General features: G+C 48.7%; 1 protein-coding gene across 1 annotated transcript; it reads left to right on the forward strand.

The window, feature by feature from the left end:
* Nucleotides 1-7,049: 7,049 nt before the first annotated feature.
* Nucleotides 7,050-94,282, forward strand: cavin1b (caveolae associated protein 1b). Its single transcript, XM_072487308.1, has 2 exons — nt 7,050-7,679; nt 90,152-94,282. The coding sequence occupies exons 1-2, from the start codon at nt 7,263-7,265 to the stop codon at nt 90,881-90,883; spliced, it is 1,149 nt and encodes a 382-aa protein (XP_072343409.1). The 5' UTR covers nt 7,050-7,262; the 3' UTR covers nt 90,884-94,282.
* The last annotated feature ends 48,644 nt before the right edge of the window (nt 94,283-142,926 follow it).

Genomic DNA, 142,926 nt, shown 5'->3' on the forward strand with positions numbered 1-142,926 from the left:
TGTTGGATCAACTATTATGGAATAGTATTTGGCATCTTTGACTTCATTAATGAATTGGTTTCTGGGCTGCTCTGCCATTATAGTGATGAGATGAAGTCATCGTAGGTTCTGTGCATTAGCAAGTTGGCCTTCCCTGAGCCACAGTATTGCTAACGTTTCAAATGGTCTTCGAGAAACTCATCAAATTCACTGAGATATTCAAGTAAATTTTAAAAATTACCTCTTCAAGGTGGCACTGCCAAGCTGGCAGGAGCACTGCCCGGATGCTTGGGTGGCAGTACAAGGGTGCCAGGGTCACACTGCCAAGGGTCCAGGCCCGAGGGGGGGTCATGCCCATGAGAGGAGGGTGGAGGGGGGTTTGTAGGGTGGTGTGTGCAGGGCAGATAAGTAGGAGTCTCCTGGAGGTTGGGGATGGGGGGGGGGGGGGGGAATGGGTGGAGGTCCTGGAAGGAGGATCTGCTTTAAGGGGATTTGGGGGGGGCCTGAAGAGATGAGGCCCGCAGGGACCCCACAGTGGGGTATCCTCACTTGGGGGTTGTGGGGTCGTGCCCATGTGTGTGTGTGTGTGTGTGTGGGGGGGGTGACATTTCCCATGGGTGGGGGGTGTGGGGAACCCACAAGCTCACTTAGAGATCGGGGCACCCTTTCAAAAGGGTGGCCCGATCTCTGGGTTCAGCTCCCCAGTGCTGAAAAAAATGCGAAGGGCTGGATTCCTCCGCCCCGCCCGCTGCAAGATACCACGGGCGGGACACAGACCATGGGAAGGTCCATTGACCTTGGGCGGGAATTTCCGGTTGCCGGGTGGGCGCAGCCAAAGAATTCCGCCCGAAACCAATGAGAAACTCCCCAGGCCCAAAAATGTGACTGAGGGCACAATCTTCCCAAAAGGGAACAAAGTCCCTGAGGGAGCATGGCTATTCAACATGACTCATGTTGAATAAGGGGCCTGATCGGGGCCTGCACAGCAAGGCCGAACAGAGCCCCGCTTTTTACAGTGGGGAGCTCTGCTCACCGGAACGCCTCATTGTAGCGAGAGAGGTCCAAGGCCCCCAAACCAATCCCCGATCTCCCACCCACAACGCAATATGGGAGGGTTCCCCAGCCCCCAACATCTTCGCAGGGCAACTACAGCCCAATCACAGGCACACAAAAAAAGCCAGCTTGGCACATGCCCCTACCAGGAGCAGTTGGGCACTTTGGCAGTGCCAAGCTGGCACCTAGTTGGCACTACCATGGACCCAGATGGCACCAGCAGCGCCCAGGGTGCCATCTTTCCCAAGGGGCATGGAGCTGGTGGCCTCCAATCCCCTCGGAGACCCCCACGAGTGCCATTCCATCTGGCCCCCATTTGTGGAGATGAGTTTTTTTTTCCCAAAAATATACTTTATTCATAAAATCTATCATAAACATTACAGAACATTTCAAAAGTTCTTGACTGTACATTTCCATCAGAGTGACACATTCCCTTGACTTTCTTCCATTCAATTTTGATAATATTACATACATGTCATTCTTTACGTTACAATTCCTTCTTAAATATTTACATTTTCATGTTTCTTTTATACATTGGAGTGTTGGTGGCCCAGACCGAGGGGGGTTTACACTGTTACCCACCCCTCGGTGTACATTTGCTGGACAGACCTTACACAGTGGTCTTTCCCCATTGCGCCTTGGCGGCAGCTGCCCCAAGCTTGAGTGCGTCCCTCAGCACGTAGTCCTGGACCTTGGAATGTGCCAGTCTGCAACACTCGGTTGAGGACAATTCTTTTAGTGGAAGATCAGCAAGTTTCGGGCAGACCAAAGAGCGTCTTTCACCGAGTTGATGACCTTCCAGCAGCAGTTGATGTTTGTCTCGGTGTGTGTCCCTGGAAACAGTCCGTAGAGCACAGAGTCCTGTGTCACAGAGCTGTTCGGGATGAACCTTGACAAGTACCACGGCATCTCTCTCCAGACCTTCTTTGCAAAGGCACATTCCACAAGGAGGTGTGTGACCGTCTCATTTCCCCCACAGCCACTCCGAGGGCAGCGTGCATTGGCGCAGAGCCTTCGGGTGTACATGAAGACTCTGACGGGGAGGGCCCTTCTCACCACCAGCCAAACTAGGTCTTGGTGTTTGTTTGGAAGTTCTGGTGATGAGGCGTTCTGCCAGGTGATTCTGACAGCCTGCTCAGGGAACCATCCAACGTCCTCCACAGTCTCCTTTTCCCTGAGGGCCTACACGGTCCAACTACTTGGAGCGTTCCGCGACAATGAGGCCAGGCCTATCCTTCGTAACACCGGGGACAGGTAGAACCTCAGTATGTCGTGACACTTGGTGTTTGCATACCGGGGGTCCACACACAGCTTGATGCAGCTGCACACAAAGGTGGCCATCAGGATGAGGGAGGCGTTGGGTACGTTCCTCCCTCCCGTCTCCAGAGGTTTGTACATGGTGTCCCTTCGGACACGGTCCATCTTGGATCTCCAGATGAATTTGAAGATGGCCCGGGTGACTGCTGCGGCGTAGGGTCGGGTAATGGGCCAGACCTGCGCTACGTACAGTAACACCGAGAGTGCCTCACACCTGATGACCAGGGTTTTGCCCGCAATGGAGAGGGAGCGTTGCTCCCACATGCCCAGTTTCTGTCTTACCTTGGTGATGCGCTCCTCACAGTTTTTGGTGCACGCCCCGGCCGCTCCGAACCATATCCCCAGCATCGTCAGGTAATCTGACCTGACAGTGAAGGGGACAAAGGACCGGTCGACCCAGTTCCCAAAGAACATGGCCTCGCTCTTGCCGCGGTTTACCTTGGCTCCCGAGGCCAGTTCAAACTGGTCGCAGGCATTCAAGAGCCTGCGTACAGATGCAGGATCCCAGCAGAAGACGGTAACGTCATCCATGTACAGGGAGGCCTTGACTTGAACGCCTCCGCTGCCTGGGATCGTCACTCCTCTTATACCCGGATCCTTCCTGCTGGACTCGGTAAAAGGTTCTATGCAGCACACAAACAGGGCCGAGGAGAGAGGGCAGCCCTGCCTGACTCCAGATTTGATCTGGAACTTTTCTGATTCCCACCCATTGATTGAGACTGTGCTATAGATGTTTGTGTAGAGCAGTTTGATCCAATTGCGAATTCCCTCTCCAAATCCCATTTTGGAGAGCACATCCATCATGTAGGTGTGCGATATTCTGTCAAAAGCCTTCTCCTGGTCAAGGCTGATGAGGCAGGTGTCCACCCTCCTGTCCTGCACATAGGCGATCGTATCCCTGAGTAGCGCAAGGCTGTCAGAGATCTTCCTGCTGGGTACAGCACAGGTCTGGTCAGGGTGGATCACCGACTTCAGAGCAGACCTGACCCGATTGGCGATGACCTTGGCTAGAATTTTGTAATCCACATTCAACAGTGAAATGGGTCGCCAATTTCGAATTTCTTCCCTTTCCCCCTTCTGCTTGTAGATGAGGGTGATGATGCCTTTCCTCATGGACTCTGAGATGCTGCCTTCCAGAAGCATACTCTCGTACACTTTGTGGAGACGAGTACCACAGAGCACTCGGCCGAGGTCTCTGAGGCAAAGCAGTTGAATCCCAGGCCTCAGGTATCTTGGGAATCTACACATGAGAGTAAGGCTTACTGCCTCGCTCTAATATGCAGATTTGCCAAAACCTGATCCCACCCATTGTGGGCGGGATTCCCCTTGCAACGTCTTGCGAGATTGCGTTGAATCTCACGAGGCAATGCAAGCCGGGTAGATCCTGGGATCCGGATAGATCCTGGGAGCGGGGTCTCCCGGTTTTCAACAGCCATGCTGCGCCGCAGTGAGCTGCGTCTTTGGCACAACATAGATAACGTTGGGAAACTCGCCGGCAGAGCCCAAGGGAAACTCGCTGAAAAACGCACCACAAATGAATTTAGGAATCTTTCCAGAGAATCGCACCCCAAGAAAGTGGAATAGCCCTCAATATAGAATCATAGAACCCCTACAGTCCAGAAGGAGGCCATTCGGTCCATCGAGTCCGCACCAACCCTCTGACAGAACACCTGACCTAGGCCCACTTCCACAGTACTCCAAGAAACTGGAATAGCGCTCAGTACTGCTAGGGACAAAGATGAAAAATGTATTGGACCCAACACAGAGAATAATCTTTGGATTAAGTTGCTATTGTATGCCTTTCATGAACTGACAGTATTAATTATGCTTGGCACCAATGGGTTTAGCGACATCAATGTGAACTATGCCACGGCTTTAAAGCAACTAAAAATTCGAAGCCTGGAGTAGATCATTCATTGGCACTTTCTCAGAATAATTTTGGTGCAAAATTCCAATTCCATCACCTCCAGGGGGCTCTGCTGTCAGTTTATTCACTGTTATTGGAAAAAATCCTTGCCACGTCTTAGCAACCTCAGATGGTGCAGCCCCAGCAAATCTCTGTAAACCTACATCAGAGTTATTGTCCAAAACGAGAAGAATATCAACAATTGTTTTTTCATCCTTCAGTTCAAAGATTTAGAAGAATTCTCAAAATTGCTCAGTTCCATAGACTTTGAGGGTAAGAAGTACAAATATCTTTCATGAGTCTGACGTATTCATGTAAATAACATGATCAACAGGGCTGGGTTTATAGCTGAGAGGGGATTAATTGTCATCGTAGAATCCCCACAATGCAGAAGGAAGCCATCAGCCCATCGAGTCAGCACCAAGTCTCCAAAAGGACGCCCTACCTTGGCCCACTCCCCCACCCTTTCCCCAGAGCCCCACCTAACCTTTGGGTACTCAGGGGAAATCTTAGCCTGGCCAATCCACCTAATCCGCACGTCTTTGGACTGTGGGAGGAAACCGGAGCACCCGGAGGAAACCCACGCAGACACGGGGGAAAAGTGCAAACTCCACACAGTCACACAAGACCAGAATTGAACCCAGGCCCCTGGAGCTATGAGGCCACCGTGCACATTCTTAATACTGATGGTCACCGTTGCTATAAAACAAACACAAAGCTGACTGACCCCTACATAATGTGAGGTGACAGTGGATAGTTAACGGTATTTTATCAGAGTGCTCAATGGATGGTTATCACTCAGTAAACCTACAGTGACTGCGATACCATTACTCACCCTATTCTCAGGTTTCCACTGTTCACTAGCTGTTCACCCCTTTATGTCACCCTGGGATATCTGAGCTCCCACTCAGGGACTGAACAGGGCTCATTCCTGCAATAGGGACAGGCGCAACCTTGATATGGTAACAAAGCGCCACTTCCAGAACTTTGCTCCAATTTTGCCTCGTCACAGATATTTGGTGGCCATATCCATGTGCAGCCCAGTACGCTGGTGGTGAACCTTGTGTCTTGAAGCCTCTCACCCCAAAGGATCTAAGTGATGAGGCAACCAATGGAAGTAAGCGGACAAACATCTCGGACATTATTTGTTCTCCAGCAGCCAAGATGGTAGCACCTGGCCTCTCAAACTTACAATCGCATTCTGCTTTCCATTCCCATTTTCCAATGGAAAGTCAAAGATCAGGGCTGTGCTGGGAGTGTGGATGGGCTATGTGAATGAACTGGATATCCAAAATCAGACACAGAGAGGCCTTGATAGGTGTTGCTCACTCTGATACATCTAAGGTCCTGAGGGGAATGGACAGAATGGATGCTGCTAGGGTGTTTCCGCTTGTACGAGAGACTAGAACAAGGGGATAGAATTTAAACATACAGGATCTCCCATTTACGATGGAGGCGAGGAGAAAGTTTTTCTCTCAGAGGGTTGTTGGCCTACGGCATTCTCTACCCCAGAGAGCAATGGAGGCAGGGTCATTGAACATTATTATGTCAGAGTTAAATTCTTGGTTGACAAGGGAGTCAAAAGGGGGGCAGGCAGGATGGTGGGGCCAAGGCCACAATCAGATCAGCCATGATCTTATCAAATGGGGGAGCAGGCTCGAGGGGCCGAGTGGCCTAATCCCACCCCTAATTCATCTGCTCGTATGGATGCACCACAACTGCCAATCCCCAGCTGGATTGGCGGCAAGCAAACTAACCCCAGAACTTTATTCATTATTTATCGAAGAATTTAACTTGCAATATAAGATCTATTTGGGATATCGCCACAATCTGCCTCCCCCCACTATCTCCTCTCCAACGTGGACAGGAATGGGCTTGATCCTTCTGATTAAATAGCTGAAAAACACTCCCTGACATCACTCCATAATAGAAACTACCCGAGAAAAGACAGAACCATAGACCAGAGGGAGTGAATCTCTACAGGGTAAGGAAGAGAAATAGTGGAGAAAGTTAGAAGAATAATATGAATAAACTAAATGCGAGGCTCTTGGCTTGTGCGAGAAAATAGGGACCATGTTGTGAGCATTGTAGCTTACTAAACATCACAGGGAGAAAACATTCCCCTTGTTATTCTTTACTCCTTATCCATATTCTGTCCAAACCCTTTACTACGCAAAGCGGCCCCTCATAAACTCTCATTCTAGTTCATAACTCCGGTTTGTATGAGGTTACTTTTGTTGACTGACTTCAACCAAAAGCAATCTTGGAAAAGTGTTTCCAGCTATTTCCAATCTGCTTCATTTGTAAAATGTTACCCAGATGTGAAGTTTTACCAACTGCAGAGAAACGCAGATAACTACTAGACGCTAAATATAAGGTTATGCCCATTCTGGAGGAAATTGGTTCAAGGTTGTTGTAAGCTATGGGTAGGATTTTAACTGTGGCTGGATTAAACAGTGACTTGGACCCTGTACTAAAATCCAGCCTTCTTTACAAACAGAAACAGCTTAGCCAAGTAGATTTTCGACAATGGAAATACAGCTGTCTCTGTGTTTGTGTGCATATAAGCAGCTAGTTTGCGCAGCAATCTGTTTCAAAGCTGGATTTATCTGTCAGGAATTCTAAAATGTATCTAATACAAAGAGCAGAGCCCAGTTCTGTGTACATTCCTGTCTAAGATCTGGGACTTTTATGTTGGTAATGTGCATTCCTTATTAGATGTGCCTGTGCTTGTATTGAAAGTCTTCAACTCCCTCCCAACTATTCTAATAATTTAGGGAGGGGGCTGACAAGCACTTTAGCAGTCTTGTTCTGCACAGCTAGGTGGAGTTAGCCCATGTCCTTTTAAGCTTGCAAATTGTTTTGACGCTTCTTGAGCAGCTGTGTAACTGGAGTGAGAGCACACACATAGGCTCTCCTCTCTCTCTCTCTACTCACTGGCTCACATTCCAGCTCAGCAAGCCTGAGTTCAGTTGGTATTTTTAATCCCAGTTTGACATTTCCAACCATGGCAGACTCCATGCAGATCGAAGAGCAGGAGAGTCCCGAGGTTCCTGAGCCACAAGAGCAGGGTGAAACCCCGAAGCAGGAGACCCAGTTCAACGGGGTTCTGGTGCTCACTCTCCTGGACAAAGTGATGGGGATGGTCGACAAGATCCAAACCAGCCAGCAGCAGCTGGAGAACCGGCACCTGGAGGTGGAAAGTGCCGTGTTCAACATCCAGAGCGAGCTGAGCAAGCTGACCAAGTCGCACGCGACCACCAGCAACAGCGTTGACAAGATGCTGGAGAAGATTCGGAAAGTCAGTGTCAACGTGAAGACCATCAAGCACAACATGGAGAAGCAAGGTGCGCAGATCAAGAAACTCGAGGCAAATGAGGCCGTGCTACTGAAACGGAATAACTTCAAAGTAATGATTTACCAGGTAAGTCTTTCATTGGAGTTAACTGTGTGTGTGTGTGTGTATGTGTGAGTGTGCGCGCTGTTAATATTGGAGTGCTCAGAGCTCAGTTGGAATTCAATATCGTTGTGGTTCTGTACATGCTGAAATGCCTGAAGTACAAGTGAACCCATATGGTGCAAGAAACTGATTTATTTTACTTGATACCTAACATGATATTTATCAAAAGTGATGGCGATGAAACTTCACCCAGGAGTTGGGGCGGGGTTGCTTGTTTGCTACAGTGAGATCTAACTGCATATGTAGGAAGCTTAATCAATGGCCTTTGTGATATGACAGTTACCAGAGCTATTTTCACAGTGGCCTTTTGGTGTGTAGCCAATATTGTGACTCCAATCCCCTTGTACAAAAATAAATCTTAGTCTTGTGCATCAGACAATTCAAATCAAGGCAGCATGAGTGCACTGAGCAGTGGCCAAGTTATTAGGTGGATGATATCGGCTGGTGGCTGCATAGCAGAGACATTATTGCCAACACAGGTTTTCGTTCGCTGCTAATTTGAGTGAAATTAAGCAGGAAATTGTCCCATTTCACTTGCAATACCACTACCACAGTGCTCGGAGGGAATCTCCTCCAAGATGTCACAGCAACCCATCACACTGTTCCTGTGTGTGCGTGCGTGAGTGTATTGGTTTTTGGCACTGCAGCCAGAGGACTATTAGCTACAGACATTCTTGTGACATTCTTTCAATAAATCTATGCAGAATGGAAAGCATAGCTGATGCAAATGAATTCTTGATGAATAAAATTTCACAGTTTTTCTCGCAAGATTTGCTCCTGGGGTGCTTTTTAAAGGGGCTAATGTTTGTCTGTATCATTCCCAACTTTTCGCATGATGCAAAACGTCTGTGGCAGACGCCTGACGATACGCAGCAAGCCGACCCCCCCCCGACCCCCCACCTCCCCTCTCCACTGGACAACAGTGCAGGGCCTGGGCAGGACGCAACATAAATGACTAGAGTAATAGGGAATCCTGCAACAATGAAAGTAAATGGTTTCTCTGATTTTATTCTCATAACACCTAAAGCATCCATTTGAGCGGCAGTTTTAGCAGGTGGAAATCCACTTCTAACTATTGTGGCAGCTGCTGATTTACAATTAAAATTAATGGAAATAAAGGTCATTAAAAGGCAAGTGGGACTCTTGGTTTTGTTCACTGGGGCATTGAGTATGAAAGGAAAGACTGTTAAATTTGTGTGGACGTTAATTAGGTCAGAGCTGCGGTATTGTATGTGATTCCCATTGTAGGAGGGATAACCTCCGAGGTGTGGAATGGGCATGGTGAAGATTCACTACAACAATATCACGAATGAAAGCTTTCAGACATAAAGGCAGACTTGCAAACCTCAAGCTGTCTTCAGAAGGTTAAGGCTTCTGGTTTTCAAAATGACGAAAGGTTTTGAGGGGACACAAAGTGGGTGAAAGACTTGCATTTATATAGCCCCGTGCACGACCACCAACATCTCAAAGAACTTCGCGGCCAATGAAGTGTAGTCAGTGCTGTAATGAAAATGAAACGTGGATGAATAAAATCCTCATGAAAGATTGCCTTTGCTGATTGATAGCAGGAATAGAGCTAAAATTACCATGGGAACCAAGAAGGGGAAATTAGAAGATCTTCATTCGCTGAAGGTTTTTACAGATGGCTTTTAGCATATCATTAAAAGGCAACTGGATAGGCATTTAAAAAGTAAGGGTATGGAAATGTGTACAGAAAAGACAGAGGGATGGGATGATAAACACTCATCGCTTCTCGGCCTTTTGGCTAAGATGAGCGTGAGGTCAGGTGTAATGCCTGGATCTGGTGTCTCTCTCTTGTGGGGACCATGAATTGGATTCAATTTGAATTGGATTTGGAGCAGGCAAGGAGCTGGATTAGGGGTTTGCCTGCGTCCCTGAGCTCTGGCTTTGTAACTCTGATAAAGTAATAAAAAATAAAAAAAATTAAAATAAAAAAATAAAAGTCAGCTCCAGTTGAAGATGGTGGTCCATAGGTGTAAGATCATCATTGATAAATCCAATAAGATATTTGGGAGAAACCTCTATATCTGTGGTGGGAGACCTGCGACCTGGGGGACACATGCGGCCCATTTGGATTCTGAGCGCGGCCCACCAGACATTTTGTTGACCTTGCCCATGCGCAGGGTTGCCACATTCCGCTGATTTCCATCCGCGGAGTTTTTTATTCCGACGGGTATGACTGAAATGATACGCAAGTAAAGCAAGTGCAAGTGAAGAGAGGTGCATGCTGATTGCTCACAACATTGAGTGTGAAAGCTGTGTGCACTCTCTCTGCTTCCAAAGTGTAACCATTTATTTTGTTTTTACCATTTGAAGTTGAAAGTTTGATTAATTTATAAATGATAAAGCATTTTCTGTAACCTGTTATGAAATATTCGGTGTGTATTAAATGTATTTAAACTTACTCATGGGGTCATGGTTAGTGAACAAGTCCTATTTCAATCTTGCAGCCCCCTGAGATGAAGGAGGGTCACTCATGTGACCCACTCACTAACCTAAGTTGCCCATCACTGCTCGGTACTCAGAGATTGGTGAGAATGGTGAGAGGGCAGCATGGTATCATTGTGGATAGCACAATTGCTTCACAGCCCCAAGGTCCCAGGTTCGATTCCGGCTTGGGTCACTGTCTGTGCGGAGTCTGCACATCCTCCCCGTGTGCGCGTGGGTTTCCTCCGGGTGCTCCGGTTTCCTCCCACAGTCCAAAGATGTGCAGGTTAGGTGGATTGGCCATGATAAATTGCCCTTAGTGTCCAAAATTGCCCTTAGTGTTGGGTGGGGTTACTGGGTTGTGGGGATAGGGTGGAGGTGTGGATCTTGGGTAGGGTGCTCTTTCCAAGATCCGGTGCAGACTCGATGGGCTGAATGGCCTCCTTCTGCACTGTAAATTCTATGAAATGTGGAATTTACTACTATGTGAAGTGACTGAGGAAATTAGCACACATTGAGAGGCGAAGCTGGAAAAATGCATGAGGCAAAAGGAATAGAAGGATATGTTGGAAGGCTGAGATGTGGGAGGAAGCTAAAACAGTGTCATTGACCATTTAGGCCTGTTCCGGTGCAATTTCTTGTATTCTTTAATGGGATGCAAGCAGTGACGTAGTGGTATTATTGCTAGATCAGTAATCTAGAGGTCTTGGCTACTGCTCTGGGACACAAGTTCAAATCCCACCATGTTAAGTTGTGGAATTTGAACCTGGAATTAAAAGCCGAATGGCAATCATGAATTGATTGCCATAAAATCCCATCTGGTTTACTCATGCCTCTTGAGAAGGAGATCTGCTGTCCTTATCTGACCATGTGATTCCAGACTGTCAGCAATGTGGTTAACTCTTAAATGTCCTCTCAATGGCCAGGCAATAAATGCTGGCCTAGGCCTAAGGATTTGGTCTGGAATCACATGCAGATGATCAGACAAGGACGGCCGAAAGTGCAGTGGCAAACAGATGGGTTTTTGCAACAATCAATTATAGGGCTGGATTCTTCCGCCCCTCCTGCCGTAAGATCGCCACGGGTGGGACGCGGACAATGGAAAGGTCCATTGACCCCGGGTGGGATTCTCCGGTCACCAGGCGGGCTCGGGCGGAGAACCCCACCCATAGTCTCATGGGTCAGATTTCTCTGGCAGTTCACGGCAGCAGGAACTTGCAGACCCGCAGGTGTGGAACGCCACCGTGGACTTGCTGGTGATGGGGGGTGGACACAACAAGAAACCCCAATGGTGTGCCACCTCCGCCATCGCGAAGCACACTGCAGGGGGGGCAGGAAATCCCATCCCATATGGTCACCATTACATTATGCTCCAGGTTTATTATAATTCAAATTCTGCCAGTTGTCAAGTAGGGGTTTAGAACATAGAACATACAATGCAGAAGGAGGCCATTCGGCCCATCGAGTCTGCACCGACCCACTTAAGCCCTCACTTCCACCCCATCCCCGTAACCCAATAACCCCTCCTAACCTTTTTTGGAAACTAAGGGCAATTTAGCATGGCCAATCCACCTAACTTGCACGTCTTTGGACTGTGGGAGGAAACCGGAGCACCCAGAGGAAACCCACACAGACACGGGGAGAACGTTCAGACTCCGCACAGATAGTGACCCAGCGGGGAATCGAACCTGGACCCTGGTGCTGTGAAGCCAGAGTGCCAGCCACTGTGTTACCGTGCTGCCAATGCAATTTGAACCTATGCACGCAGAGACTTCTACCTGAGCTTCTGGATTAATAGTACAGCAATATTACCACTAATCCACTGTCTCCTATTTAATTGTGCGCATTGTCCTCAAACTGTATTCAAGCCTGGTGAAGTCCTGTACTGTCAGAGAGCAGAGAAACTTTCAGCTTATTCTGCCAAAGTCAATAAGCAAACTGTACGTGCTTTGTTTGGTATATATCCAAACCACTTAGAAATATGAGAAAAAAACATGAACCAGTGCATAATTTTATAAGAACGCATTTGAGAAAAATAAAATGCTCAGTATTACTCTTATAATAAAATCAACCTTGATTATCTTTGCTTTTGACCTAATACCTTTCAAGTGTCTTCAGAGCTGAATCAGTTCAAAGGAGATACTGGAACTTTGTCGGAAATCCATGGAAAACATATGTTGGATTTCTTTCTGAAAACTTATGCACAGCCGGTCCCCATTTTACTTATGGCTCTGTCTTCTTACGAGGCTGTTAATGACTGTGGGGTGTACAATGCCATAAAACCGTTGGTATGCTCGGCACAGTTGAAAACATGCTTGGCTTGAAAAAGATTAGTCTGAAAGTGAAATTATTTTGATTGTTTATTTTTGCACCTGATGCATAAGTTATCTTCAGATTTCTTCGGATGAGAAAAAGTTCTGTTCCCCTCCGTGACAATCGACACAAGGGATCAATATAATGCGCCTGAGAAAAGAATGTGCTGCATTCGGAACTATGAGCAGCGGCTGGAGCCAACTATCAAAACAAGGACCTGTGCCAGACTCCCACCTTCAAAAAAATTCCAAGACTGCTCCCTGAAAGGTCATCTGACTGAAGGCATTCAGTGATCAATTCCTAAATTGAACTTATTCATTGTATTATACATTCCACCCCAAGTTAGTGGCAGAGACAGACAATGGCCAGAATTCTCTGGCCGTTGGGATTCACTGTCCCCACCAGCTACGCACTCCTGCCCACGGGTTTCCCGGTGGCGTGGGGCTGGCTTCAATGGGAAATCCCATTGACAGGCGGTAAGAGTAGAGAATCCCGTCCCCAGCGAACGACGAGCCAGCGAGAAAGGCACGGCTGCGTGACCGGAGAATCCACACATGTCACCTTTCCAGGGTGTTTTCTACATTAATTGACTAAGTTAAAATAGTGAAGTGCTCATATACCTAATGTTGGGCACTGAGAGGATCAAAAGATATGGGGATAGGGTGGGTGGGTGGTGAGTTGGTGGGTGGCACGGTGGCACAGTGGTTAGCACTGCTGCCTATGGCACTGAGAACCTGGGTTCGATCCAGGCCACGGGCCACTGTCCGTGTGGAGTTTTCACATTCTCCTCGTGTTTGCGTGGGTCTCACCCCTACAACCCAAAGATGTGCAGGTTAGGTGGATTGGCCACGTTAAATTGCCCCTCAATTGGTAAAAATTAATTGGTATTCTAAATGTATAAAACAAAATGTGAAGTTGAGGTTGGAGATTATCTTCTTGAATGACTGAGCAGACCCGTGGGGCTGAATGACCTACCCCTAATCTTATTTCTTATGTTTTTGCCAACACGATTACTGAAGCGTACCGCATATCACTGCCTTAATTTGCACTGGGTGTGTTTTCTCTACCACGAGTGAGGTGCTCCATACCTTGGAGCAGCACTGTGTATGCTTAAGCATTTATGCGCTGAACTAGCAGCGGTCATATCCTCTGCTGGAAGATTGGAACCAGGGTCGGGATTCTCCGACCTCCCGTGCTGCTGGGATCTTCCCATCCCCCTGAAAGTGAATGGAGCTTTGACTGGGATGCCAAATTCACCATTCTTCCTCGCAGCGGGGCTGCACGAACGACGTCGGAGAACCCTGGCCCTAATATGCACCCGAGCTGATCACCGGATTCAGACACGTTCACAGACTACGGGTTGCTGTCGATGATTGACCAACCAAACTGACCCACTGTTGCGATTTTAGGTGTCAACTTGCCACTGGATCTGGAAGTCTTCGCACTTGGCCCCAGACACCATTAAAATCCGATGCTTGAAAGGGTTAGGTGGTCCAACCTGGACAACCTTCACTGATAAAATATGTGGTTATCATTTGGTAAAATTCAGCAGCCTCACCAATGGATGTGGGGTGTCCCCAAGCTATGAACTTTGCAAACCTGTGCCTAATTTCTCCCGGTTTAATTCGCGGGTGTGTTTACCACCCATCGCTTTAGAATTCTGCTTTGAAAGGAAAGTTTGAAAATATTCAAGTGGGACTTACATGCATATTTTGAGGCCACGGATTAGCTGGTGTGGCAAATAGAAAATAGGATGCTTTTCTAAAGTTAGATGAGGCACATTGTTGAGCCAGATTAGATTGATCTCTGGATCAAGTTGTACTTTCACCCACCCCGGGGAGTGCTTGATGCGAACATCGAATGCACAAAATCGAAAATGTTCCAAGCTCTACCACAAGCATCCCTCACCTTAATTCGTACAAAATTCACAAAGAAAGGTAAATAATCAATACTAACATTAAGACAACAGGACCTATTCTCCTTACGGAGTGGGACTAATCTGGAGATCACAGGGCTTGATATTACACTGATTGTGTTATTGGAAAGAAAATGAGGCACTGCCAAGCTCACAATTTTCCTTCTCAGAACTGAAGAGAGGAAGAAATTGAAATGAATTAAATAGTTAGAGAGGTGGGTGGAGGAGGTGGGGCAGAATAGGTGAATAGGGCTGTGACAGAGCTCAAGCTTTCAAGTATCCAGCTGTGATACTAACCACAATGTTGAGAACATCTAGCTATGACTGACAATGAATGGACCACATCAGACACTGTTAAGTGCTTTCTACAGAGAAAAAGAAGAAAGGAGAGCATTTAAAGCATTTAACTGGTTAGTTTCACACCCGACTACTTGAAAGTCACTCAGGCATGAAGGGAGATGAACTAAACAATCCAAACAGCTGGGTGTGTGTTGAAGCTGTCAATCATAGCATAGTTAAAGCAATTTCACAGAGATATGAATGAAAGGCTTGCAGATCAAAGAACCGAGAGAGCTTAAACCCAGCTGACTGGTTTTCTCTTTCCTGGAATTGACAGTTGCTGCTTCCTCTGCCTGAGCCAACAGGTATATTGCACGGGTGGTTTAAAGCAGTGATTTTCTTTTTCACTGCCTCTACCTGGACTACTCTAGAGTTACGACACACTGGTTTAGCACACTGGGCTAAATCGCTGGCTTTTAAAGCAGACCAAGGCAGGCCAGCAGCACGGTTCGATTCCCGTACCAGCCTCCCCGAACAGGCGCCGGAATGTGGCGACTAGGGGCTTTTCACAGTAACTTCATTGAAGCCTACTCGTGACAATAAGCGATTTTCATGTCATTTCATTTCACTACCGTCCCTGCTTCCACCACCTCCTCCGGCAGCGAGTTCCAGGCACCCACTACCCTCTGCGTAAAAAACTTACTTTGTACATTTCCTCCAAACCTTGCCCCTCGCACGTTAAGCCTAAGCCCCCTAGTAATTGACCCCTCTACCCTGGGAAAAAGTCTCTGATTATCCACTCTGTCTATTCCCCTCATAATTTTGTAGACCTCTGTCAGGTCGCCCCTCAACCTTCTTCCTGTCATGAAAGAATTTGTGAGAATCCAGTGGTCAGATTGCAGGGTTCTCATTTCCTCCTGTAAAATAAAATAAAAGCAACTGTATTCATAATTTCATAAACTCACAACGTTCCAAGAGTTTTTGCAGTCACTTAAGTACTTTTGAAGTGCCGTCGCTATTATGAGGGGAAAGTGCGAAATAAGTGCCAATGCACACCTGCAAGCCTGTGGGAGTGAGATTTAGCTTTGGCTGAGGTGCAGACTGGATGGCAGGGGATATGCCGTCCTCTGTACACCGACACCCATCCTCTTTCCCCATTGGAGTTACTGGAAAGGAAATTAGTATTTCGGTTGGAGTATAAAAGATGGCCAACTCAATTACCTCTTGCCAAAGTTGAATCACACCTCTAAATGCCTTTAATACTGAAAATACCTCCCACTGCATCCCATACAGGAACCCAACAAAGACTGAGTTTTCAATCAAACGTTTCCCCAATGTACTTAAATTAATCTGTAATAAGATTTGGCAGTGCAAGGCTGATTTTTACCACAACCTTCATGATTACAAATGTGCTTTAACTTTTCTTTTCCCATTCAAATGTATTCTCATAAACATATTTGATGAATCTATTGCCAATTCAAGTGTAAATCCATTTACAAGTTGGATGAAACCACGGTACATTTGATTGCTCAGTGCTTGTGGGAGGAATGTATTGATTGATAAGCCCACTTTTTACTTCATACCAAACTGAACAGACTCCCTTTTGTCTCGCTTTGTTGAATTCTTTCATCTCCCACAACCGTTATATACAAATGTGATGTTCTTGCCAATAGTTAGTTTATAATGAAATAATGTTACTTGATATTGGATTTACTTCAGGGGAGTTGGCTTGTCTGCTTCATGCAGGAGTTGTCTGAACCTGATGCTCTCAGAGCATGTCCATGCGCATCTGCAACAATTAACTGCTTTATGTTATTATCCAGAGACTATTAAGTTACCAAGTTCTTCAGTTTAGTTTCCATGCATTTTTTAGCAAAACATAATGTCTAAATGCTAACTTGAGAAACTGAATTACAAGAGAATTAGAAACCTCTAATTAACAGTAAGCTTTTTCTTTTTGGAAATATTGATATCTGTGTTAGATTATATGTGTGTGTTTGTGTTGGTGTAGGTATGATTGTGGATTGTTTGTGTGAGTTGAATTTTCACACACACGCAGACACACACACACACAATGGGCACACCACACACACACATACAATGCACACACCGCACACATACCATGCACACGCCACACACATACTTTGCACACACACCACACACACATACATACCCCCCACACACACACCACACACACACACAACACATACACACCACACACACACATACATACCACACACACACCCACACAGCACACAACACATACACACACACAACACACAATACACACACCACACACAACACATACACAACACACCCCAAATTGTCATGGAATGTCTAAATTTGCTGAGGCTGGAGATAAATATTCTGTCCATGACCCACGACTGAGACAAAGCCTTTAGGAGTGTCTCCTGAAAAAAAAGGTGTCCTTCTTAACCATTGGATATTACATATATTTTACAGTCAATAAAGCGCTTTTGAAGTGCAATTACTGTTGTGATGTAGAAAATAGAGTAGCCAATTTGCGCAAAGCAAGATTCCAGAAAGAGCAATGTGATAAAGGCCAAATAAGCTGCTTGTTTGATGTTGATTGATGGATAAATATTGGCCAAGACACTAGAGTTATCCCCCCTACTCATCTTCAAAATAGTGCCATGGAATGTTTTGCATCCACCTGGTATGACGGACAGGGATTGATTTATTGTTTCATCTGAAAGATAGAGAGTGCGATTTAACTAAATGGGAACAAAGTCCCATAGTGAGCATCTTTAGTCGCATGTTTCCTGGCTCTCGCAGCACCGAGAAACACAATGCGATCTAACGTCACTCGGGAAAGATAGGTTTTCTCAGCGGGTAATGCGCGGCCGAGGCTGCACCTAGCCCTGTTTTGTGCACTGAGGAGGTCCGCTTGCCAGAACCCCTCAGTGTAGTGAGAGATCGTGACACCATTGACGTGCTCCCTAAGCCCCAATTCACTGTGAGGGGGTATTCCCATCCCAACACCCGCATAGGTCATCCTGGCCCGATCACCACTGCATGGAAATTGCAGCACTGCCAACCTGACAGTGCTCCTTTCAGCTGGCAGTGCCACCTGGGCAGTGTGAGGCTGCACCCAAGTTGCACTGCCAGGGTGCCAGGCTGGCAGTGCCAAGGTGCACAGCTGGCACCAGCAGTGCTAGGGTACCATCCTTCCCAAAGGGCATGTACCAGCACTACAATGCCCTGGGATCGGAGGCTCCCCTGAGTGCCATTCCGTCTGGTGCCCATTTGTGGGGACCAGTGCTGAACAGTGCTCGCCCAAGGTTTCTGAAGCAAAAGGGATAGATCCCAACACCTCGAGTGACTCGGGAAACTGCATATTAGAATGAGGCTAGCCGTCTTGCTCTAATATGCAGATTTGTCAAAATCCCCACAATGGGTTTCACATCGCAACGACTCACGTTAGATCTCTCGAGGTGTTGCGAGCCAAGTAAATCCCAAGAGCGCGGTCTCCCATCATTTAGCAGTCACATTGCGCCGCGCTGCTTTTCAGGCATAGCGTGGCCATTCGATCGCGCCCAGAACCTCTGGTAGGGTAGCAATCCCTTCCTCCTGCGTCAGTCTCGATTTGTGCTCATGTCCTGGGCCAGAATCTTCAGGCCCCCTACGCCGCAGGGAATGTGGTGGAACAACCAAAAGTCAATTGAATTCCAGTGGGACTGAAGATCTTGGTGACGGGCAGGGCCTGTAAAGCCCTGCCTTTGGAGTGGCACTTGATGGATATTAGGTTTGAAGCTTTTACCTACATAACAACAGTAGCTATGCCCCAAAAGCAATTCATTCACATTGAGATGTTTCAATACGATGAAATATTATAAAAGCATTATTAGAAAATACTATATAAGGAAGAGCTATGAAGAGCTAGGAATGTACTGCAGGAACTGATTCAGTTTATTTCCATAATTTGAGCCTGGAAGTGTTGTGACTGGTTAGCTCTTGCAGCAGGTCTGAACAGTAACTGTAGTCTTCAGCTTGGATATAAAGCAATGAATGGATTTGCTCTGTTACTTGTCAGTAAACTTTGATTTTAAATATCATGCTCAGCAGACTTAGCGTGAGTGCTTTTTGCTATAGTCAGTGCAATTAGAACCAGTGAGTATGTCAAGATTATTTCAGGCTCTTTATCGTTGTAGTTGCAAGCAGCAAGTTTCTGGAAAAACATGCTAACCCCAGTTCTGAAAAACTCACCAAAGTTTTGAGTGACTTTCTTTTTACCAGACTCAGGTCCCATTGATTCTGGTTCTGTCATCTGCCTTACTGGGATATTCTCCTTTGCGATTCTCTTTCCCCACTGGCAGTGGCCCAGGGTTTCCCAGCGATGTGGAGTGGCTTTGAATCCCACTGACAAATGGTGCGAGTATAAAGTCACACCGTCGGCGAGTGGCGCGCCATTAAGAAACACGCGGCCAGAGGACCAGTGAATCCAGCCCCTGAGGTTTTTTCACAAATGCACCTTGATCTCAGTTGCAGAATCTCTAGCACTTATTAATGCTTTCAAGAGAGCCATTGTTACCAACCTTCTTGCCACTCAGTGCCAAGTTATGGGCAGCCTTAAGGGCAGGAGAAATGGGCATGCGGTCAGTTTTGTGGAGACATTCTGCTGGCTGCTCTTAATGCCGATCTTGAGGTTGTCAAATCGCCACACTGGAACGATGGTTTTCAATCTTACTCCACCAGTGAGCACCTCAGACCCAAACCATGACCATAATCCCTGGGGACAGCAAACCATGAAAGAATACACAAATATTCTTCTTTGATCTTTGCCTACATATATTCAGTTAACAAGTAGTTAGGCCAAGTTACACAGTGCTTCTTAGACAACAGAAAATCAAATTGCCTTTCATGCAGTATACTGAGCTGTTATTAATTTTTTTGAATCACTTAATAAATTATCTTTGTCGTTTTTATAATTTCCTTTGTGACATCTTTGTGACATCTCACATACCAAAGGCGCAGGCTACACATGAACACCAATCAGCGCTCTTCCAAAATCAGACACTAAGAATGAAAGCTAAGACCAGTCAAAGTCTCAGTAAAAACAATCCACAGGACACAATACCGGAATTGTAAGCAGAAAGCCTCCACGGTCTCTGCACTCTCCCAAATTTGGCATCTTGCACACCGCTGATTTTCATTGCTCTACATTTTCCAGCTATGCCTCCAGCTGCTTAGTTACTAAGCTCTGGAATTCCCTCCCTAAAGCTCTCCATCCCTCTTCTTCTCTCTTCCCTGAGAAACACTCCTTAAAACCTGCCTCCTTGACCAAGGCTTTGGTCAAATGCCATGTTCCACAGTGTCAAAATGTTGTTTCTTAATGCTCCTGCGATATGCTTTGGGGTGCTTTATCATGTTAAAGGTGCTATATAAATGCAAATTGTTGCAATGGCGCAATTCATGATATGACGGCATCATTTGTGATTCCTTAGATGTGGGCATCACTGGCGAGGCCGACATTCATTGCTCATCCCAAATTGCCTTTCAGAAGATGGTGAGCTGCCTTCTTGAACTGCTGCAGTCCATCTGTTGCAGGTACGCCCACAGTGCTCTTTGGAAGGGAGTTCCAGGATTTTGATCCAGCAACAGGAACGGCAATGTAGTTCCAAGTCAGGTGTGTGGTTAGGAGAGGAACTTGCTGGTGGTGGTGTTCCTATGTGTCTGCTGTTGTTGTCTTTCTAGGTGGTAGAATTTGTATGTTTGGAAGATACTGAAGAAGCCTAGGTGAGTGGCTGCAGTACATCTTGTAGACGGTACACATTGCTGCCGCTGTGGCTAGGATTTTCTGGGCCCGCCCCTGCAGGTCCGGAAATTCCCACCCAAAGTCAAGGGACCATTAGCTAGTCTGCCAAATTTTCCAGCCCACCCTTGACGATTTAACATCATGGGTGTAACCAGAAAATCCTGACCTGTGTGTTGGGGTTGGAGGGAGTGAAAGTTTGAGGTAATGAATGGTACATTTACAGTAACCATATCTGCTACTAAAACATTTTGGCTCAAAATTCCTGTGAACAAAGCTTCTGTCCTTCTACCTGCCATCAGCATAATTAAGCCGATTCCAACCAAAGATTGCAGAATTTGATAAAGAAATAATAGAGAACTTGCATATTGGGCCCCATTTTCACCAGGGTCATACCCTGTCAATGTAAGTGCACCCCCACCTCCTTTGGAATGTCTTGTCATTCAAGATAAACATCGGAACAGGTTCGTGTGGAGGCGCCATCCTTCATTCCTCTTGTGAGGGCCACGAAGAATCCGGCACGAGTTTGGAGAATCAAACAGAAAGTAACTTTATTTACAACAATATGTTCACAGGGCCAGTAATTTACTACTGGTTCCCTCTCTAGCCGACACCACACTGTCCAGCTCTATTTATACACCACCCATTGGGATTGGTCCCCTTTGCCTCGGACGAGCGCCGTTCAGCTCTGGTCTCCACAAATGGGGGCCAGACGGAACGGCACTCTTGGGGGTCTCCCAAGGGGTCGGAGGCCCCCAATTGCATGCCCTTTGTGCAGGGTGGTGCTTGGCACTGCTGGTACCATCTGGGTACCAGCTCTGACAAGTGCCCAGGTGGCATTGCAAGTTGGTATGGGCAGTACCACATTGGCTTTGCCAAGCTGGCATTTTTTGTGTGTGATCAAATTGGGGGTGCCCTGCATGGTGTTAGGGGCGGCCGAGGACCCTCCCATTGTGCATGGGGGTGGGAGGTTAGGGATCGCTTCAGGGGCCTCGGAAATTGGGACGCCATTTACACTGGGAAGTTCTGGTGAGCGGAGCTCCTCATTGTACAAAGCGGGGCTATGTGCAGCCTCAGCCGCGCATTCCCCATTGGGGCCCACAGTGAGAGCCAGAAACACGCAACTAAGTTCGCTCGCTATGGGACTTTGTTCCCATTTGGTTGAATCGAGCTCATGTTTCTTTCTCTACAAATGTTGCCTGACCAGCTGAGTATTCTCAGATTTTGTGTGTATGTTTTTTTTAAAATCTTGTTTGCCAACTATTAAACCCATCAGTTGCCTTAATGTGAAAGCAATTAGCATTTCGGAATCCTGACTTTTGTCCGTTGTTCTCTCCTCCCCTCTTTGTTTTGTTCAGTCCAATAGAAAGGATTTGGGTTTTAGTCTAGTTTTGACAAAGCCTCTGGCCTTGGAACCACAGCCAGTCTTGTCCCTCCGGATGCTGATAGACCTGCTGTGTACTTGCAGCATTCTTGCTTATCTTTCACATTTCCAACATTCATAACTTGGTTCATTTTATCAGAGTTTATGGAGCTGAATGTTCCAGGAACCAACCCCACCTGCACACACCCCTTTAAGTGTTTTTTTGGCCTTGTTGAGCCTCCTTTGTATCGTAGATCAAATTAATGCATTTTTCAAATAGACATGAGTCCGGGCGTTGTGAACTGGTACAGACTAGTCCAGATAAAAATGCTGCCTGCATGATTCAGACATAACACTGATTCACATTTTAAATCCCAATGTATCATTCTCACTCATCCTGTACACAGATCCAAACATAATAGGTCATGGCAAATTATGTAAACATGTACCAGGTTTCAGCTGCAATTTGACCTCTGAGTTCTAGCTGCAATGTAGGGTGGAGCCCGGTCTTTTTCTATTACACCGATGCACATTCTTGACAAAGAAAGCCTCTTTATAACTGTAACCTGCTTGTTGTGCGATCTCTACCTGCTGCAGATTTTATCCACAGGGAATCACTGATTGCAGATTGGCAACTTCCGAAACATATGACCCAGGAGCAGAAGGCCATTCAGCCCCTCAAGCCTGCTCCACGACTTAATAAGATCATGGCTAATCCTGGCTTACTCGTGTCTTATTTCCCACCGGTCTTGTACGGTTCAATGTTCTACCTTAAAATTTGGCATTATAGTTTGGTTTCCTTGCATGTGTGTGAACTGGGCAAAGTAATGGGAGCCAGTTGACAGGACCGATGGTGCAACTTGCGTCTTCGATCACCGAAAAGCTAAATCTTATGCCTTTTCACTTTTCTGCAACAGTGCTTCTTCAAGTCCCACTCCTGTCACTTGAGCACATGACACAGTGCAATACTGAAGGAGCATTGCACTGTTAGAGATGCCATCCTTCAAATGAGATGTTAAACGACGGTATCTCTCGAATGAATGTGAAAGATCCCACAACTCTATTTTGAAGAAGAGCGAGGCAGTTCTTCAGGTGTCCTGGTCACTATTATTCCTCAAACAACATGTAACAACTGGCATGAACCACAGCGACAATTGTGGCACTATAATTGGCTTCACTACTTAGGAAGAGGAAAGTCAGCCAAAGTTCCCACTTCCGATGACTATCCAGTGACCTCCTGCTGGAACATAAAGATTGGGAATTTGCTCACAATTTTACTGGAAGTGGAAGCAAACCCCTTTCAAAAGCCCGATCCCAGATTTGATTCCCATCTTGTTCTAGGTTAACTAATCAACTCTGGGGGTGCTACAACCATCCTCTAGATGCATGGGGTGGGATTTTTCACGCCTTGCACCATGTCTGGTGGTCATAGAGTTGGTCCGCCAATAGCCGCAGCAGGATCTTCTGGCCCCGCAGTTGTCAATGGGGGTTCCCATTGTTTGCACTCTCCCCACCAGGGAACCAGCGGCGGTACAGGAAGATCCCGCCAGCGGGAATGGCCGTAAAATCCCGCCCGTGGCCTATTGATGGGGGAAAATGTCAGCTATCGTTTCTGCATCTCATTACAATACATTGCTGGAAACTGCATGAGTGTGGACGTTTGGCGGGGAGAGGATTGCGAGGATCCCAACAATCAAATAGTTTTAAAATCAAACATAAAAGTTATAGATTACAAATGCATTTTTCCAAAATGAGAAACCCATTGGGCAGGACTTATAGCCCCGACACCAGCCGGCATCGTCACGGGCAGAACAGGAACATTTGGAGAACATTAGGACGATGCCAGAAAATTTTGTCCAGTGAGTCAATTTAGGAGGCTCTGTAAACAAAAACAGTAAAGGAAAGATTGCAATTATATAGCATGGCCAATTAACCATTTTTGAAGAGTGGTCACTGTTATAATATGGCAAACGCAGCAAACGATTGGGCACAGCAAGCTCCCACACACGGCGATGTCCAGATAATTTGCTTCACTGATGTTACTTGACGGAAAAATATCAGCCAGGACATTGGGAGAACTCACCAGCTTTTCTTCAAATAGCGTCATCTGAAGTTTTACTTTCACCTGAGAGGTCAGATGGACCTTAATTTAAAATTTCATCTGCAGGATAATGTATCTCCGACAGTGCAGCAAGTCCCCTCAGTTCCCGTTGGTCAGAGAAACCCACAGATTATTTTTGGCAAACACATATGGAATCTTACACTGAACTCCAGGGAGGGTGACCAAGGCTGCTGTCAACCTTGAGTCCTTGGGCAGCCAATCTGATGTATCGCAGTTTACAAGATAATTTTAGATCCCTTTTGGAGCAAAAGAGAGCTTACTATATGAATGCTGACAAACGAATAGTGTTACTCGTTTGTTATATGAAGTTATCCCAATTTGTGTCTCCAAAGTGATGGTCCTATTGATATAGACGCATCTACCTGAGATTTGCCTCTCAGCCAAAAAACATCCTTCCCTGTTTCTCAAACACTGGTTTCTCAAACACCCCCCAATTCCTGAAGCCTCCATTTCCAATTCCCTCTTGAGCTTCCTGTTGATCCTGCCTGGTACCATTTCTTCCCCTCCCACCCCCCACCCCTTCAACTGAATTCAAACTCGGAAAGAAAACTCAAGCAATTCACACCATGTCCCGAGAGCAAGTTTTATAAGAGTAAATTAAGTGCAAGTGAGCACTTTTGAGAGTCTGCCCTGGTTACTGAGCCTCAGCTGGGAACATGGGGATAGACCTTTTCTCATGAGTCCATATTTACACCAATAGCTTTCCTGGCACTGGGTCGGAAACTTTAGTTATTTAAAGCATTTGTAACTATTAACTTATCAATGCTAATTATGGTAAAAGCGTGGAAAAGGCCTTAAAAACAAAAACAGCTCAATGCTGTGAAACCATGCTTCCTACACATCCTGGGGTGGAGAAATTCAGGCAGGTACAAGTCAGGTGAGATTGTTGTGTAGCGGCAATATTACTGGACTAGAGGTCCAGGCTAACGCTTTGGGGATATGGGGCTCAAATCCAGCCACAACACCTTGTAGAGTTGAAAGTCAATTAATTAAAACTTCTTTTTTGACTAAAAAGGGTCTAGATTTGAATGTTACTCTCAGCAATAGAGACCCTGGGCTGGATTCTCCATTTGGGAACAGTGGTTAAAACCGGTGCAAAAGCTGCACTGATCTTCCATCTGGTGGGGGATAGCAGGCACGCAGTGTAGAGCCCCCGGCTCTAGCTGCAGATACGGCCTGCCAAATAATGCCCCACTTTGACCAGGCTCACCATCCCCGGACCACCCGCCACAAGTGTCCCCAGCCCCGCCAAAGTCCCCCCTGCCCGAGGAATGGCTCCCACCTGACTGTGGCGGCGCGGGACACAGTCCATAGACACAAACGCCCTTCTGCCCATTGCTTGCTAATCTCCAGTTCTCATTGGCTCCATGCATTTTCCCACCAGTATATTTTTCTAATAATTTTCTAACAGTAGTTGGAAGTATTCAATCTTGATCCGTGTTTTGTACAGTGTCGGAGAATGCTAATTCTCTCTTTTTAGTTGAAGGGCAACAAAGTATTCATTTTCCCCTTCACAGAAAAGCACCAAGCATTACTGCAAGCATTTTGAGTTGGCACCCGGCCCAGCTTTTTGGGGCAATGCCTGAGAAAACTAGAAAATCCCACTCCTGTATTTTCTTTGGACAGGACGCAGAAATTCTTTAAAGGATTCTATTTCCAACAACTGTTGCCTCTGGTCCGATAAGCAAAGCCACAGTTCGGTTCTTGTTTTCCAGCTCTGTGCCTCTATCATTCATCAAGCCCTCCCTCCTCAGTGGAAATGTGCATGACTAATATATCCCAGAGCCAGCCCATTGCGTGGGCTCGCTGTGCAGCTGCAGATCTCATCCAACAGCAGTCTATTTGTGGCCTGGCTCAACCTCAAGTGATTCATTGGGGTCCGACAGATGGTATTTGCTGCTCTTGTGAAAATTAATATCAACAGGAATTTGGGTCCTGCTTATTTCTGCAATGATGGATCTAAGTATTTGGGGAAAAGTGGCTTTGAAAACAAATATGCAAATATAACAGCGCAAGATATCATAGCACATAATGCTCCATGTTTTGAAAAGGAAGTACATTGAATCACACCCAATTTGCATTGTCTGACTGAAAACAATGGGCAAAAGGGGACCTCACAGGCCAGTCAGCACATTGGCCTATACGTGCAGTGTGATTTCCTATTCTGAGACAGTTTACTTCTGGTCGCCATAACACTGTGGCAAAGCTCATGTTCCAAGCTGTGGAAAAACCACACTGATTAAAAGCTAAACAATCAATTCCTCTGTGGTGCTAATTGAATTTTCCAGTTGCTTGTTCCTGACATTGTGTTTTTTTTTCAGGAATGTGACTTTCCTCTCCTGCTATTTGAGTCAAAGCTTTGCACTTTGAAAGGGGACACTTCTCTTTACAAAGAACAAAGAAAAATACAGCACAGGAACAGGCCCTTCGGCCCTCCAAGCCTGTGCCGACCATGCTGCCCGTCTAAACTAAAATCTTCTACACTTCCGGGGTCCGTATCCCTCTATTCCCATCCTATTCATGTATTTGTCAAGATGCCTCTTAAACGTCACTATCGTCCCTGCTTCCACCACCTCCTCCGGCAGCGAGTTCCAGGTACCCACTACCCTCTGTGTAAAAAACTTGCATCGTACATCTCGTCTAAACCTTGCCCCTCGCACCTTAAACCTATGCCCCCTAGTAATTGACCCCTCTACCCTGGGAAAATGTCTCTGACTATCCACTCTGTCTATGCCCCTCATAATTTTGTAGACCTCTATCAGGTCGCCCCTCAACCTCCGTTGTTCCAGTGAAAACAAACCAAGTTTATTCAACCTCTCGTCATAGCTAATGCCCTCCATACCAGGCAACATCCTGGTAAATCTCTTCTGCACCCTCTCTAAAGCCTCCACATCCTTCTGGTAGTGTGGCGACCAGAATTGAACATGATAATAATAATCGCTTATTGTCACAAGTAGGCTTCAATGAACTTACTGCGAAAAGCCCCTAGTCACCACATTCCGGCGCCTGTTCGGGGAGGCCGGTACGGGAATTGAACCGCGCTGCTGCCTTGTTCTGCATATGTCAGTTTATAAACTATGTCAGTTTATTCGTCTCACATATAAATAGGCTGTGAAATATTGAGCCATGTGTCCAGTTATATTAACTAAGAATGTTTTGTGCTTGCCAGGATGTGTGTCTTCAATCTACACACAAAATGGAGCCTTGGTTCAGCCCTGATGAAAAAATTGTTAATTGTCAGATCAGCGTTAGCACTAAGGCCTCTTTAAGTGGGATGCCAACCAGATGGAGTAGGCACTTCAAAGCTTCTTTAATTGGTTAAAGTAAATTACAAATCATACCAATAGAATTGAGGTGGAGCAGTCATTTGTCCAAAAAACAATGCACATTCTTCAAAGTGTGATTCAGTTCATTCAATGGGCGCGACGTACCGGCCACGTTGCGCACAGAAAGCAGCGCGGAGCAGCCGTTAGGTGCAGGGAAATCCCTGTTCTTGGATCAACCTGGCTCGTCACACCTCGCGAGATCTAACGTGAGATGTCGCAATGTGAATCCCGCTCTTCCCATTGTGGGCGTGATCACTTTCTGGCAAATTTGCATATCAGGGTGAAACAGCTAGTCTCACTCTAATATGCATTCCCGAGATTTAACCAAGGCATAGAATCTACCTCCCTCGCCTTGGAGACATCGGGCAAGCACCATCCAGTGTTGGTCCCCCTCCAAACAAGAGCCAGGTGGAACGGCACTCATGGGGATCTTCTAGGGGATTGGAGGCCCCCAGGTGTTTGCTGTCTGGGCAGGGTGGCACCCTGACACTCGTGGTGCCTCCTGGGCACCTTGGCTTTGCCAGCCTGGCACTTATTATATACATGTTGCTGCCTGGAGCTATAGGTAGAAATGGTCAAGGCTCCAATATTCTTTCAATCACTTGGCTGACCAGGAAACTATCCCGCTGTCACCATCTGTCATTGTGTTGTGTTGACAGGGTTTGCAGGTTGATACTTAAGCTGCGAGGCCACATAATGAACAATACCTTCCTTGGCCATCAAGTCCTGGAGTGGGACCTGAACACACCCTGAATGAAAAAAACAGTAAAATGGGGAAATATGAATATTGGTCCGAACAGTTTTTTCCTCTGGGAAAGGGCCATGATCCAATGCACCACAAGGCCTCTTTCCCACATTTAGAACATTAAATTTGTGTTTCAATAGGTTGGAAATGGAGCCTGGTTTTTACATGGTGTTCTGTCCTCCTTCCCATTGTAAAGTCCCATGTACCAGTAAATGCGATACAGACATTGAAGTCCAATGGCTTCTGTGCCAATTTCTCACAGGTTGCTGAACAGGATATATACCCAGTCAGTTTATGTGGCCAAATTCATAAGTTTCAAACACCAAGCTTATCAGAATTATTGTGAAACAGGCCAGTAAATAAGAGTAAATAAAACTATTGAATGGATATTGTATATTGTTTTCATGCAACAGACAATGTACACCAGGGCTCTCAAGTGTTCCAAAATACCACGGGAACCTTTTAACGTTACTGACTATTGATCTATTTCTGAGATATTGCGTCCATAAAATAATAGATTGTATACTCGGGCAGCCGAACAGAGTGTCACCATCTCTTTTAAGGAGAGGGGGAGAATAACATCTATTTTGTGATCAATTTGGGTTTTAAATGTCAAGTTCAGAAGAAATATCGTTATTTTGGACACATGGGGCGTCATTCTCCGACCCCCCAGAGGGTCGGAGAATGGTCGTTGGCCGCCGTGAATCCCGCCCCCGCTGGTTGCCGAAGTCTCCGAAGGGAGAAAAGTCGGCGGGGCGTTAATGGCGCCGCTGCAACGGAAAATGTCACGGGTCTGCGCAAGGCAGCCGATTTTCGGCCTGCCGATATTCTCCCTTCCGGATGGGCCGAAGTCCCGTCGACGTGATGACCGTTCACGTCGACGTAAATTAAACCTCCTTTTCATCGGCGTGACCCGGTGCTCCAGGCTCACGCCGACCAGCGTGGAGGTGAGTGACGGCCTGGGGGGTTGGCTCTGGGCAGGCAATAGCGTGGCCGCAGTCTGAATGCGTGAGGAGAGGTGTGTCTCGGGTTGTGTGTGTGTGTGTGCGGCGGGGGGGGAGGGGGGGGGGTTAGAGTAGGCTGGGCTCCGGGGGAGTGCCGGGAGGGGGTCCGTGCTGGGGAGGTGGATGGGGGGTCCGTGCCGGGGTGGAGGTTGGGGGGGGGGGTGTCCGTGCCGGGGTGGAGGTTGGGGGGGGTTCGTGCCGTGCCGGGGTGGAGGTTGGGGGGGGGTCCGTGCCGTGCCGGGGTGGAGGTTGGGGTGGGTCCATGCCGGGGTGAGGTTGGGGGGGGGGTCCGTGCCGAGGTGGAGGTTGGGGGGGGGGTCCGTGCCGTGCCGCCCGGGGATGTCATTTCCGCGCCAGCCGGCGGGGTAACAAAGGCCGTTTCCGCCAGCTGGCGGGGCGGAAATCCCTCCGGCGTCGGCCTAGCCCCTCAATGTTGGGGCTCGGCCCCCAAAGATGCGGAGCATTCCGCACCTTTGGGGCGGTGCGATGCCCGTCTGATTGGCGCCGTTTTGGGCACCAGTCGGCGGACATCGCGCCGTTTGGGGAGAATTCCGCCCCCATCTCCAAATTCTTAATTTCTCTCAACTCCTAATTATAGGTTCTTACATTTTTAGGTTAGTTGATTGTTCACAATTTGAACATTCATTTTCCATTCTGACCGGTACATGTTTGCATTCAGTTTTGTAGCTTAAATGTATTTTGTAAATTGATCGATAATGTCTCCTAGAGTGCATTTCATTCACATCAATCAATGCAGGAGAGGTAAACGACAGCAATGCAGTGTCTACTGAGTTAGGTCATGTGCACGTATTCATGTTGGGCTTCCAGCAAGATCGCCACTAGTCAGATGGTTCCAGGAAATAGGGTCATCACTACAGCAGTGCAAGAGAGGTGAAGAAAACATAAAGGGGCCACAGTGAAAGGAGGACCAAAATAAAATCTTTTACCACAGGACGTGGATAAAGCCAGCAGTTCTCAATAGGTAAAGAATTACGGCAGGTTCTCTATTGGATCTTTTCCATTTACATCAATTGGCACCATGTAGAGCAATATCCAAGTACTATATCACCTTTCTACTAGTAGTTCCGTGGACATACAGGGAGTCATCAGCATCATTCCATCTACAAGAGAATAAAGACATGCAGAAATCAATCCATTTCAGATGGGGTGTCTTCATATTGTGATTGCTGATAGGTTGTTAATTTGTGCATTGCCACCCATTACCAAGTGCTGCAGCCAGTGGGCATTGTGGTGGGTCTGCCAATGCACAGGAGATGTTGCCATTTTCCTTTCTCTTCAGCTAGTGACTCCTAGATGTGATAGTCAATGTCTAGGGCCTTCATGTCACGCTTGCAATCATCCTTAATGAGGAGCTTTGGGTGTCCTACTAGACATTTGGCTCCGGCTACCTCACCTTAACCAAAGTCCTGGGGTATGCAACAATCTTCCAGCCTGCAGAAAAGGCCAAGCCAACAAAGCCTCCTCTCTTTGATGAGTGCCAACAAACTTGATGGCTCAGTCTTTGAGAGGACTGCCGCTTTCAGGATTTTGCCCTGTCCACTTAGTCCCATATTGTGCCACAGACACTAAAGATGGAAGCCATGATGTGAGGAGATGCCGGCGTTGACTGGGGTGGGCACAGTAAGAAGTCTTACAACACCAGGTTAAAGTCCAACAGGTTTGTTTCGAATCACTAGCTTTCGGAGCGCAGCTCCGCCCTCAGGTGAATGAAGAGGACCTCCCAAAGGCCGCCACCTGACCTTTAAACGTCGCGGTCCCGCCGGCCCAGAGCAGGTTAGAACGGCGCCGGCGGGACTCGGCCCTTTTCTTACGCCCGCTCGGCCCATCCGGGCCGGAGAATCGGTGGGCCGGACGCGTAGAGCAGGCCGCGACTGGCGCCGTGCCAACCACGCAGCCCACCAGCTAGAACACAGAGTTAGTGCGTAGCTGCATATATTGACTGCACTTCCATTGGATGATAGCTGCAGGGAGATGAAGTGCTCTAAGGTTGCTACTGGTGACACAATTGGCTGCCACCTTGAAGCCTACACCATGTTCATGGTGGTCTGCAGTGTCCTTTCCATGCCAATAGAAGGTGTAATTAGCCTCTCAATAGAGCCTATGTCAGCTAGTTTGGTCTCTGGTAGAGCAGCAATGTCAACATCAGTCAGTCAGAGCTGCCATGCACACACTTGCTGTGGAATGTGGATTGTTGTTCATGCTGGGGCACATAGTCCTCTCATTCCAGCTTTCAAGCCAAAAGGTTATTTATGTTTGCTATGTAGCCTACGCATGATTTTAGGAGATAGAGACTTGCCTATCATCTGAACCTCCCTCTCAATCTCACAGATTGGCATCCAGAGGAAATTCAAAGGCCTGTACCTTTAAACGCTATTTGGTTGCAGGAGTTGCCAGAGGGAGCTAACTTGAGGGAAACACTAACTACCTGGGACTGCATTCCAGATTTTGTGCTGTGTATACTCCCTTAACATTAGCTCTTGTCTTGTTATTAATGTTGCAACGGTGTTGGCTGACATGACCCAGATCTCCAGACATAGATGTGGGGCGAGATTCTCCGACCCCCCGCCGGGTCGGAGAATCGACGCGGGCTGGCGTGAATCCCGCCCCCGCCGGTTGCCGAATTCTCCGGCACCGGATATTCGGCGGGGGCGGGAATCGCGCCGCGCCGTTTTGCGGGGCCCCCCCCCACCCCCCCGCGATTCTCCGGCCCGGATGGGGGCCAGCATGGTGCTGGAGCGGTTCACGCCGCTCCAGCCTCCCTTCCTGGTGCGAAATGGGCACCGCGCCAACCCGCAAATACGCAGTTGAGCCGCGCCAACCTGCGCATGCGCAGGGGACCTCTTCAGAGCACCGGCCCCGACTCAACATGGCGTCGGTGTTCAGGGGCCGGCCGTGCAGGAATGTAGGCCCGGGGGGGGGGAGAGGCCGGCCCGCTGATCGGTGGGCCCCAATTGCTGGTCACACCCCATCGGAGGCCACCCCCCCCCCCCCCCCCTCACCCCCACCACCCCCGGTAAAGGATTGCTTTTACCCGCCCCATAGGCCGTCCCCCAACCCTTAGCGCAGAGTGCCCGCCGGTAGCGACCAGGGGTGAATGGCGCCGGCAGGACTCTGCTATATCCATGCGGCTGCTCGGCCCATTCGGGCCGGAGAATCGGCGGCCCCGCCGATTCCAGCGGCCCGCGGCCGGCACCGTATCAAACGCGCCAACGCAAATGGCCCCGATTCTCCGCACCTCGGAGAATCGCACGCCAACGTCGGGGCGTCGTGGCGCGGTTGCGCGATTCTCCGGCCCGGCGTGGGGCTCGGAGAATCGCCCCGAGATTTTAGTTCACAATATTATTTTTCAATGTATTTTGCTTTGCTTCGGATTAATCTCGATGACTCACTACCTCGATGAACACTCGAGCTTGTGTCGGCTTGTTTCCAACCCTACTCCAAATGAAATGACTTCAATGATCCTGAAAGCCTTTGAAAATAGTTATTCCTAGCTCTAAAACTGGGCAGCTGACTGGCATTTGAGTGGACAGACCAGGAATGGCTAAAACTTTAAATCTGGACACAGAACATTTTCTAAACTCGCTTCTGCATCTTGTGATTAACAGGCAACGTTGTTCCGGAATTAACTTAATTTTTGTCATCAACAAAGCAAATATCAGAACTCAAACCACAATCTAACTATTCAACTGGTCCTACCCCACCCTTGGGCATGACGCAAGGTGGGAAATCCATCTGCGGTAACTGAGCAAGAAGGTATCATATTAACAAATAGTATTTTGTTCTTAATTTGGCTGTGAGAGAGAACTTTTGTAGGTTAGTGGGTTTCTTTCAGGCAAATCATCCAGCTATTTTGATGCATTCAACTAATCTTTAGAATTGTATAATTGATTTTTTTTTCTATTAATTACTATTGTATGTTTCAGGCCTACAATGGGTTTAGGGTTCAGTGTTCTCCCAGAAGAGAATCTAGTATCCCTTCCACTGCACTTTACCGTCACTGCCCAATATGTTAGTGGGACCCAAGGGGATTATAAAAATTATACAAACAGAATAGTGTAAACTCATATGTGTGCTTCTCCAATTTTCAGAAAAGTTGATTCATAAACACTGTCGTGAGATGAGCTGAGTTATGAATCATCGAGCTTTATTTTATAGAAAGTGAATGGGTAGAGCAACCTCCATTTACTTCAACTTTACTCAGTCGCACATTCATAGAGAAAAATAATAAATACGCCTTATTATCCCTGTTGGCATTTTTCTGTTCGGTCCTATATCTCATCCTGTTTTTTAAAAATAAATTTAAAGTACCCAACTATTTTTTCCAATTAAGGGGCAATTTAGCGTGGCCAATCCACCTATCCTGCATATCTTTGGGTTGTGGGGGTGAAACCCACGCAGACACGGGGAGAATGTACAAACTCCACACGGACAGTGACCCAGGGCCGGGAATCGAACCTGGATCCTCAGCGCCATAGGCAACAATGCTAACCACTGTGCCACCGTGCTGCCCTATCTCATACTGTTTGATTAGCTTTGAACTCAAGGTGAGAGAACCTTCTCCAGCTATCTGCTTCTTAGTTCTCACTAAATTGGCCATCGACTCTTTTGCCCCTGAGCTGGAGAGTAAGGCTTCACCTCTGAACTGTATGCAGCCCTTTCTGTACAGGTTTTGGCCAATAGACTTTCCAGCTAACTTGGCTAGCACTCTCTGTCTTGGGTTCCATTACATCCACTTTCTGCTGCTCCCACATGGCGGAGCATTTCCCGCCGAATAAAATGGTGACCAGGGGCGGGATTCTCCGACCCCCCGCCGGGTCGGAGAATCGCCGGGGGCTGGCGTGAATCCCGCCACCGCCAGTTGCCGATTTCTCCGGCACCGGATATTCGGTGGGGGCGGGAATCGCGCTGCGCCGGTTGGCGGACCTTCCCACCCGATTCTCCAGCCCGGATGGGCCGAAGTCCCGCTGCTAAAATGCCTGTCCTGCCGGCGTAGATTAAACCACCTCTCTTACCGGCGGGACAAGGCGGCGCGGGCGGGCTCCGGGGTCCTGGGGGCGCGGGGCGATCTGGCTCGGGGGGTGCCCCCACGGTGGCCTGGCCCGCGATCGGGGCCCACCGATCCGCGGGCGGGCCTGTGCTGTGGGGGCACTCTTTTCCTTCCGCCTTCGCCACGGTCTCCACCATGGCGGAGGCGGAAGAGACTCCCTCCACTGCGCATGCGTGGGAATGCCGTCAGCGGCCGCTAACGCTCCCGCGCATGCGCCGCCCGGAGATGCCATTTCCACGCCAGCTGGCGGGGCACCAAAGGCCTTTTCCGCCAGCTGGCGGGGCGGAAATTCGTCCGGCGCGGGCCTAGCCCCTTAAGGTTGGGGCTCGGCCCCCAAAGATGCGGAGCATTCCGCACCTTTGGGGCAGCGCGATGCCCGACTGATTTGCGCCGTACCGGTCGGCGTACATCGCGCCTTTTCCGGAGAATTTCGCCCAATAGCAGGGAAAATTAAGCACCGGGGCCTATACTACCAATTACTTTTCCATCCTTTGTCCCAGGTGGAATTGCTGAACACCTACCAGCTTTCACATTCTGGCAGAGTAGACGGCATCTCACTTTGCCCCTGTACACATTGTTTCTTGTAATACAAGATTATTCTTATATTTGCATCATAAATTGCATCTGTTGAAGGAGGAAATGATTCCATCAATTATATGCATTTTTACAAATAAAATCAAAGAAAGACACTTGGGAGGGAATTGTTGCAGTTAAATTTATTGTAAAGACACTTAATATCATTACTTATCAGATATGAGTCATTCCATATAATCATCATCGATTTTCCTAAACAGGTTACTGCAAGCTCACCAGACACTGGTGAGGGGAAAATATATTTGGCTTAAATGGTTTCTGCTGGATGTGAAAGTGGTTAATGCACCGACAGAGAATGCTGTTTGCCTGAGAGCTTACTGGAATGCTTCAGGTTTATTTTTGTGCAGTCGTGTCATGAGTATAGATATAGTGGATGGCGTACGGTAAGTGACTGAGGTTCTTTCACACAATAAAATGGATGACTAGAGTTTACTGTCATTCATAAGATGTTCTGTTATTCTGTCAGGATAGTAATTATCCGGGAAAAGTCTCAGATGCTGCTTGCTGGGAAGAAGGGCTTTCCGTGCCACTGCCATCCAATTCAATTAATTTATCACAGACTATTAGATTACTATCCATCAGCCTGCGATATCTCAAACCCTTACTTGTCATATCGACAAGGTTGTCAGGCTCAGAGATAATACAGTAATGGGGAAAGAACTGGTGAGATTGGCAGAGGCCATGGTCGGCAGCTGTTGCATGTATAGTTCAGAGTGAAGAGTCTTAGAGGAGGTAGAGGGGAGAGAATGAGGGCAAGACAGATGACCATATCTATGTGGCATGTGAAATGCCAGTGTGGAGATGAACCAGTTAGTAATCAGTAAAGTCCCAGGTTGGGTCCCTTGACCTTGATATTTGGCAATCAGTGTCTGTTTTCTGTCTGTCTGCTTGCCTCCAGTATGGCAGGCATCAGGGACAGACTCTGTACATGCCAGCTACCATGTTGGCAAAGGCAAATTAATTGGCATATAATGCCCATATCTGAAATAGGCATCCTTTGCATTTATTATTGTCCATCCCTAGTTTCTCTTCATAAGGTGATGGTGAGCTGCCTTCTTGAACTGCGGCAGTACCTGAGGTGTAGATACACCCACAGTACTGTTTGAGGGAATTCCAGGATTTTGACCCGACATTGAAGGAATGACAATATATTTCCAAGTCAGGATGCTGAGTGACTTGGGGGGAACCTCCAGGTGATAGTATCTCCAGGTATCTGTTCCCCTTGTCATTTTAGATGGTAGCAGGCTTGGGTTTGGAAGGTGCTGCTAAGGAACCTTGGTGAGTTCCTGCAGTGCATCTTGTAGATGGTGCACACGGCTGCCACTGTTCATCGGTGGTGGAGGGTTTGAATGTTTGTGGAAGGGGGAGCAATCAAGCGGGCTTTTCCTGGATGTTGTCGAGCTTCTTGAGTTTTGTTGGAGCCACACTCATCCAGGCAAGTGCAAAGTCACTCGTGGACAAGCTTTGAAAAGTCAAGGGGGAGATACTCGCCGCAGGATTCCTGGTCTTTGACCTGCCCTGTAGCCACAGTACTTTTATGGCTAGTCCAGTTCAGTTTCTGGTCAATTGTAACCCACAGGATGTTGATAGTTGGAGATTCAGTGATGCTAATGTCATTGAATGTCAATGGGTGATGGTTAGACTCTCTCTTGTAGGAGATGGTCATTGCCTGGCACTTATGTGGTGCAAATGTTACTTGCCACTTGTCAGCCCAATCCTGGATATTGTCCAGGTCTTTAGGCAGTTGGACATGGCCTGCTTCAGTGCCTGATGAGTCGCGAACGGTGTTGAACATTGTGCAGTCATCAGCGAACATTCCCACCTCTGACCTTATGATGGATGGGAGGTCATTAATGAAGTCACAGAAGATGTTTGGGCCGAGGACACTACCCTGAGGAACTCCTGCAGTGGTGTCCTGGAGCTGAGATGATTTACATGCAACTGTCACAGCCATGCCATCTATGTTTAATTGGCCTGCCAATACCCAATGTCTAGACAGACAAACTCCATCTTGAACATATTCCTGTAGCAGCTGGAAGGAAGTTAATTGCAGCTGTACGAATGAGGACCTTTCTCATTCAGCTGGTTCACACAATTGAAAGGCTAAGTACTTTGAAGTTTTTCTTCCTAAAGTAGAAGCAGCCATCCCCAGCTAATTACCGCATACACAGAAATACAACTGCAAAAATATGCAATAAAATATACAATTTTTAGTTAAATAGCTTCCATTTGAAAGATGAAAGGATGTCCGTTTCAAGAGCAAAATACTGCAGATGCTGCAAATCTGAAATAAAAACAAAACACCAGGCCAGAAAAACTCCTCCAGGTCAAGCAGCATCTGTGGAGCGAGACAGAATTTGGTTCAGTTTGATGTCCCTTTTATCAGAACATTTAGACCTGAAATGTTAATTCTGTTTCTCTCCACAGATGCTGTGTGACTTTCTGAGTTTTGTCAACTTTTTTTGTTCTTACTCCAGTTTAAGAGGTTGGAGATGCCTCTGGTGGTCAGTTACAGGGTGTGATTTATTGGGACGGAACACGAACGGTAGATCCTGGGAAAGGCCTCTTCCAGGATCCCCGATGTTTGTTACGCCTCGAGAGATGTCACGATCTAGATCAATTGAGCGGGGCCCAGACTTGCAGAGTTAAGTGAGTTTAAAAGCTCACTTACTTCTGCCGACGCCAGATCAAACAGGCTTATGGAATATACCGGCCTCACTGAGGAGACCCCAGCCGAGCGCCGTTTAGCACTGATCCCCACACACAGGGGCTGGGTAAAATGGCACTTGTGGCCGTCTCCCAGGCTATCGGAGGTCCATGTGTGGCTGATATCTGGGTCAGGTGGCACCAAGGCACTACTGATGCCACCCAGGCATCTTGGCACTGCCATCCTTGCACCCTGTGAGTGGCATCTGGGGGCCACCTGGCACTGCCGCGGTGCCCAGGTGACATTGCCAAGCTGGCAGGGGCACTGCCAGGGTGGCAGTGCCAAGCTGGCATTTTGCCCATGCCGGGGATCAAGCCCGGGGGTGCCCTGTCTGTCTGAGGTGTTGGTGTGGGTGTAGGCGAAGGCCCCGTTACAGGTGAGTTGGACATGGGGGGGCGGTCTGGGATTGCGTCGAGGGTGAAGAGAATGGGGAGCTATTTAAAAATGGCGCCCCGATCTCTTCCTGCACTGAGGAGCTCCACTCGTTGGAGTTCCTCCATGCAGGAAATGATGCTAAGTGCGACACTGGCTGGGTTGATGAGGCACCAAATCTTAGTTTTCTGAATAAATTCTTTACTTCTTGTCCCTCCAGGTCATCTCTCTTTCACTCCTGAAGGCAATGGGGTTCAGTCAATCTTTGGATATGAGCTCAAACAAAGGTTATTCTCCATAAAGGTATTCCACCTGAACCTAATCCTCACCCGACATCCAGGAAAGGTCACGGGACACCCTGAATGCAATATGGGAGGGTTCCCCGGTTCTCCCAACACCCATGCCAGGCACCCTCACTCCGATCACACATGTGCAAAAAATGCCCACTTGGCACCACCACCTGGGCACCTTGGCACTTCTAAGGTGCCAGTCTGGCATTGCCAGGGTGCCCAGCTAGCACCAGCAGTGTCAAGGCACCATTCTTCGCAAAGGCTATGCAGCTGGGGGCCTCCAGTCCCCTTGGACACCCCACAAGTGCAGTTCTGTCTGCTCCCTGTTTGTGGGGACCAATGCTGAACAGCGCTTTCCCGAGGCAACGGGATTGAATCCCAAAGTCCATTGTGGCCGGGATTCACCTTGCAACGTCTCGCGAGACTGCATTGAATCTCGCGAGGCATTGCGAGCCGGGTAGATCCCAGGAATTGGGTCTCCCGGCTTTCAACGGCCACACTGCACCGCAGCGAGCTGCTTTTCCGGCGTAGTGTGGCCGGAGGATTGCATCCATAATGCAGCATTGCATATGTCTGCTTCCTGCCTGCTAATTGAGTACAACAATTAAACAGATTTACCAAATTAGCAAATTAAGCAATTGAGAAGCCAATTATTCCAATTGATAGCCCCAAAGGGGCACAATAACTGAAGAAAATATCAAAGGAACTTCATTTTGGGGGCCAATGATGCATTCCTGCCCCCACAGTGCCCACCAGTAATCTCCCTTTATACTCTTTTGAGCTTACCAAATAAACAAAAAGGTCAAATAACAAGTTTACAAAGTAATGACCGCAATGAGCCCCCCATCTAGGCTGATCACCTGGAATGTTCGAGGGTTAAATGGGCCGGTCAAGAGGGCACGTGTGTTCGCGCATCTTAGGGGACTGAAGGCGGATGTGGTAATGTTGCAGGAGACGCACCTTAGAGTAACTGACCAGATTAGATTGAGGAAAGGCTGGGTCAGTCAGGTCTTTCACTCGGGACTAGTCTCAAAGACTAGAGGGGTCGCGATCCTGATCAATAAGTGGGTGGTGTTTGAGGCGGGTAGAATAGTCTCGGATGTGGGAGGTCGGTACATTATGGTCAGTGGGAAACTGGAGGGGGTGCAGATGGTATTAGTAAATGTGTATGCGCCAAATTGGGATGATGTGGAGTTTATAAAGAGGATGCTGGGGGGAAGATACCGGACCTGGACTCGCACAGATTGGTCATTCAACACAGTTATTGACCCTGGCTTGGACCGGTCAAGCTCGAAAACGGGCAGGGTGCCAGCAATGGCAAAGGAACTAAAAGGGTTCATGGAGCAGATAGGGGGGGTGGATCCATGGAGGTTTGGGCAGCCAAGGGTGAAGGAGTTCTCCTTCTACTCACACGTGCATAAAGTGTACGCCCGGATCGATTTCTTCATTTTGAGCAGGGCCTTACTGGCTGGGGTGGTGGACACGGGGTACTCGGCGATCACAATCTCAGACCATGCTCCGCACTGGGTTGACCTGCAGGTTAGTAAAGACAATAACCAGCACCCGCACTGGAGGTTAGATGTGGGACTTTTGGCTGACGAAGGGGTGTCCGAGCGGCTGTGGAAATGTATTCAGAACTACCTGCAGGTCAACGACACGGGGGAGATTTCAGCAGCGGTGGTGTGGGAAGCACTGAAGGCGGTGGTCAGAGGGAGCTGATCTCGATATGGGCCCACAGGGAGAAGGTGGACAGGGTAGAGACGGACCGACTGGTTAAGGTGATACTACAGATCGATAGGAGGTTTGCGGAGACCCCAGTCGTAGGGCTTTTAAGGGAACGGCGGAGGCTACAGGCGGAGTTCGGATCGAATGGAATGATCTGTGGGAGGTACTGGGACGGTTCGGATTTGGGCGGGGCTTTATTGACTGGGTCAGGTTGCTGTACCAGGCTCCTGTGGCAAGTGTACGGACGAATAGGACACCATTGGACTATTTTAGGTACCTAGGCATTCAAGTGGTGCGGAAATGGGACCGGCGGCATAAATTAAATCTGGCCCGGCTCGTAGACCAAATGAAGGACGATTTTCAGAGATGGGACACGCTCCTGTTGTCATTAGCTGGGAGGGTGCAGACGGTGAAGATGACGGTCCTCCCGAGATTCCTGTTCGTGTTTCAATGTCTCCCCATCTTTATTCCGCGGTCCTTTTTTAAACAGGTCAACAAAGTGATCACTGGCTTTGTTTGGGCGGGCAAGACCCCACGAGTAAGGAAGGTAATGCTTGAGCGGAGTTGGGGAGAGGGCGGGATGGCGCTGCCAAATTTTAGTAACTATTCCTGGGCGGTGAATATAGCCATGATCAGGAAGTGGGTGGTGGGTGGTGGGGGAGGGGTCGGCATGGGAGCGTATGGAGGCGGCTTCATGCAAGGGCACCAGTTTGGGGGCGTTGGTCACTGCCGCTCCCGCTGGCATTGTACTCCACCAGCCCCATGGTGGTGGCGGCCCTGAGAGTCTGGGGGCAATGGAGGAGACATGTGGGAGCAGAGGGAGCATCGGTCTGGTCCCGAATCTGTAATAATCACTGGTTTGACCCGGGAAGTAATGGATGGAGGTTTCCGGATATGGCGGAGAGCAGGGATTGAGAGGATGGGGGATATGTTCATGGAGGGAAGCTTTCCGAGTATGAGGGCACTGGAGGAGACGTTTGGGTTGGCGAGGGGAAACAAATTCAGGTATCTGCAGGTGCGGAACTTCCTACGCAAACAGGTGTCAACCTTCCCGCTCCTACCGCGAAGGGGGATTCAGGACAGGGTAGTTTCCAGAGGGTGGGTAGGAGGACGGAGCGTCTCGGACATTTACAAGGAACTTATGGGGTCAGAGGAGTCGCAGACCGAGGAGCTGAAGCGCAAGTGGGAGGAGGAGCTGGGAGGAGAGATAGAGGATGATCTATGGGCGGACGCGTTGAGTAGAGTCAACGCGTCCGCAACATGTGCCAGGCTCAGCCTGATACAATTTATGGTCGTTCACAGGGCTCACATGACAGTGGCCCGGATGAGCAGATTCTTTGGGGTGGAGACAGATGTGCAAAGTGTGCGGGAGGGCCAGCGAACCATGTCCACATGTTCCGGGCATGTCCAAAGCTTAGGGGATTTTGGCAGGGGTTTGCAGATGTAATGTCCACGGAGTTAAAAACAAGGGTGGCACTGAGTCCAGAGGTGGCGATTTTCAGGGTGTCGGAAGACCCGGGAATCCAGGAGGAGAAAGAGGCAGACGTTCTGTCCTTTGCTTCCCTGGTAGCCCGGAGACGGATACTATTAGATTGGAGGGACTCAAAGCCCCCAAAGTCGAAGACCTGGCTATCGGACATGGCTAGCTTTCTCTGTTTGGAGAAAATCAAGTTCGCATTGAGAGGGTCACTGTTAGGGTTCGCCCGGAGGTGGCAACCGTTCATCGACTTCTTCGCGGAAAATTAATCGTCAGCAGAAGGGGGGGGGGGGGGTTAGTTTAGCTTAGAGTAGGGGGTTAACAAAGGTGGGACCTGAGAAGGGAGGGAGACGGCTTTTGCACCATGTTTATAGTTTCATGTACATTGTTTATTGTATTGTTGTTATAATACCAAAAAATACCTCAATAAAACATCTGAGCAATTGAGTCGTAAAAAAACCAACAACAAAGTAATGGCCCATAACTGGCACTATAAGGAAAAAAATTCAAAAGAATTTTAGCGAATCAAATTAAAGTGTCATTTTGGTGTGGGGGCCAATCCAGCAACCCGGTCCCCACATTGCCCACCGGATGTCTTTCTTTATAAGTGCTCCAAGTACTTCATTAAACAACGCCATGCACCTGTGAATTTTAACACTATAATGAAGATAGCATTAAAAGCCAGTGCTCTTTGTTCAAGCAAAGGAAAGGCCAGTGGGATAACACAATACAGATATTTAAAGGAAGAAACTTTGATGCTCAGAGTAAAGAGGATGTGGAGCTCATTATCACAAGAAGCAGTTGAGGTGAGCAGTGGTTTAAGGGAAGCTACATAAACACATAAGTAACCAAGGAAAAGAAGGTTATGCTGATCGGGTGAGATGAAAAGGGTTGGGAGGAGGTTCTTGTGGAACACAAACACCAGTGTCAACCAGTTGAGCCCCATGCCCTGTTTCTGTGATGTATATTCAATGTATGTAATACAATGAAGCGCAGTAACTGCTTTGCAAAATGGTTGAGAGATGGGCTGCCTGGGGCGAAATTCTCCCCCAACGGCGCGATGTCCGCCGACTGGCGCCAAAAACGGCACCAATCAGACGGGCATCGCGCCGGCCCAAAGGTGCAGAATGCTCCGCATCTTTGGGGGCCGAGCCCCAACATTGAGGGGCTAGGCCGGCGCCGGAGGGATTTCCGCCCCGCCAGCTGGCGGAAATGGCGTTTGTTGCCCCCGCCAGCTGGCGGAAATGGCGTTTGGTGCCCCGCCATCTGGCGCGGAAATGCGGCACATGCGCGGGAGCGTCAGCGGCCGCCAACAGTTTCCCGCGCATGCGCAGTGTTGAGAGTCTCTTCCGCCTCCGCCATGGTGGAGGCCGTGGTGGAGGCGGAAGGGAAAGAGTGCCCCCACGGCACAGGCCCGCCTGCGGATCGGTGGGCCCCGATCGCGGGCCAGGCCACCGTGGGGGCACCCCCCCGGGGTCAGATCGCCCCGCGTCCCCCCCAGGACCCCGGAGCCTGCCCACGCCGCCTGGTCCCGCCGGTAAATACCAGCTTTGATTTACGCCGGCGGGACAGGCAATTTCTGGGCGGGACTTCGGCCCATCCGGGCTGGAGAATTGAGCGGGGGGTCCCGCCAACCGTCACGGCCCGATTCCCGCCCCCGCCCAATCTCCGGTACCGGAGACTTTGGCGGGAGCGGGGGCGCCAACGGCCATTCTCCGACCCGGCGGGGGGTCGGAGAATGACGCCCCTGATGTTCAACTGATATATTGTCATCTTATAGTGATTCCCACAATACCATGTCTGAGCTCTCTATAAAGAGTTTATTTATATCTCATACAGCATCGGTGTCAAACATGGTAAGAGAAAGGTAAAGAGAAAGTTAACGATTTATTAAATAAAACCAAATACCCTGGAATGCTGTGCACAAAATGCTCCCCATCTCTTTTCTTTTGTGGACAACAAAAGACTTCGGCCGTGATTGTTTTTCTGTTGGTGTCAACCCAACGTACAGACTGAATCGCTAGGTTGTCAGTTGCTTAAGATCATTAGAAATAAGGGCTGAAGAAGGACATACAGCTCTACCGTTCAATAAAATCATGGCTGAACTTCTACATTAACTTCACTCCCCCCCCCCCCCCCCATTCCCATATTCCTTGGTGCCCAAAAATCTATCAATCTCTTGAGTTTCCCAATCAATTTATTCTGAGGCCTTGCATTCTAGGCCTAGCCTCTCCAGGAGAAGCAACCTCTGAGAACGACCCTGTCTAGTTGTCTCAGAATTTTGTGCTTCAATGAGAGCACCTTGCATTCTTCCAAATTCCAGAGAATATAGGACAATCCCAGAAACCTAGGAATCCATCCAGTGACTCCTTGTTGCAACTCCCCCGAAGGTGTTTATCTAGAGTTCCTTCAGTGGAATCACTGCTGGATTCACGACCGAGTATCGGAGTGAGCCGTACCCACCAGCAGTGGTCCAGCAACCAATCACCAAATTGTGCTGTGAGAATTGAACTCAGTTTAGGTGACAGTAGTGGCGATAGAACTCTGGGATAAAGATAGGTGGGTGGGACAAATCAATCAGCATCCTTGTTCAGTGGCCCAATACTGGAAAGTCTGTGCGCATGAGGATAGGATTGGAATTAACTGCTGTACATTTCATGGTGGGGTGACCAGGAGCATTCACTTTCTATGTTCATGCACAAAGAATAACAACTGGACAGTGAACCCAGGAAGAGTCTGTACTTTCATAAGAAGAGGACAGAACCGCCTCCGCCCCCCCCCCCCCCCCCAACCCAGAAAATCCCCCCTAGCCAAGGAAAATTGCACTGCGTTCATGGCAATGGTAAATTTCAGAAAGAGCATTAAATGTTGCGCACCATAAATCGAAAAATAAGTGTGTAATTTTTTCCTTGCGGCTCGTTCTGGCAGCAGCCACCTCTTTGTACAAACACACCAAGCGGTGCTGTCTTGTGCCAAATCATTTCGCTGTTTCCAGAACTGTACCTCAGCTTTTAAGAAAAATACACATACTCTGTCAGCTGGCTGCAAGTTCTATTTCCATCAGACTATCAAAGAGGCCCAGGGGATGCAAGAACAGTAATTTTTTCCATGCTGTGAGTGAGACTGTTTGGTTTATGGGCCTAATTCGGCTGCCAAAACCCAGCACGGATACTCCCTTAAAGGGGCATTTTCAGGGATTCACTGTGTCGGTGCTAAGGATCACAAGCAAACAGCAGGCCTTAATGTTGAAGTTAACTTTGATGCACTTGGTCAACGAAATGCACAGCTGCAGGGACGTCAGTTGCCATTTTATTTATAAACCATTAAACACATCATTGCAGTAAAGGGCCCTCAGTGACATTGTATGTGTTCCATGTTCAGGGGCTTTTTAGGGGACCGAGGTTGAGTTTATTCTTTCTCCAGAAGTAATTTTGGTGATACCATGTGATCTTGAGTATTGTGTTACCGCAGCTTAATTTATCACAAATAAAATGTGACTAAGGCGACAACTGAACATTCTCAGAGAGAGATTAATGAACAACAATCCCTCTTGCACCACCATTAATATTGCATGTCTGTTTCTGGTATTTCAGTCAGATGTTACTCAAACATTGTACATAATATCAACGAGGCAAATTAGATTGCTCGGGACAGCTTGTCGTCCCGTTGCTGACCCTTCCCTTCGCTATAACTGTCCTTTCTCAATCATAGATTTCTCCTCCCCTCCTGTCGTCAGTGATCCTCCAGGCTTCCCTCTCGTCACTTTACGTTTCAAATGCATGACTGAGGGTTCAGTCGGCCGCACGCATCTACAGGTATTTCAAAATTCCTTGCAGAGTCTCGAACCGTAAGCCATTCCTTTTCACAACCTCCAAACTAGAATCTTTCCTTCCTCGCACAAGCTGCAGCAGTGATGGGTAACCTAGGCGAGTAAGTGGGCCACATGATTGGCCTTCCTTCATCTCCAGGGGCGGGGGGGGGGGGGGGGGGGGGGGGCACAAGATTGAAATCGGGCTTGTTCACTAACCATGACCCCATGATTAAGATTAAATACATTTAATGCATGCTGAATATTTCGCAACGACTTGCAGAAAATCCTTACTCATTTATACATTCATAGAGCTAACATCAACTTCAAAAGGTAAAAAGAAAATAAGAATTTACACTTTGGACACACTGTGGCTCTCACAGTCAATGTTGTGAACAATCAGCATGCCCCTCATTTCACTTGCCCTTGCTTTACGTGCGTGTCACTTCAGACGTATCAATCGGGAAAAATCTACGCAGATGGAAATCAGTGGAATGTGGCAACCCTGCACATAGGCAACGGTCAACATAAACAATCTTGTGAGCCACACGCAGAACCCAGCTGGGCGCATGTGGTCCCCGATGTCATAATATACACCAGTTTATTATGGTGCAGACACACACACACACACTGATGGACATGCAGTGGGACCAATCAGCATACACAACACCGCAGCCAATCACCAGTGAGAGCACACGCACTATAAAGACAGGGGCATCAGAGTTCCCACTCATTCTAGTAGCAGCCAGCTCGGAGCACAGAGCTCACAGGCTGCAACACAGACATTCACCATGTGCTGAGTGCATCACCTGGTTAGGACTAGGCAAGGGTCAACAGTTAAAGCTGGTATTGCATTTACCCACAGTTCAAGTATGTTAATATAGTTAACCTTATAATAAAATAGAGTTGCACCACTTCCAGTGTTGGTGACCTGTTTGTGATCCAGAATACCCAACACATCACCCGAGCCATAGGTTGCCCACCACTAATCTACAGGTATCGAAAAACAGTTCAGAATACTTTATTTATCTCAGCTCTCTTGTTCTTCATCCTGATGATGAACTTCGAGCTAAGGATTATAATTAAAAACATATGCAATCCATCAGTAGATAGCTCTGAAGAGGATATTGAGTAAGTGTTCAATGAGGACATTAAAGAAGGAATTGAATTATCATCATCTGAAAAGGGCTGTGCTGGGTTATGGGAAGATGACGGGGCATTGGCATGAGGTGAATTGTTCATTCAGAGAGCTAGCACAGATAGGACAGGCTGAATGGCCCATTTTGTGCTGTAACAAATCTGAAGTGCTCTGATCTGATAACCAGGAACTTTACCATGATGAATCCAGTAAATTACATTTTTATCACATGAGATTCAGGGTGATTTAGGATTGCATCCTTCAATCCTTTTGTTTAAAGTTAGGTTTATGAATAAGTTAAATTCTAATTTTATAAGGGGGTCGAGGATAGTCTTTTTTGATCAGGCCCAAAATTTCATGGTGATGTAAGCAGTCTCCCATTTAAATGGAGCCCAATTCTGGAAGTCCCACTCCAAAACCAACACCCACCATTTTGACCGGTGCGGGACGTGGGGGGTAGCAGGGGCTGATCATTGTTTGTACATCTTAGTTTCAGATAAGCAACTGCCTTCAAACAGTTGCAGCTTTCATTAGCCGGATTAGAGCAAAATAAGACTCATGGGTTTGAGACATTTTTTATAAAGGTCTAAAACTGCTGCAGTCATTTGGAGAGGTAGTGTTCCCATTTGGAGAAGTAAGGGAACCTTTTGCATAGGTAAACGTAACCCTTTTGGAGAAAGTATGGTGTTCTTTGGGTGAAGTCATTTGGGATTTCCAGAAGTGGGTATAAAAGATGGATAAGACCATTGGAACTGTCAGGCTATGGAGCATTTAAATCTTCAAGCCATTTAGATAAAAAACAATAGCCTGCTGTGACTGCTTACAATTTCACTATGTTGGTTGTCATAACTCTGAGGGTTCTCATCATATGAGTTGTGCTGCAAGACTGATTGCACAACCTATCATTATCACAGTGGGGTGTCTGTAAGTTCACATTCGCAGCTCTAAGTGGTTATAAAGTCTTTGCTGTGAGACTATGAATACAAATGCATGTTTTATAATGGATTAGGTACTTGAATGAAATGTCTGTCTTCACAATGGATTAAGTAGTTGAAGAAATTTAAATGTATTGAATGAGTGTTCTATTTTAATAGTGAAGTCATCAATAGAAACATCACTTAATTTTATTTAAAATCAGCTTGGCTCAGGGCGGCACGGTGGTGCAATGGTTAGCACTGCTGCCTATGGCACCTAGGACCCAGGTTCGATCTCGGCCCTGGGTCACTGTCTGTGTGGAGTTTGCACATTGTCCCTGTGTCTGCGTGGGTTTCACTCCCATAACCCAAAGATGTGCAGGTTAGGTGGATTGGCCATGCTAAATTGCCCCTTAATTGGAAAAAATAATTGGGTACTCTAAAAAAAATTTTTTTAATCAGCTTGGCTCCTGAGGTCTGCTCATTGTGGGTACTGGGTGAGTTGGCACATAAGTCAAAAGGGTGGCGGGTGGGGACTTGGTGTTTACGTGAGTGGGCACTGAATTGTTGTAGGAGCTATTAAGGGAAATGAGGATGGGTAGAGGGAAATAGTTTGGCAGGGAGGGTCATGGGGAGTATGAGGGGCCATGGGCATTGGGTGAGGGACATGACATGTGAAAAGTTGGCTTGGGTGGGGAATGGAGAGTTTGTGTGTGTGTGTATGGGGGCGGGGGGGGGATGAAGCCTAGAAGTTTTTTGGGGGGATTTTATTGTTTCTTTATAACCAGACTTTTAACCAACCTGCCTCAGAACTTGCCCACCATGGCTGTTTCTGAACTCTTTCTGGGGGCAGCGGGTTCATCTCCAGTTATCACCTGTCAGTCCCAGATGAAAATCAAACTGTCTGGGACACATTCTCCTGAGTCGGGTTTGCGGAGTCGGGAATCTTCCAAAAAATGAAAGGCCATCTCAACCTGAAACATTAATTGTCTCTTTCCACAGAAGCTGCATGATTTGCTGAGTATTTCCAGCTTTTTTTGTTTTTATTTCAGATTTTCAGCATTCACAGTATTTTGCTTTGGAAAAGGAAATTATCAGCTGACTAACTGCTGTTTCTACAAATGACACATTTAATGGTGGAGGGTACAGGGAAAACTCGCGCAAAATGTGTAACAGCATTTGGCAAGTTGGCCTCATTAATGATTTTGTCAGATAACCCTTGGAATGGAGCACGGCATTTTGCTTTCCTTGCCCACATCAGGTTTGTTTAACGTTTGCTTGGAGCTGAGCACTTAATTTTGAAAACTATGGGCACGATTCAACAGGAAATAAAGAGTCCACTTTTGGGCACATTTAGCGGGGTGCTCCTCAGCGGCTGCAGCACTGAGAAACACCCCGCTATTCAAAGGCACTTTGATTTTTTTTGGCCTCAGTTAGGAACGCCCCGTCAAGGCCGCACTTACATCATTTCCTGACTCAGCTCGCCAGAGCAGGAAGACCATACGCGGATCGGGGCACCATTTGTAAAGGCAGTCTCAATCTTTCGACCACCTGAGCGACCCCACTGCGGCCTCCGGACCCTCCCACTTCACCCAGCGTACATCTCCCAGAGTCCTTGAACCCCCCTTATCCCACATCTTAAGGGCAAGGCGCCCCAGGCTCGACCCCTGGCACAGGCAACCTGGCACTTCCAGCTTGGCACTTAAGGGTGCCCAGGTGGTCGTGCCAAGGTGCCAGGCTAGCAGTGCCAAGGTGCCCAGGTGCCAGCAGGAGTGCCAGGGTACCACGCTGCCCAGAGCCCGACCACCGGGGTCAGCAATGGCCTGGGAGACACCCCTCCTGCCCGGTGCCGTTATGACGGTCCACGTTTGTGTGGACAAGTACTAAACGGTGCCCAATCGAGGCCTCGCGGCAGAGGCCAGTAATTCCCGGGCCCCAGGAGAATACAGTGCAGAGATATTTAAACGAGCCTCATGGCATCTGGCAAGGTTCGGGTGAATCTCGCAAGACGTCTCAAGCGTCACAAATCTCACGAGGAGCTTCTCGCGAGATTCAACTGCCTCGTTGCGTCACCAAGTTGGGCACAACCAGGCCAGTGAATTCCGTCCTGTATTTCATCCCCTTTTACAGGGAAGTGCATCCTTCACAGGAGATGAGCTGAGATTCATACACGTTTATTCAGTCAAGTGCAACTCGCTGAATTTCCTACTGAGTTGCGTGCCACGGTGTCCTGGGTATTCATCTTCAATTACTGGAGATTCCGGGGTAATCCTGGACGGTTGGCAACCTCAGGTTCAGGCTGATGAATGCACTCGTTTTTCTGGCAGCTATGGGAATTGGCAAAAGAGAGATGAGTATTTCTGTTTGAAAATAGAATCGCTAAACTTGGCAGATTTGCTTATTGGAATCAGTATTTTTTGATTGGATTTTGAATCTTTTCAGAATCAATAGGTAGGTATATTGGTAATTAGCCATAGTCTACAAGGGACTGTAGATATCTCTCTGTTAGAGCGAGAGAGAGAGAGAGAGAGAAAGAAAGAGAGAGATCTCTTGGGTGGTTTATATAGCTTGAGGCGGCACCAATCTGTATCAAACATAGGGCAGGCGAAAAGGCAAATCCCAAGTCTACCTTAGCCAGAATTGAAATTGAATCCGTACTGTTGGCATTGTTTTACTCTAGTCATCTAGCCAACTGGCCCTTCTCAGAAGCAATTTTTTTTTTTTTTGAAAAATATTTTTATTGAGGCAGTTTTGTTATAAATCTTAACACAATGAACAACCACACACCAAGAATAAAAAAGCCAGCCAACGTGGCTTACATAAACATAAATAACACCCCAACAATGGTTCCCCACTCAGAAGCAATTTTTAACCCAATGGAAACTATTGGCTTTTAACTATGGAATGATAGATTTACCCGTTAGGGTTCCCAGCCAGATTTGGCCAACTGTAATTTTAAATTGCAGATTCAAAGGATACTCCTCACCCTAAGCCTTCCGTGGCCCTTATAAATATGTAGATCAAGCTCCAATTACATCATTGCGGCCTACCTATTTTTACCACAGGCCTGAGTCGGGTCGGAATGGTGACTTCCCTGCCATGCCAGATTTGCTGGGACTAGAAGCCAGATTCATTAAAAGAGCAGCATTGTACATTTTTACATTTATTTTGAATGATTCCTTGTAGGCCATGCAAATTGCCCCTCCAGCCCCACATGCGAAGCTTTGGCCTCCCACGTCCTAGGCTTCCCCATTTCGCCCGCCAGCTTTCACCTCCTCGAGCTCGTACACCCACTATTATCTTAAGCCAGGAACGGCGTTGGTCAGGGGACGTTTGTGAGCGGCATGTCAATGACTGATGACCACATTTGAAATGAACAAGAACTTCGCGCAATCTCCCCTCCACGGGTCACCCTGATTGCTAGGCCGCTTTCCTGCACGGGAGGTTAAAAACGACCCCAAATCAGAGTCTGAATTTTCAGCATTGAAAGAGTTAAAGTCGGATAGATTCACCGATTGCGTGGAATGGGGGTTTCAATGTTGACACGAGTGAGATGGAAATGTCAGCTGATGAATGGAGTCACCAAAGCTCTTGCTTTATCAGCTGCTTCAGATATCATCCAAATGACAGATACTGGACTCTCCTCCAGCAAAGCTAAGCCCAGACCACTATGTTATACAGTATGTACTGTATGATTTGGAACATTCCTTTCCCTCCCAATGACTTTGGTGTCATTTTCATTAGTTAGGCTAGTCTGGTGATCACTTCAATTAAAGTTACCGAACACGATTATATGACATGATTAATACCTTGTTGAAAGAGCATTTTCCTTTGTTCATTTGTAGGATGTGGGTGTCACTAGCTAGGCCAAAACTTCAGCCCATCCCTAATTTCTCTCGAGAATGATGTGGTTGTGTCTTCTGCAGCTGTGTGAATTATACTTTTTCCATTGAGGTTTTCATGGAACAGGGTGACTTACTGTGACATTGCAGAGGGCAATTAACTCCCTTTCTGTTAGTCGCAGTTATGTATAGATAAGGCAGACTTCCTTCCCGAAAGAACATCGGTGAGCCAACTGGGTTTCTAAGACAATTTGGTAGTTTCATGGTTAACACACAGAAATGTATTCAAAATGTACTTAATTAAGTGAACTTAAATTGCCGACATGACGTGGAGGGATTTGATACTATGCACTGGACTTTTCAGGGCACTGTGGTGCTCACGCAACTTGCCACCCCCCCCCCCCCCAAAAACAAAAGGTTGGGAGGGGTGGAAATGGAATCAGCTAGAGCGAAGAACGGATGCCATTTAAGAGCCAATTCACTGTCCCTCTCTGGGATAGGACGCCCCACCTAAGAGAGCTACCGACCAATCAAAGACCAGCAGTTCTCCAGTCCTGGCTGCGCTACTGTTGAGTGGTGGCCATTGCCAGTACTGCACTTGGGTGATGAGCTGGGGAGCTGGGCTGGATCAAGACTTGGACAGTAATTGTTCGTCTTGCAGGGTTCCATCCTGGCAAGCCCCAGCGAGGGGGGGCGGTAGTCGGGGTATCAGAGGCTATTGAGGGAGGGAAACCTAGGCAGTGGTGTGGGGGTGGGGGGGGGGAGCGGGGTTGGGTACAGCTTAGTGGGTGGGAGGGCACTCAGTGAGCCCAAGGAACCCGTTCAAAAGGGACCCCCCTCCTCTCCGTCACCAGCTTGCACAGAGAAACATATCCGGCTGGGCTCTTGGCGTGGGATTCTCCTGCCACCAGGATGGGTCCTTAAGTGAGCATTAATTATCCAGTTAAGGGCCTCAATTAGCCGATTGGGGGGGGGGGGGGGGGGGGTAGTGCGCGCCTGATACTATCCCTACTGCTGGTAAAATTGCAGTGTGAGCAGGTAGTCGATGAAAAATTTGCCTTCTGGAATTTATATGTCTCCCCCACTCCTCAAGGTGGGACAATGTAAAATCTAGTCCCATATCCCCAGATTATTATTCCAGTTGTCTGGGATTACTAGTCCAGTAATATAACATGTCTGAAGATCCTGGAAATCTTTAACAGCACTGTGGGCTTACCTAAACTGCTCACTTACACTCAGTTTGGAATCTGCCCAGGCCACACAGCTCCGGACAGCTCAAGCGGTAAGAGTGACAGCCTGAAGCTCAGGGCAGTATTTGACTGAATGTGGCATTAGGGAGCCCACTGGCGTCAATGGGAATCAGGGGTAAAATGCACCATGAGTTGGAGTAATGCCAAACACAAAAGGACATGGTTGTGGTTATTGCAGGTCAATCATCCAAGTCCAGAACTGCAGGAATTCCTCAGCATAGTGTCTGTCATGTGAGAGTACCATTAAGAAATGGGTGCTTGAGAAATGTCCCTTTAAGAAATGGGTGTTTATCAGTGATGTCAGAGTGTGGGTGGAGCTGGGCTGTCTGTCAGCTTTTTACTTTCGTTTTTGGCTGTTTGCTGCAGGGTGTCTTTTAGTTTCGTTTTCAGTGTTGGAGCTGAAGCCAGACCAAGCAGGTGTTTTACTGTTCTCTCTGCCATCAAAAGACTATCTCTTGATCATTTGGTGAATTCAGAATTATAAATGTTCTCAGTCGTGAATATAAACCTAATGTGCTTCTGTTAAAAGGTGTTTCTTTTGTATTCTGGATGTTGTTTGGAAAGTTATTAAGCATTACTTAGCATTGTATTCTTTGGGGGTTGTATTTGAATTAATGGTTGCTAAGATGTTCACTGTATCTTTTAAAAAGGTTAACTTGAGTTCATAGAATAAACATTGTTTTGCTTTAAAAAATACTTTTCCATTTCTGCTGTACCACACCTGTAGAATAGTCCGTGTGCTCCCCATACCACAATCTATTAAAGGTTGTGGGTCAGGTGAACTCCATGATACACTTTGGGGTTCTCTAAACCCTGGCCCATAACATGCCCTAGGCACAAACATCTTCAGCTGCTTCATTAAGGTCTTTCCCTCGATCATGGGGTGACATGGTGGCACAGTGGTTATCACTGTTCTCTCACAGTGCTAGGGACCTGGGTTTGATTCCAGGCTTGGGTGACTGTCTGTGTGGAGTTTGCGCATTTTTCCAATGTCTGTGTGGATTTCCTTCGGGTGCTCCGGTTTCCTCCCATAGTCCAACAATGTGCAGGTGAGCTGGGGTTATGGGATAGGGCGGGGGAGCGGGTCTAAATTGGGTGCTCTTTCAGAGGTTTGATGCAGGCTTGATGGCCCAAATGGCTTCCTTCTGCACTGTCGGGATTCTAAAAAATCAAAGTGGGAATGTTTGCTGATAATTGGACCCTGTGCAGAGCTATTCATGACTCCTCAGATATTGAAGAAGTCTGTGTCCTTATGCAGCAAGACCTGGGCAACAATCAGTCTTGGGTTGATAATTGGAAAGTAACATTTGTGCCACAGAATGCCAGGCAACAAGCATGTCCAACAAGAGTGTCTCTAACCATCTCCCCTTTATATTCAATGGCATTGCAACTCTGAATTCCTTTCTATCAACATCCAAGGGGTTACCGCTGATCAAAGACTGAACTGGACTAATCATATACATACTGTCGTTACAAGATCAGGTCAGAAGCTAGGAATTCTACAGCAAGTAACTCAACTCCTGACTTCTCACAGTGCCAGGGATCTGGGTTCAATTCTGGCTTTGGGTGACTGTGCGGAGTCTGCACGTTCTCCCCATGTCTGCGTGGGTTTCCTCCGGGTGCTCCGGTTTCCTCCCAATGTCCAAAGATGTGCAGGTTAGATGGATTGGCCACGCTAAATTGCTCCTCAGTGTCCAGAGATGTGCAAGTTAGGTGGGGTTACGGGGATAGGGAGGGGTGTGGTCCTAGGTAGGGTGCTCTTTCAGAGGGTCGGTGCAGATTCGATGGGACGAATGGCCTCCTTCTGCACCTAAGGGATTCTATGATCAAGAGTGATCAGGACCACTGGGTACAACTTTATAATAATGAGTTGGGAGATTACCTGTTTTTTATCTTCATTATTAATGAGCCACTGACGACATTGCGAGATTGTATGGCTTTGAAATGCATGGGTGTAGAATTTTGCCCATCCCAGCTGGGCGTCATGACCTCAACGGAGTAGGAAATAGGGGTAAACCGTGTGGCAATGACTGCACTCCAGAACACAGCACACTCCAATTGCCTTCCGATTAAACTAATTGATGGAAGCTTGTGGGCAATCCTTTCCTCCTGTGTTTCCTCTCGTTCTCCCCTTGGATGATGCTGAACACACCAGTGAAGATAAAAATCTACCCCACAATTTCGGAACATGTGATTTTGCTGCCAAGTCGTTCATTATGGAGATCAGCTAAAATCCCCAATGCTTCTCCTTCAAAGCGGAACTTCACCTTGCTTCAAACAGTGGCAGAGCTGCCCAAGTTAACCAAGCAGGTTAGTTGAGTGCATACCCATGGGCATGGAGTGCAGAGGGCAGCAAACTGCAACCCCAACCAGTGATCCATGCAAGAGAAAATGTTTTCAAGCAATTTCTCGATTTGTGGCTCTTGGCTGCTTCAAAGATATCATTGCTTCTTTTAAAAAATGTATCTTTGAACCTGCAGCCTTGAATATTTCCTTTCCTGACTGACAGAATTTCTTGATTTCCAAACGAAACGCACAGATTTTGTGCTGCAGGTAGAAAGAAAGAAGCATAAAAGACAATGACAGCATCTGTAAATCGGGAAGTAAATCAGCAGTGTGCACCGCAAGTCCGCGAGCACCAAAAAGAGAATAATAGATTAATGTTTTGGGTGTGACACTTAATAAATAAGTGATGGCAATGAATACTGGCCTTGCCAGTGATGTGGCGACAGAGAACCTGGCGGCACGGAGGCGTAGCGGATAGCATTGCTGCCTCACGGCGCCAAGGACTGGGGTTCGATCCTGGCCCTGGGTCACTGCCCGTGTGGAGTTTGCACATTCTCCCCATGTTTGCGTGGGTGTCGCCCCCACTACCCAAAAATCGGCCATGCTAAATTGCGCCTTAATTGGGAAAAAAAAATTGGGTGCTCTAAATTTTTTCAAAAAGCAATCAAGAGCCTTCCGAACCTTTTCTTTTGGAATGTCGACTAAATTTTCTGTGCATTTTGAACACTTACTGTTTCTGTTTCTTCGCCCTTAGAGTAGAATCAGAATCACGCACTAGTCTGCTTGTCATAAAAACTAGATTCACCTCGGTGGATGAGGTTTTGCATCTCTTCGAGGCACCGCTGTGATTACAGAGGTCGGCATTTCTCCAAGATAGACTACACCCACAGGAACCAGCCCTGTGCATTCCTCCTGTCCGTTAAATCACAGAGCATTTTGACGGCAATCTCTGGATTCCAAAGTGGATCTGTCGGAGGACATGATGGAGCAAACATGGTGAAGGGCAACAGCTAAGAATCTGATGCAAAACAAAAATCTAAGATAAAGGTATAAAGAAAGAAAGAAAAGCACTGCTTTCTGGTTAAAGCATGTTGAACATTCTTGTGGTCAACTCTCTGAGGCAAACGAATTCCCATCACTTTAGATGCACTTTTGATCCGGTTTGCAGCTGTCTTACTGGGTGGGATGATCTGCTGTTGAGAGGGGTGTTGCCATACCGCTGAGAGATCAACTGACTCTATCACTGTACTGTCTAAGTACCCCCTGCTTAGTCAGTAATCCGAACGCTGAATAAAGGTCGACTACACTGCAGATGGTGTAAAATGATGGGTTCACTAAGTTTGAATTGAGCAGTAAAATAGAAAAACCACTCGACAAATGGCTATTTCCTACGTCCTTACGGTGTTGCACCATTGCTGTAACACATGTGATTCTCATGGAGAGATAAGTTTTGCCTCTCTCCCTTTTGGCTCCATGAATTGCATTAATTAACACAAAAATAGTTGTTGAAATCAAGAATATTGGCAACCCTGCAGAAAAGGTTAGCCCGTGTTGTAGTGTACTTTGTCAAGAAGTGTTCGGTCAAACAAAGGGTGGTAAACAGAGGTCAAACAATTCTCCGATAATCAGTAAATCTTGAGTATCTCCATCTGTTGCTTCCAGAAGCCAGGAAGTTTATTTTATCAGGGGGAATTTTAAATTTCCCGAATCGTCAGGAGAATTCGTAGAATTATTGGTGTGGTTTGACAGAGAGTGAGCAAAAGCGAAGCTTGAGCTCTGATCTTGAGTGGTCTCCTTTGGAGAGAGATCTACATCACACTCTAGCCAGAAAAATAGTGATAGGAGACAGTTAGATAGTGTATTGCACTTGAATGATGGTGAAAGTGTTTGGACGTGTTCGGTACTTAAAAGAATGGATAAAAGAGCACCTTACAAATCCACAACCTCTGTGAGGAATGTAAGAAACTGTCATATTTTATATTTCTTGCAGTAATGCTATTAAAACCTGGGTTAAGATGCATACAGACTGTCTGACTGCTAGAACAATGATTAGGGTTTTGTAAAAGCAGGTGAAATGCAGGTGAAGTGTTCTGCTAGTAGGTCTTGAGAACCATTTACTTGTTTACAGTTAGCTAGCTAATGGAATATTGTTTAGGTTTGAAGGACCCCTGGCATATAGATAATTTATGAGGGGTGTTTGGTCGTGGCTAACAGATCAAGGGACATCTTGTAGGAAGAGACAAAATCTGCCTTATGCTTTGGGTACAGATGATTTAGTTAATGGGAGGAGCCAGGTTTGCAGGAACAGCCAAAAGGTCTAATCTGAACAGAGGTGTGTCAGTTCGGTCCCGAAAGGTTTTGTCTCCAAATATTCTACACAGAGAAAAGCAAGTAAAAGCCTGGTTGTTAACTTTATTCATGAATGGTGTTCAATATATATTGGTTTGCTTAATTGGATTAAAGGGACAGGCTTAGTAAGTAAGTTAAGGGGCGCAATTCTCCCATCGGGAGTCTAAGTGCCGGCGCCGGAGTGAAAACCGGAGTGTTTCACTCCGGCGTCGGAGCCCGCTCCTAGCCCCCTATTCTCCCGCCCCCGGGGGGCTAGGAGCGGTGTCGCATCATTTACGCTTGCCGGGCCTTGGCGCCGCATAAAAGCGTCGGCGTGTAAATGACGTCACCCGTGCATGCGCGGTTGCTGTCTTCCCCAAGGCCATCCCACAAGAAGATGTTGGATGGACCTTGCAGGGCAGCGGAGGAAAGGACGTCCTACTTCAGGGAGGCCGGCCCACCGATCGGTGGGCACCGATCGCGGGCCAGACCCTTTTTGAGGCCGCCCCCGGTGCAGGAACTCCCCTCCCCCCTCCTCAGGCCGCCCCACCAGGGTTCCCACGCTGTTCCCACCGGCAGCGACCAGGTGTGGTCGGCGCCGGCATGAAGCCGTCGTGTTGGGCAGGCCGCTCGGCCCATCCGGGCCGGAGAATCGCCGCTCGCCCGTTACAAATGGCGAGCGCCGATTCTCCCAGCGGCCAGCCATGATTCTCGCTGCGCCGGTTTGGGGGGGGTGGGTGAATCACGTGCGGGTGCCAGGGCGGAGTGGTGCGACTCGCGTGGCGCCCCGGCGATTCTCCCACCCGACGTGGTGGGGGGGGGGGGGGGAGAGAATTCTGCCCAAGGTTTCTTCTTTTACTTAAAAATTGTTGTAACTGTTAAGTGTTCAGCCAATTCCTTGTTTCTAATGTGGTTAATTCTGTGATTAAATTTGTTCTTTTAGCATAAACATACCTTTGGAGCAGTGTTATCCCTCCTGTGCTGCAGTAACATTCCCTCACAGTTTTACAAATTGAAAATAGTTGGTTTCTCGTTCAGGATCCTAACACCACCGAGACCAACAAGGGAAAGGAGGGAATATCACTACCTGCAAGTTCCCCTTCAAATCATACACTATCGTGACTTGGAAATATATCGCGGACCTTTCACTGTGGCAGTGCCAAAATCTGGAACTTGCAATGTAATTGCACTCCAGAAGTACCTTCACCACACAAACTGCAGCAGTTCAAGAAGGCAGCTCACCAAGGGAAATTAGCGATGGGTAATGAATACTGGCCTTGCGAGTGATGTGGTGACAGACTAGCAACCTGTTCCAGGGACAATTGGCGATGTAAACAGACAAAAGTCTACCTTAGTGTGCCATCAGGTGCAGGGAGAGAATTGGAATTGGAAATGCCAGTGAAGCCCAAGTCCAAAAAATAAATAAAAACAGAGTATTCTTAAATGCAAAACAAATGAGCAGTCTTTTCACAGAAAAAAAAAACGACAGAATTTACGGGTCACTCTGAATATTGCAGAGGTTAAATCCAGCAAGTTTCCAATTGTTTTTAAAAAATATATTTTTATTGAAATATTTGTAAAATTTTATAACAAAAACAGAAAAAGAACAATAAGCATTAAATATTAACATAGTGCAAAAATAGATATTTCCCCAAACGGCTCTGTCTTCACAGACCACCGAAAACCCCCTCCAAAAAACCCACTAACCCTCGCCCCCCCACAGGATGACCAGTAAGCACACAGCACAGTGCAGCCAATCACCAGACAGGACACCACCACTATAAAGCCAGAGGGCACTAGGTTTCCCGCTCTCTCGGGACCCAGCCACTGAGACAGTCAGAGTCCACGAGCTAACACAGTGCAAACACCATGCGGTATCTAGTAAATCTGGTCAGGCTAGTAGAAGGTCTCCAGTCAGTTCAGTATAGTGTCGACCCACAGTTAAATATGTATGTTAGTTCTATCGTTCAATAAAACCGTGTTGGATCTTCTACAGTGTTAGAGGTCTGTTTCTCGCATCGCTGCATCAAGTGCAGTCCACACCGAACCGACCTGCCTAACACATCAATTTTCAATTAAATTTCCCCAAGAAAGTCGACGAACGACCGCCACCTCCGGGAGAACCCAAACATTGATCCTCTGAAGGCAAACTTTATTTTCTCGAGACTGAGCAACCCAGCCATGTCACTAACCCAGGTCTCTACACTCGGAGGCTTCGAGTCCCTCCACAATAACCGGATCCGTCTCCGGGCTACCAGGGAGGCAAAGGCCAGAATGTCGGCCTCTTTCACTCCCTAACTCCTGGGTCTTGTGATACCCCAAAGATCGCCACCTCTGGACTCGGCACCACCCGTGTTCCTAGCACCTTGGACATTGCCTTGGCAAACACCTGCCAGAACCCTTGAAGCTTCTGGCATGCCCAAAACATATGGACATGGTTTGCTGGGCTCCCCGCACACCTCGCACATTTGTCTTCTACACCGAAAGACATTCTCATCCTCGCCGCCGTCATGTGTGCCCGTGCACCACCTTAAACTGTATTAGACTGAGCCTGGCACATAACGAGGAGGAATTGACCCTACTTAGGGCTTCCGCCCACAGTCCCGGCTCTAACTCCCCTCCTAACTCCTCCTCCCACTTGCCTTTAAGCTCCTCCACCGGAGTTTCCTCCGCCTCAAACAGCTCCTGGTAGATATCCGACACCTTCACCTCCCCCACCCAGGTACCGGACACTACTCTGTCTTGTATCCCCCGTGGCGGCAGCAGCGGGAAGGCCACCACCTGCTTCCTCAGGTAGGTTCGCACTTGTAAATACCTAAAGCCGTTCCCTGACGGTAATTTGAACTTGACCTCCAGCACCTGCAGGCTGGGAAAGCTCCCATCTATAAACAGGTCACCCATCCTTCTAATAGCCGCCCTCTGCCAGCTCTGGAACCCGCTGCCCATCCTACCCGGCAGGAACCTGTGGTTATTACATACTGGGGTCCAGAACGACGCTCCCTCCACCCTCTTGTGTCTCCTCCACTGCCCCCAGATCTTCAGTGTCGTCACTGATGTGTTGGGTGTTCTGGATCACAAACAGGTCACCAACACTGGAAGTGGTGCAACTCTATTTTATTATAAGGTTAACTATATTAACATACTTGAACTGTGGGTAAATGCAATATCAGCTTTAACTGTTGACCCTTGCCTAGTCCTAACCAGGTGATGCACTCAGCACATGGTGAATGTCTGTGTTGCAGGCTGTGAGCTCTGTGCTCCGAGCTGGCTGCTACTAGAATGAGCGGGAACTCTCCTGTCCCCTGTCTTTATAGTGCGTGTGCTCTCACTGGTGATTGGCTGCAGTGTTGTGTCTGCTGATTGGTCCCACTGCATGTCCATCAGTGTGTGTATGTGTGTGTCTGCACCATGATATACAGGTGTATATCCACCACCACCGGACTTGTGGAGTAGCGGGCCGGCGAGAACGGCAGAGGTGCCGTTACCAGCGCTCCCAAACTGGTGCCTTTGCATGTCGCCGCCTCCAACTGTTCCCATGCCAACCACCCCCCCCCCCCCCCCCCCCAATACCCACTTCCTGATCATGGCAATGTTGGCCGCCCAGTAGTAGTTGCAAAAGTTCGGCAGCGCCAGCCCACCCTCCCCCTACTGCGTTCCAGCAGCATTCTCCTCACTCGCAGGGTCTTGTTCGCCCACACAAATCCCGAGATGATCTTATTAACCCGCTTGAAAAAGGCCTTAGGGATGAAGATGGGAAGGCACTGGAATACAAATAAGAACCTGGGGAGGACCGTCATTTTCACGGTCTACACCCTCCCCGCCTGTGACAGCGGGAGCATGTCCCATTTTTTAAAGTCCCCTTCCATTTGTTCCACCAGCTGGGTCAGATTAAGCTTATGCAACAAATCCCACTTCCGGGCCACCTGTATACCCAGGTAACGAAAGTTCTTCTCTACCTTCCTCAGCGGCAGCTCCCTCAGTCTCTTCTCCTGTCGTTTAGCCTGGATCACAAACAGCTCGCTCTTCCCCACGTTCAATTTATACCCTGAGAAATTGCCAAATTCCCTTAAGATCAGCATGACCTCCCCCATCCCCTCCAGTGGGTCCGAAATATACAGGAGGAGATCATCCGCATAGAGCGAAACCCGATGCTCCAGCCCCTGCCAGTTCCTTGAAGCTCTCAGCACGATGGCCAACGGCTCAATGGCTAGAGCAAATAATGACGGGGCAAGGGGATACCCTTGCCTCGTACTCCGGTGCGATTTAAAATACTCCAACCTAAGCCGGTTCATGCGCCCGCTTGCCACAGGCGCCTGGTACAGCAATCCCACCCACCGGATAAAGCCCTCACCAAAACCACACCTATCCAGCGCCTCCCACAGGTACTCCCACTCCACCCGATCGAAAGCTTTCTCTGCATCCATCACTGCCACAACCCCTGCTTCCTCTCCTTCCGAGGGCATCATAACAATATTTAACAGCCTCTGCACATTAGCATTAAGTTGCCTGCCCTTAACGAATCCCGTCTGGTCTTCCCCTGTCACTCCTGGGACACAATCCTCTATCCTTGTGGCCAAGACCTTAGCCAATAGCTTGGCATCCACATTTAGCAACGAGATTGGCCTGTAAGACCCACATTGTTCAGGGTCCTTATCCCGTTTCAGAATGAGTGAGATCAAGGCCTGTGACATTGTAGGGGGTGGATCCCCTTCTCTCTCGCCTCATTAAAGGTCCTCATCAATAGTGGGCTCAACACCTCTGAAAAGTTTTTTTTAAATTTCACCAGGTAGCCATCTGGCCCCGGAGCTTTGCCTGTCTGCATGTTCTCCAGCTCCTTAATAATTTATTTTATCTTGATCGGTGCCCACAGCCCCTCCACCAGACCCTCCTCCACCCTCGGGAACATCAACTGGCCTAGAAATTGCCTCATCCCTTCCACACCCTCCGAGGGTTCCGACTCATATAGTTTGCTGTAGAATTCCTTAAAAACTTCATCCACCCCCTCCGGGTCTGAGACCAAGTTGCCCTTCTTATTCTTTACTCCCACAATCTCCCAGGCTGCCTCTCTCTTCCTAAGCTGGTGCGCCAACATCCTGCTCGCCTTCTCCCCATATTCATACACCTCACCCCTGGCCTTCCTCAGCAGTTCTACCGCTTTCCCTGTGGTCAACAATTCAAACTCCGCCTGAAGCTTGCGCCACTCCCTCAGGAGTCCCATGTCTGGGGCCTCCGCATATTTCCTATCCACCCAGAGTATCTCCTCCACCAATCTTTCCTTCTCCGCCCTTTCCCTCTTTTTTCTATGGGACCCGATCGATATAAGTTCCCCTCTAATAACTGCCTTCAGGGCTTCCCAGACCGTCGCTGCTGATACCTCTCCCGTGTCGTTTGTTTCCAAATAGTTCTGGATACTCTTATTCACCCGCCTGCAAACCCCCTCGTCCGCTAACAACCCCACATCCAGTCTCTACAGTGGACGCTGCCCTCTCTCCTCCCCAAGCCGCAAATCTACCCAATACGTGCATGATCCGAAACTGTAATCGCCGGGTATTCCGTCCCCGTCACCTCTGGGATCAACGCCCTGCCCAGAACAAAAAAATCAATACGGGAATAAACTTTGTGGACGCGGGAGAAGAAGGAAAACTCCTTTACCCTCGGCCGTGTAAACCTCCAGGGGTCTACCCCCCCCCCCCCCCATCTGTTCCATAAAGCCCTTCAGCTCCCTTGCCGCCGCCGGCCTCTTCCCTGTCCTGGATTTTGAGCGATCCAATTCAGGTTCAATGACCGTATTAAAGTCCCCTCCCATGACCAAGTTGTGTGACTCCAGGTCCGGGATTTTGCCTAACACACGCCTCATTAAATCCACATCGTCCCAGTTTGGGGCGTAGACATTCACGAGCACCACTCGGACCCCCTCCAACTTCCCACTCACCATTATATACCTACCCCCTTTATCAGCCACTATTCTCCCACCCTCAAATACTACACGCTTGCTGATCAGAATTGTTACCCCCCTGGTCTTCGAGTCCAGCCCTGAGTGGAACACCTGACCCACCCAACCCTTCCTTAATCTTATCTGGTCTGTGACCTTCAGTTGTGTCTCCTGGAGCATTGCCACATCTGCCTTTAGTCCTTTTAAATGCACGAACACACGTGCTCTCTTCACTGGCCCATTCAGACCTCTCATGTTCCAAGTAATCAGCCTGGACGGGGGGGCTATCACCCCCCCCCCCGCCCCGCCCCCGCCGACTAGCCATCCCTCTTTCCTGGCCAGCCCCGAGCCCCCCCCCCCCCCCTCCCCCCGCTTCCCCGGGCACCCCCTCACGCAGCAGCTGCCCCTAACCCTCCCTTTATTCCCTGAAGAAAATTTCTCCCTTGCCCGCAGGTCTCCAATTGTTTTAACCTGTTCAGTTTATTCATAGAATGAAATAGGTGGGAATAAGGGCTTTATGTAGTCATAGAATCATAGAATTTACAGTGCAGAAGGAGGCCTCGGCCCAGCGAGTCTGCACCGGCTCTTGGAAAGAGTACCCTACCCAAGCCCACACCCCCACCCTATCCCCATAACCCAGTAACCCCGCCCAACACTAAGGGCAATTTTGGACACTAAGGGCAATTTATCATGGCCAATCCACCTAACCTGCATGTCTTTGGACTGTGGGAGGAAACCGGAGCACCTGGAGGAAACCCACGCAGACACGGGGAGAACGTGCAGACTCTGCACAGACAGTGACCCAAGCCTGGAATCGAAACTCGGACCCCGGAGCTGTGAAGCAATTGTGCTAACCACTATGCTACCGTGCTGCCCTAAAAGAGTCATGGTGTAAATAGTCTTGGGATGGTTTCCACTGGTTGATATTTTTCAACACTGCAAGTTCCCACAGGTCAGCAGAAATCTCCCAGAGCCAATTTATAATGTTAAACACAGCGATTTCTTCCCACTGTGTTCACAGCCTATTTCTACCACACGAGAACATTAGAGATTGGCCACACGCTGAGCCTAATCTTCAAGGATGAGAGAAAGTTAGAAAGGTGAAGAGGTTTAGGGAGGGCGTTCCAGGCGGAGGGCCCAGACAGCTGAAAGCACGGCCACCAGTGGTGGGGTGGGGGAAATTGAAGATGCACATGAGGCCAGAATTGGGGAAGCACAGATATCTCAGTGGGTTGTCGGGGTGGATGAGGTTACAGAGATAGGGTGGGACGAGACCCTGGAGAGGTTTAGACACAAGGAAGACTATTTATTTATTGAGTCAGGTGTTGGGCAAGCACATAGCGGCATAAACGTTACTCACTCAATATATGCAGTTTGCAGTTGGACAGTTGGCCAATCTTAACAGTCTTAACCTCAGGCCTCGGGCAGGCCATAACTCTGAACTTATCACTATAAAAAAGTGCACGCATTTTGAAAACAGCAAAGGGTGCATTGAACGATCAGAACGTTCTATGGGATGACACTGGCACTTCACTCTAGGCTGATAACATGTTTGCAGAGACTGCATTGCACTTTTGTTTTTAGTCTCATGACTCATCCACAGATAGAATCATGTGGGGGAGGGGAGACTAACATATTTTGTCGTTAAGGCAACAGCTATAATAATATGTCAATAGGGTGGAAATGAATGGAAAAGTTGAACAGAGTGAGCATTTGTACATTATACCTTCATTAGCAGAATCAATTTGCCTGATGTTTCCCAGATATTTCTTTTGTTTTTAGTAAAATGTGGAGTTCAGCCCATTACGAAGTGGCAAAGTGCCAGGACAGCTCGAGTGAAACAAGCAACAAGATAGAACATAGAACATACAGTGCAGAAGGAGGCCATTCGGCCCATCGAACCTGAACTGACTCACATTACGCCCTCACTTCCACCCTCTCCCCGTAACCCAATAACCCCTCCTAACCTTTTTGGACACTACGGACAATTTATCATGGCCAATCCACCTAACCTGCACGTCTTTGGACTGTGGGAGGAAACCGGAGCACCTGGAGGAAACCCACGCAGACACGGGGAGAACGTGCAGACTCTGCACAGACAGTGACCCAGCAGGGAATGAACCTGCAACCCTGGCACTGTGAAGCCACAGTGCTATCCACTTGTGCTACCATGCTGCCCTTAATGTTGGGACAGAAAGCTACTTCTGGGGCGAGATTCTCCGACCCCCCCCCCGCCGGGTTGGAGAATCGCCGGGGCCTGGCGTGAATCCCGCCCCCGCCGGTTGCCGAATTCTCCACCACCGGATATTCGGCGGAGGGTGGGAATCGCGGCGCACCGGTTGGCGGGCCACCCCCCGCAATTCTCCGGCCCGGATGGGCTGAAGTCCCGCCGCTAAAATGCCTGTCCCGCTGGCGTAGATTAAACCACCTACCTTACCGGCGGGACAAGGTGGCGTGTGCGGGCTCCGGGGTCCTGGGGGGGGCGCGGGTGAACTGGCCCCGGGGGGGTGCCCACACGGTGGCCTGGCCCGCGATCGGGGCCCATCGATCCGCGGGCGGGCCTATGCCATGGGGGCACTCTTTCCCTTCCGCCTTCGCCACGGTCTCCACCATGGCGGAGGCGGAAGAGACTCTCTCCACTGCGCATGTGCGGGAATGCCGTCAGCGGCGGCTAACGCTCCCGCGCATGCGCCGCCCGGATATGTCATTTCCGCACCAGCTGGCGGGGCACCAAAGGCCTTTTCCGCCAGCTGGCGGGGCGGAAATTCATCCGGCGCCGACCTAGCCCCTTAAGGTTGGGGCTCGGCCCCCAAAGATGCGGAGCATTCCGCACCTTTGGGGCGTGATGCCCGACTGATTTGCGCCGGTTTGGGTGCCAGTCGGCGGACATCGCGCCGTTTCCGGAGAATTTCGCCCCTGATGTTTCAAAACTCGGCAGTAGTAGGCTGCACAACATTTGACCTCAGTGTCCATAGTGCAGAATGAGGCCATTTGGCCCATGGAATCAGCACCCACCCTCTGAAAGAGCACCCTACCTAAGCCTACTCCCCCACCCTACCCCCCCGTAACCTCACCTAACCTCTATATCCCTGGACACTAAGGGGCAATTTAGCATGGCCAATCCACCTAACCTGCACTGTGGGAGGAAACCGGGGCACCCCGAGGAAATCCACACAGACACGGGGAGAAAGTGCAAACTCCACACAGACAGTGACCCAAGGCTGGAATTGAATCCGGGGGCGAAATTCTCCATCCCGCCCCGCCACATTTCCGCCCCGACCCGCCGGCGGGATGCTCCGTTACACCGGCCGGTCAATGGGGTTTCCCATTGTGGGGCAGCCCCACGCCGTCGGGAACCCCCCGGGCGCCGGCAAAACGGAGACTCCCGCCGGCGGAGAATGACGCCCCGGGTCTCTGGCACTGTGAGGCAGCAGTGCTAACCACTGTGCCACCGTGCCGTCCCAGTGCTGGGTAGAGAGGGGGAATTGAGATTCCTGTCCTCCATCACTCTCCATGACTTACGCCGGAATCTGTGTGATGGTGAAGCAAGGTGAGAATCAAAATATAAAACATGTTCAGTAATGTATCATTTAAAGGAGCGTCAGCACTCAGTATGAGGTGACCTCGGACAGGCCATAACTCTGAAAAATCACCACATTGGCCAAAGTGTAAGTTCTCCCAGTAGTCAATGTGGTATCTGCTCCACGAGCTGACTTTAACTACACAGGGTTTCCAGGGGTGCTGCATGCTTTGTAAAAGATAACTTTTTTCTGTGGCAATTCAATGGGTGAGACGGATTATGCCATTCCATTGTGGTTAATGATCCCTCTGTGCATGTAAACAATCACGAGGAATGTTTGGCAAATGCTGTTGAGTTGGAAGAGTGCTCCCGCTGTTAATAGATATAAATCAGTTACAAAATATTAACCTTTTATTTCTGTCCTTTATCTGCCCAAGCATATGTTTGTTTAAGGGCAGGAATTTCTCTGCTTTTGAATCTTGCCATATGCAGCCCACATTGTACGGGTGAACAGTCACTCAAGTGATTATTCCTGTGATGGTCAGTTAGTGGTATGAGGGTGGGCTGTCCATCCAATTAAAGACAATGGGTGGAATTTCAAAGCTGTAGAGGCAACTAGGGGTCTTCCAGCAAGTACAGCAGCAATGGAAAGTAAGTGAAAGAGAGGGTGCCACAAATTGGAGACGCCCTGTCTCCGGGTGCCTTTCTGCCGGGTGGTGTGTGGCTGCTGCTGCCCCTGGGCAGGCAGTGGGTGCCTCCAAGCCTGTCCGGAGCACTGGGTGCCCAGTCTTTTGCTGGCCAGCCAGCCCCCTAGGCAGCTAAACTGGCTCCTGCCACCTGGGTAAGAACCTGGAGGCCAAGTGGGAAATCCCAGTCGGCCTCCTTCAGTTGGGCTGAATGGCCATTAACGAGATGAATCGGTAACATGCAGACTGGCCGCCTGCTGCTCTCCCATCCCATCTACATGAAAATGGCCTCAGCGGGGCTAAGATAACAAGCCACAGGTAAGTGAGTTGGCTCCCTTATGGAATGAATGTAGCTCAAGCTTGACGGTACAATGTGACCCAGTTAAGAACAGAGATATCACTGTATCACACTTATCTGTCATGAGTTTCATTCCAACAGGTCATTGTAAGCTTAAGCTAGCCAGAAATCAATGGAAAGTAAAATTGGGCATACACAGTCAATCTAATTCAGTTTCCTGTCAGGCACATTTGATTATACTGATCCGAAACGTTGGAATGTTCACTCCCACTCTTGCTGACGGGATTGCTCATTACCTCTGATGAGCTTTGAGTTGCTCTGTTTCTTTGCTATCTATTAATTTCTTTATGCACATAGGCTTGAAGCTATTGCTTTAATTGCTTAATTCTAAAAGCATGAGTCGAAGCTTGTGGAAAAATGCAGCAAAATCTAATTATTGGAAATTGGGGCGAGAGCACGCAAGCCCTCTGTTTCTTCAGCAGGTTTCCAATCCGGACAATTCCACTATTCCTCACTGGGCAACATTCCACACTGTAACTTTTGAAATCATTTATTTCTTTTACATTTCTTCTGCACATTCTCCGTAGCCCGTATCCCCCCTCTTCCAGCTGAGATGGAGAGATGGCACCGTGGCTGTCACCAACCCAACACTCTGGTTCGATGACGGAAATGGAACTGATGAGTTGGACGATGTCTAAAATCTTCCTGCCCATGGGTTGGAACGCTGATTGCTGTGCTGACTTAATTTAGGGCAAAACCCTTCCAATTAAGTCTGGAGATGCTGTCTGAATTCTACCCTGAACTTCAAGTATATCCTGACTGGGTGGAAATTCGGATTGCATTCCACAATTCTTTTTTTTTTTGATAAACAATTTTATTGAGGCATTTTGGCATAGTAAAAAACATAGTGCAAAAACCAGCTCCCCTCCTACAAGGACCCGCCTAACTACCCCACTAATCTACGTTATGCTAACCCCCGCTGATGATTATTTTTCCGCGAAGAAGTCGATAAATGGTTGCCACCTCTGAGCGAACCCTGACAGTGACCCTCTCAGAGTGAACTTAATTTTTTCCAGAACGAGAAAACTCGGCATATCCGATAGCCAGACCTCCGAGGGCTTCAGGGGCTTTGTGTCCCTCCATGCCAGCAGAATTCGTCGCCGGGCTACCAGGGAAGCAAAGGCCGAAACGTCAGCCTCTCTTTCCTCCTGGACTCCCGGGTCCTCCGAAACCCCCAAAATTGCCACCTCTGGACTCATCACCACCCTTGTTTTCAGTACCCGGGACATAACGTCCGCGAATCCCTGCCAGTAACCCTGAGTTTTGGACATGCCCAGAACATGTGGACATGGTTCGTTGGTCCTCCCGAACATCTGGCGCACCTATCCTCTAATCCAAAGAATTTACTCATCCGGGCCACTGTCATGTGGGCCTGGTGGACGACCTTAAATTGAATCAGGCTGAGCCTAGCGCATGTTGTGGTCGCGTTTACCATGCTCAACGCCTCTGCATCAATCTCCTCACTCGCGGGGACTTTCCCGCCCATACAAATCCCATAATCATTTTATTGACCTTCTTGAAAAAAGACCGAGGAATGAAAATGGGGAGACACTGGAAAACGAACAGGAATCTCGGGAGGATCGTCCACCAGTGGCTCTATTGCTAGCGCAAACAGCAGTGGGGAGAGGGGGCACACCTGCCTCGTCCCTCGGTACAGTCTAAAATAGTCAGATGTCATCCTATTCGTCCTAACACTAGCCTCCGGAGCCTGGTACAGCAGTCTAACCCAGTCGATAAAGCCCTCCCCGAACCCAAATCGGCCCAGCACCTCCCATAAATAGTCCCACTTCAACCCGGTCGAAAACCTTCTCGGCATCCATTGCCACAACTACCTCTCCCTCCCTAATCCGAGGGCATCATGATCACATTCAGCAGCCTTCTTAGGTTGGCCACCGACTGCCTGCCCTTGACGAACCCGGTTTGATCTTCCATAATAACGTCCGGCGCACAGTCACATTCCACAATTCTTGAGGGTATGATCAACTCTCTTGTCACTAAGTGCCTTGGTCAGGCGTCGCACTGTCACCTGACTCAGAAGTTCACGGGTTCAATGTCACTGAGAGTTAGAATTAATCACATCATATAAGCCGACCCAGCAAATAAGACAACCTCATTTATTTTCCTCATGGTTTTGCATATATTCAGCCTCTATGCTGACCTCCTTTTCATTCATGACAGGCTATACTCATATTAGTATTCAGCAAGTTGGAATCCAACGTGCTTGTAGGAGCTCGAATACAATTTTCAAATACAGATCAGCAAAAATACAACAATTGACGGCCCATGCATGCGCCTCCTCCCAGTATTTACTTTGCCTCCTGACCGCCCAGGCGTATCCTCCCCGCTGACTCAGAAAAGGAGCCAGTTATTCCCTACATCCCACATCTGTGGAGCTCTGGCAAAGGCCCCATCAACTTGCCAGCTGCATTAAAATGGGCAGCTAGGCCCTTCCTTTTTCCCACCTATTCTTTTGTCTCCGGTTTTATTAGTACCACTTGTTGCGTTCGGAGATCGTCGGCACTGTTTACGTTCTGAATTAACTTCTATCTGACAGCTTTCCTTTCAAATCGCTGGATAGTAAAAGACAAGACAGCTCGCTGCTGAAATGATTCACCAATCGTTACTCCACATCTATCGGCTAGGTTGACAATCAGTTGGTGGGGGAGTGGAAACATGATGCTTTTGGCTACTGTTGCTCACTTTAGTTCTCAGGGATTGAATTTTCGAATCTGGACAATGCCCAGGTATTTGTAGTCACAGCTGGTTGATTGAAGGTTGTGTTTTCCATCTGTTGCTCTGAAGAAAAGGGTGAAAGGGCCAATTGTCATTATATGTCAAAAGTATAACTGCCCGTGGCAGATATGAAATAAAAATTGCTTATTGTCACAAGTAGGCTTCAAATGAAGTTACTGTGAAAAGCCCCTAGTCGCCACATTCCGGTGCCTGTTCGGGGAGGCTGGTACAGAAATCGAACCGTGCTGCTGGCCTGCCTTGGTCTGCTTTCAAAGCCAGCGATTTAGCCCTGTGCTAAACAGCCCCTGCTTGTACCTCACAAGGTTTTGCAAACAAGCACGAGAAACATTTTTCTTACAGTGGCATCTTCCTTCACAAAAGACCCGAATGATGGAAAGAATGCTTTGCAGAGGTTTTCTGCAACTGCTGATTAGACGCGGTAGAATAATGGTCACTGGAAATACGAGTTCAAATCCCACCATGGCAGCTGATGGAATTTAAATCTGGAATATAAAGCTCGCCTCAGTAATAGTGACCACAAAACTATTCTTGATTGTCATTAAAAAAAACACCTGATTCACTAATGTCCTTTAGGGAAAGGAATTGCTAGACCACTACAGAGGGCATTTAAGAGTCAACCACATTGCTGTGGGTCTGGAGTCACATGTAGGCCAGACCAGGTAAGGACGGCGGATTTCCTTCCCTAAAGGGCATTAGTGAACCAGATGGGTGTTTTCACAACAATCGATGATAGTTTCAGTCACCACTACTGAAGCTAGTTTTAGGGGCTGGTTTAGCACAGTGGGCTGAATCGCTGGCTTTTAAAGCAGACCAAGGCAGGCCAGCAGCACAGTTCAATTCCCGTACCAGCCTCCCCGAACAGGCGCCGGAATGTGGTGACTAGGGGCTTTTCACAGTAACTTCATTTGAAGCCTACTTGTGACAATAAGCGATTTTCATTTAATTTCACATTCCAGATCTATTCATTTAACAACTGCTTAGGACGCATCAGAATCCATATTGTCAGAACATTATCCTGAACCTTTGGATCACTAGCCCCATAACATTACCACCACACCACCTTCTCCCAATCATTGTCCTTTTCAAGAAATAAATTCATATTCAATCAGCAATGAACCACAGAACAACAAACTAATTCCAATAAGGCATTCAAGAGAATGCGGCCTCACTCCCACCACCCAAAGATTGGCCACGCTAAATTGGCCCTTAATTGGAATTTTGTTTTTAAAGAGATTCAAGAGAAACCTCTTCACTTAGACTGTTTAGAACATGGAACCTGTTACCCAGAATGGGTAGTTGAGCCGAGACCATAGTTGCATTTAGGACAAGCTGGATAGGTATATGAGTGAGGACATAACAGAGGGGTATTCAGATTGAGTGAGACAAACCAGGTTTGCTTGGAGTAGGAAAACTAAAGAAAACTAAAATCTCATTGCTTCCAAATAGAATAAGGTGCAGCCTCCCTCTCCATTGCTTTTTTTATTTTGGCCTTCTATAGTTTCTATATATCCCACTGACTAAATCTCCAAAGTCATGGGTGGGATTCTCTCAGCTCAGGCCGGTTCGGAGTCTCGCTGGACCGGGCGCGATTTGCGCGGCGCTGCCCCGACAGCGGTCCGCCAATTCTCTGGTGACTGGAGAATCGGCGCCATTGGCGCCGGCACGGCGCCTGTTGGGGGCCGCTCTATGCGATTCTCCGCCCGGGATGGGTCGAGTGACCGGCAAAAAAGCCCTAGCCCCGCCGGCGCTGTTCACATCTGGTCTTACCCGGCAGGACCTCGGCGTCCATCCTGTCGGGGGCGACCTGGTGGGGGGGAGGGGGTTTTCAACCCCGGGGGGGGGCTCCACTGTGGCCTGGCCCGCGATTGGGGCCTACCGAGCGGTGGGCCGGCCACTCCTGGTGGGGGCCTCTTTTGCCCCGCGCCGGCCCCTGTAGCCCTACCCCATGTTGTGGTGGGGCCGGCGCGGAGAAAGAAGCTACCGCGCATGCGCGCATTCGCGCCGGCCGCAGCGCGCATGCGCAGACCCGCGGCGCCCATTTGACAGCGATATCGGCAGCTGGAGAGGCATGGGTCGCTCGCTCCAGTGCCGTGCTGGCCTCCTGTAGGGCAGAGGATCCGCTACACTTAGCGGTCCGATGACGGCATTGTTAAACTCACCAGTTTTTATGACGGCGTCAACACTCTGCCGTCAGATGGGAAAATTCCGCCCAATATCCTGGGGTTAATGTTCAAACAATAGCATTTGTGTGAATTTTAATTTAATTAGTAAATGTATAGTAGCTGTTCTCAACAATGTGGAGCGTTTAAAATAATTTCTCAAGGACCAAGGCAGGCCAGCAGCACGGTTCAATTCCCGTACCAGCCTCCCCGAACAGGCGCCGGAATGTGGCGACTAGGGGCTTTTCACAGTAACTTCATTTGAAGCCTACTTGTGACAATAAGCGATTTTCATTTCATTTCATATGGTTTTGCTCTTTCTGGAATAAACTGAAACGTACATTTTTCACCTTTTCCACCCTGGTATCTTACAACATGAAAAGGAAATTTTAGAAAGCGATTTTAAGTCATTCAAAACCCACCCACAGTGTGCAAATCGAGCATATCATGTTGTTAAGTGGCTGTGCCTTACACTAAGAAATCTTTAAAATCCACCCGAGGGTACAAGTTGTAAAGGTTCAGCATTATCATTTCATGTTCATGACAGTCGCTCTAAAGTGGATTGTCATCTACTTTATTACAGTCTGTTTATATATTTAAGTATCCACGTCTGTTGATTGCCTACATATGTCCAGAATGGGAACACTGCTGCCAGGGACCCGGGTTTAATTCCAACCTTGCGTGACTGTGTGGAGTTTGCACTTTCTCCCCGTGTCTGTATCGGTTTCCTCCAGGTGCTCCAGTTTCCTCCTAAAGTTCAAAGATGTGCAGGTTACACACTGGGTGGACCTGGAAGTAGGAGAGGACAGGGAGCAGAGAACACTCTGGCGATTAGATGTGGGACTGATGGCGGATGAGGGAGTGTGTGCAAGAGTGAGGGGGTGTATTGAGAGATACCTGGAGGTCAATGACGACGGAGAGGTCCCTGTGGGAGTGGTCTGGGAAGCACTAAAAGCGGTGGTCAGAGGAGAGCTGATTTCTATTGGGGCCCACAAAAGGAAAACAGAGGACAAGGAAAGGGATAGATTACTGGGGGAGATTTTAAGGGTGGACAGGGAATTTGCAGAGACCCCGGAGGAGGAGCTGTACAGGGAGAGGAGACGACTCCAGACCGAGTTTGACCTTCTGACCACCAGAAAGGCGGAGGTACTGTGGAGGAAGGCACAGGGGAGGAGGTATGAATATGGGGAAAAGGCTAGTCGCCTGTTGGCACACCAACTGCGAAAGAGGGCAGCAGCGAGGGAGATAGGAGGAATTAGGGATGAAAGGGGAGACACTGTGCGAAGGGCAGGAAAGATAAATGAGGTGTTTAAGACCTTTTATGAGGAACTGTATAGGTCTCAGCCCCCAGAGGGAGAGGAGGGGATGCGGCAGTTCCTGGACCAATTGAGGTTCCCGAAAGTGGAGGAGCAGGCGGTGGCAAGCCTGGGGGCGCCGATTGAGGTGGACAAGGTTATTAAGGGACTGGGAAGCATGCAAGCAGGGAAGGCCCCGGGGCCGGACGGGTTCCCGGTGGAATTCTACAGAAAATATGTGGACTTGTTGGCCCCGTTGTTGGCGAGGACGTTCAATGAGGCCAGGGAAGGGGGGACTCTACCCCCGACGATGTCGGAGGCGATGATATCGCTAATTTTGAAGAGCGACATAGATCCGTTGCAGTGTGGGTCCTATAGACCTATTTCACTATTGAACGTGGATGCCAAATTGCTGGCAAAGGTGCTGGCATCGAGGATAGAGGACTGTGCCCGGGGTGGTGCACGAAGACCAGACAGGGTTCGTAAAAGGGAGACAATTGAATGTTAACATGCAACGACTATTAGGGGTGATAATGATGCCCTCAGTGGAGGGGGAGGCAGAGATAGTGGCGGCAATGGACGCAGAGAAGGCATTTGATAGGGTGGAGTGGGAGTATTTATGGGAAGTGTTAAGGAGGTTTGGGTTTGGGAACGGATTTATTCGCTGGGTTAGACTACTTTATGGGGCACCAACGGCAAGCGTAGTTACAGGTCGACATAGATCGGAGTATTTCCGATTATATAGGGGAACAAGACAGGGATGCCCGCTGTCTCCATTGTTGTTTGCATTGGCAATTGAACCTCTGGCCATGGCGTTGAGAGACTCCAGGAAATGGAGAGGGGTGACTAGAGGGGGAGAAGAACAGCGAGTCTCGTTATACGCGGATGACCTATTGTTATACGTGTCGGACCCAGCGGGGGGGATGATAGAGGTTATGCGAATTTTGAGGAGGTTCGGGGAATTTTCGGGGTATAGGTTAAACATGGGGAAGAGTGAATTATATGTGATACATCCAGGGGACCAGAGTAGAGAGATAGAAGGCTTACCGCTAAAGAAAGTGGAAAGAAACTTCCGATACTTGGGGATTCAGATCGCTAGGAGCTGGGGAACCTTGCACAGACTTAATCTGACACGGTTGGTAGAACAAATGGAGGAGGACTTTAAGAGGTGGGACATGCAGCCTTTATCGCTGGCGGGCAGGGTGCAAGCAATTAAGATGATGGTCCTCCCGAGGTTCTTATTTGTATTTCAATGTCTCCCTATTTTAATCACCAGGACCTTTTTTAATAAACTAGATAGGAGCATTACGAGCTTTGTGTGGGCAGGGAAAGTTCCGAGAGTAAGGAGGGGTTCCTTCAGCGCAGTAGGGACAGAGGAGGACTGGCACTACCGAACTTGGGAGATTACTTTTGGGCCGCCAATGTGGCAATGATACGTAGATGGATGATGGAGGGTGAGGGAGCGGCGTGGAAAAGGCTGGAGAGAAGGTCCTGTAAAGGGACGAGTCTAGAGGCGCTGGTGACGGCACCGCTACCGCTCTCACCTAAAAAGTACACCACGAACCCGGTGGTGGCGGCAACACTGAACATATGGGGACAGTGGAGGCGACAGAGAGGGGTGCGGGGAGCCCTGGTGGGGTCCCCTATCAGGAACAGCCATAGGTTCGCCCCAGGAAGAATGGATGGAGGATTTCAGAGCTGGTACCAGTTGGGAATTAGGAAGGTGGGAGATTTATTCATAGATGGGACTTTTGCGAGCTTGGGAGCACTGGAGGAAAAATATAAGTTACCCCGGGGAAATTTCTTGAGATATATGAAGGTGAGGGCGTTTACTAGACAACAGGTGAGGGAATTTCCACGGCTCCCGACACAGGGGATACAGGACAGGGTGCTTTCAGGGGTGTGGGTCGGAGAGGGCAAGGTGTCAGAGATTTACAGAGAGATGAGGGAAGAGGGGGAGGAGTCGGTGGGAGAACTAAAGGGAAAGTGGGAAGAAGAATTAGGGGAGGGGATAGAAGAGGGTATGTGGGCTGATGCCCTAAGCAGGGTAAACTCCTCTTCCTCATGCGCCAGGCTTAGCCTGATTCAATTTAAGGTGCTACATAGAGCACACATAACAGGGGCAAGATTGAGCAAGTTCTTTGGAGTGGAGAACAGATGTGGGAGGTGTGGCGGGAGCCCGGCAAACCACGCACATATGTTTTGGGCGTGCCCGGCACTGGAAGGATATTGGAAGGGAGTGACGGGAGTGATCTCGCAGGTGGTGAATGCCCGGTTCAAACCAAGCTGGGGGTTAACTCTATTTGGAGTTGCGGAAGAGCCGGGAGTGCAGGAGGCGAAAGAGGCCGATGTCGTGGCCTTTGCGTCCCTCGTAGCCCGGCGCAGGATCCTACTCATGTGGAAGGAGGCGAAACCCCCCGGACTGGAGGCCTGGGTAAACGATATGGCGGGGTGTATTAAACTGGATCAGATAAAGTTTGCCCTGAGAGGATCGGCTCAAGGGTTCACCAGGCGGTGGCAGCCATTTCTCGACTACCTAGGGGAACGTTAGAGGGAAGACAGATGACCAGCAGCAGCAACCCAGGGGGGAGGGGGGGGGGAGGAGGTTTAGTTGAGTATAGGTCAATAGAGTATGAGGTTTTGTTACTTGTGTATTATTATTATTATTATTGTTAAAAAGTTAAAAATTTCTGTTTTGTTATTGTTATCGTTTCGTTTGTTTTGTAAGCGGGAAAAATGTTGCTCAGGGAAAAAAAAATTTCAATAAAATATATTTTTTAAAAAGATGTGCAGGTTAGGTTACGGGAAGGGTGGGTCTGGATAGGGTGCTTTTTCAGAGGGTCAAGGAAGACTCGATGGCCCGAATGGCCTCCTTCTATACTGTAAGGATTCTATGATTTTATGAAAGACGTCACAACTTTCATAAAACAAAAGTCTCGCAATTATATCATGCTTTTCATGGTCAGTGGACCTCTCAAAGTGCTTTGCAGCCAATTAAGTACTTTTTGAAATGTAGTCACATGTTGTAAAGCAGCAGCCAAATTCCACACAGCCAACTCCCACTAACAGCACTGTGATCATCTGTTTTGTAATGTCAACTGAAGGATAAATATTGATCATAACTGCCCCGCTCTTTTTTCAGATAGCGCCATGAGATCTTTTACATCTACCCAAGGATGCAAATGGGGCCTCAGTTTAATATCTGCAGCACTCCTTCAGTGCTGCACTGGAATATCAGCTTCATTTTTGTGCTCCAGACCTGATGCTGGGTGGGGACGTCACCCCTACCCACCCCCAGAAACCAAGTCAGCCATAAAGCACTGCGGAGCGGACTAATGAAGGCCAAGTGGGACTTGCGTCCTCAATCCAATCGGCTGGTTGTTCCATCAGTCCAGGAAGGCTTCAGTTGCCACTACCAGGACTTCTAAAGAACAAAGGCCTTCGATCCCTGGGGCTGGTAAATCCAGGCCCTTGGGCCGGGAGGGTTTGGGTGGGTTAGGAAGCGGGGCAGTGGGGGGGGGGGGGGGGGGGGGGGGAGTTGGGGGCTGGTTTAAGGGAGTGTGGGTAGGAAGGAAGGGGGATTTCAAACTAAGGGGGAGGGAGGTGCCCCACAATTGATAAAATGTGCCCCTGAAGAGCGACACTGTCCTTCTTCCTGCCCTTGAAACATTTGATGTAAAGAAAATAATCGGGTTTCCTGCCCCCGCACAGCTCCCCACATGGAACGTTTTATGGCTTAGGCAGCGTATTATCAGGGTCAGTTAGTTTAACAACAAACCTAATTGATCCTTAATAGTTAATTTAAACGTGGTGGGCAGACCGCCAATTTCGGTGCCCTCAACCCCCATCCGCTTTATTAAGGACAAATGACTTCAAACTAGCAAATGGAGGGGAGGGGGAGGCCTCGGGGGGCAGTCAATACATTTCCAAAAACAAGTAGCAAGGTAGAGAGCAAAGAAATAATCAGGAACTCAACTTCAGGAGCTGCAGCTAATGGCAAAACTATAAGAAGTATACTGGTTAAACCAGAAGAGAAAAATAATAAACAAGTGAATAAAGCATCAGTGCTGAGGGACAGGTTAGGGGATATGTGGTAGTCACCACTGTTGTATATAGTGCACGTATGAGATGTAATACGGTAAGGCTCCTGTACTACGGGTACGGGGGTAGATCCCTGTCTGCTGGCTCCGCCCAGTAGGTGGAGTATAAATGTGTGTGCTCACCGAGCTGTGGCCATTTAGGCAGCAGCTGTAGGAGGCCACACATCTCTGCATAATAAAGCCTCGAGTACTCTCTACTCTCGTCTCATCGCAATTGATAGTGCATCAGGATACAACCCAATTAAGAGTTCTATATACTAATGCAAAGAATGTAAGGAATAAACATCGTCAGTAACCACAAAATTAATGGAACAAAGGTGTAACAAATCCCCCTGAAGGTTTCCATCCAAGGGTGTTAAAGGGAGTCGGGAAGCACTGTGTAGATGCCCTAACTGTAATCTTTCAGAGTTCCCCAGATTCAGAAGTAGTCCCTCTGGATTGGAAAATTGAAGGTAACTCCACTTTTTAAGAAGGGTGAAAGAGGGAAATTAGGGACCGGTTAGCCTAACATCTTTGCTGGTGTCTAAAATCAGGAATGGTAAACTGAACGCCTCAAAAAATTTCAGTCCATCAGGGAGAGCCAGCATGGATTTGTGAAGGGATGGTCATGCCTGACTAATCTTATTGGATTTTTTGAAGAGATGACTAAGGTAGTGGGCAAGGGAATGTCTATGGATATTATTTACATGGACTTCCAGATGGCATTTGATAAGGTCCCACATAGGAGTCTGTGAACTAAGCTGGAAGCCCACGGAGATGAGGACAAATGATTGACATGGTTAGGAAATTGGTTGAGTGGCAGGCAACAGAGAATGGGGATAATGGATAATTACTCTAATTGGCAGGATGTGACCAGTGGATCTGTGGCACTATCAAGGTGGTCAGGTGGCACTGCTAAGGTGTCCAGGTGGCAGTGCCAAGTGCCAGCCTGGCAGTGCCAAGGTGCCAGGGTGGCAGCAAAATGTCAGGGTACTATCCTGCCCAGAGCCATTGTGTGGACCAGTGTTAAACGGCACCATGGCGAAGTCTCCCAGGCGTGGGCAACAGTTCCCGGGCCTTGGGCGAATCCAGTGGCAACATATTTAAGTGAGCCTAACTATTAGTTTAAATATGTAAATCTGGATCACGCCCAGTGAGGGCGAGATCTAGATCGCTACATCTGCAAGATCTCATTAGATCTCGTGCATCATTCTGAGTGTCGCCAATCTCACAAGAGGCCTCTTGCGAGATTTAACAGCCTTGTCGCGTCACCAAGCCAGGCGGGATGAGGCCATTTGATCGCACCATAAACCTAGGGGATTGGAGAATAAAGACACAGAAGTTATGTCACAGCTAGACAAAACCCTAGTTAGACCCCACTTGGAGTACTGCGTGCAATTCTGGGCACCACACCTTAGGAAGGATATTTTAGCCTTGGAGGGAGTGCAACACAGCTTTACAAAAATTATACTTGGACTACAGGGGTTAAGTTACAAGGAGAGATTACACAAATTAGGCCTGTTTTCACTAGAACTTAGAAGGTTAAGGAGTGATCTGATTGAACTATTCAAGATATCAACAGGGAAAGTCAGGGGGCGCGATTCTCCCATGCCGCGGCGTATGGGAGAATCGCTGTTCGCGCCATTTTTTCCCGCGGCGCCGGTCCGTTGCCGGCAGGGGATTCTCCGAGGAGTGGAGAATCGGCGCTATATGCTCTGGCGCGTTCGGTACAGCGCCGGTCGCGGGCCGCTGTCCGGGGCCGAGCCGCCGATTCTCTGGCCCTGATGGGCCGAGCGGCCGGGTGGAATCAGCAGAGTCCCGCCAGTGCCGTTCAGCCCTGCTCGCAGCCGGCGGGAACTCTGCGCGTAGGGTCGGGGGGCGGCCTGTGGGGCGGAGAAATGCACTCCTTCACCGGGGGGGGTGCCTCCGATGGGGTCTGGCCCGCGATCGGGGCTCACCGATCGGCGGGCCGGCCTCCCCCCCACCCCCGGGCCGACTTTGTTGCGCTTCCGGCCCCAGAACCCCCGCGCCATGTTGCGTCAGGGCCGGAGCGGTCCGTGAGTCTACCGTGCATGCGTCGGTTGGCGCTTCGCCACTGCGCATGCGCGGGTTGGCGCCGCCCCCAGTCCGCGGCAGGATGGATGTAAGGCTGGAGCAGCGTGAACCGCTCCAGCGCCGTGCTGGCCCCTATGGGGGCCAGAATCACTACTGCACGCGCCCATTTTGGGCCGTCGTGAAACAGGACGGCGGCGCGGGCACTTAGTCCCGCGATCGGTGAATCACGTCCAGGGTGGATAAGGATGGACTATTTCCACTGGTTGGAGATTCTAAAACTAGAGGACATAGTTAACAATTAGGGCTGGGCCATTCTGGAAAGATGTTGGGAAGCACTTTTTCACGCAAAAGGTGGTTGAGGTTTTGAACTCTCTCCCACAAACAGAAGTTGAAGCTAGAAAGGTTGTTCATTTTAAATCTGAGACAGATAGATCTTGTTAAGGCAGGTATATGGAGTTAGGCCACAGATCAGCCATGATCTCATTAAATGGCGTGACAGGCTCGAGGGGCCGAATGGCCTACTCCTGTTCCTATGTTCCTATTATGGGGGTGAGCCCGGGGTGGGGGAGAAGGTGGAGGAATGTGTACCCACCTTATTTTAAGTGCCCTAAAGGGAATCACACCTGCTGGGGGAACATCCAATTCAGTCCCTGGAAAGGAACTTGAACCAAAACTATGTGACTCAGAAGCAAACGTGCTACCAATTGAGCCACGGCATCGCACATTACGAAATGCAATAAAGAAGTTTGATGTCAATCCACTTCCTATGTTCATTGCTCTATTATAATTATTAAAACAATTGATCACAACATTTGTGAGGGCCACGAAGAGTCCAACACGAGCTCATTGAGTCAAAGGAAACCTAACTTTATTTACAGTAGTATTTACACAGCACCAGTAGTTCGCTACTGGGTCTTCTCTCTTGCGAAAGTCACAACAACACTGAGCATTCAAAAGCTTCTAACTGTGCTGTAACCTTTCTCATTTTAAGATTCTGCCTCGATACAAAATGATAAATGGAATTGATGATACAGAGAGGAAAACATCACGATCACGACACACAAGGGATTAAAACATTGTGGGCGGGATTCCCTAATCCCGCGGCAGAGTGTCCACGCTGCTGTAAACGCCGAGCCGAGGACTAATTCTGGCCCCTACAGGGGGCCAGCATGGCACTGGAGAGGTTCACACCGCTCCAGCTGCCTATCCCGGCATGAACTGTGCGCCGCGGGATCCACGCATGTGCAGTAGCCTCTCTCAACGCACCGGCCCCGCCGCAACATGGCGCAGGGCTACATGGGCAGGCGTGTAGGAAAGGCAGCCCCCAGCCAGAGAGGCCGGCCCGCCGATCGGTGGGCCCCGATCGTGAGCCAGTCCACATCGGAGGCCCTCCCTGGGGTCGGACGCCCCTCCCCCACTAAAGGCCGCCCCCCCCCCCCCCGACCCTTCAACACTGAGTTCCGGCCGGCTGAGAGCAGGTGTGAACGGCGGCGGGGGGACTCAGCGTTTTTACGACGGTGGCTAGGCCCATCCCGGGCTGAGAATCGGTGGACCGGCCCCATAGAGCGGCCCCCGACCGGCGTCGCGCCAACCACGCCGGCGCCAATGGCGCTGATTGTCCGCTCTGCGGAGAATCGCGTGCCGGCGTCGGGGCGGCGTGGCGCGATTCGCGCCGGTCGCGGGGATTCTCCGGCCCGGCCCCGGGCTGAGAGAGTCCCGCCCTGAGACTTTGGATCATTTCAGCTTATGAAAATATCTAAAATCACGTTCGCCAAGTGTTCCCCTGCATTTTCTGTTACAACACTTTTTCTATTTGTTCTCCGATTGAGAATTCTATTACAATACTCAATTACTGTCACCAGAGGGCAGGTGTAAGCTATGTAAATTCACTTGTAATTTGCTGTTATTGTACGGATTAACACTGCAGTTTCGACTGAAATTCACTGCAATTGTAGACTTTATAAACTTGGACTATTGCAATTTAAACTTCTTTATCTAATTATTATTGACCTGCAAAAATACATCTACAAATACAAGCAAAGAGATGTGAGAACTGCTTTCAGAAGGACATTTCACTGGCTGCAGTTTAACTATTCTGGTGTAAAGTAAGCATTGCATCTCCTGGTTTTCAGTGCTTCTTATTGTTAGGAGCAGACCATCCCAACTGGATATGTCCCACATTAAGAATGAACTGAGAAGGCATGGAGGGAACTCCTTTGTGTCTGGTTCAAGTGTAGCCCGCAGCATTGCAGACCCGGCTGCACACCTTGGGTCTGTTGACTTCTTGACAGATTCCACAGATACTTGCAGGACCTGCAGACTTTTTCAAGTCAAAGATTACAGGAAAGGTTAAAAAAAAGCCCGTCTGTGTTTATATCAGACATTTGAATTCTGCATGAAAAGCCTATGGCTCTGCAGCACGGTGGTGAGCACAGTTGCGTCGCAGCTCCAGGGTCCCAGGATCGATTCCCGGCTTGCGTTCACTGTCTGTGCGGAGTCTGCACGATCTCCCCGTGTCTGCGTGGGTTTCCTCCGGGTGCTCCGGTTTGTTTCCATAGTCCAAAGATGTGCCGGTTAGGTGGATTGGCAATGATGAATTGCCCTCAGTGTCCAAAAAAAGAAGGTTAGGTGGGGTTACGGGGATTGGGTGGAGATGTAGGTTTAAGTAGACAAAAAAGAAAAAGAAAAACTTATGGCTCTTAAAAAGGTAAGCCTGTTACTCAGTAAAACCTGTGTGAATGCTTCACGCCTACGTTTGCCCAGAGGTTTTGCTCCTCCATGTTCTCTGGAAACCAAAGCAAATTTCACCATTTGGAGATTCGCAAACCTTGACTGACAGTTTGCCAAACCTCTGACACAATGGAAAAGCTCATGTCAATGTGTGGAAGTGTAGCATCAACATTAAGCTCAATGTACATCCTCACAAACAGGTCAAGGGTTAATTGAGTAGGTTGTCAATTCACCAAAGGGTGAATAGAGTCATGTCAGTCTTGGCCACGTGCCGATCAAGAAGCTTATGCCTGAAGGTCCGGTAGAGGCAATTGGTCAATAGTATTGAGGGCAACAGGGAGGTGTGGTGAAGCAAATGAGAAAGAAAAGGCACAAGAAAAATCCTCTCTGTGTAAACCAAATGTTAACTGAGTGTAATTAGGAAAGCAGATCCAGAATTACCATGCCGGGGAGCTGGGGCCAGGGGAAGACAGAGAGCAACTGGGGGTGGGGGGTGCAAGCCGGCCTGCAGTGCAGAATAACCTGACACAGGCTTCACATATCTCGGTGTAATGTGTTTTACTGGTATATAATTGTGACCCTAACTGTCCCTAGCTACCGATGTTGCCGCCCCCCCCCCCCCACCTCCCCCCAGTGCCACCTCAGTGATCCTCAAACAGCTTAGCCCTCCATGCTCTGCCCAGCTGTGTCCCCAGGATGCACATCAGATGTGGAGGCAGCTTTCTGCTTCCCATGTCCTGTGGCCTTTGACGGGCGTCCTCTGGGGGCCCTGGCCGCCTTGCTAGTGGCACATGCCTCACAGTGCCATCCTGTTCCGGCCACTGACCCTGGGATGTGTCGTTGTCAGGAGGGTGGGGGGGGTGGGGGGTGGGGCGGGGCGGACGACTCAGTAGAGGTGGTGGCAGCCGGTCTCCCTGTAGGGAGGCTCTGGGTTTGGTTCCAACGCTCCCTCTTCCGGGTCAACATCCATAGGGCCCTCGGGGTCACCTTTGGATGGAGGGGTGCCTGGAGTGACCTGTGCTGACCTGGCTGACCTGTGGCTGGCCCATTAGACCCCCTTGGGGAAACAGGGTGTCCCGTCGAGACTCCAATGCATCCAACAGTCTGGCAGGTCGGCATCACCGAATTGTAGAGCGGGTCTGCGCGGTGTCGGGGGTTTGCTCTGCGAGATCGGTTCAAGAGCTGCTCCCCCTCATTAGCGGGGAGTGGCCGGGCGCAGTCCAGGCAAATCAGCTGATGGGACAGTCATTTCCGATGTGAAGCTTGTGGGGCAGCATTACCGGCCCTAATTGGCGTTAGGTACCGGTGGCGGCCTCGCCGGGACGGCCAGCGGGAAGCACCTGGCAATTCTCGCTCGCTACCACTCTTAAAAAAGTTTCATTTAGATGATTAACAAGGGGGTGAAAGGTTATTGGCTGTAGGCAGGAATATGTTTATTTTTTATTTATTTTAGAATTTTAAACTACCAAATTCATTTTTCTTTTCCAATTAAGGGTCAATTTAGCGTGGCCAAACCGCCTACCCTGTACATCTTTGGGTTGCGGGGGTGAGACCCACGCAGACACGGGGAGAATGTGCAAACTCCACAGGTACGGTGACCGGGGTCCGGATTGCTGTGAGGCAGCAGTGTTAACCATTGCGTCACCGTGCCGCCCACGGGAATCTGGGGTTGAGGTTACAACCAGGTCAGCCGTGGCTTTATTGAATGGTGGAGCAGGCTTGAAGGGCCGAATGGCCTACTCCTGCTCCTATTTTCTATCTTCGTATGCCCAACCATTCAATCTGCTGCATTTCCATTCTCACATTTAGGGGAACCCACTGCATTTCTCTACTTATTATTCACTGACGCCAACAACAGCAGCAAGGACGATGCCGTGGCAGATGCTGAGATAACAGTGGCAAGCCCCCTGCTTGGTTGTTTTTAGGAAGAACTCTGAATAAGTGTCCCCTCCCTCCATAATCCCCCCCCCCCAATCACCTCCGATTCAGGGCGGAGCTCATTCTTTCAGTGAAAAAGGTTTGCTGCTCTTTTCTGGGTGTTCACAGCTCTGCTGGTGCTCTTCAGTAAAAGTGGGTTTCCCCTTGGTGATGGACGCCAAGGTGGCTATCTTGGCACGTATGACTAATGACACCGGCGGGTGTCACTGAAGACCCACTCTGACTTCCTCCATCCTCACAGTGCAATCAGGACAGTGACAGATTACCCGATTGCAAAATGACACATATGATGCCGCACCCCACCCCGGTCTCTCAGGATGGATTGTGGGCTTCCTTCCAGGAAGGTGAACATTAAAAAGGCTATTTTAATACATGGGCCTGGTAGCGGTATAACCAGTAAGTCCAGATCTTCTGTCACCAAATTAGTTGATCACGTACAACAAATTGCACAGTAACACAGCAGTTTCTCCCTGCAGATTGGTGCTCTGAAACATTTCGATTGCTCACTGATGGGGGCGGGACTTTCCCCTCAGCATAATGCTGTCACTGGCCGTAAAACTGTTCCCGCCTCCTCTGGGGAAAATCCCCTCGCCCAAAATGTGTGGAAATGGCTTTGTAAATGTCCTTTGATAGTTTTCATCGTCGGGTTTATTTGAGAGATAAAAGCGATTGTTTGATTTTGCGAGATGGGCGGAGAAGTGACCGGCAACTGGAATAACCATCAGTAACCAAATCATTTTGGGCCAAGAAAAGTATTATCACATCATCTTGAAAGGGAGGTATCTGTATCTGCCAGTGTTTCTCAGCAATCCTTTGTTCTGATAGTTTATGCAGGTCAAAGGCAGTCTAAAAACAGAGGTTTGGTTGAAGATCTTTGTAGCGCACAAAGACTCCGTGAGACGAATAGAGTGAAGTCGATGAGGCTTTATTAAGCGTGTCTGTTCCCCCGCAGCTCGATAGTAAACTAGTCTGCGGGGGAAGACTCCGGCTTCTTATACTCCGCCTTCAGGGCGGAGGTTGAGGTCAACGGCCAACCAGGACCTGGGATCTGTCAGCCAATGACATTAGGGCTTCCAGTCCCACATGACCCCCAATACATACTACCACAATCTTACCTTCAGCAATATCATGAAAGAAAGGACAAATTTGCATGTTTAAAGGACTTTTTAGGATTGCAGAATGAGCCAAAGTGTTTCGAAGCTATTGAAATGCACTTCAGCACAGCAATGTAGAGAAACTACATGCACAGTGGGCTAAACAGCTGGCTTGTAATGCAGAACAATACCAGCAGCGCGGGTTCAATTCCCGTACCGGCTCGAATGTGGCGCCTAGGGGCTTTTCACAGTAACTTCATTGAAGCCTACTTGTGACAATAAGCGATTAGTATTATTATTATTATTATTAAACTAGAGGGTGGGGTTGGAAGGATTTTTTCCATGTTGTTGAAGGCGAGTTTGGAGGGGAGAGGGGACTGAAAATCTGAAAAACACCTTGGGCTAGTTTCATCTCACTGCTTCAAAGAACAAAGAACAATACAGCACAGGAACAGGCCCTTCGGCCCTCCAAGCCTGTGCCGGTTATGTCCAACCTTTGCCAAAACCCTCAACACTTCCTTGTGCCGTTTCCTTCTATACCCATTCTATCCATGTGTTTGTCAAGATGACTTTTGAACACCGTTAATGTATCTGCTTCCACAACCTCCCCGGCAACGTGTTCCATGTACTCACCACCCTCTGCGTAAAAATACCTGCCACGCACATCTCCTCTAAACTTTGTCCCACGGACCTTAAACCTATGCCCCCTGGTGACTGACCCTTCCACCCTGGGAAAGAGTGCCTGCCCATCCACTCTATCCATGCTCCTCATAATCTTGTAGACCTCAACCTCTGTCTTTCTAATGAAAGCAGTCCGAGTCTATTCAGCCTCTCCCCATAGCTAACACCCTCCAGACTAGGCCATTCGCTTTTCCCTGGTATGGGCAATGCCAACGGTAAGGCAATTGGGATTGCTAATGAGGAAATTCTCGAGCTTTTTCATCAGCCATTTGAATTTTTCCAGAGGCAAATGGGAAACCCCACAGTGTCCAGAACTCGGGGACTCATAGGGGTGGTGGGGCAAGTGCACAGTGGCTTGACAGATTCTTCTTTAGGGATGTGAACATCACTGGCTAGGTGAGCATTTATTGCCCATCACTAATTGCCCTTGAGAAGATGGTGGTGATCTGTCTTCTTGAACCGCTGCAGTCCATGTGGTATAGGTATGTCCCCAGTACTGTTGGGAAAGGAGTTTAAGGATTTGACCGAGTGACGGTGAAGGGACAGCGATATAGTTCCACATCAGGATAGTGTGTGGTTTGCAGGGGAACTTGCAAGGTGGTATTTCCATGCATCTGCTGCCCTTCTCCTTCAAGGTAACGGAGGTTGTGGGTTTGGAAGGTGCTGTTGAAGAAGCCTTGGTTAGTTCCTGCAGTGCATCTTGTAGATGGAACACGCTGCTACTCTATTTTCGTGTTTTTTGTGGGCAGGACATACCTGTGTAATTTCCCGTTTTGTCAGGTAGATGCAAATATCGTATCTGCACTCGAACAATTTGAGTAGAGGTACGGCTAGCGATGGAGCACAAGTCTTCGGCATTACAGTTGGCTGTTGTCAGGACCTGTAGCTTTTACTATATCCAGTTGACTCAGCTGTTCAATGTCACATGAGTCATTCACATTGGTTTGGAGACTTCTATTGTGATGCTAGAGACCTGCGGAGGAAGCCAAAATGGATCAGCCACTTGGCACTTCTGGCTGAAGATTGTTACAAACACTCCTTGCCTGTTGCATTCATGCGAGGCTCTGCAATAATTGCTGGTGATTTAGTGGATCCTTATCCTTTGAGTTGCATAATTGTCCATCACCATTCATGCCTGGATGTGGCAGTGCTGAAGGGCTTGGATCTGATGTGTTGGTAGAATTGTTGAGCCCTGTCTCTAGTATGTTGCTCCCACTGTTTAGAAAACATGTAGTGCTGTGTTATCCATAGGATCTCTACAGTGCAGAAGGAGGCTATTCAGCCCAAAGGATCTGCACTGACCCTCTGAAAGAGCAGCCTACCTAGGTCCACTCCTGTAATAATAAAAGTCTTTATTGTCACAAGCAGGTTTATATTAACACTGCAATGAAATTAACATGAAAAGCCCCTAGTCGCCACATTCCGCCCTATCCCCTGTAACCCCTGCACAACTTTGGACACTAAGGGGCAATTTAGCATAGCCAATCCATTTAACCTACACATCTTTGGACTGTGAGAGGAAACCGGAACACCTGGAGGAAATCCACGCAGACATGAGGAGAACATACAAACTCCACACAGTCACCCAACGCCGAATTGAACCCAGGTCCCTGGTGCTGCGAGGCAGCAGTGCTAACCACTGTGCCACCATGGCACTTGAAATGAAATGAAATGAAAATCGCTTATTGTCACAAGTAGGCTTCAAATGAAGTTACTGTGAAAAGCCCCTAGTCGCCACATTCCGGCGCCTGTTCGGGGAGGCTGGTACGGGAATTGAACCATGCTGCTGGCCTGCCTTGGTCTGCTTTCAAAGCCAGCGATTTAGCCCTGTGCTAAAGCAGCCCCTCTAACTTCATCAGGTTAGCAACTTATTAATTATCCTGATGCTGCTTTTGGCATGCTCTCTATACACTTCATTGAATCAGGGTCAGCCCATGGCTTGATTGTAATAAGAAAGTGAGGAATATGCTGGGTCTTAAGATTACAGATTGTGCTGAAATACAAACCTGCTACTTCTCATTACATCTGTCAGGGTGACAGTTTTGAGCTACAAGAACTGTCCTGATTCTATCCCATTTAGCATTGTGGCAGTGCCACGCAACATGATGGAGGGACATCTCGGTGTGAAAATGGTACTTAATCTCCACAAAGACAGTGCAGTGGACACTCTGATCAATGCTGTCATGGACATGGATCTGCAGTCAGCCAATTGGTGAAAAGAAGGTTGTACGTTTTCCCCTGTGTTGGTTTTCTCTCCGCCTGCTGGCAGATATGCCCTTCAGGACCTGGACCAGCACAGTCAGTAGTGATGTGGCTGAGCAAATCTTGGTGACGGACATTGATGTGTCCCAGCCAGCATAATTTCCCTGCTCTTGCTACCCTCCAAGTAGTGTTGAATGTGAAGGAGTACTGATGCATCTACGAAAGAAGGACTGTGGCCGATGATCAATGGGAGGATTCCAATGTTTGACCTGATTCCCTGAGACTTCATGGGATCAGGAGTCAATGATTTAAGACATTCAGTGCCACTCCCTCCCGATTGTATGTCAACGGTAGTTTCATGGTCTCATTACTGACGCTAGCTTTATAATTGGAGATTTATTTAACTAACTATATTTAGATTCTTCAGCTGCTGCAGTGAGACTTGAACTCATGTCTCTGAAGTATTTGTCTAGGTCTCTGGATTACGAGTCCGATGATATAGACCCTGTCCTACTGTTCCACTGATGACAGTCAGACAGTAGGTGCACAAAGGTTATTTCACCTTTTCTGGTCATACTCTTGGATTGGTCATGAGGGTCAGTGACCATACACTGCCAGTTTCTGTCTGGCTATAGTCTGCATCTCCCTGTTCATAGTTCTGGTGTGCACTTGGTAAAAGGGGACTTTTATGAGTCTCTCAGCATTGCATCCAAACTGCTTGGTACTTTTCCCTTCTGAGGTGGAGAACCAGACACTGTGAATGGAGTGTTCCCCGTCTTTCTGAGAAACTGAGTCATACTGCTTCCCTATAATAGAGAAATTCACCTTTACGCCAATCACAGTTGTGCCACCTTTTGCATCATTGGAGACAAGCTCAAAAAACAGGAGGAAATGCTGACTATATCAGGGGAGTGGTGGAGTAGATCTTTCTTATGTTAGACTGAAATTGTTGGGGGTCATTGTAACACCATCTTAGTGAGACAATCTGGAACTGGAACTGGAACTGAACTCTCATCACATCTACAGTATGAATGGCTATAGCCTCTCACCTTGTCTATCTCCAAATAGAGACCGGATACCCTACCTGTTCACCTTCTTTGTCATGGCTACAAGTGTAATCAAAAGTAATCATATGTGGCTGTGAAAATATGATTCATCATTTCTATATTTTAGGATATAACTTTTAGGTCTAGGAATTAAAAATTTTAACTGTAGAAAAATTGGGGCATCTGACTGAGAAACTGATAAGCAACCCTGAATCCAATTGAAACAAGGCTTGACATTAATTACATATGAAAGTTAACTTATGTTTGTATTCAAGGTGTGAACACTGAGAGATTACTAATTTCTGCACATCTTGGTAGACTCAGGATGTCTCTCTCCATAGAAGCTAAAAGTTCATAATTCTAGGAAAGAGCCATAAAGCTCAATTAGCAATACAAATTATTCATATGGGCGCAGAATCAAAGAGTTGTGTTGAAGGTAAAATGATTTGTTTGCATTTCTGCTTGAATTATCTCAAACGTGCCACATTGCCATGGAGATAAGTGGTTCCAGGAAGGGACCTTGATAGGATTCATTTCATGTATCCGTGTGTGTTTGCTGACAGAAGCAGCATGTTTGGATTTCTCTTTAAACACTAATGTTGTCTAACGGGATTGTAAGTGTGCAGACAGAAAAGGCAGAACACCAAATATCACAAATCATCAGGCTGCATCTTGTTGATAGATAGTAGGGTCCCGCCTCCAGTGTAAACCGTTGAACTAACCTGGCCAATATGTTATCAAATACTATAAGTGAATGGTTTTTATAGAACTTTGTTGAAGAAACCTCCTTTGCTATAATATTGTATTTTGTATCTTTCAGGATGAAACACCAATGGCTGCAAAACTGAGCCTTAGCAAATCCGTAAAAGAACACATGAAGGCACCAGAGGAATGTGCCGAAGGAAAAGAACTTGTGACCAATGAGAACCATCCTGAAGGTGAAACGATCTCACTCTCCTCTGACGAAGAGGTGGAACTCGAAGTCATTGAAGAGGAAACAACAGCAGTCCGCCTGAAAAGAAGTAGCATGAAGCGAATGGATGAATTCAAGAAGGCATTCTCCAAGGAGTCAGTGGAAAAGGCGAAGCAAAGAACAAGTGAAAATCTGCAGAAGACCCGACTGAGAACGAAGGCGAATATGGAGAAGACCAGACAAATGACAAGGGAAAATCTGCAAAAGACAAAGCACACATTTGAAAAGAAAATGAACAAGCTCGGCAACAAGATAGTGACACAAGAAAAGAGAGAGAAGATGAAAGACTCGAGAGCAAGGCTGAAGAAGTCCTTTACACCAGATCATCAGATCACGGCAAGGTGTCGAACAACCATCTACAGAATTCCACCATTCACATTTTTGGTTAAGAAGATGAGAGATGGGGATGTGGTGGTGCAGGAGGTGGAGATGATGGAAGGTCAAGGGGAGGACCAGGTGACAGAAAATGAAGACAACACTGAGCTTCTTATTGAAGAAATCCCTGAGGAATCACTGGAGGAAGATAGAGATTCAGAGGAGACCGAACTTCTTTTGCTCCAGAAAAGAGGAATCGAGTAATGACTTTGTTTAGTGGAAGTGAGGTCTTGTGACTTGCTAGTTGGCTAAAGCAAATAAATCAGAATAGAGGAGTGAAAAGCTTTGGGAATAGATGATTGTAAAAGTATGAATAAATTAAGAAATGAGTGTTGTGCAACATGGTAATCCCCTGGTCAACGACTTGTTGCCAGTAAGCATTGCTTTGATCAGTTCAAGCATGTTTTGTGTCAACGCCCCCGCTGAAGAACTAAACAGAATTCCATTTCCAAATCATTTTATGTTGGAGAAGCAGCTATCTAAAAGTATACTTACGACCTTTTCATCAAAATTATGATCACATTAAATGATACTCCAACGTGAGGTGGATCAATTTTGTTCTCAGAAATGAAAAATAAATCAGCAAAATTAATGCTTACTTTCCAAACATCAATGAAAGTTGTAATCATGAGGATTCTGACAATTTATACTTTTATTTTTGTAGAGAAGCTTGTATATTATGAAAGGTTTTAAAAGTGATGACCGGAATTTTCCAGGCCTCCCCCCCACCCGCCCCTCCCGCAGTGGGTTCTGCCCTGGCAGAGGTGACTCGTCACTGGCCACCAGCAGGATCTTCCGCTCCCACCAAACTCTATGGCACTGTGAGTGGCTCACCAACGCTGCCGCCAGGAACCCTCAACGGGGATGAAGTTCGGCGGAATCAGAAGATCCCGCTGGCGGAAAGGGTTGGAAAATCCAGCCCTAAGAGATTTATTTTCCATTATTAGAAAGATTAATATAGATGCCTATCAACCATATTTTTTTTCCTTTTGGAATTCATAATCTTATTTTATTTATTAATTTTCCCCAAGAACATAAGGCATGATCTTGTGCTGGCCAGTTTATCAAACAATTAAAAACTCACAAATATTAGGAAACATTTGTGCAAACTGAGATGTTATTTGCTTTGGTTTCTCGTTGACCACAGGTATGATGAGGTCTAGTACAACAGTGTCTTTAAGAACTAAATCATCAAGAAGCAGTGCAGGATTTAATGTAGCTCAATAGTCTTTCTAACCTGTGATTAGATGGCACCCGCTGATGGTAACATTTGAAAATATGGACAAGGTGTTGTCTGATACAACACAGTCCAAAGCAAAGGCTAAATTAACTTTGTTACAAGCAAAGGGTTGACTTGGTGCATCAGGATGTGAAAAGAAGGCTAGAGAATGGGGAACGGTTCAGAATATTACTCTGTATCTTACTGCAATGGCAATGGAACTTGTTAAAAGTAGAACTAAATATTGCTCTTGCCAACATGCGAGAACGAGAGATCTTGAATGGCATCAATGCTTTTGTCTATATAGAATGAAACAAGTTCGGCATTCATCGCATAGCTGGCAAATCAATTACACGGCATATCATACTTTTGCAGTTTTGTTTAATTTGCTTTTATATTCAGTAACCATAGTAATAGGCAGAGATGTAATACATTGCATGTTACAGGCATTAAAACTGCATCACTACTGTATAATAATTCATTTTAAGAATTTATATATATATTACAGCAATTTCCTGTAGTAGCTACTTCTAAATCATAGAAATTAGTTGATGATTTGTTGAAGTAAACTTTTGATTTCTGCAATGGAGATTTTGCACCATATTGAAATATTTTACTTCAATCTATAATTTTACAGACAAAAGACCTACACTACAGTTTTTTAATTACATTCAATAATATCAAGGTTATTTTTGCATCTATATAGAATATATTAAAGATCTTATATCTGTGCATACTGTTACCTTTTTGCTATGATAAATTCCTCTGTTCACATTTAGAACGCTGCTGAAAACCTGTCCTGCTGTAATGTCAGCTCCCTGCCAGTAGAGGTTATGTGGCATCACCTCTGGCAGAAAAGTCTAATCACAGCATGATACATTTACATTGACTGTGGCCGTTGTAAAGTTGGGCAGAAGAATTTATAATGAAAATATAAAAATAAAGACATAATGTATAACTTTAAAATGACAACTAAATTACATCTGTGCACCCTTGCCACTAATCCTGCTTTCCATAAAGGCCATGTTTGGGCTTGACTGTCCCTACATAACACTACAAGTAATGTTTCAGCAAACAATATGAGAAACCAGTTGCGGGCAGCATGGTGGCGTAGTGGTTAGCACTGCTGCCCCATGGCGCCAAGGTCTCAGGTTTGATCCTGGCCCTGGGTCACTGTCCATGTGGAGTTTGTACATTCTCCCCGTGTCTGCGTGGGTTTCGCCCCCACAACCCAAAGATGTGCAGGTTAGATGGACTGGCGCCGCTAAATTGTCCCTTAATTGGAAAAAATTAATTGGGTACTTAAAAAAAGAGAAACCAGTTGAAATTGCACTGCATGATTTTAGCATATGAACTCTTAATATATTTGTATGAAATTCTGTTGGCTGTCAGTTTAATGCGTTAGTTAACTTGTTTAAAGTATATGAATTATTTTCCCTGTTCAAATAACAGACAAAAGAATTCCGCACAAATGCACTAAATGCTTGTAGCTAATATTGTGCAATATGGTTTCAAGGTTCATATTCCTAATGTTGGTTTAACTTGGATTCCACAAACAGACTGTCTCCCTTCTTTTTTATTTGGACGTAGATGCTTACAACATTTTTGGAATTATATATTTTGCTACTTGTAAATAGTAAACGTGTTCCAAACAGCATACGTGAAAATGCACCATAAGAAACAGCGTAACATCACAAGACTTTTAAGGAATTAGAAAAGGCCATCAGGCCTAACAAGCCTGACTGATCTCCAGAGGTCAACCATCCTCTCACCGCATAACACAATCCCTCCTCTCTCCAGAAGCATAGCCAATTGGCTATTGGTCGAATTAGTGCTGTGCTTCAAAGGTCTTTACTTTTCCACAGTATATGTTCCGTTGTCCATTTTGCAGTCAATGCACAACACTGATTTGCAGTGGTCCGACATGCTTTGATTTATCTTTGCATCACAAAGATTCCTGTTTAAAATTAGATTAGCTTTATGAACCTATGTTACGATCTTGTTTCAGTGCAGTCATGTTTGAATGCAAAGTAAGTGCTGTTCCATATTTGTAACATGTATTTTTCAGCAAAATCTAAATTTCCAAAATGTACATTTGCACCAATTGTCAATTTAAGTCTGAATGCAAATTAGTAAATGGATAACATGTATATGGTAAAGTATATGACTGTATCCTGGAGATCAGCATGAAATAAAGCAGATATGTAATATCTGTATGTAATAAACATATAGAAAAACAGAATTGATATTTAGCTTACAATTTTTCAATACAACAAGTGTTTATTCGCAGGAGATTTTAAATCTTTGCCTTCTTTATATTGTATTTTTAATGTAGGCAAATGCTTAACAATTCATAATAAAAAAAACAATCTCATGCACAAGAAGTCATTGTTTGTGAGCTTTCCTTTGTGTTATGGTATCCAGAGTAATGTAATCGCCACTTTCTCACAGCATGAAATAAGAGTTATTATGTAAAATGGATCTAACATGTTAACTCTGCAATGTTATACATTTGTCATTTCGTAAAATGGATGACTTTTCACTTCATATAATTCTCCCATTTTGTCTCCTTCACTCTCACTGACTCATACTGGGGCAATTCAACAGATGCTTTCCAGTTTCTACCCCTATTACTCTAAAGCAGCCACAATTTCCTACAATCACAGAGAAAGTCATAAAATATTCAAGCTAAATCAAATGTCACTTGAAGCATGCATTCATGGAACCTAAACAATCTAATCATCAGACGATCGTTTGTTGTGAAATTGTTGTCAGAGGACTTAACCATTCTGTACCATGTTGTCCAATTCTAAATATAACTCTGTAGGCAAATCATCACAGAACCACTAAAAAGTTTCATATGTACCCTAAATGGCCTCACATTGTATAAGAATAAACATGACTGAGGTGCACGTTATCCAATGTGGACAAGGTTTGTAATGGTAGAAAATACTGTACATTAGCACATATCTACTTTCACAATCTGGCAAACAGGCCTCACTACTATAGGGGTCTGCATTCTCAAGGGCTTCGTTCGGACAATTCTGAAGTAAAGGTTGTATCACTCGGTGATGAGCTCAAGCCTGTTGCAGAAAGCACCAAGCAGCACACCATAAGATGGGACAGAGATTTGATCCCCAACTCTGCTGAGATCCTGATCTGCTGTTTAGAGTGACCAACGAGAATCCTGGTACATATAAGACCATTAGACAGAGGAGCAGAAGTAGGCCTTTCAGCCCATCAAGTCTGCTCTGCCATTCAATGAGACCAAGACTAATCTGATGTGATTATCCTTATCTCTGCTTTCCCGCCTTATCACAACCCTTGACTCTCTTACTGATTAAAAATATGTTTATCTCCCAGCATGTTGGAGGAGAAATGAGAGAGAACGTTATCACTGCACGAGTTTCTCATGCCTCACATTCTGCTGAAAAGCGTTCTTGGCGGATGCCTTGAAGCAGATCAACAAACACAAGATTGACCCAGAAAAAATGGACAAAATGAGGGAAAGTAGTAGAAACTGAAACTCGCAATAAATGATCATTTAAAAATGGGGAAAGGTTGCACAACATGTTACCCAGATAAAATGATCAAAAATGTTGATGTATTTTTTTTAATTGAAAATTTGAAATTATTGCCCAATACTTCAAGCAGTTCCATGCACTACATCCCAGCATAAAAACGGTTGAACATCACAAGGCATTAAATGCACTGGCCATAGCAGTCTCAAACGGAAAATATATATATTGTCAATGCCTTATCAATTACATTGTTAAAATTTGTCAATGTCACTTACATTGTTACAGCTAAGAGAAACAGGTGATGTGTATTAATTGTCTTTGAGTAAATATAAATAGGGGACAGCTGGGACACTGGGTTGAGTGGGAGGAGAGCTGTGAGACTGAACAAGTCAATAAACTCCAAAAGCTTTGCGTCTTGGTTTCTGCTTTTTATTAAAACAGTAAAAAAAATATACAAGGCCAAACGGTACAAACACTAATTTTGTGTTGGAGAAACAGGCCAATGTACGGAGAGGGGGGGTTGGATACTCTGATTATTAAAACAGTTCATAACACATATCTACAAAAAACAAATGGTACAAGCAGTAAACTTTGCGCTGGAGAGACCAGATATCCTTGCCTCTGTATCAACAGAAGGGAAAGGAGGGTGATGGGGAGGGAGGGAGTCGGGGTGTTGGTGGAGGGGGGCCCAATAGGCCAGCCGACTTGGACCCAGTTAAAATATGTGAAGTATTGCATTATTCCATTGAATAGTTCCCTGACCTTTTTGTTAATTGGTCCAGTGTAATACTTCAGTGGACCAAAATGTTCCACATTAATAGACAACATCCATTTAAAATAAATAATTGATTCCGTCCAACAACGACATGATCCTAAACCCCTCGTTTACTCCTCTCGGGAGACGAGCATATTATAGTGAACATATGGCTCTAAAATATGAAGAGTAAAGTTCAACAGAACAACTAAGCTCAACAAAACAATGCACCAACACATTAATGCCTTTTTGGTGAGAGACACAACTGGCAAAAGCATGAAAGAATCGACAGTGTCTGTACTGCATAAAACTAATATATTGATGAGTTTAGATTCCTCTGTCTCCAGCTCAACAGAGACCGCCTTTGGAGAAAATGTAACTCCCTTGATACACAGCAGACAGTTCTGATCTATGTGTAGAATCACACTAACATTAGCTACACTGAAGAAAAACACAGCTACAGGAAATTCATGCACAAGTACACAATGAAAGACGAGTAAGGCATTGTTGAAGGGCAATAAGTCAATTACAATTGAAATATTCCGAGATCATAGAAACAGAGGAACAAGATGAGGCCACCTGCAGCCATTCTTCCAGATCATGGCTGATCTGTGCCCCAACTTCAAATACCCGTCTCTGCTCCAGATCCCTCAATACTTTTGGAGAACAAGGATCTTTCAATCTCAGGTCTAAAATCAACAGTTGATTAGCATCACTTCCATTTGTGGAAGAGAGTTCCGATCTTCAACCACCCTGTGTGATGGAACAGTCTCCACTTGCCTGAATGGCTCCAGCTCCAACAACAGTTAAGAAACTCAACACCATGCAGGAGAAAGCAGTCTGCTTGATCGACACCCCATCCACCAATCTAAACATTCACTCCTTCCGCCCCCGAGACACAGTAGCAGCAGTGTCTACTGTATAGAAGGTGTACTGCAGCAAGTAACCAAGTCTCCTTTTATAGCAGCTTCCAAAGCCCATGGTGTCTACTACCTAAACGGCCATGGGCAGCTGACATATGGGAACACTACCGCCTCGAAGTTCCCCTCCAGGTCATTCACCACCCTGACTTGGAAAATTAATGCCGTTCCTTCACTATCGCTGGATCAAAATTCTGGAACTCTCTTCCTAACAGCACCATGAGTGTAGCGATACCATACGAACAGCAGCAGTTCAAGATGGCAACTCCCAACACCTTTCAAGGGTAATTAGTGATGGGCAACAAATGCTGGCATAGCCAGTGATGGTCATAGCCCATGAAAGAATGAAAAGACATTTTACATAAGAAATGTTTCCTATTTTCACTACTGAAAGTTCGATCTCTTGTCAGGTTATGGGCGCGGTCTAACAACCGTGTCGCGCCCAACTCAGGGCACAACACAGCCGGCAAATCCCGCGAGAGGCGTCTCGCGAGATGTCCCGGTATCGCCCTGCCATCAAGATCGAACAGAATCTTGCAAGATGTCACAATCTAGATCCTGCCCAAAATGGGTAGGATCCAGGGCGTTGGCGATGACTCTCAGGTAAATATAAATAGGGGACAGCTGGGACACTGGGTTGAGTGGGAGGAGAGCTGTGAGACTGAACAAGTCAATAAACTCCAAAAGCTTTGCGTCTTGGTTTCTGCTTTTTATTAAAACAGTAAAAAAAATATACAAGGCCAAACGGTACAAACACTAATTTTGTGTTGGAGAAACAGGCCAATGTACGGAGAGGGGGGGTTGGATACTCTGATTATTAAAACAGTTCATAACTATTTATGGAAAGTGTTAAGGAGGTTTGGGTTTGGGAACGGGTTTATTAGCTGGGTTAGACTTCTTTATGGGGCTCCAACGGCAAGCGTAGTTACAGGTCGACATAGATCGGAGTATTTCCGACTATATAGGGGAACAAGACAGGGATGCCCGCTGTCTCCATTGCTGTTCGCGTTGGCAATTGAACCTCTGGCCATGGCGTTGAGAGACTCCAGGAAATGGAGAGGGGTGATTAGAGGGGGAGAAGAACACCGAGTCTCGTTATATGCGGATGACCTATTGTTATACGTGTCGGACCCAGCGGGGGGAATGATCGAGGTTATGCGAATTTTGAGGGGGTTCGGGGATTTCTCGGGGTATAGGCTAAACATGGGGAAGAGTGAATTATTTGTGATACATCCAGGGGACCAGAGTAGAGAGATAGAAGGCTTGCCTCTAAGGAAAGTGGAAAGAAACTTCCGATACCTGGGGATTCAGATCGCTAGGAGCTGGGGAACCTTGCACAGACTTAATCTGACACGGTTGGTAGAACAAATGGAGGAGGACTTCAAGAGGTGGGACATGCAGCCTCTATCGCTGGCGGACAGGGTGCAAGCAATTAAGATGATGGTCCTCCCGAGGTTCTTATTTGTATTTCAATGTCTCCCTATACTAATCACTAAGACCTTTTTTAATAAAATAGACAGGAGCATCACGAGCTTCGTGTGGGCAGGGAACGTTCCGAGAGTAAGGAGGGGGTTCCTTCAGCGTAGTAGGGACAGAGGAGGATTGGCACTACCGAACTTGGGCGATTACTATTGGGCTGCCAATGTGGCAATGATACGTAAATGGATGATGGAGGGTGAGGGAGCGGCGTGGGAAAGACTGGAGAGAAAGTCCTGTAAAGGGACGAGTTTAGAGGCGCTGGTGACGGCGCCGCTACCGATCTCACCTAAAAAGTTTACCACGAACCCGGTGGTGGCGGCAACATTGAATATCTGGGGACAGTGGAGGCGACAGAGAGTGGTGCGGGGAGCCCTGGTGGGGTCCCCAATCAGGAACAACCATAGGTTCGCCCCAGGAAGAATGGATGGAGGATTTCAGAGCTGGTTCCAGTTGGGAATTAGGAGGGTGGGAGATTTATTTATAGATGGGACTTTTGCGAGCTTGGGAGCATTGGAGGAAAAGTATAAGTTGCCCCGGGGAAATTTCTTGAGATATATGCAGGTGAGGGCATTTACTAGACAACAGGTGAGGGAATTTCCGTTGCTCCCGACACAGGGGATACAGGACAGGGTGCTTTCAGGGGTGTGGGTCGGAGAGGGCAAGGTGTCAGAGATTTACCGAGAGATGAGGGAAGAGGGGGAGGAGTCGGTGGGCGAACTAAAAGGAAAGTGGGAAGAAGAACTAGGGGGGGAGATAGAGGAGGGTATGTGGGCTGATGCCCTAAGCAGGGTAAATTCCTCTTCCTCATGCGCCAGGCTTAGCCTGATTCAATTTAAGGTGCTACATAGAGCACACATAACGGGAGCAAGATTGAGCAGGTTCTTTGGAGTGGAGGACAAATGTGGGAGGTGTGGCGGGAGCCCGGCAAACCACGCACATATGTTTTGGGCATGCCCGGCACTGGAAGGGTATTGGAAGGGAGTGACGGGAGTGATTTTGCGGGTGGTGAAGGCCCGGGTCAAACCAGGCTGGGGGTTAGCTCTATTTGGAGTTGCGGAAGAGCCGGGAGTGCAGGAGGCGAAAGAGGCCGACGTTGTGGCCTTTGCGTCCCTAGTAGCCCGGCGCAGGATCCTACTCATGTGGAAGGAGGCGAAACCCCCCGGACTGGAGGCCTGGGTAAATGATATGGCGGGGTTCATTAAACTGGAGCAGATAAAGTTTGCCCTGAGAGGATCGGCTCAAGGGTTCACCAGGCGGTGGCAGCCATTTCTCGACTACCTAGGGGAACGTTAGAGGGAAGACAGATGACCAGCAGCAGCAACCCAGGGGGAGGGGGGGGGGGGTTTAGTTTAGGTCAAAGATAAAGGGGTTTTGTTACTTGTGTATTGTTTAAAATTTCTGTATTGTTATTGTTGCGTTTGCTTTGTAAGAGGGGAAAAATTGTTGTTTGGGAAAAAATTTTCAATAAAACATTTATTAAAAAAAAACAGTTCATAACACATATCTACAAAAAACAAATGGTACAAGCAGTAAACTTTGCGCTGGAGAGACCAGATATCCTTGCCTCTGTATCAACAGAAGGGAAAGGAGGGTGATGGGGAGGGAGGGAGTCGGGGTGTTGGTGGAGGGGGGCCCAATAGGCCAACCGACTTGGACCCAGTTAAAATATGTGAAGTATTGCATTATTCCATTGAATAGTTCCCTGACCTTTTTGTTAATTGGTCCAGTGTAATACTTCAGTGGACCAAAATGTTCCACATTAATAGACAACATCCATTTAAAATAAATAATTGATTCCGTCCAACGACGACATGATCCTAAACCCCTCGTTTACTCCTCTCGGGAGACGAGCATATTATAGTGAACATATGGCTCTAAAATATGAAGAGTAAAGTTCAACAGAACAACTAAGCTCAACGAAACAATGCACCAACACATTAATGCCTTTTAATGTGGGTTGGTGGAATGGCAGGGGATTATGAGGGGCAGAGGAAACATTGGATGTCGCTCTATGCCGATGACCTGTTGCTGTATGCTTCAGATTCGCTGGAGAGTATGGGGAGGATTATGGGCCTGCTGGGGAGGTTTGGAGGGTTCTCGGGGTATAAACTGAATGTAGCGGTGTTAATGCCGCTGTGCGAGAATCATGGGTTTTAGCCAGGAGGGAATGGATAGTGTGTACAGGAGGTGGAGGGAAGTGGGGCTGGCCAATGTGAGGGATCTGTATTTGGAGGAAGGTTTCTCCAGTCTGGAGGAGCTAAGCGAGAGGGTAGAACTGCCGAGGGGGAGTGAGTTCAGGTATCTGCAGGTTAGGGACTTTGCGTGAAAGCTCTGGAGGGGGTTCCCTTGGTTGCCGGGATACACCCTGCTGGAGTGACTGCTGCTTCCGGATGTGGAAAGGGAGGGAAGAATTTGGGATATATACAAGTGCCTGGGGGGGGGGGGGGCAGGGAGGTGAGCGGGTGGTGAAGATGAAGGAGAAATGGGAAGGGCAGTTGCGAGGGGAGATCAATTGGGGAGTATGGAATGAGGCACTGTCTAGGGTAAATGGTGAAAAAGGGGAAAAAATTAGTACAGACTGTATAATTGATTGCTGAGAAGTATGTTTCCCGGGGTATTTATGTGTTGTTACCTGTTTGTAATAAAATACATTTTTAAAAATGGGTAGGATCCAGATCAGTCAAATTCACATATTTGAGTGTTGCTGTAAGCATCACTTTAATATGCACTCGCCAGAGTGACCCAAGGCACGAGATCCAACCCCTGTGCCTCAGAAACCTCAAGAGCTGGTTGGTACACCATCGGGCAGCAAGGTGGCACAGTGGTTAACACTGCTGCTTCACAGCTCCAGGGTTCAATTCCTGCCTCGGGTGACAGTCGGCTTGGGTTAGCACTTTCTCCCCCCCGTCTCCATGGGTTTCCTCCGAGTGCTGCAGTTTCATCCCGAACATGCGATGTTGCCTATCTTTGTGTCATCAGCAAATGTGGTGTGTCACTTTCTAGCCAATCATGTAAGTCATTAAGAAATATGGTGGGAAAGATGAGGCCCCAAAACAGATCCTTGCAGGATTCCAATAGTCACATGCAGTCAATTAGCTGACTGTCACAACGGCATTGTGAGTAATGCCTTTTGCAACATTCTTTCTCGGAATAGATATTTTACTTCCTTGTCCTGTCAAGGAACATAACAGCCAGTCACCATTCCCAGGAGGTTGTTACAATTGAATGGAGATTTTCAGGCTCTTCACCAAGTCAGATCGTCTGACATCATAGTAGCCAGACAATGGGAGAGGCTGAAACTGGGATCCGCGCTGGGCACTGATCGGTTTCCAATCTAACCGGCCCACTCCCGTTGACGGCTTCCTGATCCCCCTAGACGTGACGAAACACCAATTGAGGTCAATTAAGGACAATCTCCATCTCATTAATGGGATGGAAGCCCAATTGAACGGCCTCCGGAGATCGGCCCCCCAGCGAGAAGTCATGCGAGCACCTATTTAAAAACAGGAAGCGAGCACAATGGCTGCTGTGGAGGAGCAGAAATCGGGCATGCAGCCCGGGGTACTGGAACTGCTGCCCCGGTGCTCAGCGGAGGGGGGGAACGGGCCAGTCTGGGGACTGGGCGCAATCGGTGGGGCGTCGCCCCTGGGCTGGAGGGATGAGGGGTTCAGCACCAAGGGTCCGACAGGCTACCACCAGGATTGTGTATACCCATAACAGGGGCAAATTCAGCTGCGGCCTGTCTGTCCCACCGGACACCCCCAGGGCAGAGCCCTGTCCTTGGTAATATGGGTCCATGTGCCATGTCGTAAGCGAGAGTTATTGCCTCGCATCCTAATCAAGTTGTGAGGCTGGACACTCTGCCTGAACCCTGGAGGTTTCAACACCACAAAGGTAGCAGCCAACAATCAAACAGCCAAATGCTGGGCTTCAGCATTAGGGATATCCCCACCGCCACAGGATGAGTGTGTGTGTGGATCGGGTTGGGGACCTAGGCCCGGGAAGGAAAGGTGCAGTGAAGGGAGCAGTGAAGGGAGGGGGGACATAGACGGAGTGAGCGGCTATGGGGAATGGGGGTACTATTTTGAAGGGTGGGGAGGGGGAGGAATGGAGAGATGGGACAGGGTGAAGCTGCCGGTGGCCAGGCCTCTTAGTTGGTAGTTGATGAGGTTGTCCCGTGTTCCGCGGCCCTGGAGCACATGTTGGACGGCCTGCCCTGCCAGCCTGGGCTCCACACCAGGTTCTTCCTGACCATCCTCCTTGTCAAATGAGGCCTGTCGCTCTTCCTCCTCCACCAGCATATCCTCCCTCTACTGTGCAATGTTGTGCAGTATGCAGCATGTCAGCACGATGTTCGAGACCCTCCTGGGGCTATAGTGGAGATACCCAGCAGAGCGATCCAGGCATCGGAAGTGCATCTTGTGGACGCCAATCAAACACTCAATAACGCTCCTGGTTGCTGCACGGTGTCATTATTACCGGTCTCCGGGTTAGTCTGGGGCCTCTGGACAGGATTCATTAGCCAAAGCCTCAGTGGGTGAACCTAGTCAGGCAAGAGCCAACTTCTCACCCAAGGGAATGGCTTGAAGCTGCCAGGAACTTCTGAGTGCGCCAGGATGTTAGCAGCGTGCGCACTGCCTGGGTATCGGACGCAGGCGTGCATGATGTGCAGCTTGTGGTCACACATTCAGGGAGTGGAAACTCTTCTTATTGATGAAGGTGCCTACGGTATACAAGTGCCCACATGCGGCGCCTCCTCTGCATCTTCTCCTCAGCCTATTGGACAGCCAGCACGCGAGCCTCACCAGCTGGCCCTTGCTCTTCTGGAGCAGTCTCCTCTTGTGCAAGGTCCTCTCTGAGCAGGCCTCGTGCCTCCAGTCTCCTTGCATCCGCAACGGCAGCTGGGGCCAGGTAGACAGTGAGCACTGCTGGCCGTACTTAAAATTCATTCTCTGCAAGGGGAAAAAGAAAAGGCACGTTAGCAAGATGAGTATTCACTTGCCCGTCCAAAGACACCAGGTTACAGGTGACCATGAATTGCACTTTAGCGCCACCCTCAACATGTCCCCCCCAACCCCACCGGTCAGCCGGTCACCCCAATGTGTTGCCATCCACACTGTACCCTTGTCCCCATCAGTGAGTTGCACCGGGCCTGTGATGTGGGGAGTCTCTATCCTCCACCACCCATCCCTGTCAACAGGGTACCAGTCGCTGCCACAACCCATGTCAGTGATAGACTCTGTCCTGTTTACACAGTAGGGTCTGCTGTGGGCTTCCTCACTGGGTGGGCTAAGTGTTACCCCGACCTGGCAGGGTGGCACCTGGTTGTGCGGAGGAAGTCATTGTGCGCCACCAATTTCCTCCCTGCTTAGAGGCTTGTGTGTGGGCAGGTCCTACAGATAGGGGTGAGTGAGAAAAGTTTGCGTCTGCTGGGAGCTCAGCTGCAGTGTGATATGGCTCCTGGGTGTGACATGCAAGTTGTGACAACCTGTCCAAAGGCAGGGTGGATGGGAGATGGGGTGCGGTGGGCAGGCAGGGTTTGGAGACGGCTGATGCTCCTGAGGGGTGGGCGAGCTGATAGTGTCGCTGGTGAGGCCTCTGCCCAGCGAGGGCAGTGTACCAGGGAGGGTGCCAAATTCCATGATGCATGTGTCCTTTGTTTGGGGTGCGCTCTGCTATTCCCTTGCTTCCCCTGCAGTGACACTGTGTTTCTGATGAGTGGACTGAGGAGTGGCAGTACCTGTTGGGCCACTGATTGAGCTTGGTCATGCGCATTCTGCTGATGGGTTAGATGGGGTCTGAGGGAGGCCAGATGAGCAGCCTGGGTGAGCTCCCAAATGACCAGAGGCCCGGCAAACATTCACAGGACACAATGAGCAGTCAGCAGGGTGAGCAGCCAGAGGCCTGTAAGTAGCACCAACGAGGTGTGTTTCAAACACATACTGCAGCAATGCCAGTCTCAGTGTGGTAATCACCACTGTTGTATATATCATATACGAGATGTATTACGGTAAGGCCCCTGTACTACAGGTACGGGGGTAGATCCCTGCCTGCTGGCTCCACCCAGTAGGCGGAGTATAAATGTGTGTGATCACCGAGCTGCAGCCATTTCGGCAGCAGCTGTAGGAGGCCACACATCTCTGTGTAATAAAGCCTCGATTACTCTCTACTCTCGTCTCGTCGTAATTGATAGTGCATCAATTTATTAAGCAGACATTTTACAACGATTGATCTCCGCATCAAGCCGGATCGTCTGCAGCTGCACCCTCAAGCAGACAATGCCAAGTCGGTCTTCGCACATTGGCTAGGTTGCTTTGAGGCCGACATCGGATCTGCGACAGAACCACCCTCAGAGGCACAGAAGCTCCAGATCCTGTATAAGCGGCTGAGCTCCGATATCTTTCCCCACATCCGGGACGTGCCTACCTACGCTGAGGCCATGGCGCTACTGAAAGAGAACTACACCCAGCAGACCAACAAACTCTACGCCAGGCACCACCTGTCCACGCGGCATCAACTCCCCGGTGAGTCTGTGGAAGATTTCTGGCGTGCCCTGCACGCACTGGTGAGGGACTGCAATTGCCAGACCGTTTCGGCCGTTGAACATTCCAAACTCCTAATTAGGGACGCTTTCGTTACGGGCATAGGGTCAGCGTACATCGCAAGTGCCTCTTAGAAAGGGCTACCCTTGGCCTCGCGGAGGCCAAGGAACTCGCGATCTCACTAATGGTTGCCTCGCGTAATGTACAAGAGTACGCCCCCAACCGCACGGCGCCCCCCTCCTGGACATCGTGGACCCCATCAGCGAACACCCCACCGTGGACCCCACCAGCGACCGCCCCCAGCCAACCAGCCAACCCCGGGGGACCCAAGTGCTACTTCTGCAGACAGACAAAGCACCCCCGGCAGCGCTGCCCGGCGCGGAGCACACTCTGCAAGGCCTGCGGGAAGAAAGGACATTTTGCTGCTGTGTGCCAGGCCCGCTCGCTCACCGCTGTAACCAGGCCCATTGTTCCTGCACCCATATGCGACCCGTGGGAGCTGCCATTTTCACCCCCGCAACCCACGTGTGGTCCGTGGGCGCCGCCAACTTCCTCGCCTCAGACAAAGTGCGGCCCATGGGCGCCACCATCTTGCTTGCCCCAGGACACGTGCGGCCCGTGGGCGCCGCCATCTTTAACACCGCCCGCCACGTACGTGCACCCCGTGGGCGCCGCCATCTTCCCCGCCTCAGGATCCCTGTTCGTCGGGCACCTCATCGGGCCGCTCATCACCTGCCACCAGCTAGGGGCCTTCCAACACCAGCTACGGCTCGCCTCCATCACGATCAACCAGTCCCGGCCGCACAACCTCACAACCGTGTCGACGACGGTAAAGGTCGATGGGCACAAGACATCATGCGTTCTTGACTCCGGGAGCACAGAGATCTTCATCCCCCCCCCCCCCCCCCCCGATACGGTAAGGCGCTGCTCCCTCGCGGTACACCCCATTAACCAGAGAATCTCCCTGGCCTCTGGATTCCACTCCGTGGAGGTCCGGGGGTACTGCACCGCCACCCTCACCATCCAGGGCGTAGAGTTCAGCGACTTCCGGCTCTACATCCTCCCCAACCTCGCGCTGCCTTGCTACTCGGCCTGGACGTCCAGTGCAACCTGCAAAGCCTAACCCTGAAATTCGACGGGCCACTGCCACCCCTTACTGTCTGCGGTCTCACGACCCTTAAGGTCGACCCGCCTTCCCTGTTTGCAAACCTCACCCCGAATTGCAAACCCGTCGCCACCTGGAGCAGTCGGTACAGTGCCCAGGACAGGACCGTCATCAGGTCCGAGGTCCAGTGGCTGCTGCGGGAAGGCATTAGCTAGGCCAGCAACAGCCCCTGGAGAGCCGAAGTGGTAGTCGTGAAAACTGGGGAGATAAACATGATGGTCGTTGACTACAGTGAGACCATCAATCGGTACACGCAGCTCGACGCGTACCCCCTCCCACGCATGAGAACTTGCTCATCCGGGCCACTGTCATGGGAGCCCGGTGAACAACCTTGAACTGTATCAGGCTGAGCCTGGCACATGTTGTGGACGCGTTGAATCTACTCAACGCATCCGCCCAGAGACCATCCTCTATCTCTCCTCCTAACTCTTCTTCCCACTTGCGCTTCAGCTCCTCAGTCTGCGTTTCCTCTGACCCCATGAGCTCCTTATAGATGTAGTGTCCCCCACCCTTCCACCTCCTTTAACCTAAGGGGTAGAGTGATTAACAGGTAAGCTCTTTCTTTCTTTTTCTTTTTTTATCTAGAGGGGATGGCAGGGAAGGCAGTGCAATGTTCCTCCTGCAGAATGTTTGAGGTGAGGGACGCCGTCAGTGTCCCTGCTGATTTCACCTGTGGGAAGTGCACCCATCTCCAGCTCCTCAGAAACCGCGTTAGGGAACTGGAGCTGGAGCTGGATGAACTTCGGGTCATTCGGGAGGCTGAGGTGGTCATAGATAGTAGCTTCAGGGATGTAGTTACTCTGAGGAATCAGGATAGATGGGTGACTGTGAGAGGGGCTGGGAGGAAGCAGTCAGTGCAGGGATCCTCTGTGGTCGTTCCCCTCAGTAGGGGGACGACCTACCAGGGGTAGGCCATGGTGAATGGATCTCCAGCACTGAGTCCGTCCCTGTGGCTCAGAAGGGAAGGAGGGAGAGCAGCAGAGCAATAGTTATTGGGGATTCGATAGTTAGAGGGATAGATAGACTGTTCTGTGGCAGCGAAAGAGACTCACGGATGGTTTGTTGCCTCCCGGGTGCCAGAGTCCGTGACGTCTCGGACCGTGTTTTCAGAATCCTTAAAGGGGAGGGGGAGCAGTCACAAGTCATGGTACACATCGGTACCAACGACATAGGTAAGAGAAGGGATGGGGATTATAAAACAGGAATTTAGGGAGCTAGGGTGGAAGCTGAGAGCCAGGACAAACCATGTTGCCATCTCTGGTTTGTTGCCGGTGCCATGTGCTAGTGAGGCGAAGAACAGGGAGAGAGTGCAGAGAAACACGTGGCTGCAGGAATGGTGTGAGGGAGGGGTTCAGGTACGTGGATAATTGGAGCACATTCTGGGGAAGGTGGGACCTGTACAGACAGGACGGTTTGCACCTGAACCAGAGGGGCACCAATATCTTGGGGGGGAAATTTGTAATGACTCTTCGGGGGGGGTTTAAACTAATTTGTCAGGGGGCTGGGAAAAAGAGCTGTAGTCCAGAAGCCAGTGTTGAGAGTAGTGAGGTACTGAGGAGGGTATCCAGGTCGCAGGAGTGTACCGGCAGACAGAAAGGTGGGTTGAAGTGTGTCTACTTCAATGCAAGGAGCATCCGGAATAAGGTAGGTGAACTTGGAGCGTGGATTGGTACTTGGGACTACGATGTTGTGGCCATTACGGAGACATGGTTAGAACAGGGACAGGAATGGTTGTTGGAAGTTCCGGGGTATAGATGTTTCAGTAAGAGTAGGGAAGGTGGTAAAAAAGATGGAGGAGTAGCATTGTTAATCAAGGATAGTTTAACGGCTGCAGAAAGGCAGTTTGAAGGGGATCTGCCTACTGAGGTAATATGGGCCGAAGTTAGAAATAGGAAAGGAGCGGTCACATTGTTAGGAGTTTTCTATAGGCTCCCAAATAGTAATAGAGATGTGGAGGAAGAAATTGCAAAACAGATTTTGCATTGGTGTGGAGGTCTCAGGGTAGTTGTCATGGGTGACTTTAACTTTTCAAATATTGATTGGAACCTCTATAGGTCGAACAGTTCAGATGGGGCAGTTTTTGTACAGTGTGTGCAGGAGGGTTTCCTGACACAATGGGCGTCATTCTCCGACCCCCCGCCGGGTTGGAGAATCGCCGGGGGCTGCCGTGAATCCCACCCCCGCCGGTTGCCGAAGTCTCCGGGAATCGGAGATTCGGCGGGGGTGGGAATCGCGCCGCGCCGGTTGGCGGGCCCCCCCCGCTCGATTCTCCGGCCCGGATGGGCCGAAGTCCCGCCGATAAATTGCCTGTCCCGCCGGCGTAAATTAAAGCACCTATTTATCGGCGGGACAAGGCGGCGTGGGCGGGCTCCGGGGTCCTGGGGGGACGCGGGGCGATCTGACCCCGGAGGGTGCCCCCACGGTGGCCTGGCCCGCGATCGGGGCCCACCGATCCGCGGGCGGGCCTGTGCCGTGGGGGCACTCTTTCCCTTCCGCCTCCGCCACGGTCTCCACCATGGCGGAGGCGGAAGAGACGCCCTCCACTGCGCAAGCACGGGAAACTTTCAGCGGCCGCTGACGCTCCCGCACATGCGCCGCCCCGACTTGTCATTTCCGCGCCAGCTGGTGGGGCAACAAAGGCCGTTTCCGCCAGCTGGCGAGGCGGAAATTCCTCCGGCGGCGGCCTAGCCCCTCAATGTTGGGGCTCGGCCCCCAAAGATGAGGAGCATTCCGCACCTTTGGGGCGGCACGATGCCCGTCTGATTGGCGCCGTTTTGGGCGCCAGTCAGCGGACATCGCGCCATTTCGGGAGAATTTCGCCCAATATGTGGATAGGCCAACAAGAGAGGGGGGCCACATTGGATTTAGTACTGGTAATGAACCGGCCAAGTGTTAGATTTGATTGTGGGAGAGCACTTTGGAGAAAGTGACCACAATTCAGTGTCTTTCACTATTGCAATGGAGAGGGATAGGGCCATACGGCAGGGCAAGGTTTATTATTTGGGGAGGAGTAATTATGATGCGATTAGGCAAGAATTAGGGAGCATAAGATGGGAACAGAAACTGCCAGGGAAAGGCACAAATGAAAAGTGGAGCTTGTTCAAGGAACAAATACTTGATAGGCATGTCCCTGTCAGGCAGGGAGGTAATGGCTGTGTGAGGGAACCATGATTCACAAAAGAGGTTGAATATCTTGTCAAGAGGAAAAAGGAAGCGTATGTAAGGATGAGAAAACAAGGTTCAGTAGGGTCACTTGAGGGTTACAAGGTAGCAAGGAATGAGCTGAAAAAAAGGGCTTAGGAGAGCTAGGAGGGGGGCATGAGAAGTCCTTGGCGGGTCGGATCAAGGAAAACCCCAAGGCTTTTTACTCTTTTGTGAGAAATAATAGAATGACCAGGGTAAGGGTAGGGCCAGTCAAGGACAGTAGTGGGAACTTGTGTATGGAGTCAGAAGAAATAGGAGAGAAGTTGAATGAATACTTTTCTTCAGTGTTCACAAAGGCGAGGGGCCATGTTTTTGAAGATGAGAGTGTGATTCAGAAGGGTCGGCTGGAGGAAGTAGATGTTCTGAGGAAAGATGTATTAGCAATTTTGAAAAACCTGAGGGTCGACAAGTCCCCTGGGCCAAATGGGATATACCCAAGGGTTCTTTGGGAGGCAAGGGATGAGATTGTAGAGCCTTTGGCTTTGATCTTTGGGTCCTCGCTGTCCACGGGATAGTGCCAGAGGACTAGGGAGTTAGAATGTTGTTCCTCTGTTCAAGAAAGGGAATAGGAATGACCCTGGTAATTATAGGCCAGTTAGTCTTACTTCGGTGGTCGGGAAGATAATGGAAAAGGTCCTGAAGGATAGGATTTATGACCATTTGGAAACACGGATTCATGAAGAGTAGGTCGTGCCTCACAAATTTGATTGAATTCTTTGAGGAGGTAACTAAGTGTGTAGATGAAGGTAGAGCAGTTGATGTCATATACATGGATTTTAGTAAGGCGTTTATAAGGTTCCCCATGGTCGGCTCATGAAGAAAGTAAGGAGGTATGGGATAGAGGGAAATTTGGCCAATTGGATAAGTAACTGGCTATCACATAGAAGACAGAGGGTGGTGGTGGATGGAAAATTTTCAGACTGGAGACCAGTTACCAGCGGTGTACCACAGGGATCAGTGCTGGGTCCTCTGCTATTTGTGATTTTTATTAATGACTTGGAGGAGGGGGCTGAAGGGTGGGTCAGTATATTTGCTGATGACACCAAGATTGGTGGAGTAGTGGATGAGATGGAGGGCTGTTGTAGGCTGCAAAGAGACATTGATAGGATGCAGAGCTGGGCGGAAAAATGGCAGATGGAGTTTAACCCTGATAAGTGCGAGGTGATTCATTTTGGTAGAAAAAATTTGAATGTGGATTACAGGGTCAACGGCAGGGTTCTGAGGAATGTGGAGGAACAGAGAGATCTTGGGGTTCATGTCCACAGATCTCTGAAGGTTGTCACTCAAGTGGATAGAACCTTGAAGAAGGCTTATAGTGTGTTAGCGTTTATTAACAGGGGGCTTGAGTTTAAGAGCCGCAGGGTTATGCTGCAACTATACATGACCCTGGTGAGACCACATCTGGAGTATTGTGTGCAGTTCTGGTCACCTCATTATAGGAAGGATGTGGAAGCATGTGCAAAGGAGATTTACCAGGATGCTGCCTGGTTTGCAGGATAGGTCTTATGAGGAAAGGTTGAGGGAGCTAGGGCTTTTCACTTTGGAGCGGAGGAGGATGAGAGGCGACTTAATAGAGGTTTATAAGTTAATGAGGGGGATAGATAGAGTGGACGTTCAGAGACTATTTCCTCGGGTGGATGTAGCTAGTACAAGGGGGCATAACTATAAGATTCAGGGTGGGAGATATAGGAGGGATGTCCGAGGTAGGTTCTTTACTCAGAGAGTGGTCAGGGTGTGGAATGGACTGCCTGCTGTGATAGTGGAGTCGGACACTTTAGGAACTTTCAAGCAGTTATTGGATAGGCACATGGAGCACACCAGAATGACAGGGAGTGGGATAGCTTGATCTTGGTTTCAGACAATGCTCGGCACAACATCGAGGGCTGAAGGGCCTGTTCTGTGCTGTACTGTTCTATGTCGGAGACCTTCCCTTCTCCCACCCACACTCTGGAAACTACCCTATCCTGAATCTCCCTTGGTGGTAGGAGCGGGAAGGTTGAGACCTGTCTATGTAGGAAGTCCCGCACCTGCAGGTACCTAAATTTGTTTCCAACACGCCAATCCAAATTTCTCCTCCAGCTCCCTCAAGCTAGGAAAGCTCCCTTCTATAAACATATCCCCCATCCTATCAATCCCTGTCCTCTGCCATCTCCAAAACCCCCCGTCCATCCTTCCCAGGGCAAACCGGTGGTTATTGCAGATTGGAGACCAGACCGATGCTCCCTCCGCTCCCAGATGTCTCCTCCATTGCCCCCAGACTCTCAGGGCCGCCACCACCACGGGGCTGGTGGAACACCATGCCAGCGGGAACGCGAGAGGCGCGTTATCAACGCCCCCAAGCTGGTGCCCTTACATGAAGCTGCCTCCATACGCTCCCATGCCGACCCTCCCCCACCACCCACTTCCTGATCATGGCTATATTCGCCACCCAATCATAGTTACTGAAGTTTGGCAGCGCCAGCCCGCCCTGCCCCGGCTCCGCTCAATCATCCCCTTTTTTACTTGCGGGGTCTTGCCCGCCCATACAAAGCCCGTGATAACTTTGTTAACCCCTTTAAAAAAGGTCCGCAGAATAAAGATGAGGAGACACTGGAACACAAACAGGAATCTCAGAAGGACTGTCATCTTCACCATCTGGACCCTCCCAGCTAGTGACAACGGGAGCGCATCCCACCTCCGAAAATCGTCTTTCATTTGGTCCACCAGACGGGCCAGATTAAGTTTGTGTAACCGTTCCCATTCCCGCGCCACTTGGATGCCTAGATACCTAAAACTTCCCCCTACCAGTCTAAAAGGCAGTTCCCCCAGTCGCTTCTCCTGTCCCCTTGCCTGGATCGTAAACATCTCACTTTTCCCCATATTTAGTTTGTACCCCAAAGACCGGCCAAATTCCCCCAGAATCCTCATAATTTCTTCCATTCCCTCACTGGGTCCAATATATACAGGAGCAGGTCGTCTGCATAAAGTGAGACGCTGTGTTCCACTCCCCCCAGACCAACCCCTTCCAGCCCCTTGAGGCCCTCAGCGCAATTGCCAGCGGCTCTATAGCTAGCGCGAACAACAGTGGGGAGAGGGGGCACCCCTGCCTCGTCCCCTAATGTAGCCTAAAATAGTCTGATGTCATCCTATTCATCCGTACGCTCGCCACAGAAGCCTGATACAGCAACCTGACCCAGTCAATAAAGGCCCGCCCAAATCGGAACCGTCCCAGTACCTCCCACAGATATTCCCATTCTACTCGATCAAAAGCCTTCTCTGCGTCCACTACCTCCACCTCCCTACCTTCTGGGGGCATCATGATCGCATTTAGCAACCTTCTTACATTGGACACCAACTGCCTTCCCTTAACGAACCCCGTCTGGTCCTCCCCAATCACGTCCAGAACACAGTCTTCAATCCTAGAGGACAAAACTTTGGCCAGCAGTTTGGCGTCCACATTCAATAGGGATATCGGCCTGCAGGACCCACACAGCTCCGGATCCTTATCCCGCTTCAGAATCAGCGAGATCGTGGCCTGTGATATTGTCGGGGGCAGCACCCCTCTCTCCCTTGCCTCATTGAATGTTCTCATCAACACCGGCCCCAATATCCCAGCGAACCTTTTATAGAACTCCGCTGGTACCCATCCGGCCCCGGGGCTTTACCCGACTGCACGGTCTTCAGCCCCTCCACTATCTCTTTGATCCTGATCAGGGCCCCCAGCCCTTCTACCAGCTCCCCGTCCACCTTCGAGAAATTCAGCCGCCCTAGGAAGTGCCTCATCCCCTCTGGCCCCAGTGGGGGTTCCAACCCATACAGCCTCCTATAAAACTCCTTAAACGCCTTATTCACCCCTGCTGAGTCTCCCACCAGGTTTCCGTCTCCAACCTCTACTTTCCCTATCTCCCTGGCTGCCTCCCTCTTTCTAAGCTGCTCTGCAAGCATTCTACTGGCCTTCTCTCCATGCTCATAAATCACCCCCCTCGCCTTTCTCAGCTGCTCCACCGCCCTCCCTGTGGTTAACAAGCCGAACTCCACCTGTAGCCTCCGCCGTTTTGTTAAGAGCCCTGCCTCTGTGGTCTCCGCATACCTCCTGTCGACCTGTAGTATCTCCTTTACCAGTCGGTCCATCTCTGTCCTGTCTACCTTCTTCCTGTGCGCCCGTATGGAGATTAGCTCCACTCTAACCACCGCCTCCAATGCCTCCCAGACCACCGCTGCCGAAATTTCCCCTGTGACATTGACCTCCAGGTAATTCTGAATACATTTCCTCAACCGCCCGCACACCTCCTCATCTGCTAAAAGCCCCATGTCTAACCTCCAGTGCGGGCGCTGATTACTGTCATTACTAACCTGTAGGTCAACCCAGGGCGGGGCATGGTCTGAGATTGTGATCGCCGAGTACCCCGTGTGCACCACCCCTGCCAGTAGAGCCTTGCTCAGAATAAAGAAATCAATCCGGGAGTACACTTTATGCATGTGTGAGTAGAAGGAGAACTCCTTCACTCTCGGCTGCCCAAATCTTCATGGGTTTGCCCCCCAATTTGCTCCATGAACCCTTTTAGCTCCTTAGCCATTGCTGGTACCCTGCCCGTTTTTGAGCTTGACCAGTCTAAACCAGGGTCAATAACTGTATTGAAGTCCCCTCCCATGACCAGCTTATGCGAATCCAGGTCTGGTATCTTCCCCAGCATCCTCTTTATAAACTCCACATCGTCCCAGTTTGGCGCGTATACATTTATTAGTACCACCTGCACCCCCTCCAATTTCCCACTGACCATAATGTACCGGTCTCCCCGTCCGAAACTATTCTTGCCGCCTCAAACACCACTCGCTTGTTCATCAGAATCACGACCCATCTGGTCTTCGAGTCCAGTCCCGAGTGAAAAACCTGTCCGACCCAACCTTTCCTTAACCTAATCTGGTCAGCTACTCTCAGGTGCGTCTCCTGCAGCATTCCCACGTCCGCCTTCAGTCCTCTCAAATGCGAGAACACGCGTGCCCTCTTGACCGGCCCATTAAGCCTTCTTACATTCCAGGTGATCAGTCTAGTTGGGGGGCTCATTGCCCCCCCCCCTTCGATGATCAGCCATCCCCTCTCTTGGGCCAGTCGCCAGCCGGCGCCCCACGCCTCCACCGGCCCGCCCCCAGGCAGCCTCTGCCCCCGACCTCCTCTCTGTCCCTCAGCAAAAGTCCCTCCCTCGTCAGCAGAACGTTTTTCCCCCCTCCACCCCCTACTAACAGCACAAAATAAATCAACCCCTTTGATAAGCCTAACATCTGCTCATCCCCCCACTACCCTTCCGTAAGCTAGCCCGCCCAGTTAGATTGGTGGCCCTCGCCCCTGGCACCAGACCAATTCCCACCTATTGTTCCCTCCCCACCCTCCCCCCTGCTCATACATACATATTCAAATGAAAAACAATCCCAACTCAATTGTCCGACAGAGATAAAAAAATCCCAAGTTGAACACATAAAAAAAGATCAAGCAAAAGACCCGGCATCTGAACAAACACATCCATCCCCCAACAGTGCAAATGCAAACTTTAACTCAGTTTGGCCCCAGATCCATACAGCAGGCATTACAAATAACGTCCAAAAAAGCAAGAAGCTAGAAACTTTTTTTGAAAAACATAAATGCTACAGCAAAATTCAAAGTTATCAGTCCGGCACTAGTCCTTTCCTTTTCGCGAAGTCCAGTGCTTCCTCAGGCGACTCAAAATAGAAATGTTGCTCCTCGTATGTGACCCAGAGGCGGGCCGGATACAACAGCCCGAACTTCACCTTGTTCTTGAAAAGGATCGACTTGATCTGGTTAAATCCCGCTCTTCTCCTGACCACCTCCGCACTCAGGTCATGATAGATCCGCAGGATACTGTTGTCCCATTTGCAGCTCCGTGTCTGCTGGGCCCACTGTAAAACATGCTCCTTATCCAGATATCTGTGGAATCTCACCACCATTGCCCTCGGGAGGTCTCCCATTCGCGGCTTCCTCGCAAGCGCTCTGTGAGCCCTGTCCACCTCCAAGGGTCGGGGAAATGCCCCATCCCCCAGCAGCTTCTCAAACATGGCCGCTATGAATGCCCCAGCGTCCGCTCCTTCGGATCCCTCCGGGTGCCCAACGATCCTCAAGCATTGCTCCAGTGTTCCAGTGGCTGTTTGGGGAGTTAATTACTGTAAAAGGATAATAGGCCTTCCTGAGCTTTACATGCCTGGTCCATTTTATTCACAAGTCCCATCAACAAAAACTTGCACTTGCATTAGCTGGCATTATTGGGGTTTATTGAGTCTATGGCCTCAAAATTGCTGCAACTCTACGAATGCTCTACCTTTTTCTTCTTTGTTGAAGCCACATTTCTTAAAAATCATGGATTTATGAATGACAAAGTAAGACTTTACAGCACTTTGCACGATCATCCGACGTCTCAAAACACTTTCCAATTAATGAAGAACTTTTTGGAACATAGCTACTATCATAAGGTAGGAAATGTGGCAGCAAATTTGCATACTGATCATGACTAAATAATCTGTTTCTATGATTCCTCAGTGCTAATTGAGGGATAAATGTTGGCCCGTTGAGTAAACAAAGAATTGAAAATTCACAGGGGAAGATCATGTAAAATTAGTCATTCTAGTTCTACGCTTTCAATAATGTTAAACAATAACAATATAAACTTGCAAATCAATATCCCTTCATTTCCCTTCATGCTGGTAAATAACAAGCATCAGCCACGATCTTATTGAATGGCAGAGCAGGCTCGAGGGGCCGAGTGGCCTGATCCTAATTCGTATGATCATAACACACAAATTGAAGAGGTCTGAAAGGATTGCAAAGGAGCATAGATGTTACAATTGCACCGTGCAAATAAGCATCATTGTAGTCCCCATCAGGAACTGTGTAACTTGGAGAGGTCAAATGATTGAAAGAGACACAAAACTAGATCAATGAGTCCCAATAATCAGTAATTATTTTCAGATTAAAATAATTTGTAGGGCGCGAGTCTCAGGGCTCGTTGTGCTCTGGCTCGAGCGAAACGAGGCTGGTGGATAGCGGGAGAGGCCGAAAACGAGAACCGCGCCAGGTGGCAAACAGTTTGCGATGCAACCAGCCCGTTCCCGTAGGCAAAGTCGGAATCTCAACGTAGCGAGGCGAGAAACCAATTGTCACCAGTTAAGTCTTATTTCCATACAATTAACGAGAACGACACCATATCCAATGGCCTCCCGTGATTCACCGGCCTCCCCTGCGAATGGTCATGGTTGCGCCGATTAGTACTCCTTTTGAAAGACATGAACCTAGCGGAAGGGCCTTTGCGGGGAGCCGAGGAGGTGAGTAGCTATCTTTGCTCACACGCAAAGAGCCTGGGGGCGCTGGGGTTTGCCGCCCCAGTGCTCGGCGGAGGGTGGGGGACCCTCGGCTGGGGGGGGGGGGACCCACAGCAGGGGTGGGCCGCCATGGAAAGGGGGAGAGGGGGAGGGGAGAGGCGCTGGATGGCAACAGCGCGTGGCACGACCATGCCAACCACTGGAAGCATGTACCCATTCCGGGGACAACTCTAGCCCATGCCTGACTGCTCCACCGACCATCCAAAATCCCCACCGACTGCCGAGGCCTCTGGCTGAGCGGCTGAAGGCTATTGCTAACAGGGAATTGGCAATCATGGTTAAGTGAGCACTTCACACAACCCAAGTGTATTCCCGTGGGTGGGTGGGCCATGCAGTATGTGGAGGTTATTGCCTCGCATTCCAATCACATCACACCTTGATGCCTGGACACTGTGGGAGGCAACACCACACACGCAGCAGCCGACATCTAAACACCCAGGGGATGAGACACAGCTCCGGAGACATGTCCCCGGCCAGAGGGTGGGTGAGTGCTACAGGGAGGGGGAAATGGTTACAGGCAAAGAGCCCGGGGGTGCTGGTCTTGCTGCCCCAGTGCTCGGCGGAGGGGTGGGGGACCCTTGGCTGGGGGAGGGGCACCCACAGCAGGGGTGGGACGCCATGGGTAGGGGTTGAAGGAGATAAGGTGCTGGGGGCTACCGCACGTGGCACCACCATGCGTACCCATTGCAGGAGCAACCCTAGCCCCTGCCCGTCTGCCCCACCATTCACCCATAATCCCCACCGACTGCTGAGGCCTCTGGTCATGTGGCTGAAGGCGATTGCTGATAGGGAATTGGCAATCGTGGTTAGGTGAGCACTTCACACAATGCAAGTGGATTTCTGTGGGTGGATGTGCCATGTAGCATGTGGGAGTCATTGCCTAGCTTCCCAATCACACCTTGATGCCTGGACACTGCGCTTGGACACTGTGGGAGGCAACACCACACACGCAGCAGCCAACATCCGAATACCCAGGGGATGGGACACATCTCCAGGGACATGTCCACAGCTGGAGGGTGGGTGAGTGCTATGGGGCCGGAGGTGCCTGGAGAGATGCGTCAAGGGTTCGGAGGTCAGGCTGCATTGCGGAGGAAAGTGACAGAGACGTCATTCTGCTTGTGGTCAAAGAGTTTTTAATGTGTCACAGATGTCCAACAATTCCCTCGTCACCCGATGGTACCGTCCTGCTCTCCCCACCACGCCCTCACCCCTTCACACCTACCTACCCCCTCGCCCTCTGGGACCGGAGGGCATCGGCCCACTTGTCGACAGCACATGCACAGCCCTGCCGCCCTGTCTCTTGTGCTCACTTTGCGATGCGGCTCATCAGAGGGGTGGAACTCAGCGGAGCTGGTAGCCACTCCATGGGATGGTTCCGGGTTGGCACCCAGTGCCCTCTCCTCACACTTGGTGCCCATAGGGCCCTGGGGTTCACCTCGGGACAGCTGGTTCGAGCCCCGGCTGCCACTGCATCATCTGGCTCTGCCAGCCTGGCGGCTCCCCGATTTCTGCACCACGGTGTCGACGCCATCGGCGATGCTCCTCAGTGATTGGGCCATGCTCTGCAGCGCCTCGGCCATGCCCATCTGAGACTGAGACATGTCCCGCAGAACCTCATCAAGGTCAGCCTGGTACTGGGTGACATCTCCCAGTGAGACGGATGTTCTGCCGAGGCCCTCAGCCATGGCCGTCACTGACTGTGCGACACCTTGGGCACCTCCAATAATGGTGCTGACCGCATGCACCAGGGTCTCCACTGCGCTCGCCACCCTAGCAGTGTTGGCCATGGTGCCACGCATTGCCGGTGACTTCTCCTGCCTCTGGGACTCCTCCAATCGACTATGGACCTGCTGGAGTGTCGCTGACATCTCCCTCCGAATGCCCCGGCCGCTCCCCAACGTCTCCATCAGTTCCAGGTGACCCTGTTCCACAGGCTCAGCATTAGGCTGGGACCCAGTTTGTATCTGGGATCGAGCAGACCACTAACTGCTGTCCAGCCTGGGGGTTCCTGTCTCCACCCGATGTACGTCAGCAGCTGTGTGGGGCTCACCAGGTTGTGCCCCAGAAGCTTGTCCATTAAAGATTCCCACCAAGGTGTGTGTATCTGCGCTGGTGGAGGTAACAGCTGCGACTCCTCGATTGTGGAGCTCTGCTCCGAGGTGTTCTCCTGGGAGCAGGGGTGGGGCCCACCTGGATGGGCCTGCGTTGTCGCGTGGAGGACCTGTGGGAGAATAGACATGTGGTCAGTGGGAGAGATGGGTCAGTCAGTATGGCAATAACAACTCATATGTGACAGGTCCTCCGGGTTGGGCCCGATGAATCCTCACCTCTCTGGCATGCTCCAGCCTCTGCATTGGTCACCGTTCTGTCATCAACCATCCCAGTTGCGTCCAGGGCCCGCTCTTCGAAGGTAGTGAGGATTTGTATTTTTTGCACCTCTCCGCTTGTTTGGGCCCTCTCCCAGCGATTGTGGGAGAGCTACTCCAACGGACACACAGAGAGGGCATCGTTAGCCGCATGTGTGGTTCACAGTGGTGGGCAGGGGAGGGGGTGAATGGAGAGAGGGGGTGTGAATGGTTGGTGGCTGCATGAAGGGTTGGATGGGCGTGGATGCTCACATGGGGCAGAAAGGTTGGGGGGGGGGTGAGGGGGCGTTGGTGTCAACTCACCCTTGCTGCCCGGTGTAGGTCACTGACCTCCTTGCAACACTGCAGACCAATCCTCCTGGTCACACTCCACGAGCACACCGCCACCTCGTCCCAGGCAGCACAGGCTGCCCTGTTGGCTCACCTTCCGCAAACCCTCAGGGGAACAAGACATCCATTGCATCAAGGAGCCTCCCCAGGTCCGCATCTCCAAATCTTGGGGAGGCACCGTGACTGCGAGCTGTGCGGGGTTGGCAATGCAAGTGCTGTTTAAGTGCTGCTCGTCCTTGTTACTGGGGGGCTGGTGAGAGCAGCCCCGGCCAACCAGCTGGCGAGCCTCCATTTGTGACCAATTAACGTTGAGTCGAGTTCACGGCTTCGCTGGGCCAAGCGCCAGGATGCCCATGGCAGTTCCCGCTCCCTACCCCACTTAGAAATTTCTGCAGAGAGGGGACTTCTGGTTGCGGCTATGCGGAGCTAAGTCGCACATTCGGCGGCTCCTGCAAAAGCGGACTTTTGGCTATTTTCAGGGCCCCCAACAGCACTTTTTCGACGTTTCCTGGTGTGGGAAGGAGTCTACAACAGCCAGTATATGGCTTCAACTAGGAGGGGGGGCAACAAAAAAGGTGGTGGTGGACCCGAAGAAGGTGCGAGGCAAGAAGGACAAGATGGCGGCGGGCGGAGACCAGGCAGTGTGGATGCAGTGGGCGGAAGAGCAGCAGGAGGGTATCCAGCGCTGCTTCAGAGAGATTAAAACGGACCTGCTAGAGCCAATGAAGGCGTCTATTGATAAGCTGCTGGAGACACAGACGGCCCAGGGTGTGGCGATCCGCGAGGCTCGACAAAAGATCTCTGGCAATGAGGACGAGATCTAGGCCTGGCGGTAAAGGCGAAGGCGCACGAGGTGCTCCACAAGAAATGGCAGGAGCGGTTCATGGAGATGGAGAGGGTGAAATTCGCCTTCAGAGGGTCGGTACAAGGGTTCTTTAGGTGGTGGCAACCATTCTTAGACTTCCTGGCAGAGCGTTAGACATTGGTCAATGGCAGCAACAACTCGGGGGGGGGTCACTTTATTTTTTCGTTTTTGTTATTTACACTTGAGGGTCTGAGGGGGTGTCTATACTTGTCATATGAAGTTGGGGTGTTAATGTTAATTTATTATTTATGTACGGGGGGGGGGGGGAGGGGGTATGGAGGGTTGTTTTTCTGGACCGTGTTTTGTACTTAACCCTGTTGGGTTTCTTTTTCATTTTGTTATTGATATTTTATGAAAACCTTTAATAAAAATTATTTTAAAAAAAAAGAAATTTCTGCAGAGAATCATGCCGCTAGTCTTAGATGTAAGCCAAAAGATAGGGAATTTAACGACTAACTGAACACTGCTTACTAAATCACTATCGTCATATTGTGCACTCTCCAGATATGAGACAAGGTCGTTAGTCTACAGAAATGTTTCAAACAGATCATTGAGGAAGTAAGTGGTCTCGAATGAATCATCCTCATGGTTGCCAACAAACAATTGCTACTTTTCAGGCTGTTTATCAGCGCAATGCATTTTTCCTGAATCGTGGCATCAAACTGTTGCCCACAGATCTCCAGTAGCAGCTATTAATCTCACTGAAGTCATCTGGAGGAGATGTCGAGTAGAAGAAAACTTAAAGGCGTGTTGAAAGGGGCCTTCCAAAAGAGAATTGAATAATTATCTGAAGAAAGATAATTTGTGGGTAAAGGCGGTGAGGGGGCGGGGGGGCTGGATGAGTTGCTCTTGCAGTGAGCAGGCACAAATGGCCCCCAACTGTGTGAGAACCATTCTGTGATATTTAACTCGACCCACCTGGCAGGAACCAAGTGGGTGGATAGTTAAAATACCCTGGGTGATTTTTTTTTAATTACTTTTTTAATAGTTTTTTTTAATACATGGTATATTTACAAACGTACATATAGAGAAACCAAAAAGAGATAACAAAAACATTACATTACCAAAAAACCAAGGAGTGGGAAAATAAAAACTGGGGAAGCGTATATACATAGAAGCAATGGAGAGACAATTACGTTATACATGTCATTGTCTTGGGGGGGGGGGACTTTCTCCTCCCCCTTCTTTTCTGTGTTTAAAAAAAATAAAGTACATACATAACAAGCAAAACAAAACAAAACTGGGTGGGCTTGCTTTTCCCGGTCGATTTCCGCTGTTGTGTGTGTGCCTCTGACTCGGCCGCCCAGTGGTAGTATTGTAGGTTTGGGAGGGCTGGCCCTCCCCTGGACTTTGTTTTCTGTAGGACCTTCTTTGGGATCCTAGCATTCTTCCCCCCACCCCCCCATACAAATGCCACGATTAACTTGTCCAGTGAGTTGAAAAAGGCCTTGAGGATATAGATCAGGATAGATCTAAGTAGGAAGGTAGGAGGTGCCTGGGCAGTCCGTTCATTTTGATTGTCTGCACTCTCCTCACGAGGAAAAGTGGGAGTGTGTTCCATCTTTGCAGGTCGTTTTTGACTTCCTCTATTAGACTGGTCAGGTTCCACTTGTGAACCCCCACCCAGTCATGAGCGATTTGGATCCCCAGGTATTGGAAATTGTGTTGGGCTTGTTTAAACAGCAGTTCCCCCAGCGCTGCCCCTCCCCCTTGCCTGTTCACCGGGAAGATCTCGCTTTTGCTCATATTAAGTTTGTGGCCCGAAAAAGGCACCAAACTCTTTCAGGAGCGTGATGATGCCTTCCATGCTGCTTTGTGGGCGGTCCGAGATGTAGAGGAGCAGGTCATCTGCACAGAGCGAGACTCTGTGCTCTCTGCCTCCCCTTTGGATCCCCCTCCAGTTCTTTGCTGTTCTGAGAACGATTGCTCGTGGTTCGATCTCTAGGGCGAACAGCAGTGGGGACAAAATATCCTGCGTGATTTATCCACTGATTTCAAATCAGTAATCCTGATTTGATACTGTCCTGGAGTTCTTCTTTCAATATGCAGCTTGGAGTTCAATCATGTCCTTTGGACCCTGACTGATTTGAGCAAAGCTGCATCTTCTAATTCAGTATGGAAACTCATAACAACTGAGGTGAAGATTTCCCCTGCACAAAAACTGTTGCAGAGTGACAACGTTAACAACATATCAAGGAAACAGTAATCAGAACAAAAAGTAATGTGCAGTCATAAAATTGAACCCTTTCTTAAAATACCTCTTCTTAATGACTCATTCACTGGGCACAGTTCCATGAATTTCCAGTATCATGGCAAAGACTATGATTCATGTATAAACCTGATTACTGGGAGGACATTACAGTCAATGCTTTCCTCAACCAATTTTCACGCACATAACTACTTACAGTAAAGGTCTAGAGAGCAATTAGTTGCAGGAGCAATGTCTGGTTTTCCCTTTCTTGGCTACAGTTTCCTAAGACTGACCCAAGTTAATTTAACAGAGGTCAGGGGTGGAATTCTGCCAAGCTGTCCGCCGGCAGATTCAATGGAGGGTGAGTGGGGGGGGTGGGAGGAATTCGGTGGGCGGCCCAAAAACCGGTTTCACGCCTGTGTGAATTTACAGCGGGATCGTCCGCTGGTGCCCACCATGGCGGATTTGGAAACCTGCTCGAGGCCAGTGTGAACCTCGTTTGCATCCCGTTAATAAAACACAGGTGAATGCAGGCACGACCACCTACGCCCGATTCTCCGTGATGCCAGCACGAAGACATGCTGGTGTGAAACACTTCGGAAGAATATGTCGTGCAGATGTTGAGACTCACCTGGACAATGCCTGGGGTTGCCTCTGGAGCTCAGGATAGAGGCCGATGGCATTCCGGGACCTTGGAGCACCACAGAAGTGGGTTAGGGGAGAAACTGCAGGTGGACTTTCAAGATCTTCCAACCTAAGAACGTTTTGGAGGTCCATCTTCTTTTCAGGGAAGTCCACCTTCTTTCTTCAATAGTGGTGTATGATGTTGGGCGTCCTCTCCAAATGGCACACGGATAGGATAGCAGACTACGCGCCAGCAGGCATGTCCTGCCAGAGAATACTGTGCAAAACATCCAGCTGCATAATTAATGAGGCTGGAAGATTTGGCACATTTTCCCACCAGCCTTTGCAGCGGGAAACACTCCACATTCCAACAGAGTCCCCACCACGGGATTCTGTCCCCAGGTGGGAGAATTATGGCCTGAGACGCTAACCTGGGTTCATCCTGGGGCTCTCAGTTTTGAAGCATCTACATAGTTTCTCACATTTGACTTGTTGGAATATAACAGATTACTATTTAACAGAAAAATAATGAATTTTCACCCAATCAGAATTTTACTTGTAATGTTGGGATTATATCAATGTCCACATGTTGCTCTCCTTCCCTAAAACAATCAGAGAGATTTGATTGGCTGCTGGATGACAAGTGATTTGCTCGGGTCTGGAATTATTTGCAGTTAGGTACAGTTGGGGATAAAGTAGGAGCTTGGAGCTAATCATCGCATGAGTTTTATAACTGTACCCCCCCAGAATCTATCAAAGAGACAGCATTGATTAGTATTACTGCTGCCTGAATGAAGTGGACTTTGGGGGCTGGATTGAAAGCACAATTGAAAGTAATTACCCAACAGCAACTCATCTCACAATTGCTGTTATGGTTTGGGATATTTTAGAAATGAGGCTGGTGAGGTTTGTGTTCATTCATCTGCCTGGATCCATCATGATTCCCTGAATAAATATGTTGTCATCACTGCGTATTGGTATTGTCAACAAAGTCTGGCCTTCATTCATCTTCAACCTGGAAGTTAATTATTTCAAATAATGAATGAAAAGTCTCACAGTTTAAGCCACTAACTTCCTCCTTATAGTTGTTGCAAAGCTGTCATTGCATGTATAACATACACTGGCACCGTTTGAATATTTCACTACCATTTCAGATTTTAAGATCTGAAAGCAGATATTTGAGAGTTGGTAGAACCATAGAATCCATACAGTGCAGAAGTCTGCACCTACCCTCCTAGACCCACTCCCCCACCTTATCTTTTCACAGTAACTTCATTGAAGCCTACTTGTGACAACAAGCGATTTTCATTTCATTTTCATTCATTTCATTTTCATTTTCATTTCATCTCCACCTAAACTGCATATTTCTGAACAGTAAAGGGAAATTTAGCATGGCCAATCCGCCTAACCCTCACATATTTGGACTGTGGAAACTGGAGCACCCGGAGGAAACCCACGCAGACACGGTGAGAACGTACTAACTCTACACAAACAATGGCCCAAGGCGAAAATTTAACCCAGGTCCCTGGCGCTGTGAGGCATAAGTGCTAAGTAACCACTGTGCCACTAGGTTGTTCAGAAAAGATAGGAAAGGAAGAAAGGAGGATGACTGGCGGTATTGGTTAATGAGAGTATTGCAGTGCTGGAGAAAGGGGAACTCCCAGAGGGTTCAAGGACAGAATCTATTTGGCTTGAGCTAAGTAACAAAAAGGGTGCACTCACATTGCTTGAGGTAGTCTATAGACTACCAACTAGTGGGAAGGGTGTAGAGACATTACAGAGGTGCAAACATTATAGAGGAAATATAATGCAGGGTTTACATTATCTGAATATGGACTGGGATAGAGGTAGTGTAGAGAGGGGCAGCGTTCTGAAATTGTGTTCAGGAGGGTTTTCTACAACAGTATATTTCTTGTCCAGCCAGAAAGGAGGCACTGCTGGACTTGGGTCTCGGAAATGAGGTCGGCCAGGAAATTCAAGCATCAATGGGGAGACATTTCAGAGACAGTGTTCATTGTATCATAAGGTTTCGGACGATGGTAGAATTGGACAATGAAAAATCCAGAGGAAGAATAATTAACCATGGGAGAGCCAACTTCAATGGGGCAAGACTGGATAGACTGGAACCAAAAGTTGGCAGGGAAAAAACTATTGATGAACGATGTGCTACCTTCAAAAAATAAATAGTTCAAGCACAGTCAAGGTATAGTCCCTCAAAAGCGAAAGGTGGGGGAAAACAAATCTAGAGCTCCCTGGGTGAAAAAAGAAATGGTAATTAGATAAAGAAGAAAAAGTGTGCTTATGAGAGATATCAGGAGAAAATACAATTGAGAACCAGGCTGAATACAGAAGGTTCTGAAGGGAGGTGAAATGGCAAATAAGAGAAGCGTAGAGGGATTATGAGAAAAGAAAGACTGGCAGCCAACATAAAGGGAAATCCCAAAGTCTTTGTTAGGCAAATAAATAGTTTTTAATAATGGTAAAAGGAGGAGTAGGACCGATTAGGGGCTAAAAAGGGGATTTACTCATTCTGGCTTTGGGTCACTGTCTGTGCAGGGGCTGAAATATTAAATGAATGCATTGTATCTGTCTTTACCATGGAAGCAGATGCTACCCAGGCCAGAGACACAGACAGGGAAACACTGTCGCTCGAAGGGTTTAAAATTCATGAGGAGATATGGATAAACTGTCAGCACTTAAAGTTGACAAGGCACCAGGACCACATGAGATGCATCCAAGAAGATTGAAGGAAGTGAAAGTGGAAATTGCAGGGGCATTGGACATAATCTTTCTGTCTTCCCTGGTCTCAGGGGAGGTGCCAGAGGATTTTAGAACTGCAAACATTGTGCCTTTGTTCAAAATAGGTTGTAAGGATAAGCCCAGCAGCTACAGACCAGTCAGTTTAACTTTGGTGATGGGGAAACTTCTGGAAACAATTAGTCGGGATAGAAATAATAGTCACATGGAAAAATGTTGATTGACTAGGAAGAGCCAGCATGGAGTTCTTCAGAAAAAATGTTTCACTAACGTGCTGGAGTTTTTTGAAGAGGCATGTGAGCGAGAGAGTTAACAACACATGACCACATGCATGCAAAACAGTAGAAGCAGCATGCCATACATAGGCAAAGCTAAGTGGCCCCACAACCAATGGATCAGATCAAAACTGCGGATACTGTTCACATCCAGTTATGATTGGTGGTGAACAATTTACCAACTGACAGGAGGAGGAGGCTTCATAAACGTCACTATTCCTAATGATGGTGGAACACAACACATAAATGCAAAAGACAAAACTGAAGCTTTTCCGACCATCTTCAGTCGGGGGTGCTGAGTGCTTTATCCATCTCGGCCTCTTCCATCATAGATGCCATGATGTGGAGGTGCCGGCCGCCGGCTAGACTGGGGTGGGCTTCAGTGGCACAGTGGTTAGCACTGTTGCGCCACAGCGCCAGGGTCCCAGGTTCAATTCCCGGCTTGGGTCACTGTCTGTGCGGAATCTGCACGTTCTCCCTATGGCTGCGTGGGTTTCCTCCGGGTGCTCTAGTTTCCTCCCACAAGTCCCGAAAGATGTGCTATTAGGTCATTTGGACATTCTGAATTCTCCCTCCGTGGGACTAGGGGCTTTGCACAGTAACTCCATTGCAGTGTTAATGTAAGTCTACTTGTGACAATAATAAAGATTACTATTATTATTATTCACTTGATGAAGGAGCAGTGCTCTGAACGCTTGTGATTTCAAATAAACCTGTTGGACTTTAACCTTGTGTTGTAAGACGTCTCATCATGGATGCCAGTCTGAAATCAATTAAATCTACCCCATTGATATCAAGGAATGGCTGAGCACATAGGACTCAACAAAGGCTGTGGCCCAGGCAATATCCCAGCCGAAGACTTGTGCTCAAGAACTAGCTATGGCCCTAAACAAGTTGTTTGAGTACAAGTACAACACTGACATCTCGTCGACTAAGTAGAAATTTGTCCAGGTATGTCCTGCCTGGTGCTCGTTTTAGCCTTAGTTTAATTGCTCTTGTTCTAACACCTTTGCTCTTGAGTCGCCAGGTATCTTTCTGATACCGCCACGTGGTTCAAGTCCGAGTAATGATCAATAATCCAACACACCGCTTAGTAAGAGTTAAATCAACGCACATTTATTATATACAGTAATCAATACTTATACATTAAATCTACTTCGAAGCTACTTCCTACAACTAACAGGCCAATACTTAACTTTGGAAATGGCCCACCAGGTCAGGGAAACGAATGGCCTTTCGTATGGGTTCTGAGCCTGAGGGATTCAAAGCTGATACAGGTCAATAGTCAGGAGTGCCTATCTCGTAGCGAGCGTTGGAGTAAGACTTACTGTTTCTTGCGGCTGTTGTAGAGGGTCAGCAGAAGGGTCTCGAAGGGTGCGGAGAGGAGAGGAGAGCGATTTGAACTTGGCCCCTATTCTTATAGTCCCCAGGGGCTTCCCGCCTTTCGGGGCGGACCCTGTACCTGGTTCCAAGTGATTGGACTTTGTCCCAATCACTTGGTTCGATATGCTCCAATGCTGGAGCGATTCCTTGATCGATGGGCGGTTTTGGGTTGGTCGTTCACCGCTCTTTTGTGTAGGCTCCTGCTGGCGCCAAAAAGTCTGGGTTGGCTTTGTGTGTCTAATTTGTAGCGTATTGTTCCCGGGGATTGCTAATTAGTATTCAGATGGCTGGTGTGTTGTTGTGTTGATGGCTGCAGGTATCGATTCTGTCTGGCCTCCCCAGAGGCGAATACACTGTTTTACCTGCAGCTGTCTGTTTAAGTCCTGTTGGCTGATTTTCCCATCAGTCTCTTCCGTTTGCCATTTTAAATCGGGGTTTGGCCATTCTAATTGGGAGTTAGCCATTTTAACTGGCTACATGCCCAGAAAAAGCAGAGCAAATCCAATCATGGCAATTACCACCCTATAGCCCAGTGTTCTTCAAACTTTTTTCCCGGGGACCCATTTTTACTAACCGGCCAACCTTCGGGACCCACGCCGGCTGACCTTCGCAACCCACCCGGCCGACCTTCGAGACCCACGCCAGCTGACCTTCGCGACCCACGCCGGCCGACCTGAGCGACTCACCATTTTCTCTTTCCTTGTTTGCTGCTGATAAAAATGGAGGAAATGGGTTTGGGTCCCTTTGGCCCTTGTGCACGCTCCTCCAATGGAACTGTTGGATCAAGGTGAAGCCTTCTGGTGTCGGAAAGTATGGAGTCTCCATCTGTTCTGCATTTTTCCCCGTAAAGTTTTATGAAATAAAACCCCCTCGAACTTGTAAAAAAAATAAAAAGTTAAATGAATAAAATAAATGAATAAAATGAATAACCCCACCCCCCCAAACTTATTTTTAAAAATGAATAAAATAAATGAAAAAAATAAAAATTAAATGAATAAAATAAATGAATAAAATGAATTTAAAAAACCGAAACTTGTAAAATAAAAAGCTGCGACCGTTTAAAAAAATAGCGGCCACACTGTGCATGCGCGCTGATGATCGTGCGCGCATGCGCAATGCGGGCAAATTTTTTTTTACATGTTCGTGGCCATTTTAAAGGCCGCTTGCAGCCGCCGTTATTAGAAACTGGCTGCTGTGCGGGGATTTGCGTGATCGGGAGCGCCGCAAAGGACGGCTCCGTGACCCTCCCGACACCCGCCCGCGACCCACCCGCGGGTCGCGCCCCCGAGTTTGAAGAACACTGCTATAGCCTACCCAAAACCATCAGCAAAGTGGCGGAAGGTGTTGCCAACAGTGCTATCAAGTGGCATTTACTCACTAATAACCTTTTCAGCAATGAGTTTGAATTCTGCCAGGACCACTTGACCTTTCCTTCATCCTTTAATGTATTTCTTCCCTTTGCTTTCTCTACTCTCCATTGCTTCATCCAGTCACTCAGAAGTACCCTTTTCCCAGAACTGATCCAATGTCTTTCTTTGCTTTAGCTCCTATATTTTAAAAATTAAACTTTCCCTATCTTTGGCTCACTTGCATTCTATTACAACTTGTGTATGTCCCCTTTTGACCTAAAACAATCCACTTCAAAATGACTTATTTTATTGCCTTATGTAAACTCTTATTGAAGTTCCTCTTGGTTTATTAAAATATTAAAACCACATCTTAGTGTTGTTTTAGATTCTTGCAGTCACCAAAAATGCCAAAGTGTCAGGTTGTGACTGAAAATTGGTGTGTTTCTCCCCAGAGAGACAGCCAGGCTTTCTTCCCAGATCTTCTGGTACTTTATGCCAAAAAAGCAGAGGGGATATTTTATGCCGGAATTCTTTTTTTAAATAAATTTAGAGTGCCTAATTCTTTTTTTTTCCAATTAAGGGTCAATTTTAGCGAGGCCAATGTACCTACCCTGCATATCATTGGGTTTGTGGGGAAGGGAACCCACGCAGACACGGGGAGAATGTGGAAACTCCACACAGACAGTGACCCAGGCCGGAATCGAACCCGGGTCCTCGGTGCCGTGAGGCAGCAGTGCTAACCACTGGACCACCTTGCCGCCCTATTACGCCAGAATTCTTGAGGAGAGGGGGCTAAAGACATTGGCAAGCCTGGCTTTACAGAGGTCGGTCCAGTGTTTTTCAAAGACGCCCTGATCTCAAAGAGGAAGTGAAACCCCCCCACCCTTGACCATCTCTGGCATTGGGGCTTCATTCCCTCCGTCCCATCTTTGCCAGCATTGGAGCTTCAGTGCCGGCCTCCTCACATAATGGGAACACCCCGCCAATGAGGTTCTCTGGAGGCCCTGCCCTGGCAGTGCCAACCTGGCAATGACAACCTTGAACTGCCAGGTTGGCACTGCCAAGGTGCCAGAGGACAGTGCCTTTCCACGTCTCCCACTATTCTCACTTCCGAGCCCCCGGTGTGTTCAGCACGACTACTTTCCATTTTCGGAAACCAGTCGTGATTCCCACCGACGTAACGTCACACTGGCAGAGGTATGTATGCCCTTACTGGGCATGAACCGGATTACATCACCAGGCAGGGTCCTGGCACATCACATTTTGTGTTCTCGCCAGTGCAAATATCCTTTTTGGCCTCACGTTAGCAGCCATTATAGGATTTGCCCCAGTGAGGAACAGGCCCGTAAAATGGTTGCCTGTCTCTTAATCCTATTACAACAATTACACCCCCACCAGCTTATTTTCCAGTTCATGAGAAATAGGGCAATGATATTACCAAAAGAAAAAATATTGGCGGCGATTTTCCGATATGGAGGCCAAGTGTTTGCGCCGTCGTGAACGCCGTCGCGAATGCCGTCGCGTTTCACGACGGCGCGAACAGGGCCCGGGCACAACCTATTCTGGCCCTCACAGGGGGCCAGCACGGCACTGGAGCGGTTCACGCCGCTCCAGCCTCCTAACGCGGCGCCAAATGGGCGCCACGCCAACCCGCGCACGCGCAGTTCGGGCAGCTCAATCCTGCGCATGCGCAGTTGGGCCGGGCCATTCTGCGCATGCGCGGGCAATTTCTTACGCGCGCCGGCCCCAACCCAATATGGGGTCGGTGTTCAGGGGCCGGCCATGCCGGAAAGTAGGCCTGGGGGGGGGGGGGGGGGTGAGTGGTCGGCCCGCCAATCGGCGGGCCCCGATTGCGGGCCAGACCCCATCGGAGGCCCCACCGGTGAAGGAGCCCCCCCCCCACAGGTCGACGAGTGTTCCCGCAGAGTTCCCGCCGGCAATGACCAGGGGTGAACGGCGCCGGCGGGACTCTGTCGTATCGGGGCAGCCGCTCGGCTCATTCGGGCCGGAGAATTGGCGGTTCCAGCGGCCGGCGCCGCACCAAGCATGCCGGCGCAAATGGCGCCGATTCTCCGCACCTCAGAGAATCACGCGGCGGCATCGGGGCGTCGTAGCGCGGTTGCGGCGATTCTCCGGCCTGGCGCGGGGCTCGGAGAATCTCCCCCATTATGATTCCCCGTTTTCCTGACACACCATCTCCCCTTACCAGTTGCAGACTTTGCTACTGTCTTAGTATGGACAAAAGCACTGTATTTCAAGTTGACAGAGCAACATATGTCCGTTTTATCTGGCCCCATACCCCTGTGGGCATCATCATGGGCCTGCTGGTGTCAGGACTGGAAAATCCCACTCATAGAATGCATTGGCACAGAAGGAAGCCATTTGGCCCATCATGTTTCCGCCAAGCAAAGAAATATTCATCTAGCTAATGATTAATGGCCCTGTAGAATATGTCATTTCAAGTGCATATCCAAAAGGTTTTTAAATGCAATGATGTTATGAACACATGGGGCGAGATTCTCCGACCCCCCGCCGGGTCGGAGAATCGCCGGGGGCTGGCGTGAATCCCGCCCCCGCCGGTTGCCGAAGTCTCCGGCACCGGATATTCGGCGGGGGCGGGAATCGCGCCGCGCCGGTTGGCGGCCCCCCCGCGCGATTCTCTGGCCCGGATGGGCCGAAGTCCCGCCGCTAAAATGCCTGTCCCGCCGGCGTAAATTAAACCACCTACCTTACCGGCGGGACAAGGCGGCGTGGGCAGGCTCCGGGGTCCTGGGGGGAGCGCGGGGCGATCTGGCCCCGGGGGGTGCTCCCACGGTGGCCTGGCCCGCGATCGGGGCCCACCGATCCGCGGGCGGGCCTGTGCCGTGGGGGCACTCTTTCCCTTCTGCCTCCGCCACGGTCTCCACCATGGCGGAGGCGGAAGAGACTCCCTCCACTGCGCATGTGCGGGAATGCCGTCATCGGCCGCTAACGCTCCCGCGCCGCCCGGAGATGTCATTTCCGCGCCAGCTGGCGGGGCACCAAAGGCCTTTTCCGCCAGCTGGCGGGGCGGAAATTCATCCGGCGCCAACCTAGCCCCTTAAGGTTGGGGCTCGGCCCCCAAAGATGCGGAGCATTCCGCACCTTTGGGGCGGCGCGATGCCCAACTGATTTGCACCGTTTTGGGTGCCAGTCGGGGAACATCGCGCCGTTTCCGGAGAATTTCGCCCATGGTCTTGATTTGCTCCTCTTGTTTCATGTGGGAAGCCGGGAACATTTCCAGTGCCCAGCATGCGTTTAGGAAGTGTTTCCAGCTACAGCTCTTGGAAGCCCAGGTTTCGGAGCTGGAGCGGCAGCTGGGGACACTGTGGAGCATCCGCAAGGTGGAGAATGTTATGGATAGCACGTAAAGAGAGGTGGTCACACTGCAGGTTCAGACGCCAAAGGCAGGAAGGGAATGGGTGACCACCAGACAGAGCAGGAGAGCTAAGCAGACAGTGCAGGACTCTCCTGTGGCCATTCCCCTGCAAAACAGATATACTGCTTTGGATACTGTTGAGGGCATTGACCTCTCAGGGGAAAGCAGCAACAGCCAAATTTGTTGCACAATGATTGGCTCTGTTGCGGGGGTGAGGGGGTGAGTAATAAGTGTGGGAATACAATAGTTAGAGGGGATTCAATTGTAAGGGGAATGTATAGGTGTTTTTGTAGTCGCAAACCAGACTCCAGGATGGAATGTTGCTACCCTGGTGCAAGGGTCAAGGATGTCTTGGAGCAGTTACAGGACATTCTGGAGGGGGAGGTTGAACAGCCAGTGGTCATGGTGCACATTGGTACCAATGACATAGGTAAAAAAAGAGATGAGGTCCTAAAGGCTGAGTATAGGGTGTTAGGAAGAAAGTGCCACATTCTGGTCAGAGTACTAGTAGCAGAATATATTAGATGAATATGCGGCTGAAGAGATGGTGTGAGGGCGTGGCTTTCAGATTCCTGGGGCATTGGGACTATTCTGGGGGAGGTGGGCCCAGTAGAAACTGGATGGTTTACATCCAGGCAGGAGCGGGACCGACGTCCTCGAGGGATGATTTGCTGGAGTGGTTGGGGAGGGTTTAAACTAAAATGGCAGGGGGATGGGTGCCTATGCAAGGAGGAGGAAACAAGGGCAAAAACAAAAGACAGAAAGGGGAATAAGAAAAGTGCTGGCAGAGAAACCAAGGGTCAGATTTAAACAGGGCCACAGTGAAAAATATTAGGAACGAGACAAGTAATGTAAAAAGACAAGATTAAAGGCTTTGTGCTTTAACACATGAAGCATTTGCAATATAGTGGATGAACCAATTGCGCAAATAGATGTAAACGGGTATGATATAATCAGGACTGCAGAGAAATGGCTGCAGGGTGTCCAGGGATGGGAACTGAATGTCCAGGGGTATTCAGTATTTAGGAAGGACAGACAAGAAGGAAAAAGATTTCATTTCTGGTTAAGGAGGAAATTAACGCAATAGTGAGGAAAAGATATTAGTTCTGACAATGTGGAATCTGTATGGGTGGAGCTGAGAAACTGCAAGAGGCAGAAAATGTTAGTAGGCGTTGTATACAAACCCCCAAACTGCAGTGGTGATGTTGAGAATGGCATTAAACAGGAAATTAGAGATGCATGCGATAAAGCAACATCTGTAATTATGGTTGATTTTAATCTGTATATAGATTGGGTAAATCAAATTAGTCACAATACCGTAGAGGAATTCCTGGAGTGTATACAGGATGCTTTTCTGTCTGGACTAATACGTTGAGGAACGAACTAGAAAATAGGCCACCCTAGACTGAGTATTGTGCAATGAGAATGGAATCATGAGCAATCTAGTTATGTGAGACCCATTGGGGATGAGCGACCATAATATGATAGAATTTTTCATCAAGATGGAGAGTGAAGTAGTTGATTCTGAGACTAGGGTCCTGAATCTTAATAAAGGAAACTACGATGATATGAGGCATGAGTTGGCTTTGATCAATTGGGGAATGTTACTTAAAGGGATGACAGTGGATAGGCAAATACAAACATTCAAGGAGTGCATGGGGGAACTGCAACAATAATTTATTCCTGTCTGGCACAAAAGCAAAACGGAAAAGGTGGCCAATTCACGGCTGCAAGGGAAATTAGAGATAGTATTCGATCCAAGAAAGAAGCATACAAATTGGTCAAAAAAACAACAGGTCTGAGGATTGGGAGCAGTTTAGGATTCAGCAAAGAAGGACCAAAAGGGATTGATTAAGAAGAGGAAAATAGAGTACAATTGTAAGCTTGAAGGGAACATAAAAACGGACTTTAACAGTTTCTATAGGTACGTGATGAGAAAAAGATTGGTGAAGACAAATATAGATCCCTTACAGTCAGACACAGGGAATGTATAATAGAGGGCAATGAAATGGCTGAGCAACTAAATACATACTTTGGTTCTGTCTTCACAAATGAGGACACATATCAGATATCAGAAATATTGGGGAACGCAGGGTTTAGTGAGAGGAAGAAACTGAAGGAGATCGATATTGGTAGAAAAATGGTGTTGGGGAAATTGATGGGATTGAAGGCTGATTAATCCCCAAGGCCTGATAATCTACATCCCAGAGTACTTAGGGAAGTGACTCTAGAAATAGTGGAGGCATTGATGGTCATCTTTCAGGATTATATTGAACAGTCCCTGCAGATTGGAGAGTAGCTAATGTAACTTCACTGTTTAAAAAAGGAGGTAGAAAGAAAGCAGGGAATTATAGACCAGTAAACCTGACGTTGGTAATAGGTAAAATTCTAGAATCCATTGACAAATATTTTTTGGCTGAATACTTCGAAAACAGTGGCAGGATCGGACAGAGCCAGCATGGATTTATGAAGGGGAAATCATGCTTGACAAATCTACTGGAATTCTTCAAGGATGTAACTAGTAAAGTTGACAAAGTGGATGCGGTATATTTGGACTTTCAGACGGCTTTTGACGAAGTCCTGTATCAGAGATTAGTGTGTAAAATTATAGGGCATGCTATTAGGGGTAGTGGATTGAGATGGATAGAAAACTGGTTGGCAGACAGGAAACAGAGAGGAATTAATGGGGTATTTTTCAAATAGGCAGGCAGTGACTAGCGGGGTACTGTAGGGATCGGTGCTAGGTTCCCAGCTATTCACAATCTATATTAATGGTTTAGGTGAGGTAACAAAATGTCATGGGCGGGATTCTCCGTACCCAGCGCTGGGCTGGAGAATCGCCGCAACCGCGCCACAACCCCCCGATGCCGGCATGCATCAAGGAGGAGGTGGCGCAAATGGCGACGATTCTCCAAGGAGTGGAGAATCGTCACCATTTGCGCCAGAGCGTTTGGCGCGGTGCCGGTTGCGGGCCGCTGACCACGGCCAGGCCGCCGATTCTCTGGCCTTGATGGGCCGAGTAGCCGCGTGGAGACGGCAGAATCCCGCTGGCGCCTTCCACACCTGCTCGCAGCCGGCGGGAACTCTGTGCGCAGGGTTGGGGGGCGGCCTGTGAGGGGGGACGGGGGGCTCCTTCACCGGGGGGGCCTCCAATGGTGTCTGGCCCGCGATCGGGGCCCACCGATCAGCGGGCCGGCCTCTCCAGCCCCGGCCCTATTTAGTTACGTGGCCAGCCCCTGAACCCCCCACGCCATGTTGCGTCGGGGCCACCCAGTCACTGAAGGTAAGCATGCAGCCACAGCAAGCAGTAAAGAAGGCAAATGACATGCTGGCCTTCATTGCGAGAGGATTCGAGTACAGGAGCAGGGATATCTTGCTGCAATTATACAGGGCCTTGGTGAAGTCACACCTGGAATATTGTGTGCAGCTTTGGTCCATCTTCTCCACGTCCACTCTGCAGCGAAGGTTTACCAGACTGATTCTGGGATGGCGAGGCTGACGTATGAGGAGAGATTGAAGCGGTTAGGATTGTATTCGCTGGAGCTCAGAAGAATAACGGGGGATCTCATAGAAACCTATAAAATTCAAACAAGACTAGACAGGGTAGATGCAGGAAGGATGTCCCCCATGGTGGGTGTGTCCAGAACCAGGGGTCGCAGTCTGAGGATACGGGGTAAACCGTTGAGGACAGAGATGAAAAAAACTTTCTTCATCCAGAGAGTGGTGAACCTGTGGAATTTGGGACCGCAGGAAGCAATTGAAGCCAAAACATTGTATGTTTTCAAGAAGCAGTTAGGGCGATAAGACCATAAGACATAAGAACAGAATTTGGCCACTTGGCCAATTGAGTCTGCTCCGCCATTCAAACATGGCTCATCCCCATTCACCTGCCTTCTCCCCATAACCCCAATCCCCTTATTAATCAAGAACCTATCTATCTCTCTCTTAAAGAAACTCAGTGATTTGGCCTCCACAGCCTTCTGCGGCAAAGAGTTCTGTCATGATATCTATATTTACATATCATGGTGCAATCACACACACACACTGATGGACAGGTCGACGGACCAATCAACACACATGCAACAACACAGCCAATCACCAGTGAGAGCACACGCACTATAAAACAGGGGACACCACAGTTCCCGCTCATTCCAGCAGGAGATCGCTCAGAGCACAGAGCTCACAGTGTGTCACTCAGACATACACCATGTGCTGAGTGCCTCCCTAAGATAGTGCTAGGGCTGGGTCCACAGGTTAACTGGTGGAGTACAAACCACAGCCAGAAGTTAACAGTTGTTATTATTCAGAACAATAAAACAGCGTTGTACCATCTACTACCGTGTTGGTTCGTTTGTACATCGGAACCCCAACACGACAAGTTCCAGAGATTCACCACCCTCTGGATGAAGAAATTCCTCCTCATCTCTGTTTTAAAGGATCGTCCCTTTAGTCTGAGATTGTGTCCTCTGGTTCTAGTTTCTCCTACAAGTAGAAACATCCTCTCCATGTCCACTCTATCCAGGCCTCACAGTATCCTGTAAGTTCCAATAAGATCCCTCCCTCATCCTTCTAAACTCCAACAAGTACAGACCCAGAGTCCTCAACCGTTCCTCATATGACAAGCTCTTCATTCCAGGGATCATTCTTGTGAATCTCCTCTGGACACTTTCCAAGGCCAGCACATCCTTCCTTAGATATGGGGCTTAAAACTGCTCACAATACTCCAAATGGAGTCTGACCAGAACCTTATATAGCCTCAGAAGTACATCTCTGGTCTTGTATTCCAAGGCGATCAAAAGATATGGGGGAAAAGCGGGATTAGGCAATTGAATTGGATAATCGGCCATGATCATAATGAATAGTGGAGCAGGCTCGAAGGGCCTCCGCCTGCTCCTATTTTATATGTTTCTATGATACACGTACCCGATGCCCAGCCAGACGCCAAAAGGGTCCGGGGCCCTCCTTCGCCACGGTCTTCAGAAGATTCTTCGGACTGGGATCTTATTTTTTTTTTTATATCAATTTAGAATACCCAATTCATTTTTTCCAATTGAGGGGCAATTTAGCATGGCCAGTCCACCTACCCAGCACACCGTTTTTTGGGTTGTGTGGGCGAAACCCAAGCAAACACGGGGAGAATGTGCAAACTCCACATGGACAGTGACCCAGAGCCGGGATTGAACCTGGGACCTCGTCGCCATGAGGCAGCAGTGCTGACCATTGTGCCACCGTGCTGCCCGGCTGGGATGTTATAACCAGTGCGGGTTTTAAGGGGTAAGGATGATTACCTACCCCATGGATCTTGCAGAATACGAGCTCCCCATTAAGGGGGCGAGGGACCTTTAACAATGGTAATTTTGTATAAAAACAGTTGGCTAGTAAGGCACAGACTAGAGAAGACCCAGTAGGGAACTACTGGAGCTGTATATAATAGTAATTATAAAATAAAGTAGGTTTTTGTTTTTGACCAACTTGATATGGACACTTTGGGCAAAATTCTCCCCCAACGGCGGGATGTCCGCCGACTGGCGCCAAAGACGGCGCCAATCAGACGGGCATCGCGCCGGCCCAAAGGTGCGGAATGCTCTGCATCTTTGGCGGCCTAGCCCCAACATTGAGGGATAGGCCGACGCCGGAGGGATTTCCGCCCCGCCAGCTGGCGGAAATGGCGTTTGTTGCCCCGCCAGCTGGCGCGGAAATGCGGTGCATGCGCGGGAGCGTCAGCGGCCGCTGTCAGTTTCCCGCGCATGCGCAGTGGGGAGAGCCTCTTCCGCCTCCGTCATGGTGGAGGCCGTGGCGGAGGCGGCAGGGAAAGAGTGCCCCCACGACACAGGCCCGCCCGCGGATCGGTGGGCCCCGATCGCGGGCCAGGCCACCGTGGGAGCACCCCCCGCGCCCCCCCCCCGCCAGGACCCCGGAGCCCGCCCACGCCGCCTGGTCCCGCCGGTAAATACCAGCTTTGATTTACGTCGGCGGGGCAGGCAATTCCTGGGCGGGACTTCGGTCCATCCGGGCCGGAGAATCCAGCGGGGGGTCCCGCCAACCGGCGTGGGCCGATTCCCGCCCCCGCCCGATCTCCGGTACCGGAGACTTCGGCGGGGGCGGGATTCACGGCGGCCAACGGCCATTCTCCGACCCGGTGGGGGGGGGTCGGAGAATGACGCCCACTGTGCCCCATACAAAGCTGTTCTTATAGTGCATTCTGAAGTAACTCTGTTCACTTACAGTATCGCCCAATCAAAAGCTATCCAAGCTGAACTCATACCTGTTGTATATTTAGCTAGTATTCTTTGGTTTCTTTCGCAATATCTAATTATTACTTGTTCATACAATGCCTGAACTCTGAACGAGTATGTACAGGTATCTTCATAGTTGGCACCATAAATGATGTGCAAGAATTACTGACCACATTAATCTTTGGTTCCTTTATCAGTGCGTTTATATTCAGACACAATACATTTATGTAGTACCTATAATGTGGTAAAACGTCATGGCGGTCTTCACAAAAACATTAAGAAGCAAAATTTCATTCACCCATCACCCCTGTGCTCGACGACTGCAGTCTGACCTGCTTCCGGTGTGGGAATGTCACATTTTAAAACTTCTCCTTCCCTTTTTCAAATTCCCCCATGGCCTCACCCCTCTCTCAGCCTCTAATCTCCTAGATTCCTGCAATCTACGAAGATATTTGCAATCCACCATCTCTCGCCTCTTGCACATTCCCAATTTAAATCGTTCCACCATCGGTGCTCATGCCCTTGGCTGTCAATTAAGCTCTGGAATTCCATCCCTAAACCTCCCTGCCTCTGTATCCTCCTCTAAGAGATGCTTTAGAATTTTCACTCTTCACAAAGTTACATTGGCCCTCGTATCTCCTTTTATACGCTTGGAGCCAGATTTTCTTTGATATCATTTCTGTGAAGCGCCTTGGGAAGTTATATGACATAAAATGTGATATATAAGCACAAGTTGTTATTGTGATTGTTATGACTTAAGAGACAACGAGAATCTGGCTGCTGTATCCTTTACAGGGCGTAACTTATTATGGAAAACACAGCAGGAGTTTGAAGGTGCTTTTTTGAGTCAAATGGCTGCAGTTTTCACATTGCAAGCATTGTATGCTGATATCACAGACTGGTTATACCTTGTTAAGATCCTGAACAAGACACCCAAAGTTTTATGACGATCCAGTTCGGGAACATTGACTTTTTGCTCAAAGTAGACAACGTTTGATATCCAAGATACTTGCTAAGAGAATAAAGCCATGAGATTCCATGGTTTTAAACAAACCAAAATAAACATTACTACATAAAGTCAGAAAAATAAAACAATTTACAATATCTAACTTATACTCTAACATTCAGAATTAATTTGAGGTACATGTGAGTTAACAGGCAAACTGGTCAAACACACCACACTGAACAATGAGTGGCAGATGTAACCAAGACAGATCGTACAGATTTCTCAGATACCCACACAGACGTCAGTATCCACTATCAGTTACACAATCTTCACCTTCAATGATCTACCCTCTGAATTCCCTCCAAAGGTGACTCCGACTCAGACTGACTCAATAGCTGCATACCACGCCAACGTTTAAATCTCATTGCCTGAGACTATATTCCCCTGGATTCCCAAGTCTGCACTCCAGCATCAACTCACAGGCACAACTTTATCTCTTCAACCATGCTGAACAGAACACCATTGCTCCAAAAGCCAGCAGAATGGAGTCACCAACCTTCCACCGTCTTTTCAATTTTACATGGCTTGACCCAAGCTCTCACTACTTGGAGCCTGCCAACCCAGTGTCTCAAAGCTAACTGCAGCACTTTAGCTGCATGGAACTTCGTCTCCTGCTCCAGACTCTCTCTCTGTGACTAAGATTGACTGATCCCTGAACTGATCTGGGTGACCTATGAAAATATTCCAAGAGTGTCCCACCTTGTTATTAGGCAGGATCAAATGTAACAAGTATTGGAATGTCCTGAATATTACATATCTACAAGGGTTAGCTTACAGAGCACACATAGGGACAATTGATTTCATCTCAACCTTTGGTTTCAATTGATTTCATCTCAACAATTGGGTCAAGGAAACTCAATGTAACTACAGAGAAGTTTGGATTCTACTTTAGTGTCCTAAAAGCGAATCAGTTTTCCACCACCTGGGAATTTTTGTGTACGTTATGTAAGTAAAATTCTGTTTTGAAGTATATATATATATATATATAGAGAGAAAGTGAATGTCACCTTTCTTATTTGATGGGTAAAGGTAGATGGTGAAGTGTATGTTTCGCTGTATTATAGGCTTAGTGTTCATTTACCCATTTGGCTTAATATTATCCATGGTTTCGTACCTGACTCGTACCTTAACAAGTATGTATACACTTAACCAACTTTCCAGAGAAGGTTGATATATTCTGCAAACCAGCAGCTGATAAACAAATTCAGTGTTCTCCGATCTGACACCTGGGGCGGGATTCTCCAATCCCGCGGCAGAGTGTCCACGCAATCGTAAACAACGGCGCGTTTTACGACGGCGTGAACAGGCCGCTCCCACATCTAATTCTGGCCCCTACAGGGGGCCAGCACGGCGCTGGAGCGGTTCGCGCCGCTCCAGCTGCAGATCCCGGCGCAATCTGGGTGCCGCGGGATCCGTGCACGCGCAGTTGCGCCAGCGCCAATGAGGACATGCGCAGTGGCGTCAGCGCCAACACGCGCATTCGCAGTGGCCTCCTTCAACGTGCCGGCCCCGATGCAACATGGCGCAGGGCTACAGGGGCCGGCGCGTAGGAAAGGAGGCCCCCAGCCACAGAGGCCAGCCCGCCGATTGGTGGGTCCCGATCGCAGGCCAGGCCACATCGGAGGCCGCCACCCGACCATTACACGCCGAGGTCCCGCCGGCCGAGAGTCGGAGAATCGGCGGGCCGGCCGCATAGAGCGGCCCGCGACGGCGCCAACCACCCCGGCGCCAAAGGCGGCGATTCTCCGCACTGTGGAGAATCGCGTGCCGGGATTAGGGCAGCGTGGCCCGTTCGCGAGAATTTTCCGGCCCGGCGCAGTGCTGGGAGAATCCCGCCCGTGTCTAGCTATTGATAACCAAGATGTTTGCAGAAAAAGCTGCATAGATATATAGAAGATAGGAGCAGGAGGCCTTTTGGCCCTTTGAGCCTGCTCCGCTATTTATCACAATCATGGCTGATCATCCAACTCAATAGCCTAATCCTGCTTTCTCCCCATAACCTATGATCCCATTCACCCGAAGTGCTATATCTAGCCGCCTCTTGAATATATTCAATGTTTTAGCATCAACTACTTCCTGTGGTAATGAATTCCACAGGCTCACCACTCTTTGGGTGAAGAAATGTCTCCTCATCTCTGTCCGAAATGGTTTACCCTGAATCCTGTAGCCACCTGAGTTGGCCACTTCCTGACTTAAAATGGAGAACCGCAAAGGCCGAAGGGAAATTCAGCCAACACAGGCAAAGACTAGCAAATACAGAAATCATGTACATTGGAACCTGCAAAACAACCAGACAGCATCGAAACCAGCAGCCATCTGCATAGTAATGTGCGATTCCCAAGCACAATGGCAACAGTTAAGGTAAACAAAGCCAAGCCAGACTCCTTGGCGCCAGCAGGAGCCAAGACAAAGAAAATGAAATTAAAATCGCTTATTGTCACAAGTAGGCTTCAAATGAAGTTACTGTGAAAAGCCCCTAGTCGCCACATTCCGGTGCCTGTTCGGGGAGGCTGGTACGGGAATTGAACCGTGCTGCTGGCCTGCCTTGGTCTGCTTTCAAAGCCAGCGATTTAACCCTGTGCTAAACAGCCCCATGGAGCCAAAAAGGAAGGCCAACGGACACTTAGGACCGCCTAGCGATCAGGGAACCGCTCCAGCATTGGAGAAATCGATCCAAGTGATCAGAAAGTAGTCCAATCACTTGGAACCAGGTACGGGGTCCGCCCTGAAGGGCGGGAAGCCCCTGAGGACTATAAAGCAAAGCCCCCAAGATCAAATCGTCCTTCTTTGGCAGGGTCACTCAGCAACTTGAACCAACCCTTGACAGTGACCTGTCTTGTTGCCTCCAAGCAAGTAAGTCTCAAGTCAACGCTCGCTATGAGATAGGCGCTCCTAGCTACCAGTCCATACCAGCTTTTGAATCCCGCAGACTCAGGACCTGAACGAAAGGCCATTTGTTCCCCTGACCTGGTGGGACAGTCCGAAGCTACGTATAGGCCTGTTAGTGATAGAAATAGCCTAGAAAGTAGAGTTTATGCATGAATAGCGATTTACTGTGTATAATAAATGTGTTTTGATTTGAATCTTACTAATTGGTGTGTTGAGTTATTGATCATTACTTGGACTTGAACCTCGTGGCGGTATCATAAAGATACCTGGCGACTCTAGAGCAAAGGTTATAAAACAGAGCCAATTGAACCAACCAAAAGTTAGCAACAATCCTCAGACTGTAACCCCTGGTTCTGGACACACCCACCATCGGTAACATCTTCCCTGCATCTACCCTGTCTAGTCCGGTT

The sequence above is a fragment of the Scyliorhinus torazame genome, chromosome 21 (assembly GCF_047496885.1).
Source record: "Scyliorhinus torazame isolate Kashiwa2021f chromosome 21, sScyTor2.1, whole genome shotgun sequence".
NCBI classification, from domain to species: Eukaryota; Metazoa; Chordata; class Chondrichthyes; order Carcharhiniformes; family Scyliorhinidae; genus Scyliorhinus; species Scyliorhinus torazame.

Excerpts from the sequence above, each read along its gene's own strand:
- cavin1b (XM_072487308.1), top strand. The coding sequence starts at position 7,263 with ATGGCAGACTCCATGCAGATCGAAGAGCAGGAGAGTCCCGAGGTTCCT. Across the intron at positions 7,680-90,151 it reads TCAAAGTAATGATTTACCAG|GATGAAACACCAATGGCTGC; the intron begins GTAAGTCTTTCA and ends TGTATCTTTCAG.